The following is a 144,179-nucleotide window of genomic DNA, read 5'->3' as shown; positions in this document are numbered from 1 at the left end:
CTTTATCTTAAATTATCCTAAAGTCTTTACTGACATGCATTTTCTTTTCTCCACTGATTTTACTGAAAACCAATTTTGGTAAGTTCTCTTTTTTATCAGCTTTCAGCTTTTCGTGACAGCTGTCAAGCCAGCGTTGACATAGTAATAGAATTTGATATGACCACCAATACTTAAAAGCAAACTTTATTTTGGAAGTGATAGCTGCCATCATTTTAAACAAATATGCAGCCCTGATATATTATACCTACCTTGTACAGGAGCAGAATATGCTACTTGAGTTACTGAAATCTTTCTCTTGTTTTCCCTTGGGTACAGGTCCCCAGGGGAGAAAATATCCTTTTCTCTCTTCCTTATGTATTTATTAATGCATTTCCCCAGTGCTACCGTAGGAATATAGGCATCAGTAATTCCAGTATGGATTAAAAGGGTGAAACTGAGATCACAAAGGAAGATCTGGGGTGTTGAACAGTAGCAGGAATTCAGGGCAGACCATGGAGGAGCCATCTGTGAAACACGGTGTCTTCCACCAGGTCCTCATGACCTGGTGTCCTCATGGGACACAAGATCTGGGAACACCAAGAAACAGCAGACCATGTCTGAGGTGAAGTGTGACTCCATGCTGACCAAGTTTCCATTGCCTTGTTTAAAGTTCATATCCAGAAAAACACATTCCAGCACTCTCCCTTGCAAAGTTTGCTTACACAATGCATAGCCTTGTCTTATAAATGAGAAACTGGTATTTAAGAGGGATGATGCCATCTTCCCAAAGTCAAAAAGAAATCTGTAACTAAACAGAGAACCACAACAAAGACCTTCAAGACATCCTTCAGGGACCAAAGGCAAGACATTGGACCTGCAAGGACAGACCCAATCCTAAACCTGCCCTTTACAACTGCTATGGCAGAGAAAAATCCTATGAAGAATGGAGACTTCTGAGGTAGGAACAAAAGTATCCCTGGATATCCCTGAACTATGTTGTGTCACAGGAGCAGTCCTCAAGTACTAGAAAAAAAATTGAACAATGTTCCAGTTATAAAAGTCTGCATCATCAGCTTCCAGAGTACCTTCTGCTTTAGAAAGACACAAAGATTGCCCTTGATAGGATTTTGACAGCACAAAACTTCATTCCAAAAATTCAGAGTCTCAGCAAAAGGGGATGACAGAAGGGAGAACATCTTCAGAAATATGTAGGATACAACCATAGACCCTATCTTCTGTATAATCAAGCAATGAAGATCTCTCCCCAGCTCCCTGTTCCTGTTACCTCAATTTAATCATATGACTACAAGCGTGGTCCACATGCTCCTTGAACTCTGACAGGCTTGATGCCATGACCACTTCCCTGGGGAGCCTGTTCAGTGACTGACCACCATCTAAGTAAAGAAACTTTGCCTAATGTCCAATCTGAGCTTCCCCAGATGCAGCTTCATTCCATTTCCTCATGTCCTATCGCTGGTCACCAGAGATCAGCACCTCTACCTCCACTGCCCAGCTTGAGGAAGCTGTAGGCTGAGTTGCCCACCTCAGCCTTCTCTCCTCCAAGCAGAACAAGCTGAGTCACCTCAGACACTCTAGTTGCCCCTGAAGCCTTTCACCATATTGGTCACCTTCCTCTGGACACACTCTCATAGTTTGACGTCCTTCTTGTATCCAGACACCCAAAACCACAGACACTACTCGAGGTGGGACCTCACTAATGCTGTGTATATCTTAAACAATGGGCAGTTCCTGAGGTCTGCTTTACACTCTGACTTTACAATTCTATATTGTCCATGGCAACGATGCTGGCAGATAAACCACTTTTGTAAATTTGATTTAAACTATGTAACAATTAAAACCAGCATCCTGATATCTAATTTTCCTTTTATGCTCACTGTAAGTGATATAAACACCAGAATCTTCCACTTTTGTCCACTAGACAGATTTACATCAGTGTGTCTCTCTAAAGAGCTGCTAACAAACAGCTCCTGTTACCTTTGTAAAGGTCTTAACATAGTATGTTCACATTTTTTAGATGCTCTAGTACAGCAGCTACAGCAAAATAAGATTCACAGCTTGGAAAACAAGGATCTCTGGAGAAAACATTTAGATCTCTTGTCTTTTAAGGAAGTAAAAAGCTGTTTCCAGCAAGCCATTATTCCCCTGTTCCTGCGGAATGCAACATTAGGGAGCTGTCTGAATATTACCTTTACAGTCATTCATAACAACTGGATTCTATTTAAGACTCTTACGAAGCAGACCTGACAATAATCGTGCCATTACTACACATCAGCCCCATCTCTGTGGCAATATCTTCTCTTTGGGTATCAGAGCTCCTCCTCTTGTTTAGTGCATCCCATGTCAGGCCGCTTTCAAAAAGGAGGAAAAATGCAGTTATGCACATTTTGTACACAGGAGGGGAACTCAAAACACTGCAATGACTTATACACAAACTCTGTGCCACAGACGTGAATTACACTCTAGAATCTAAATTACAGCATTACGATAATTTCCTTCTCCCTTCCATTAAACTAGATTTGTTTAAACCAACACAGCAGCAGATCTTCTGTGCATAACAACAGTGTTGCATTAAAGGCTTCCCCTTTGCTAGTCACAGACTACTAGAGAAAGGGGAATTGCAGTGTGACATTGGTGGTGCAAGAACTCAAGCAGGTAGGAATCACCTGAGATACTCGAGAGATGTCTCCTATGTCTGATCATGGCAGCACCATTTGAGATTTCCTGGAGTCTCCCATCCAGCTTCTAGTAGCTGATCTTGAGAACTGTCAGTCTGTGAAAGTACTGTCTCATTTCAGACTTCCTTGTGCAGTTGTTCAGACACCTCAAGTCATCTCAGGTGGCACCAGAAACCTGTTTGTAAGCAACTGAATCAAGCTCCAGCTTGAATCCATCCAGCCCCACAGTGTTTAGCTGATGCAGAGAGACACTCAAGGAAACAATGCCTGTCTTTCACACTCGGCTAGTCTCTTTTAAAGCCACGTTCACTGCCCACTCTGTGTGGTCAGCAATTTCCCACACCAGTAATCTTTTAATGTTCCTCCTTGTATTGTCACAAATGGGAAATCCCCAGCGAGCTAAAAAACTCATTTCTATGATTTTATGAGATGCTCATTTGGAGAAGGTCAGGAGAAGGGGTTCTGATGTTTATTATTAGTAACAAGAGATTTTATTTTTCAGCTGTTTTACCTCCTTTTGCAGCTCTTGCCTTAAGTTTAAAGCATCTGTTTTGGGAGGTTGTGAGCTGTATGAATTATAACCTGACTTTGAGCAGGAGGTTTAAGTATACAATGTGAATCACTTGATTGATGGCCCATTTGATCAACCCTGCAATCAGGGTCCTTGCTCTGCTGAAACCCTGACTGCACAGCCAATACTACAGCAACCCTGGTTGGCAGGAGAATTCAGGGTCAGCATCTGTACTGTAATAAAATAAAATCTGCGTTACTGTACAGCTGGTGTCTTGCCTATCTCTCCTTCTCAACTGCTTTTCATTGTTCATGTAAGAGATTCAGGTATGGGCTCTTTCTTCTGTCCTCCATTGTTTTGCTTTAAGGTGCATATCTTGAACAACAAGTGCTCAAAACATGTCTTTCCATTGCTTTCAGTTTTATATCAGCTTCAAGGCTTCTTTGGACCTCTTTTGATCTATCTACCAGAGCTATCCAATGCATTTTGGATTGTCTCTGCTTTTATTTTGTTTTGTTTTTTTACTTTTATCTTAATAGCATCAAGGATATTCTTGACATACACCTAAACTATTAGAGTCATCACTCTGTAACACCAAAGTCTTATCCTAGTGTTCTCTACATTACTTCTTTTTTCTCTGCAGTCTTTCAATTCTCTACATACTTTTAGTCAATTTGTTTTTAAGTCAATGTGTTTTATCATCAAGTTTTGCTGTTCTCCAGCGTTGTTATCCATATAGTAATATAACATGATAGCGCATTATGCTGATTTCACATTTATTGTTGCAGATACAATGAAGCAGTATTCAGAAAAGAAGAAAATAAATCCTTTGATGGAGTAGATTCAGGGTTGGTGGAGGTTCAAATCACTATGGAGGCTTTGCTCCCAAGAACGACATCTGGGAGCTAGAACCCACAGCAGAGAACACTCTCATATTTTATACAGTAAAAACTTAACATAAAAGCAAAACTGCAGACTAAATTGTATCTCTCTTCACTTCCTGCCAGTGATTTCTCCACTGCTTGGGTGGCAATGGTGTTCTCCACTTTCATGCTCCCTGTTTGATAAAATTACTCTTGAATGCTGTATAGTTGCTCAGCTTCAACAAAGGACTGGAGTTTGTCACTACCATGGTTCCTTCTCTGCCCTTCCAAAACAGACAGGACAGATCATACCTGGAGATAGAGACTGGTTACTTGAACCTGAGGCAAGGATACTTGAGCCTGAGGCAAGGATCTGGTTCTCTGATGGATCTTCCAATCACCTGGGGAATTTTTAGCTTTTATATTATATAAAACATACATTATTGTATTATATACATATTGCTTTGTATGCAATTATGTAGAATATTTGTTATATACAATTTGTTACAAATGTCTCATATGCATTGTATTCTATGTATATGATGCATTACATGAAATTCACAGCAATTTCTGTGCAGGCACTACAGCAAATGCTTTTTATAGATATCTGTAAATGTGTTTATGAAGTTGGGTATTACATAAAACCACCAGCAACAGCTTCTTGAGGAACCCAGTTCTGTCACTGTATGTTAGGTAAGGTCTGAAACACAGTACGGAGTTCTTCAGGAGACATCAGCCTCGCGCTGCCTCGCTCCTGCATCCTGATTACACTTAGACAAGAGGTAGGGGCTCAGCACCGGCTGTTCTGAGCCCAAGGAAACTGGAAGAGGCAGGAGACTTCAAATGTCACCAGCTTTGAACGGTGCCTGAAAGAGAGTTGTGTCAATGAGATTTTGGATCTAGACACATCAATCTCGCTTAGACCTTGTGCTGGTTGTCTGCATCCGTGCCTGGATCAAGCCCACCAATGGGGAAGCTGAGAGACAGTTTTGTTCCTAAATCTTTCACTGATACACTGTTCCCAGGTTCAGTTCCATTATTTCATTCTGGGCTGAACTTTTCCATTCACTCAAATATTACTTAACAGGCATGTTTTGAGTCAAATCTCAGCAGCTGCTTGTGTAGCATGGTGATGTCATTGGATGAAGTATCTGTCTCCAGGAATAAAGTACTATTGGTTTGTACCACACCTCTTTGCAGTCCCTTGGAATCTATCCCACTTGCTAATGCAGAACAGAGAGGGTCGAGTAAAAAGGAAATTCTCTTAATATGATACACCATTGCTCCATGGGGCAATTTGTCAGAAACAGTTGGGAAGGTTGTGATCCACACTCACTCCTGGAAGATCACAACAAGGAGGGGACAAGAGACAGCAATTTCTGGAACGAGGAGCAGGAAAAGGGTGCAAAGAGCAGGATAAGCAATTCTCAGAAGCTCTTTGGAAAAATATAAACAATCTGGTAAGGGGGAGGAGGTGTGGGAGCTGAGCAGAAGCAAATTAAAAGGATAATTAGAAGAGGCAAAAAAAAAAAAAAAAGAGTTGCTGAGTACATTTTAGCTGTTGAAGCCAGGGATTTCAGATGTATTCACAGCAGACAGATGGTAAAAAAGAGGGGGGAAAACAACAATCAACAGCATACCCTATAATCAGTTCCTTAGCACGAATATTAGGAGAATTTAGTTAAGGATGGGGAATAAGGAGTTGGCAGCCTTAATGCACAATTATTTTGTTTTCCATCTTTATAGCAGTGGAAGAAGGATCAGAGCAACCAGAGACAAAAGCCACAACCCTCATTTGTTGTGGAGTGTGAGCTGGAATATCAAAATAATCTTCACCCTCCAACTAGACTGATATTTTATCTGTCATTTTCACATTTCACATACATCTTTGGGCACCTGGAGGTTTAATGAACATACAATCTAAATATATAATAGATTGCTCTGGATAAAAAAACAGCCCATACAACCCAGCGTGGAGATCTCTACACAGTGTGCTCCAGACCCTCAGACCTGCATCTCAGTCCTTTGGGGCCAGGTGGGGTGTTTCTGTGACATATTCTTTCACAGAGAAGCTTCAATTTGGGTTACTTCTCTTTCTTAGTGGCTAAACAGAGATACTTATGCAGTATCAGCTTTCTTGAGGGATGTACTTCAAAAGATGACTTTTTTTCACCTAACTAGTCTAAAGCTGGGCTCAAGGTATAGGCAAGATGAAAAGAGTCCTCCCACAGACTTGGAGATACCCTAAAAATATGAAATTACTAGCAGAACTCCCATTCATCCAATTAAGAGAAGAATCACAGTGTTTATAGCCCCCAAACCTACTAATACATAAGGACATCTGACTCATGAGGACAGTAACCAGAGGCAAGTTATTCACACACTTAATTATTCATGGAATCATGACTCTGGACATCTTAGATGAGACCAAATAGATTTTAAATAGAGAAGCATTTTTATTGAAGGCCAAAACTTTCAGATAATTTTGTTGATTTCACCAATATTTTAAATTTGTACTGCCTTGTTAATTGGGGAGATTTACAATAAAGGCATTACTAAAAAAAAAAGTAAAGGTTTGGGATTTTTGATGTTTGCTTTCAAAATGAAATGGAAATTAAATGGGAATAAAAGAAAAAACTCAGCCTTTGTGATTCCTCTGATGTAGCCTCTCCTGTGAAGATGATTATTTGAATTTGAAGTGTTGCAATGTCCATGTTATCAGTTCACGTCTGGTTGGAATTGTCTTGTCTGGTTTGGTTTGTTTTCCTGCTGCCAAGGTACTTCCACTCTCTCTCATGTAACAAGTAAAAGGATTTTCATAAGTGTGCATGTCATGATAGATGTGAGATCAGGAGAAATAGTTATCCCTCCTAAACATGGGTCTCCCATATTTCCCCTCACTGCATCTAGTGCTGCTCATGAGTTGTGAACCTCATGGTCGTGTCTACAAAGACCACCAACTCCAAGAGAGGGCTTCGGCCTTCCTGGCCCTGGCCAGAAGGGCAAGCAGAGACTGAACAGTCTCTCCCTCCATGGTCTTTGCAAAGTCCATGCTGTACCATAGCTTTCCCCGAAACCCCCAGGGACAGGTCTCCAGCCTCCCCAGGTCCTTCAGTCCTGCAACAGCTCTGATGCAGAACATATTTCCTCCAAGCTTCTTCTCCCAGCTGATGGATGTCCCAAGACTCTTTTGCGCTGTCCAATATAGGGAACCAAAAGGTCTGGAGGACCTTACACAGAAAGAAATATCCCCAGCTTCCATTATAAATTGGGGAATGACCTATTAGTAGTGTAGGGCAAAAGGATCTGGGAGTCCTGGTGGACAACAGGATGACCATGAGCCAGCACTGTGCCCTTGTGGCCAGGAAGGCCAATGGCACCTGGGGTGGATTAGAAGTGGGGTGGTTAGTAGGTCCAGAGAGGTTCTCCTTCCTCTCTACTCTGCCCTGCTGAGACCACACCTGGAATATTGTGTCCAGTTCTGGGCCCCTCAGTTCAAGAAGGACAGGGAACATTGGACTAGATGATCTTTTGAGGCCCCTTCCAATCCCTAACATTCTGCGATTCTGTGATAACTCTGTATTTACTGGAGATACAAGATTCCTTTCAGAAGAATTTCTGGAGAATAAAAGCCTTCATTTCCCCCTGGCACCAGGCCTGGCTTTGCAACAGCTATTTCTATGTTTCACTTGTTTCATCTTGGAGGTTGTGATTCCTTGATAGATCATAACTTGCATCACTTCATCTCCCACTTAACTAATTTGATGAGGAAAATGGAACTGCTATAGTGGCAATTTAAGTGTATTAAAGAAAAAGTTAATGCAAAATTTTGATTCACCAAATTTAAAGTCCATTTCCATTACATTTAATAAGTTCAGCCTCTCTTGGTTCATCTGTACTTATCTTTAAGTCTGCATGGCTGGGTGGCATTAGAAATAAGAAGATTATTCATAGTAGGGTGCTTTGCCTATGAACTTTTTCTTAGCTCTCAGTAGAGATAGAGAATCTTTGCTCAACTGTATATCATTTCATAATCACATGAGTGGTCGGCTTTTCTGTTCTTATAAAATCAAACCTCACACCATCAGTCACGGACCTTTCAAAAAAAACCAAAAGGGGTATAATTAATTCAAACAGAGTAATCATTAAAGTATGAGGATAGTCTGACACATGTTTTTTTATTTCCCTCCAAGCATACATGAATTATGAGATCCAAATCACAGCTCTTGTAAGGGACTAGTTAATGCATTTGTGCAGGGAGAGGGGAGGGAAAGGAACTTGCTACATGAATTCTCACCCTTTCACTTTAAATCCATGCACAAACCATTTGGGTCTGAAGGCCTGAATCGTGATGTAGTACAGCGAATTGAGGAAAAGTAGGCGAGGAAGTGAAGAAAAATATCTGTAATAATTGATATTACCATGGTGGGGAGGGGGCACACTAAAAGGCTGCCTCAGGGGTGGCAGCAAGTGCTTAAATTCTAAAAGATTTAAGGAGTGAATGGAGAAAAAAAATAATTAAGAAAAATAAAAGGAAGGGAAAAAAAATAAGAAAGAAAGAAAGAAAGGAAAAAAAAAAGGCAAGATATAAACTTCCACACAATCTTGCAGCAGCAGCTGGTGCTTCCCAGTCTGTGGAGCCAAGGAGAGAGAGCAAAGCCCTTGAAGCCAGCGTGGGAGCAGCTGGGGGAAGGTGCTGCTGTTATTTGTAGCAAATGTTCCTTAGCAACAACCTGGAGCAGATGGGAACCCTGGGTACCCCAGGTACTACTGTCAGCAGCCCCCTGATCCCCTCAACCTCTGCCCTGGGCAGCAGGAGGTAGGACAAGACAACAAAGTCTACCAGAGAGCTTTTCTCCAGATAAAGAGATAAGGAGATCATCTTTGTTTGTGCTAAGCTGAAGCCCAAAGAGACGTGAATAAATTATATTAAACAAGTTTGAAAATACCAAGAACATTGTTGTAATTAGATATACAGTAGAGAGAAGTAACTGGAGAAGTGTTGCACCACATCCACATACATACATATTCTTTTACTACGGCTGAGTAACTTGGATTTCTAGGGATGCTGAGAATCTTGGCAATTAAAAGAAAATATATGTGACCAAGAGTGTCTTCAGGCTATCCTGAACTAGACCTGAGGAAAGGAAAAGGAAAAGGAAAAGAAAAAGGAAAAAAAGGAAAGGAAAAAAGGGAAAGGAAAAAAGAGAAAGGAAAAGGGGAGGGAAAATGGGAGGGAAAAGGGGAGGGAAAAGGGGAGGGAAGGGAAGGGAAGGGAAGGGAAGGGAAGGGAAGGGAAGGGAAGGGAAGGGAAGGGAAGGGAAGGGAAGGGAAGGGAAGGGAAGGGAAGGGAAGGGAAGGGAAGGGAAGGGAAGGGAAGGGAAGGGAAGGGAAGGGAAGGGAAGGGAAGGGAAGGGAAGGGAAGGGAAGGGAAGGGAAGGGAAGGGAAGGGAAGGCAAAGGGAAAAGGAAAGGGAAAGGGAAAGGGAAAGGGAAAGGGAAAGAAAACGAAAAAGAAAACGAAAAAGAAAACGAAAAAGAAAACGAAAAAGAAAAAGAAAAAGAAAAAGAAAAAGAAAAAGAAAAAGAAAAAGAAAAAGAAAAAGAAAAAGAAAAAGAAAAAGAAAAGGAAAAAGAAAAAGAAAAAGAAAAAGAAAAAAAAGAAAAAGAAAAAGAAAAAGAAAAAGAAAAAGAAAAAGAAAAAGAAAAAGAAAAAGAAAAAGAAAAAGAAAAAGAAAAAGAAAAAGAAAAAGAAAAAGAAAAAGAAAAAGAAAAAGAAAAAGAAAAGAAGGAAAAAAAGGAAAAAGAAAGTATACCAGGTCTTAATCCATACTTGAAGTAAAATACAAGGTGATGGATGATCCACAGTTAAAAAGATTATTTGAAAATGGACAGTTCACAGATGCAGAGGATTTCAGAGAAAGTATACATTTACAGCATTACCAAATTAAAGGAAATAATGTGGAATAACTAAATAATCTTGTACATGGACAATGTGGAGAATCATCAACCCAGTTAACAAAGGTGGAGCTGACTGTAGACAGCACGCATAAGACTGTAACAAGTACCACCAAGTTGCACAGGCAACCCTTTTTTCTTCAGAGTCGGGTATGCAGAATTGAGCAGTCTGATATCCTGTACTATATTAGTGTATATGTAAATATTGTCTCACTGTCATTAAAGGAAAATAAATTTTACTGCCTGCAGTTGATTTGGCAACATGCCCTTGAGACCTGATTGTAATCTGAATGCAAAAGCAATGGGGAATAAAAGTACAAAGGCCATAAAACTCCATGGTCGATAAAGAGCCATAATTGTCTCTAGGGGGAAGGACAAAAGTCCTCTCTTAAGAGTTTGTACGTAACAAGACTTGGTGGGGTCTCTTGCCCCTTCTCACAGGGGCAGGATGTTGTGTGAAAAATGTCTGTGGCCATATTAGGATTATATTAGCCAGACTCATGTCCTCAATGCCTCTTTTCTATTAATATCACCATTAACAAAAATCTGATCAGTTAATTGATTTATCTTGATTGATTACACTGATTAGTCAAGACCTAAGTGAACATCAAAAAGAATTAGGAATAGCTGGGTAGGGTGCAAAAGTAGATAAACACTTGATCGTGTATTCTGGTGAGTCAAGCTCACCCATATGGGATCTCATCTCCTGGGTCTCCATTTCCCTTCTGTTAATCTAACCTCTTAGCAAGATTTTAGCAATTCCTGTGGGTGATACAAGGAGTGAATACAAACTGGAAAACTACACATGAGTCTGAACTTAATTCCGTTAAAGTCAATGGATGCTTTAGTCCATTAACGTCAAGGACACTAGTCTGAGTGATAATGGCATTTAATATTGTCTGGACAAAATGAGAATAACTCCTTCTTCTTGCTTCTGTAGTGGTATAGACCAAGAGGAGTGTGACCAGAGTAAGGCTGAATTTTTCTTTCTCATTGGAATTTGCTGATTACCCAGAATTGTTCAATTTTGAGGAGATGGGTAGTTTTACAAGCTTCTCATGTGTACCCTTCCAGTGTGCCTGTTTCAAACCTTTCAGTCCACTTGCCTGTCCACTAAGTCACCAAAGTTTCTAGTGATTCCCAGTTTCTTGGCAGCCCACTTGCCAGATAGGGCACAATCAGAGCCCAGAGAGGCTTCATGCGTCCTCAAGAGCCAAAACTCCCTGTCTGCTAGCAAGCAGACCATCATGCCTTAGGGTGTCTCCAGGGTTACCACAGGTCCTGTTCATCTTCTCCAGAGTTAGGTCTCAATCTCCTTTCACAGGTGACTTTCAATTGTTATTTTTCCTCTGGCAAGCAGTAAAACAAAATTTCAAAATATCAGATTTCCATACCCAGATTCCTTGACCCAAAACCTAGGAGCAAGCTGTGTGCTAACATTTTGTTCAGGACATAGCCAGACAATGTCATTGCGTGGGCTCGGATGTAGCCATTTCTCAGTTCCCAGTTACTGCCCTATCAGATCCATTTATACACAATCTGAAGTGGACTGGACAAAACAATGGGAGTGTGGGGAGTATTTATTTATTTATTCAGCATTGTAACAGTCAAGAAGGGCTCACAGGTGGAATTACACATCTCAGCTAAAAGGGCAGCAACCTTTAGTCAAAATGCACTAATGCCTTACACTACCCAGATGTGAGCCCAGGTACACATCTGGCAACACCTATAAACCAATTGTGCTAAATCTATGTATACCTACGCCATCAACTGTACTGCAAAACAGCAGTGTCATCATTTCATTATATTTGCTATTCTTGGCTGCTTTAATGTGAAATTAGTTTAAACTGATGTGTTTACAGTACTTTTGTTACATTGATTGATATCACTTCTTCACTTAAAAAAGTTACTCATAGTGGAAAAGGGCAGGTAAGGCTGAGATCATAGAATCATTTCAGTTGGAAGAGACCCTCAGGATCATCAAGTCCAACCATAACACAACCTAACTCTAGCACTAAACCATGTCCCTAAGAACCTCATCTAAACACCTTTTGTACACCTCCAGGGATAGTGACTCCACCACTTCCCTGGGCAGCCTGTTCCAATCAAAAAAGCAATATTGTTATTGTTATCATTATCATTACTGCTGTTGTTGTTATAGCACAAACAAATTGCAGCTGCAATCTTTGCCCAATCAGTAGCAGCAATTACAGCTTAGCATCTTCTTAGCCATTATCAGGCAACAGTTCTGCAAAAGCAGTACGGGCAGGGACTGAGGGTAACAGGCAATGTTTGCACACAGCATCCTTTTCTCACAGCTGCCACCAGCATGTCTATTTTCATTTTGTTTAATTAGGTAATTTAAAATAACTTCTCCCTCCCCTCTGCACACTCACAAAGCAAAAGCCACTACTGACATTTCCACGACAAGAACATGTAGGTTTGTATTTTTTAGCATTTTATCCTCCATCTTTTAACTGGTAGGAAAGCCAACTTCACGTTTCATAGAATATGCCCTTTTTTATGCAAAGTATTAGCTGAAATGACATTTCAGCACTGATCCTGAGAAAAGGACATTGCAAAGTGTCTTTATGGTGAGATAAATCCACTGTAGCATGAATAAAAAAAAATTTCCAGTGCATTTCCATTCTGATTACATATCTACTTGGAAATCTAGAGAGCTTGTTTAAATCATCAATCTATTGGGTTCAATGCCACGGAAATTGCAAAGAAGTTCTGCTTTGCAGGACCTCCTGTACTGTATCATGTTGAACAAATTTGAATGTGTCTAAGTACAGAACAGAGAAATTTGATTGTGACACTTCTCTGTAAGGATTGTGTCACTTTTCATACTAAAGTGACTTTTTCAGCCTTCAGTTCAGCAGGTTGTGTCACTTGACTCCAGAATAATTATTTTGAAAAATATTGTTTTTTCTTTTCTTCCACAGTAAATCTATCCTGTGGGTTTTTTAAGGGCTCATAGGATCCTTTTTCAAAGGATCCATATTTTGCATTATTAACTACAGTCTTATTGTGCAAGTATTATTATTACTTCTATTTCCCACTCATAAAAGTAATAATATGAGAAACAAATCCTTACTTCATTTTGTGAAGCTTCATCCCTTTCTAGAAATTTCACTATTCCAGCTAATGCGTAAAGAGATTTTGCTGCCAATGATGCAGGCACCAAATAGCAAGTGATGTGTTTCTGGTGCAATCACTGCAATTGTCACCAACCATACAGATGGTGACCTATGGAAAAAGGAAAACCTTGGTGCAGATTTCTCTAACCAGCTGTTTGGCCTACAGCCTATTTGCTTTTACTGTACTTCACATACTACACAGTGTCATGGTTGTTACAGGATACACAGAGGCAGTGCTGAGGATGACCTAAACAATTGCAGAACAAACCTTAAAACCTTTTACATTTAACTCTGGTTTAAAGGGAGGAAGGAATATGGTGTCAAAACTGCTGTTTAAAAATGTCTTTCAAAGTCAAATAAAACCCAAGATAGAAGAGGTCGGTCTTAGACAGGATATTTTGTTGTTGTTGGTTGGTTGGTTGGTTTTTTGATGGATTTTGTTTGTTTGGTTTGGCTTGGTTTTACAATTCTGACATTGCATATTTATTTCATTCTCTTTAGGCTTTGACACTGAAAAATCCCATTATATGAAACTCCCTATATTTTACCTAGCCCTAAGGGTACTTAAAAATAGAAGTCTTTCTGTGTGTCTTCATGACATTTCTTTTAATAGACTTTTGCCTATTTTTAATATTAAAAGTAGTCTAGTGTTAAATTTTTCAGATGTTCTGGCACACTCTTATTTCAAGCCTGCTGACCCTTCTGTAGAACCACCTCCTGCAGGAGTGAGATGCAGCTTTCATGCCAGATTGCCTTACAGTTTCCCCAGTGACAGCTACCCCTCTCCTTGTTTCTTTCTAAAATAAGTATCATGCCACCTTCACAGCAGAGGAGCAGACTAGCAGCCATTTCTTAAGTCCTTGTGTAACAGCATCATCTCTTGTGCAAGGTAGAGACAAGGACCGCCATAAAGCCAGCACACAGAGAGTGAGGGATAAATCACCTCAATCTTTCCAGTCAGCTTGTGGCATGTCCTGGAAGAAGATTGCATGTAAGGACTTCCCATATCTGGATGTCTGGGTACCACCATGACTGTAAGTCCATTCTGAGCTCCGTTCTGGACAATTTACACATGTAAGAAGACTCAGTCCTCCCTATTCTCCACCCACGTATTAATACACTCTCAATACCTTCCCTTAGAGCAAAACTTGATGTCTGTGTCCAAGCCTCCCATCCTCTAGCACTCAGAGCTATGTCTTCTTGAACACATAAAGCCATCACTTCCATCCCAATACTTTCCCCATCTGCACTTGCATCAGTGCTTTGTGCCTTATCCTCTCAGATGTTAATTGTCAAGCAAGTATTTAGAGAGAAGTGCATGCGTTCTCATGCCTCGGCTCAGACAAATCTCTTTGAAGAACCCACGAGGAGAAGCTGCCTTGTTCCTTTTGCACTTGCCTGTGTCCTATCACTGGCATTCACACCATATTTGATACACTCTGGAATAAACTATTCCAGACTCCTGAGCTGCCTGTCTATCTGTCTTTTCAGTATCAATAAGGTCACGTTTAAAAACAAAGCAATAAAACTTCTTCTAAGTAGAAGGAAATGACCTTTATTTGTTGCGTGTCTATGTAAACTGCATAAAAATAACATGAAGACTGTGACATGAGATAACCAAAGATGGTAAATTTAGCCTGACACTGTCCTTAACTTGAACTGTTCAACAAGAAAGTATACAGTAAAAACAAAGGTTTGGCCTTAAATCAAATTCTCTTGGGATGTGTTATTCTGCTCTATGCTTAATATATTTTCAGGTACTTCCTGAGCTGCCTGTTAAATAAGACAGAATCGCTGGAAAGCAAGAGTGCTGAAAGACCATGGCTGGGGATCAGAGTCCCTTAGGACCAGATGCTATAAAGCTAAATCACAACAGCAGAGTCCCTGCCCAGACAACTCAGAAGTTAAATGCCAGAAGGGATACAACAGATGAGCCATTCAGACAGGCAGGGGAGTGAAAAGAAGAACAGGCACTGGCTGAATGGCTCTGATAACAAAAAGAATGAAGGTCAAATTAAAAAGGCTTGAGAATCTTGACATGGCGGTTTGTCACATGTGGGAGTTATGGTAGGGAAAGCATCGGTAAGCTTGAAGAGTTCAACTGAGAAACACATGTGGGGCTATCTTCTGTTCTTTGTCATCTGGAACAGTCTTTTGGGTGAATCTGGTTTTCTAAAGTCTCTCCAATTTGAAGCTAAGTGTTCTGAGATTAAAATCATAGGAAAAAAAAAAAAAAAAAGAATAACACCTTAAAATCTAAAATGCAAAACCATGACAAGCAAGACTTGGGACACTTGGGGAAAAACTTCTCACACTCTTGGAAGTCTGACTACTTTCCAACCACAAAGCCAACACAGGTGTTCCAATTCATATTTGAATCCAGTTGCTCTTAATTATTCCCAGCTGTAAATCCTCACTTCATTTCTCTTTACATTTAATGACCACAAATAGTCTATGAACTTCAAGAAAGAAAAAAAAAAAAAAAAGGCAAGCTAAATTAATCTTTCTAAATGTGATCCTCTTCACTTAACACAAATTTAAGGAAAATAAAGGCACTGAACTGGGATTAATTGGAGGCCACAGTTTTTATTTATAGTCTATTTGAAAACGTACTCAATATATGAATAATGATGTGTTGTTCACTACAGGGTTACTGTAATAGATGCTCCAATAAGACTCAATGCCTTCCAGAAATGCTATCTCTCTAACCCTAATAATTGTAGACCTAACTGCTGACACACTGCTAATTCCTGGATCATTCAATTACTGGAACTGATGGTCTTATTTCTGGCCCTGGAAAACAAATGAAAGACTCGTGGATGATTTCTCAAAAGGCAAAATCTCACACTGATCACCAGTGAACCAGTCATTTGCCATGTGGTAGCTGCCATCCACCTCAGCAGAAGAAGAAGGGATTGACATGCCCCATGCAGTCTGAGCCAGCTATCTTCCTGCCTCACGTACAAATTGTTGTGGGTTAACTGTGGTGGGCAGTGAAGCACCACACAGCCACTCATTCATTCCCCCAGGGGGATGGGAAGAGAATCAGAAAGGCAAATGTTAGAAAAGTCCTGGCAAACATGTTAGTAAAATGTTCTTTACATCAGCAATTTGGATGTAGATCAGCAGAGCAGGGTTGCTGTTGGTGGGGCTGCAGGAGAGTGGGCTTGCACCTGAGGCCCAAGAGCTGGGACCACAGACTTAAGGAAAGGGGAGAAATCACATCCCAAAAAATATCTTGTGGATTAGCTCTGAATGACTTAAATTTAAGGTTATTTATAGTTGTTTTGTTTTATCTTCCCAAATATCTTTTGATAATTAAACTCTAAAAAAGAAAGTCCTAGGATATGGGAGGAAAGACTGACACACCAGAAGGCTGTGCTGCCATTCAGCAAGACCTGGACAGGCTGGAGGACTGGGCAGAGAAGAATTTGATGGAGTTTAACAAGGGCAAGTGTAAGGTCTTGCATCTGGGGAGGAATAACCCCAGGCACCAGTACAGGTTAGGGGTGGACCTGCTGGAAAGCAGCACTGCAGAGAAGGACCTGGGAGTTCAGGTCCACAACAGGTACCTGGGGAATATTTAGAAGAGTATGACCAGCAGGTCAAGGGAGGTTGTTCCTTCCCCTCTGCTCTGCCATGGTGAGGCCATATCTGGAGTTCTGTATCCAGTTCTGGGCTCCTCAGTTTAAGAAGGCCAAGGAACTACTGGAGGGAGTCCACTGGCAGGCTATAAATATTATTAGGGGTTTTTTGGTTGGTTGGTTGGTTAGTTGTTTTTTTAGGTTTGTTTGCCTTTTCTCTTTCTCTTTCTTTTTTGCTATGAAGATATTTGAGATAAAGGAGCAGATAGGCCACCAGGGAAATGCTTGTAAGATGGGAAAGTCGCTGGGGCAAGAAAAGAGTAAAGAGGGAAGTGGATTAAATTCTCCTGCCTCTAAGACTGGGGGAAGGAACTACCCAATTTCGTCATGTTTTTTGGAAATACATAAAGGAAGACCCATGTTAGTTTCCTCCCCAAGGAACGGTGAACTCCAACTTCAACAATTTAAGCAACAGAGAATCCACATGGGAGGGGGATGTTATGAATTCTCCATCACCAGAAACAGATTTCATAGGAACAATTATCTTGACATGAAAGTCCACAACAGTGGAGGCTCTATCACGCATGTTTCACTGCTCACAGCAGCACTTACTAAAACAATAGACTCAACCACTTAGAGTATTTATCAGTTCTGGTTTTGTATTGGTGCCATTCTGATGTGTATTTTATTCTTGAGAAAGCAAAAGAGAGAGATAAAAGACACAAACAGACAAAATACCCCCTGCAATCAATGTTTTTAATCACAGTTCTCTGGGAGGGATGATCAGTGACCATGAGTTATTTTGGGTTTTTGTTGTGCTTCATGACTGCATTACAGTGTCACTGGTGTGTTACTAAATTGAGCTTGCCTCCTTCAGTAGAATGAGCCAAACAAGTGTCAAACATCTTGGGTGAGAATTCACAAAATGTATCACAACCTCCTCCCAGCATAAACAAGAAAAAATAATACTCAGTGGTCTGTTAGAATGACTGAATTTCTTTCTGATATCATTTGGAAAATGGAAGAAATTTTACTGTACTGATTAGATGGACTATTAAAATAAATTTGGTAAGTAATTTTGTACACTTTTAGAGTGCAAAAAGTTACCATCACTTCAAATGTATAAGTTCAAACCAAGCTGTAGATAAATTTATTTATGAGTGTTCACATATAAAGGCTTATTCATTTTTTATTGTAATATCATTTTCTATTTTAACAAGGAAGTTTTAACAATGCTTTTTCCCATTCATTTAGGCCCAGCTCCATTTTCAAGGTAAGATGTTGGGAAATATTGTGCACAGTGTAAAAAATATCAAAACAAAGTGGTAGTTCAGCATGACAAGACAACATATCACTGCCCAGCTGGGATGCCAAGAGGAAAATCAAAGCCAGCACTGGTGTTTGTAGTCTCCTGCACAACATGACAAATGTACATTGTTATCTCAAGAGAAAGGAAGATGAGCTCAGGAAGTGTGTAATGAACGGTGCTCTGTCTTTGAGAGTCAGCAGCACTAGGAGCAACCGCAGTTCCAGTAAAGCCCTGCTACCTGAAACACTTTTATATTGAGCTGTTGCTAATCAATAGCAAGAAGAACTCCTGTTCCAGTATCTTCTACAGGAAAGACTCCACTCGGACCTCCTAGAACATGTTCATGGCTGATTGCAGGCTTTGGAGCCCTGCTGAGAGTCAACAAAAGCAAACTCATGGGCTGTGATCCATCATGCTTCACCTGTCAGGGAGAAGCCATGTCTTCTGCAGGCTTGTGATAAATGATCCCCCATTTCCAGTGGAGGAGAGCAAGAGATATTTGGTGGGTGGCTAGTCCCATCCTAAGGGCATTGCTGAAAATCTTGGTTCACTGATGGGATGTGATTTTGGTTAAAAAGGGAAGGAAGAAGGAGAGGAAAGAGGGATGAGGATAGGTGTAGGGTGTCATGGTTCACTTGCAGCCTTCCTCCCAGGCTACACTGATGCCATGAGGTCCCAGCCTGTCACAGCCCCCCAGTGCAAACAAGTGACAGAGGAACTGTTAAGGCATTCACTACATTGTCCTGTAAAAAGTGTCTCTGATCCACTCAAAGAAAAACATGCACCATGTTGCTCAGTTGATCATGGAAAGGGAGGGGTGGTGAGGAGTCCAGTGCTGAGATTGATCCTGGAAAGGGGCAGGAGAAGTGGGGAAGCAGGTTGTACCTGGCAGATGGCTGAGTTTCTCATCCCCGTCCAGTGCAGTAGGATAACATCAGCTCCTGTGATGAACAGGGGACTACACATAGATATAAACAAATAAATCAAAATCCATTGCATGAACATGAAAGCTGAGAGTGTTTAATTCAGGCTTGACTGTTACTTTCTTCCCTGCACCAGGACTGGACCACTGTGAGATATAAAGAAGCATTGACTCTATTAGGTTTTAGCTATTCACCATATTAATCATAATCCAGCTCACCTTTCAAAAAGTAAATAACATCTTTAAGATTATCAGACCCAGTTTTCAGCAACATTTTTCTTATTAAACAAGCACACAGGACTGAGAAAAATCAATAGGAGAGTTAGACTAGCCTCTACGTAGAGGGTGTTTGTTATCACCCATAAGTCACTGTAAAAGATGACAAAGCTGCCGTATCATGGAGAAAAGTAATTTTACAGGGCTCAGGTGGATTCAGGTTTCTGTCTTCTTCCCTCCTGTAATTCAGGACATCATGTGTTTCCACCAGTTAAATGAATCTGCTAGTCTGACAGACATAGATGGTCACCACAGTGACAGACTTCAATGTGCTAATTCCCATTGTATAGGCCATGACTACTTCTCTTTTCTATTTAGCAATAAAGAATTCTAATTCTTCACAGACAGTGCAAGTTGGTGTGTTTGGGCGGGTGTAACAGCCCACAACTGCAGGTGGCTGCTGACCACATCCATCTGTGGAAAGGAGGGGATTCTCCTTTCAGCTGGCAGGAGGACACTTGAGTGACCTCCACCACATTCATCACCTGGGTGACACTGTCCACCTGCCACTATCGCAGTCACCACAAATAACTGCAAACACCAATGTAAATTCAGTGCAATTAGTATAGTTAATACTAAACTTACCACATATCAAAACCATTTTATTTTCCAAATAGTCTGATTTTTGAGGGCAGTTTCATAGATATTAAACTTTAACAATTAATTACTGATGCTAAGTTACAGGGGGGAGGAATTTTTTCTTGCTTGTTTAATTGTTTGTTCATAAGGCTGGAGGTTGTTTTTTACCAAAATGGAAGTTGTTCTTAAATTATTTCTCAGTATGTAAGAGCTATTTTTCATTTGTGTCATAATAAGGTATTAGAGCTTGCAGCTGTAGTGGGAAGATCAGTTGGAACAAGACAAAATAAGTAGCCGTTCCAGATAAATGTTTCTAATGCAAAGGAAGGGTGATAAAAGGAAAAACAGAAGCAGAGAAGGATTAATCAAAGTGCCTGTGGTTTTAGAGCATCTTTGTGTCAGAGAGAGAGTCTTTATATTTGCCTTCCATTCAGTAAACTGATTGTAGTGGAATTTACTGTACATCGATGAAAACAAACATATGTGTAACATGTTAAGGACACTGAGAAAAGTAATAAGAGCACCAAAAAGAAAATATGTGGGTTTGCAGTAGTACCTATTGCAGTATAAATCTCAGACATGTGAGAAAGATACTAATTTTTCTTCTCTTCCACTTGTAGCTAGTATATGGAGAGAATAAAACTTTTTTCTACTAGTGACTTTCAAATGGGCACTAAGCTTTGCAGTTCACTTCTGTTACTGAGATTAATGGGCTATTATTTTCTGTGTTTGTCTTACTACCTTTGTTAATTCTGACTTGAAATGTAGCTACTGATGATCAATAGGGCCTCTAATATGCACACAGTTACGTTATTAGAAGTAATAAGTCATGCACAGAGCTCATAGCTCAGAGGTTACTTTGTTAGCTGTGTTCTCCAGGCACTTTCATAACCTTCACCTGTCCTCTGCATATATTTTGATAACTAGTATTGAGTGACTCTCTAAAGTGAATACTGAAACCTGTATCATGAAATTAGTCGATAATACTTGCTATCCTTGATAGTACATTCTGGGATCATTTAATTGTACATCTCTGGAGCACAGGGTTGTTTTAACAATGTGTCAATGTTAATAGCTGGATGAAATGAAAAACAAAAATTTTATTCCATTTTTGATGATATAAAAATGGATCCACATTTGATGTAATACAACTTTTAATCCAGAACTACACATTCCATGAAAATGGAATCATTTATAGAATCTTCCCAATTTTGAACTGAAATTCTAGCTACTGCTGCAAATTTCCTGCCAGCGGACAGAAATTGGAAGAGTTTACAATCAAATTAAGATAATTTCAATCCAATAGCTGCATTTGGTGTCAAGGCCACAGTGTCTCTATGAAAGAGCTGTTGACGCACACTACAGGTTGTCTTTCACTACAAGCAATTGCTATTCAAGGGTGAATATGTGGTCACCTAGAAAAGCCTCATGTGGAACTGTAACCATGGGAAGGGGGCTGTCCCTATAGGTCTTCTGAGAGAAGGAAAGGTCTCTGAATGAAAACACTTGACACCTGATTAGACAGAAAATCTCATAGGATACAGTTTACTTGAACACCCAGAAAATTAATCTAGATTAAACTATACATGACTGTTTCACAAAGACATTATTTCTTTCTCCTCCACACATTTTTCTTAAATAAGAGAATAAGTCACGTTTGCCTCTGTGGCCCAGCCTGAATTTGACTAAAACCTACAGACAATGAGGTGCCATCATAACAGTAAAAGTTTCCACCTTAGGATAACCTACAAGCTCTGAGTCTCTTGGGAGCTCCACACTGGGTGGAGGGATAGTATCCAGTTCTACAGATTGATATTCAGCCACAATAGCCAAGAAATCCTCCCTTCCCTCCCTCTATTCTCTTTCTTATTCATCATATACCTTCTAATTGCTGCAATAAGCAATTTGTCTAGGCAGTGGAGCGTTTTCACTACACAGACCCGATTCATTTGTGGAGCAGGCCCAACATATACATGCAATATGTGCACGTATTTGCATAATCAATGGCTGGAAGGCAATGTATATTTATGAACAGCACCAGCTCAGCTGTCACACAAAATAATAGTTCTAGTGATTCCATAGTCATGGGTTATACATGTTAAAAAAAAAAAAAACACATAAGATTTTTAAGGACTAGCAGTAATTGGGCTTCTTTTAACGTAAATAAAACAAAGGGAGACACAACTCGTGGATTACAATATGGCTAGACAGTTAGGCTATATGTGTCTGGGATCATTCTTTGGCACAGATTTGCTTATATCTGTACTGTTCAAAACTCCTAGTCTGTGAAACAGGGTGGGCACATCCAAGTTGCTAACTGGGAATGGTCCCTGGTCTCTGCTGATTCCCAAACTGTGTCCAGGATGCATTTGGGAGAGTGCCAGCTGGCTGGGGCCAAAATCATAACAGGATCCATTTAATGGGACAGGCAATCAAGTTCCCATCCCTGGGAATGTTCCCTGGTGCCACTCAATTAGCTGGGATAGATGTAGTCCAAAAGTCTAAAATAATTACCATGAAAAAGACACTAATTCAGTGGCAGTGTTTCATTGCTATATGCTGGCATCTTTGGGGTCTGGACAGAAAATAAAACCATCTTAAGGACAGCCTTGCCAAAGGAAAGCTCTAAAAGACAATTGCAATAGGGAAGAAATTTCAGGCATCACTCATGACGCTGCAAACAGAGTGAAGATGATCAAGGGAAGAAAACATGAGCCCCCAGGAATGAGGCATCATAAAACAGTACTTCCCTTGCTTCCTGCCAGACTATTTCAAAACAAGAGAAATATAGTGAAAAGCTGAATAAGCAAAATACTCATTAACTTACAAAGATGTGCTGTTTCATTTCAAATATACCCTTTGAATGCTGTGTTTCCGTTACTGGATTATAGAGTTAACCACAGCCTGTTCCATAGGGAGAGCTCAAATTAGCTTTCGTTCAAACCAGATTTCAGACGTGGTGCTCTGTGTCCTGGACACAGTTATTATGCAGAACATTTACAAGAAACAGAAATACTTTGTTAAGAAGTCTTACCAGGAAAGGCAAATATTCCACATGTATGCTGGGGTTCTGTAAAAATCAAACTTTCCCTGTGAAATGGCAATTGTAAATGATAAATACATCTTCAGGTTGAACTGTGGAGTTTGAGCAAATATAAATATGTATTTTAGAAAGAAATACCAACTAGTCCTCCCACTGACATGGATTTACCAATGGGGAAGATGAGCTGAAGTAATCTATTTGTCATTACTATTTGGGGTAGCACATGCACTGGATCATGAGAGAAGGAAAAGACTGTACTATGACATTTTATTTTACTACTGATCTTGGATCCATATCTACGAGACCTGTAGGGCCAGCAAAAGTCTTTGTCATGGGAAACCATTGCAACAGCAAGGAGGTAGAGAACTATTGCAAAGGCCATTTCTTGTGCTTTGGTTCTGCATGGTATCAACAACTATCCTTTGAGTACAGACTAATCTCCAAAGATGGAGAAGGAAGGTAAATTCTCTCCATGTTTACTGGGACATTAACTGGGGTATAAAAAATGTCTCACCCTTCTCTTGTTAAATGGAAAATATTTCTCTACTGAACACCTCCAACACAACCTGACAGTGAAAAGAGAATTAGTTATAACCACTTTCTCACTGAATGGAAAATGTACATGTAGGACGTGATGGACACAAAAGTAACTTGGTTACATCTCAGAAAGATTCCTTTATCTGGACAAACATAAAATTTGTTTCAAATGACTGCATTTCAGATGTGCCTCAATGCCTACTGGTATCTTTTTATAAGCAGATGTCACAACGTGATGTATATACCGTGTTAGCTTTTACTAACTTCCATTCACTAAATTGCAGGAAATGCACAAAGGTCAATTGGTGGCTGAGAAAATTGAGTTTAATCACAAGCCACCTAAGTGAGCAAAGACATTACCATCTGGCATTATATAGTACATTAAAATGATTCTTCTCTGGCCTGTAAAGGTCATTGTATATTGTATAGCAAAGGTTGTGCTGTGGAAATACTAATTGATTTTTAATATTGGCTGCTAATTTTCCTGTAGAGGGAGTCAAGTGCCTCTCGGGAGTACTTACTGACACTCATTCCCAAACTTACCCATAATTGCCACCCATGCCAGCAAAATCAGATGGATTTTTGAGATCCAGTCCAGCAAGGCTGGAAAAGGACTAAGGATCCGGGTAATAATCATGACTCTGCCACCGAATGACTATACCACCTCTGTCCAAGTTGCATCTCTCGTCTAGAAAGTAATTCTGTCCTCTTGCCCGTGGGATTCAGAGATGGAAAGGGCAAGTTATCATCATTCACAGAACTGCTTTGAGCACTTGGTGCCAGGTCCACAGGGTTTTAAGTGGTTAGCTCATATTATATTTCAGCTTAGATGCGAGTTAAGTAGCTCAATACAGGAAATACATCAACAAACCAGAACAAGTTCAATGGAGACCACTGAGATGATCAGAGCTGGAACGCCCTAAGGAGAGGCTGAGGGATGAGCATTGTCCAGCCTGGAGAAGAGGTGGCTTTTGGGGAACCTTACAGCAGCCCTCAGTACCCGTGGGAATGTCATTAAGAAGACTTTGCCAGGCTTTTCACAGTGGCGCACAGTGGAAGGATGAGAGACAAACTGAGAGAGTCTCAGACTGGATATAACGAGAAACTCTTTCTTCCCCACAAGGACAGCCAGGCAGTGGAAGAGTTTGCTCAGATGCATTGTTCATTCTTCATCCTTGGAGGTTTTCAAGACACAAATACATAAAGCTCTGAGCAATATTATAGGATACCATAGCTGACCCAGTTTTGAGGAGGAGGTTAGAACAGAGATGTGCTGAGGTCCCATTTCACCTGAATACTTTATGACCCTTTGCAATGAGTACATCGCTGCTGGATACTTCCATTGTGTTAGCCCTCTGGGAAGAAGGATAGATGGGAAGACCCATCATTCTCCACATCCAGCACACACAGAAATCACTACCAGGCAGATATATCTCCAGCAGCTTCCTTAAATGCCTCTGAAGGCAGATACTAGATGGTGACACTTTCTCTTCTGGAAAGAAGCTGGTTGACAATTTTGTTTGGCATTTGCATGCCTGTTCATCATCTTCAATGGTATGAAATGCATGTGGATCAAATACAGTTACAAAATGTATACAAAATCCAAATTTTCCCAGTGTCTGTTAGAGTCAGATACATTTCTAGGAAAGCCCAAACAAAAGAAAAGTATAAGATTCAGAAGGATGTGGTTGAGAGGGCTCTGGTGTGACAGACTGCCAGGCTCACAATGATGGGCTGTAATGACAGAGGAAATCCCTGGCATGGCATTGGAAAATTTCTGTGTTCATAATTCCCTCAGTCCTAATACAAATTCTGGAAAGCTAGTAATCATTCGTATTAGGTCTCTAGCATGTAGGAATAGCCACAATCTATAACAAGAGGCAGACAGAAATTAATGAAGTTAATGATGAAGGCATTTTGGAAAACAAAAACAAAACAAACAAACAAAAAACCACATCACAAACACACATAAACAACCCACACCAAAACCAAACCTTTGCTATTTCAAAACAGTGTATTTCTAGAAAAAAACTCTGAGATTGCTTTAAATGGTACTTGCAGTAGTTTAGACAACATTATTGTTTATGTTCAACTTGTCATAGCTTTGCACAAATGCTCAGAATGAGGAAAAAATGAAAACACAAAAACAAAAAGGAGATGAAAAAGAACTGCGAGGGTTTAAAAGGAACAAAGGAAAACAAAAGACAACTCATTCCCAGTGCAACCCAAGCTCCTTTTTGTCAGATTTAAAGAATTTCATCCAATTTCCCCATTAATCAGCTGATAAAGCAGACCCACATTCTGCCACGAAGCATACGATAAAGTCAACGTTATTTGCAAACGGCTACATTACAGTGACAGCCTAATGTTTATTACTGTCAAATTACTGTCATTTTATTAAAAGGACCAAAAGAGCTGGCTTTGCTAAGCACAGCTCTCAGTCCCACTAGACTAGTGAAGCTGCTCCCTCGTCCCCCATGCTGTTCGCTGAGATGGAGCACAGCACATCTACTTGTCTGCACAGACAGCTCTGTGAACATCTTAGATAATGAACAATGCAGGGAAATTTAAATACCAGGACACCTTTTTGTCTGAATCACCCCTTGGTTTTTGATTTTTTTGTTTGTTTTTGTTTTTTTCATTCTCCCCCTACCCCACCTAAAGCCTTCACATGTATTAACACTACAGTTTATCTTCCTCATAGCTATTCTCCCTGTCACATTTGTGCTGTTGGGGCCAGATTCTGCAAGCCTTACTCAGTTCGAAAAGCTTTATCTACTGTGTCATTCCTGGCACTTGTGAAGTGACATGCTGTGCAATTTTAGGAAAGGTATCACTGTGCTACATTCTAGATTTGCTTCTACAAGTCAAACAGAATCCAATATTCTCATCACTTAACGCTTTTCTAGCGCAAAATGAAAACACTTGGTAACAGATCTGGGCTAATTAATTTCACAGGCTTGCATACAAACACTCTAAACTTTATTTTGACATTATTAACAAGGGCATAACAAGAAAGTCTGAAACTGCAAAATTCAACGTTAAAATCAGTGATGATTTCCTATAAATAGTACTGCCAAGAGCTGACACAATGCTTCTGTAAGGAAAGGGAGGGCAGGCACTGTCTCCTGAGGCCTTTAGAACAAGGTTTGAAATCCCTTTATCGAACTTTGGAAAGAATTGTTGGATTTGCATTTTATGAGGGGGAAAGGACCTATGAGCCTCCTCTGCTGAATGGCTATGGGCACCAGTAGCAGGAATGAGATTTCTTGTGCTGCCCTCAATGTATTCATAACACAATAGTTTGGCTAGCAGTTAATCATTTATTGCACTAGAACTTCTCATGTCAGATTATCATCTATAAATGTTAGACGGAATAGTTTTATTTTTCTCAACTATATATGTAAAACACAAAGGAAAAAAGCATCAGATGTAGATCTACTGTGCTCCACTGGTTTGCATCCACAGAACTAGTCTGCTTGGTGTGACCCTTGTCTCCAGTGTTTGCTTTTACAGTTAGCAATGAGCAAACTGATTAGAGTTGGTTCAAATGAGAGTTAGAGTGACTACTTAAACTTCTCAGATCAAATAAAATCAACTCAGGACATAAAACTCTACACATACGTGAATACACTCCAATGAAGTGGGCTATGGAGATCACAGAGCAGGAAAGAGAATCTCGTATGCACAGAGAACCTTTGTGTGAAAAGCTTTTCTTTAGGTGAGCTGCATGTACATGAAGACCAGTCCTGAGGATCTGGAAAATGAGCATTCATGAGTTTGGAGGAGAATTTTCTGAGTTGTCTTGGCTAAGACTGATAACCAGAGACAGCTCATGACTGGATTTTTCTCTACACCAGGAAGGTCACTTCTTCATTGTCCTCATTCTGTATTAGGTGAAATTGCCAAGTGGTGCCATCTTCCTTCTTGAGAAAACACATAATTGGTGTTTGGCTGTGTTCTGAGTGCTGTTTTTTTTTAACACCTCATTTGCATAATAGATTGCTTATTATCTAATTTAACCAAAACACTTAGGTCAGATCTTCTGGTATAAACTGTGGAAGTCAGCTGAAAAACTATAGTTGGAATAAACGCAAACTTAAATTAAATATAACTCATCCCAAGAACGGGAAAAAGGAGCACATCTGGTAGAATGTTAAGGCTGTTGTGTTCTGTTTTTTTCTTTTTTTTCAATTTCAAATACAAATGAGTGCCAGTACACTGAAATTCAATAGCAAACATTTAGTCTGATTTAGTAAGCCTGAAAGTCTGTCTCTTCTAGAAGAGATCAGTAAATAATTTTTCTGGTTGGGGGAGGTGAAAAGAACTAGTGCTTTGCAGGGATATAGTAATTTAAGGATACATCCCTACCAATATCCAAACCATGGCTCTTAAATCTACAGATATCTGAAAAAGATTTTAAAGTCAAATAAGGCAGAAGATTAGGAGCTTTTTACTCTCAGGGAATTTCACATGCTCAAAGAACAGCAATTGCTTTGTCTTCTGCTGAAATGCAGCTATCTCTTGGGTAAAGAGAAGCAGCTGTGTAACACCACGTAGTGATGCCACACAGGAACTTGACAGGAAAGCAAAAATCACATGCAAAATCACACCAGCACAGGAACTTAGCTAGACAAACTGTGCAGTCATTACCTATTCAGATTATTGGGAGAGAGATGGGAATTAGGCTTCCTATACCACAGGGCCTTCAGACACCCCTATGTGGAAAAGTCTGAAGTTTGATGTCTTATTTGAAGCCTGGCAACCACCACCTTGCAGGGCCCTTTGCTCTGATCCTGCTGCTGCAAGTGCTGTTCTAGTGTCATAACAGCAGATACGTTTTCATTGAGGAGCAACATTTGGTTATGTACCCAGTGTGCTGGTGCTGGTAACTTGGGCTGCTTCCAGAAAGGGGAAGAGAAAAAGAAATAATAATATTTAAAAAAGAAAGAAAAAAAGAAAACAGGAAAGGCAGCAATCCAAATACGAATCACAAGCTGTGCAACCCACGGAGTCAACAGGAACCTGAACTGAGATAATAAATACCTGGGTCTAGATGAACATTGGAAGTATTAACAATATGGTTTACTTCTCAAAGGGGGAAGTGAAGGGTGAAAAATCAATGCAGTTGCTGGAAATCCAAGAGACAACGAGTTTTGTGAGAGGCTTAGGAGGTGGTGATGGGTTTGCCCATCAAGGAATTTTGCTACATGTAATTAAAGCATTGGTAAATATACAAGGCATCCAAAGAGGGAATACAGCAGCAGTTTGTGTGAGGGTCACAAATTGACACTATAAATAAGAGGCAGGTGATCTGTTACTACCTCCCACAGGTTTTAAGTCATCAAAGAGATTACTGTTTTGCACAGGTCGCCTTTGCATGACCTGCTTGGCTGGCAAGGAGTACACCACCCTGCCAGTGACCTTCGGACCTCTTCAGGAGACAAAGAGTTGACATCCATATGCAAAATTTAGACTTAAGTGAAGGATTTAGAGACAGTTACACAGATGCTTTTGAGTCCCACTGGAGCCCTGATCTAACCCACCCACAAACCCACCACTTGCAACAACACAGGAGTCAGACCTGGTCCTCTTGTCTGCTGCATGTGGACCCAAGGTTTGGCAGCCCTGTGTACCAAGGCATTCACAGAGTCACAGAACCACAGAATAGTTACAGTTGGAAGGGACCTCTGGAGATCATCCAGTCCAACCCACCTGCTAAAGCAGGTTCACCAGAGCAGATCACACAGGAATGTGTCCAGGCGGGTTTGAATGTCTCCAGAGAAGGAGACTCCACAGCCTCTCTGGGCATCCATGTCTAGCTTTGCATGGTAAGTAGTGCTTAGATATCTTAATCAGACCTCAGTATATGAGATGGGAGTGGGTGATTTATCCAAACCAACCTCATCTACAGGTCAACACCCCTTATACGGTTTTTAGGTTTGTGGTTTTTTTCAAGTTTATTTAACCCCCAGGATACCATTGCAGCACAATGATATGCATGACCATAGCAGTACATAGCAGAGCACTCATAGGGCCAGCAGAAGATGGTTACACTGAAGGCTGTGGGACTTCTGCTCCTGACTCCTTGTGCTCTCTGGGGGGAAACAGGTTTCTGAAAGGGCCAAAGGTGGCCCAGGCAGAGGAGGTGAAGCTAGGAATGGGAAAGAGAGTGGAAGGAAAGTATTGATTTTTTTTTTTCTCAGCCATGGATCTGTTCTAATTGGCTACAAATTAAATTCATTTTCCTCAAGTCAAGTCTGTTCTGCCTGTGATGAAAAGTGATAAGTGATCGTATTGAGTTTATGTGGTAGGGTTTTAGCAGCAGGGGGCTGCAGTGGTGGCTTCTGTGAGCAGCTGCTAGAAGCTTCCCCTGTTTCGATAGAACCAGTTCCAGCCACCTCCAGGGTGGACGCACCGCTGGCCAGAGCTGATCCCATCAGCAGTGGTGGTGGCACTTCTGTGATAATATGTTTATGAAGCAGCAGCTGGGAGAGAAAAGTGAGAAAATGTGAGAAACAACTCTGCAGACACCCAGGTCAGTGAAGAAGGAGGGCAGGAGTTGTTCCAGGTGCCACAACAGAGATTCCCCTGCAGCCTGTGGTGCAGACCATGGTGAGGCTGGCTGTCCCCTGCACCCATGGAGGTCCATGGTGGAGCAGAGATCTACTGGTAGCCCATGTAAGACCCCACATTAAAGCAGGTGGATGTTCACAAGGATGCTGCTTCCTTCAGAGAAGGACTGTCTCCAGTGGAAGGGACCCCATGGTGGAGCAGGGGAAGAGTGTGAGGAGTCGTCCTGCTGAGGAGGAAGGAGCAGCAGAGACATGTGATGAACTGACCACAACTCCCATTCTCCATCTCCCTGTACGACTGTGGGGGAGAAAGCAGAGAAAGCAGGAGTGAAGCTGAGTACAGGAAGAAGGGGGAGGTGAAAGAGAGGATGTTTTTAGATTTGTTCTTGTTTCTCATTATCCTATTCTGATTTTGATTGGCAATAAATTACACTAATTTCCCCTAGTCGAGTCAGTTTTGCCTGTGATAGTAATTACTGAGTCGTCTCTCCTTGTTCTTATCTCAACCCATGAGCCTTTCATTGTATTTTCTGCCCCTGTCTGGTTGAATTGGGGAGGGATACCCCAGCTTGGTGGGCACCTGGTGGCCAGCCAAGGTCAACCCACCACAGTGATCCTCCCATCTTTATCTTGACTCCTGAGCTTAAGAGACCTGCTTTTTTTCTGGATAAATACAGGAGCCCTGATTTGCAAATATGACCCTAATGGCAACATTTTGAACTCTGTTTGATTCAAGACTGGTGACTTGTACTTGAATGAGGAGCTGTCTAAATCAAAGCTGAAAATCTTCTAAGGCTTGCTGCATCCTGATCAAACTACAATACATTATGGCCAGGTACTTAAAATCCTGACTATTGTTCCTTTGAAGGATACAGATGGATCAGGAGGGCCATCCTAAAATATAGCTGAGGCTTTTTAAAGCCTGCTACATAGAGCTAATAGGAACAATACATTCACAGATACATGAACTGATGCAGTGTTGTGTTCTGCCAACTTGATGTGAAATGCTGCAGGTGCTCGAAAGGAAGTAAATAATAAATTGCAGTTCACTAGGTTTTTAGTGTTGTTTGTATTTTTTTTTTTTTTTTTTAAATACTGAGAAATCCTTTGAAAAGTAAATTCCCGCATGTAATTGAAAATGTTGCCTGCTCTCTATATGTACATGTGGTAGAACAAAAGATCTGCAGAGATGATTAATAAGTAGCACTGTTTCTCAAGCACTATCTGATTAAAAGCATTCTCATTTACACAATCCTCCACTTGAATTAACAGAACAGGGCACCGTCGATGAATAACAATAATGAGTCTGGTGGCGGGGTAGGATGAGGAAGTCAGCTCTTCCCTGCTAATGTATGCTGATCATTGGGAACTTCTTTATAATCAGCTCACTCACAGTCTGTGTTTGCACAAGTGAGAAGACAGAAGGGGGAACAAAGACTTAATCTTTAGTGTGTTTATTCATTATATTCATTACTAAATTAATTTTATTACTATATTAACAACTGTAATTATTTCAAAAGCAGTCCATATGGGGGTTGGTACGGAGGTGCCAGCTAACCTCAGGCAACCAAGTGAGGCATGTAGCACTGGAGAAGAGTGGTCTCATGTTCCTCAGGCTAGCCAGGTCATGCAACTGGGGTGCATCCAGCACAGCATGGCCAGAGGGGCAAGGAGGGGATTGTCCTGCTCTGCTCTGCACTGGTGCAGCCTCACCTGGAACATTCACTGTGTGCAGGGCTGGGGACACAGGATAAAAAGCTACTAGAGAGTGACCAGAAAAGGGCTTCGAAGTTGTTTGAAAGGAAGCCATATGAAGAGTGGCTAAAGTCACTTGGTTTGTTCAGCCTGGAGGAGACCTCATGGCAGCTACAGTTTCCTCATAAGGGGAGGAGGAGCAGCAGGTACCAAACTCCTCTCTCTAGTGACCAATGACCGAACCTGAGGGAATGGCAGGAAAATTTGCCAGGGGAGGTTTAGGTTGGACATTAGGAAAAGGTTATTCACCCAGAGGATGCTGGACACTGGAACAGGCTTCCCAGGGAGGTGTCACAGCCCCAAGCCTGACAGCGTTCAACAAGAGACTGGACAATGTCCTCAGACACACGGTGTGAACTGTGGGGTTGTCATATGCAGGGACAGGAGTTGGACTTGATGATCCTTGTGGGTCCCTTCCAGCTCAGGGCATTCTATGAGTCTATGCCTGGCACACCTGTCCCTCCCTTTCTTCCATGTCTTCCTATCACAGCTGTCTATAAAGGAACCCAGAGCAACTACAGTCTAGACTTATGCTCACATTATGTAGGTCAAATTACTCAAAACACGTAAGCCTTAGTACACAGTGGAGGGGTTTACACTCCCTGATGCCGTGAGCATCCTTGAGAAGCCCACAGATGCTCACCGCATCCTTCAGGACTGCACTGAGCAACACTGTTGTAGGGGTTCCAAGGCCTGTTGGCTGAGGGAGAAAAAGAGATGTGCAAGCATCTTTCTTTTACCATGACTGACCTGAGAAGAAAAAGTAACTACAAGAAAGAATGTAGCATATTTTTGACCTCCTTTTCATGCATTTTTACAGATGGGAAAGGATAAAGGATGTCTATAGTTCTAGGCTTCTCTCAACTACTTTCAGTTGGGTAAAAGCTGATTAACTAATCCAGTATACTAGGTAATGAAGAAGATTGAAGGAAGATTCATCCCAAATTTCCCTGTCCCCCCATGGCATATATAAAATAAAATATAACACAAAAGAATGATGTTCTTGATGCCCAGATGTCTTGTCCATCATTAAGAATGAAATCTGGGGAACTACAGGCTGTCTGAACTAACCTTGGTCTCTGAGAAGGTTATGGATCAAATCCACTCAGAAGCATATTTCAATGTATGTGAAGGACAAGAATGTCACTAGGAACAGCCAACATGAATTTACCAAGGGCAAATCACACGTGACCCACCTGTTTACCTTCTGCAGTGACTGGCCTGGTAGACCTGGAGAGATCAGCATCATGTGTTTTGTCAAGCGTGGAAAACCTGCAGTCAGCCTGGAGATATTACACAGAGTGGTTGGATGGACTTCATAGTGACTGGAAAACTAGGCTCTATTGAAAAAACAGCTAGACAGCTGGACACCAAGGGCAGTGGTCACTGGCTTGTATATTTGGTGGCCAGTTCCTTGCAGCATGACTCATGGATCTCTACGGGGGCCAATACAGGACAATAGGACAGAGTGCACCACAGGTACACCTGTAAAGACTGGGGATGGGGACACAGTTAACACATTGCAGGACAGGGATTCTGTTCAGGTAGAGCTCCATCACAGTGACACTATGTGACAATCACAGAACGGTTGAGATTGGAAGGGACCTTCTGAGGTCATCTTATCCATCCTCCCTGCAAGCAGGGCCACCTACAACAGCTTGCCCAGGACTTTGTTAATACAGAGAACTAAACTACATTTTGAGAGCTGTGTGTCAGTGTCCTACTATTCTTGTTTCTAATTTTATTTAGTTTATTTATTTTGTTTTTTTTTTTTTCCCTCCCAATTGATTTCACATGCTTTTGAGTGGCCTAGCAACTCAAGGCATGTCCCAAAAATCATGCTTTAAAACTAATTTTTTTTTTAATATTTTGAAAGAATTAATATTAAAGTGAAAAAGTGACTCTGTTCACAATACGTGTTTTCCTGCAAACTAATATTTTTTCTGGGAAAATTTGAGTTTCTGAGGAATATTGCACCAATGATGAATGTCAGGCTTGGTTTGGCTCTTCTGTATAGTGCAAAATTATCAACCTGCATCACCTCCTCTTTAACACAACAGTATTTGAATGTTAGTGAATTCCTTAAATGCTCAGAAGTAGGAAGTCTTAGATTTCCATTAGCGGAAGTGTTGTATATTTTCTGTTTCTTAGTTAAAAGATTTCCTGCAGATACTCCAACAGAGAGAGAATCTTATTTATACATCTCTGGATTACTGGAGAAGTACACTAGAGGTTTTAATTTTCCTTCTGTGTAGCATCTAATGGTTATTAGTGAGGGCTGGATACTAATATTTTAGACACTAGACTGAAATAGGAAATATTTTACTTCCTAGTATTCTGAGTACTTATGCCCAGAAATTCAAGGGCTTTTTCTAGTCTCTAGAATTCCCTTCAGTCAATCCCATTGAAAACTTTCCTTTAAGCAGCGACTAACATCTATAGCATAAAGAGAAATTCCCTCTTATACAAGTCCTGTCAGCCAATACTCTAGCTGTTCCTTAGATTTGAGATGCTTACAAACAAACAAAAACATGTAGTCATGTTTAACAGAAGGCTCTGGAAACGAACACTGAGTATGAAAATGTCCTGATAAATACATATATTAAGTAGGCTATGTCATAGAAATGTATGGAGCAGAGGCCATCAAAAGACAGTCTGCCTTTCTTTTCTGCTTACAACAAGCAGAACATAAAACTTTTGGATGGAGAGATGGAGGATGAAGGATGGAGAGAAAGACAGACAGGATGTGTATGTAACCATGTTTGTTACCTCCTCTCACCTACTCCTACCTTTTTGGAATAGTCCCCTCTATACTGCGTAGCGAACCACATCTTCTGAACTTTGCCAGGTATCTATCTATCTACTTCCAGAACCCATCCATTGTTGCTGTTTTCAAGGTATCACCAAAGCTGGATTCAGAACAGGAATATGAGTGGGATGCATCATGCAGACATCTAAGGTTTAAACATCCAAATAAGTTTAATCACCCACATGAGTCAAGGAGGATGAAGCGGGCGCTTTCAGCGGGTGAGCCACCTGTTCTCAATGTACTTGTGTCTCAAAAAGATGAATTATCCTTTGAGCTTGTTTCTCTTGGTTGCCTATAAGGGAAACCTTAGCAACCAGTCAAGAGTTCGTAATCTGAGTTGTAGATACATACACCAGAACTGAAAAATCCAGCCTGTTTCCTGCCTTTAACAAAATTCAGAGGCTTCTCTTAACCTAATAATTAGATGCTGTTTTTCAAAAAATGTCATTTGCAAGTTAACCACAGCAATATAGGAGTTCTAAACGTTGCTGGCATAAGGAACAACAGTTGTGTTGGTATGTTAGTACCCAGTCAATATCCACCTATCGTCATTTTCGCTGTTTGTAGAGGCAGTGAGACATGCATAACATACACAGACAAATAGAGAATTCATCTGTATCAAATAAAATGTATTTTCATCATATTAACCCACACAGATTACTCTTATTAGCCTGCAAGTCAGGTGCTTTCTTGTGATGGTTAGAGTATTCATACAATAATGGATCCACAGTTTTCAAGTTCAGACACAGTTATTAGATCATTCAATCCAGCCTGCTATGTCGGAAAACCAACAGAAGCCCATTCTTCTGTACATAGCCTGCTGCTGTGGTTAATCACTCTCATTTGGGCTTAATTTCTCATTTAAAACCGCAGGGCTTTTACACTCAATATTAGTTCTTTCTTTTTGTCACTACTAGATTAGAGTCATTTAGTACTTGTTATTTTCTCCCTATGCAAGCAATTATAAACCATAATCAAGCTTTTTAAGTCTCTCACAGTAAGATATCATCTTCTGTCCTTTGAATTATTCTTCTGAAGAACCCTTACCAAACATGTTAAATTACGTACACACGCACATAAATATTATCCGGGAGTATACAAAGTGACTTTTCAACGGGGTATTGATTGTGGCATTTACAAAAATTACCTGCTTATAACTTTGAAGAATTCTACCAAGAATTAATGAAGCTATTCCTACTATGTGAGGTATTCCAGTGCCAGACTAGCTAGATACGTGCAAAAAAAGTAGTAGTTATTATCGACCATGTCTTTTACCTTTGTTTCTCTGGCCTGTGATGCATCACTTCAACTTCCTAACATCAAATATGTCTAAGCGAACTGTGAACTCTAGGGAATAATTATCAGAATAGTCTATGCCGAAAAATTACATTTTAAAGATTAGCAGCCAATTCCATGGCTTCCTAAGCTAGCTCAGGGAAGATATGCTCTGGAATAGAGAGGCTTTCCTCTTCCATTCCAAAATTTGAAATCCAAAATGGCTTTTAGTGTTTGAATGACTTTTTAACAAACTATCTTTCCACTCCTCATCCAGTTTCCTCTTGTGTAGCATGCTTCTATTATTTTTTCCATTTTCATTTCCTCAATTCTGTAACGAGTGTAATAAAAAAAAGTAAATGAAACTCATGATCAGCACCGTAAAACAAAACATAAAGTTTACCACAATCCCTAATTTATTTATCCTGCAGTTCTTTCAAGAGGAGTAACTGCCTGAGGATCATTTCTGCTTCCTTGGCTTATACTTCTTACTTCTATCAGTCTTAGAAGGACTCTATTTCTGATGTAATAATAATGTAGCCTTCAACTGAATAATGAAAAAACCCAGACACAAATTTCTTATTAATATGCTGCATGAGAAAATCATCACTGGAATATTCTGAATTTCTCAGAGAATTTTCTGTTCGAACCATTTCAAGTTAGAGCCTCAAGTGCTGCAAAGTGATTCATACTAATCAGAATAAGGTTAATTTTCACATACGGATAATTCTGATGATCATCATCAGTCAGGTGATTTCCAATATGCATATAGGCTGCATTCACCATCATTTATAGTTCTCATTTGCTTTCAAGCCTGTAATTAACTATCCTGAAAAGTCTACTACATTTTACAACAGTATTTATACTGTGATATGAACATTGCAAAATGATTTGGTAAAAGCCCAAAGTGTGTTTAGCACTGTAATGCTGTAGCAGTCTTACCATTTGAAGCAAAAGCATCTTCATCCATAGATTTTTGAACTGGCAATTGTATTTTCAGATAAATGAACCTAGAGATAAATGCAGGCTTTTCTTTGTTTTTGGTTTTGTTAGTTTTTTAATACAACCTTAATAAGAGTAGTGAATTTTGTGAGATGGAGTGCGCATATTTTCTCTCACTAAGAAACAGCTATCTCCAGGTTAAGAAACCCCAACTCTTAACAGAAGAGTGAAGAAACAAGGTGATTTATCAAATGAGCAGAAAGTGTTTCATCTTCATGAAATGCTTAGGGTACCAGGATCTTCCACAAACAGATCAACAGCAATAGCACAAGTTACCACTTGCTCTTTTGCTATAGAAGCCAACAAGCTATTGAGTTCATAGGTTGCTGCCTGAGTAAACATTTGGAGCAGTTCATTATGTTTTGCGTAAAAGGGTGTTGTGGTTTAACCAGGCAGGCAGGTCAACACCACACACAGGCATTCACTCACTTCCCCCACCCCCATGCAATGGGGGAGAGAATTGGGGGAAACCCCCCCCCCCCAAACCTAAACCTCAAGGGTTAGGATAACAACAGCTTAATAGAACAGAAATGGGAAAAAACAAAATAATAATGGCAAAGATAATAACAACATAAATGAGTGATGCACAATGCAATTGCTCACCACTAGTTATTGATGCTCAGCACATCCCTGAGCAGTGGTTCCCCTGTCCACCTTCCCTCAAAAAACACACTGAGCATGATGTCACATGGTATGGAATATCCCTTTGGCCAGTTTGGGTCAGCTGTCCTGGCTGTGCTCCCTGCCAGCTTCTTGTGCATCTGACATGGCACAAGAACCAGAGAAGACACTTAGCAGCAACTAAAACATCAGTGTTATTACCAACATTATTTTCATTCTAAATCCAAAACACAGCACTATATCAGCTACTAGGAAGAAAATTAACTCTATCCCAGCCAAAACCAGGACAAGGGGAAAAAAAAAATCCATCTATGGAGGTCAGTAAGAAAAAAAACTTCCCATTATCTTCACAAAGGGTCAGAAATTTCACTTCAGGTGAAACCTTTCTTGCTTGATTCTAAATTTCAGTAAGAATATAAAGATAAGATCATTTAAGCTCTGTCATACCAAATAGTTCTAGGCATTAAGAAGTGGATGAGTGTTTAGCTTTGCAAAAGCAGAAACTCAACCCCAAGGACTGCTTTACATTTGCTTTCTCCCAGGCTAATAAGAGCAGAACTTTGTTTAGTCAGGAATTTCAGCTCAGTAGCTTTCTATCTTGTAGAGCATGAGTTATTTTGATTACTGCATATAAAGATTCATGAGAAATTATGTCATAAGCCTTTATTAAATCTAAATTATTTTAATTTCATAATTTTCAAGTACATCCTTGACTGAAAACTGGAAGTTTCCATTAAGCCTGTTCCCTAGTTCACTATTTTTAGGAAGGTCGACATTTCATACTTTTTTAATACTTTCCCAATGAGAAATCTAAAAAAGAACTACACAGCAAAGCAGCTTTATTTCTGCCCTTGGCTACAATTTCTAAGCGTTTTTAAATCCAAGTTTCCCAGAGAGGTTCTCTTCACTTGCAATCGTATAGAAAGCCTGCCTGAAGACAAGGGTTAATGCACTGCAAACTCATTGAAATATCTGAGGCTTCACAAACATTTATCATCTTAGCAATATGCGCTTTAACACTAAATACCTTCGATAATTTCCATTACCAAAGGGTTTTTTCTCCCCATTAAACAAATGCAGCTGTCTTGGACAAAATTGCTGAGCTTGTGAAAACAATTCTCAGCCCCTTCATCCAATTCATCTTTTTCATAAACTTGAAGATATTCTGATTCTTGGTGTGCATTAACTCAGCTACAGACATACTGAGATTCTTGGACATCAGTAACCTGGAAACTCTACTATAATTTGGGCCTTTTAGCACACAATTCTGAACCTGCTACAAAAATCCAACTATAACACTAAAATAGTAGAACAGATGTCGAAGTCCTGTGTGGAGAAATGGAAGCAGAACTACTCGAGGGCAGCTTTGATCATATCTATCACCAATTATTATATAAGTTTAACTTTGCATTTTGATCTTTAAATTATTCTCAGTTCCTTTGCCCAGAAGGACAAGTTCCAGAAGATGTACAACCTCAAGATTTGTTCTAATACATACAGCCATAGAACATTATTTTAGACATTCATTACATACCTAAATGTGGGGACATCCTCACATTAACACCATTGGAAAGTCTGTGATGCAGACTGGACAGTTCATTTGAAGCAGCAGGCTCATGTCCTTGCTCAAAACCTCTAAATGCAATATCACATAGAACTGATATCACAGAACAAGGCATCAGGACTGTCTCCATGTAGGTTAAAGTCATCAATGCACATATCATGTAGCCCCTTGAAGTCAATGACAAAACTACTCCAACAAGACCCAGATTTCACTCAAAAGATAATCACAAGAAATATATAAATCTCTACCTAGTGATAATAAAAAGCAGCAGAAATGAAGTTCAGGCTTTAAAGCACAGACACAGTCAGTCCTTCAGTTTTTGGTGAAACTAAGGAAAGTACTTGCAAGACAAGGAGCTGTTTTGTCTGCAGTCAACGTGCTTTGGATCCCAACAGTTCTTGTGTTAAGCCATTCAGTAATCAGGCAAGATCTCAGAAGAAAATAAACAAACTTGGATTTGCTAGATAGCTTTGACAGTCACAAATTAAGTCATACTAGCAACATATTTTAGTATTGACATTAAGAAGCTCTTTTTCATTACTCCAGAGTAGGCAGCTTGAAACTTCACTCCAATAGTTCACAACACTCCTCAAATGAGATTGTGTCAGTAAATCCTGGTGTCCGGTCCAAATTACAGCAAGTGAAATTGCATTCTGCTTATCTAAATTCCCCCCACATTATCTATATGCAATTTTTATACTTGGCTAGCATTAAAAACGTTAGGCGCTGTCCTACACCAGAGAGATGATGGCAGAAAAAATCTTTTGCGATTCTGAGATTAACTCATAAAATCATCTTAAATATTGGAAAGTGAAAATTAGACTTTTTTTAATACTGTTAAAGATTCTTTCATCTCTTAAACATATGTTACTCAAGACACTTTGATCAGTGCCAGGGTTAATAGGAAATCTTAATTTTCTCCATATCCATACATTTCAAAACCAATCTTCAATAGTATATGGTGTTAGAAGTTATAAATATATGTTGAAGAGCAGGCATTTGGTGAGAAGCTATTAATTGATATTGCTTATTTTCAAAATGAAACGAGACCCAAATTATGTTTTTCTTGGGATGAATTTGAGAATCAGTGAAAAAAATACGCATCTGATGGAAACAAAACTGAAGTGTGGGACACTCAGACTTTACAAGCAGTATTTAAGAAAAAGAACACAAATTAAATTATCAGAATTTTATTTCTGTTACAAATTATCACAATCACAATTAATATAAAACAGAGAAAGCACTAAGAAAACTTGACTGTTAGATACAAGGTTTATCGAGGTGTAAAAGCCTCACCCAAGACTACTACTAGAAAACCTGTGACTGCGTATTAGAGAAAACGGTTCTATGCATGAAACACCAAGTGAAAGAGAATAAGCAGCATAGTATAATTGACAGGGATTAAAACACTTCCATGGTATACAAGTTTCTGAAGGAAATGGATGTTGGAGTATTATTTCTACCCAAGAGCCTTGTTTAGAGAAGACCTGTTTATAATTAGCTATTAAGAAAAGCTTCAGCAAAAACCACCCAGCCTTCATTTTAACTTATCCATGTTGCTCGTACATTAGACAAACTATTTCCAAAGCATTTAAACTCTAGTCATGACACTTTACACACTCTCTCTTACACTTGCTGCATAAGGCTAAAAAGAATCACTAAATGACCATGAGGCTGCATTATTGCTTTGTAACAGGAACTTACATGAAAATTCTTTATTGAGCTCCAAATAAAAACACTTGCATCACTAAACAATTAAGAGTTTAAATATACATTTTAAAAAGTGTATAATATACACTTTAAGGCTTTAATACAAGAACTACAGAAGAGGGTTTTCATACTCCGCAGCCTGTCTCGTTGCTGGCGAGGCACACGGGTAAGTACAATGCTCTAAGCAGTCCGTAATTAACATGGCAGAAATTCCTGAAAAAGAGCAAAATACAATTAATTTGTACATATCCTGAGACTTAGCAACTATGAATTGTCTGAAGACTGTCCAATTACGAGCAGTAGGATCAGGCAATTACTCATCATAAATGTATGTAGATTTATAGAAATCATTGCAGAAACTGCTACCATTGAAATTCAGTGCAAATGTGATAAAGTTCAATAAAGGCAAATAAGTGATATGGCTAATTATTATCATTAACATTACTAGTTTGACTAGTAACACACAGAAATTGACAGTGTCACAACACAAAATCCTACCAGAATGGATAAACACTACTAGATTAGTTTGTTACAATAAAAGAAAGGCTGCCTTCTACATTGATTCTTTTTTTTAATTTAGGGTTTTTTTAGATTATTTTTCCTTCTTTTCAAAACCTAACAGATTTCTTTGCATAGATTACCCTAAAGAAAAAAGCAAACCAAACCAGAAATGCAACAGCAGAACACAATGCTCATGCATGTTATTTCAGGAACTGTCAAGAGAAGTTTATACTGGAAATATGTAGTTTCTAAGAATACCTAATACCAGCTGTTGGAACTGATGTAGCTTAATGCATAGAACATGAGAACTGATACAATGTGTTTTTTTTGAGAGGTATTAAAACATGTTCTTGGGAGAAATAAGATGTATCAATGTGGAACACTGGAAGAAGGAAGACTTAATGGATTTAAAGTTCATACCACTATGATGCTCAATATATGCAGACTTTTTCCTAGATGTATCAAATTAAGATCTTGCAGCTCATTAAACAAAACAAATGAAATTGGACTAAAATAGTTAAGGTTTCACAGAATTGTATCACAAAATACTAGGGATTGGAAGGGACCTCGAAAGATCATCCAGTCCAATCCCCCCGCCGGAGCAGGAACACCCAGATGAGGTTACACAGGAAGCTGTCCAGGTGGGTTTCAATGTCACCAGAGAAGGAGACTCCACAACCTCCCTGGGCAGCCTGTTCCAGTGTCTGCCACCCTCACTGTGAAGAAGTTTCTTCTCATATTTAAATGGAACCTCCTGTGTTCCCGTTTGTATCCATTACCCCTTGTCCTATCCTTGGCTGTCACCGAGAAGAGCCTGGCTCCATTCTCATGACACTAACCCTTTACATATTTAAAACATGAATGAGGTCACCCCTCAGTCTCCTCTTCTCCAGCTCCAGAGCCCCAGCTCCTTCAGCCTTACCTCACACGGGAGAAACTCCACTCCCTTCAGCATCTTTGTTGCCCTGCGCTGGACTCTCTCCAGCAGTTCCCTGTCCTTCTGGAACTGAGGGGCCACAACTGGACACAATATTCCAGGTGTGGTCTCCCCAGGGCAGAGTAGAGGGGCAGGAGAACCTCTCTGACCTACTGACCAACCCCCTTCTAACCACCCCAGGTACCATTGGCCTTCCTGGCCACAAGGGCCCAGTGCTGGCTCATGCTCATCCTGCTGTCTCCAGGACCCCCAGGTCCCTTTCCCCTACACTGCTCTCTAATAGGTCATTCCCCAACTTATACTGGAACTTGGGGTTGTTCCTGCCCAGATTCAAGACTCTACACTTGCCCTTGTTGTATTTCATTCAATTTTTCCCCGCCCAACTCTCCAGCCTGTCCAGGTCTCTGGATGGCAGCACAGCCTCTGGCGTGTCAGCCACTCCTCCCAGCTTGGTGTCATCAGCAAACTTGCTGACAGTGCGCTCTGTTCCCTCGTCCAGGTCATTGATGAATATATTGAATAGTACTGGTACCAGTGCTGACCCTTGAAGGACTCCACTGGATTCACTAGTTTCTGCCAAGATGGGCCACAACTAAATGGCCACACAACAGTGCATCCAAACAGCCTCTGCATGATTTCACAGGGACACACTCGTTTTTTTTTCCCCTCATACCAAAAGGGGACCTGGAACAACTGAATGGTTCATAGGGCTGCAGAGCAGAAGAAAACTGGCACTGATACATTCATCCTCCATAGAGGAGGCACTAAGGAAAAATGGCATAAAAATGTTGGATAAAAATTACATAATATTCAATTTACTTCTGATTAACTTATTCATCAACTAGCCATCTCTGCTACTAGATATTTGAGTTTTAACCATATATAATGAAAGTCAATGGGTTAAAAAAAAACTTCATATTTTCAAATGAAAACTTGTTATGACTTATGTAACTCATCATATTACATGATTTAAGATGCAAACAGAAAATAGAGGTTCAGTGAATTCCACTATAAATGTTTTAAAAAATACACTTCTACACTCAGTTTTGCCATAGCAGTTCTAGCAGCTGGTATCGAATCTTTAGTCTTTGAGCTCCAAATGCAGAAATCTCCAAGCTCTCATAACCTTAAAACACTACTTTGCTTTAAATCTTTAAAACACTCTCAAGATTGTTATAAAGTCATCTTGTATGTGCAAAAAGTTCCTTTAGCCTGTGACAGAAGTCTCTTAAATTTACTGTGGTATACAGAGGCAGTGCAACGCATGCTATATTTCTAAGTATAGAGCTCTATTTATCTAAGCCATGTCAACTAAAGGCACTGAGATCACGAGGTTAGCAGGAGGAATTACCAAATAGGAGATAAAGAAAAAAATATGTTCTATGTAAAATATACATAATCTGAGCATACATAGCCACTGATTTTTGCTGGCCTCCAGCTCAGTGCCGGTAATCATGACATAGATTAAAACCTTGCGTATAAAGAATTAAGGACCTGATGAAAAGCTCCATTATTACTCTAATAATTTCACAGATGAGTAAAGATACCTACCAAAGCATCAGAAGATTAAGGTTTTTGTTCTCTCGGCTGTCCAAGGAGGTGGGTTTCCTGACAAGAGAAAAAAAAAATAGGTATTTTTACTCAAAGACTTTCAAATAAAAACTAAAAGAACAATAATAAATCAAACTATAATTAATAGATACATAATGATTAACAAAAAAGCTTTAGATAACATTTGTAATGTTTAAGGTACTAGAATTTATGGAAAGAATAATATACTACAAACTATTGGTTATGAGGTTTTACAGTTGTTTAATAGGGCATAGTTTGTCCAAATTTAACTAGCTAAGCTAAGGCTTTTTAGATTACTAACACAAATTATACGTTTTAAAATGAGAATTTAGGCGTCCTTCTAATCTTTCCTACATTCTAAAATGAAACTTTCTAAGTTGTAGCCTCCCTGTTTTTATCGGTCATATTAAGATAAATTAAGTGAGATTAAAATCTTATTTGATTTATTTACCTTTGCAAATGAAGACCGTTTTAAGGGTTACACATCCTCTGCCTCTGACGAAAGCGACCTCAATTAGTCAAGTCAGAAAGTCTTTAAAAGCTTTGGGTTTATTGCTTCCAGCACGGAGCGAGGTGGTCATTAACATGCCAAAATTCTCATAAAAATTCCAAAGTTGCACTAGTGAAAAAATGCTCAACAAGATGAAAACTAGTCACATCTTTTTCAGAAAATTCATTAGCTATTTTAAAGCATTTTTAACAAAAAATATTTTGATTTAATGTGGCAGTCAAGCAGATCCATACCATTTGGATACTTTAAACAGCATTTATATCTACTATGAGTATATATATATACATTTAGGTTTATACCATTTTTTTTAAAGAAGTTGCGCAGTGTTTAATATGATCCTTTTATGCTGATCACTGTTAAAAGTATTTCTCCCTGTTTACTACTATTTATGTTGTTTTATTATAAGATAAAGCATAAAATTAAGGTCACACACACTGATTTTCTTTCAAAAGTTTATTTAGTATCAAGCAAGGGTAAAACTTTGCTTAACACTACAGAACATTTCAAGACTGGAGTTACAAAATACCACATTATTTGCATTTGTAATTTGCTTCCCTTTTTACGCATGTTTGCAAAGAGAATAACTAGCAAATGGCTGAAAATAAAAACTAAAAACTAAATTGTTGAAAACCTTTAAAATGAAAGGTTACGCTTATGTTAAAAGAATGGACTAATATTTAGTAAACCTATTTTTTAACACTAGTTAATCAAAGGTTATTCTTTTTGATCACCTATTTTTTCAAATACAGTTTGGAAAAAACAAAGTTCCTTGTTTTACATATCTTTATGTCCAGGTTGTTCTCTCATCAAAATATTTTAAGTTCAGTCCATCCATTCAGAATTTTAAGCGCTTTGATTTAATAAAAAGGGATTGTTCATAGAAAAAATTACTTTGAACAGTATACAGGACTGGTGGAGATTGGATATTTCACAACATCAGACAGTACAATCAGTATCGGGCATATGGCTGGTCTCTGTAGACTCCTTTCGTTGTCCTTGCAGAAGGTGCCTTGTGTCTTGAGTTGGTCCATTCTTCTTGCCCTACAAGAAGAGAAAATACAGTTAGACCCCTTCCAATATTCTCAGATGCTGTACTTTTTTTTCCCTTATTAATTGTGAATTAGATTGTGACACTATTTACTGAAACCAAGGTGCACAAAGTGAAGTCTAACACCTGAACAAAAAAAATCTGGGTACCAAACATCTTGATGAGCTACCCCACGATGCTTTTTCAGCACATAACAGCAGGGAGTGTGACAGGGTAATGGCAAAGACTTCAGGGCTCTGGCATTCAGCTGGACTTGCTTGTTGTAAATACAGAGAAGTGACAGCTATAGGGGCAGACCTACAAGCAATTATGCTAAGATAAAATGAACAGAGGAGATGAATTATGTATAAGCAAACAAGCTGCCCTCAGAAATAAGTTTATTTGCTGCAGTAGCGATTTAGGGTTAATTTAAATATGCAATCCAACAGTGAAAAGCCTCAAGTTTCACTGCAAACACCTGTGGCTTCTAATAATATAGGGGCTATATTTGACTTCACTGTGAACATATGCTTCCTCTAAAATGCAAGAAATAGAAGGCAGATTATGAAAACATTAAAAGGGCAAGGGAGATTGCTTGTTTGAATTTTGAAAACAAAGTAAGTTTGTGAAAAGCTCGTGCTATATTTAATGCTTCATAATCCTACCAGATTTTAGATGTAGTAAATATCAACAAAAATTTAAAAAGTATTGTCTTAATGAGAATAAGACCTACTGTGCCACGCATTTACAACAAGACACAGGAGTAAATGCAGAGTTTAATAAAATAGTATTTAAGTGCACTTTAATCAAGTAAATGAATCTGAGTACTGCCTGCGAGAGAACAAAAAAACCCCAAACAGAAACACACCTGAAAACAGTGTCTGTGCTTCCATATCTGCTTTTGGAGAATTGCTCTGCCCTAAGCAGACAAGCGTTCAAGTGAACCCAATGCAATTCAGAAACTAAGGGTGGAATCCAAATGACTAGTTATGGTATTTATGATGTAGGCATCACCTTCTGTCTTTCTAGTCAATTAAAAAAAATAAAAGATGACAAAAAAACCCTGTACTACTTTGAATGGAAAGATAACCTCCTCAGACAGCAGATACATGAAATTAGGTGACAAGAATCCCATAAGGGTCCAATTTCACAGTCTCTTCAGAGAAGTCTCATCCTAGCTCCTTTGTTTTTAAAGATCTAGGTGCTTGCCTGCAGAGTCTGGGTTATATATCATACCTATGTGGTCAGAACATTTGCCCGCAAGATAAAAGGAACAAGTTCAAATTTGGCATAAGGCTGAAAGAATTAAACTTGCACCTCAGGCAAGTTCCACAGGAATCTGATAAGAGAATAATATATTAATACATGAGAAGTAACCTCTTCTGCTGCTTATATTAAGCAAGGAAAGAAACCCTCGCCTAGCAGTAAAGGAGGCTGGCTGAGGAGTAAGAATTAAAATTATTCTAGCTTTTAAACATCACTGCAAGGAACTGTTGAAACGTGAAAAATCCATCTTGGTTGCAGCTTAAGGGGAATACTTGCTTCTTTTCAAGCAACTGGTCAAATCAGTAGGGTAAAGAGTCACCTTCCTTTTTATCAGTTTTCTTTTCGGTGCCATTCAGGGCTCTGAATCCTACAAATGCTGATATTCTTCCTACATCCTCCAGATTGGCACCTGAGCTTCCCAGGGGAGGACAAGCTCAGGTTTCTCCTGGGAATGTTTCTTCCTGGCCAGCACCAGGCAACTATCTGCTCACTAAGCAGTCTTATGAATTTTAGTCCGAGGTACCTAATGTTCTTTACATACTGTAAGAATGATTATTAGTATCTAACTCCGCACTTAAGATTGTACTTGAGGGTCAGTTAGTTAAGAAATAAAGTGTGTAACTATTTATTTGTGCGTGCAAAAATTTCAGTGGCCGTAACCTATAATCATTCTTCAAGGTATTTATAGTTTTCCTCTCAACTTGAGTAAATACATCACTTAATATTCTGAGTGGCTGGGCTTTGATAAATAGAAAACCAATTTTAAATGCAAAAGCAATGAAAAATCCATATTTTTCAACCTTAAGTACCACAATCCATATTTCCCCCCATCAGTCAACTCTATCTACATTAAGCCGTTTCATACGTTTTTCTCCCCCATCAATTTTGCTTTCATGAAATAGTCTTAGAAATATCAGGCTTATAATGGTAGTTTATTTTAATGCTGAAATACAGATTTAAGCTATATATCTATCAAGACCAATTGAAAGTGCTAAGGAACAGAGGAATTTCAAGTGACCTCTTCTTTTGATGAACTGACTTCTCCCTTAAGCAAAATAATTAGTTTAAGCAGACGATGTTGAGCAAACTTCTGCATTAGGTGCATTAATCACAACAACTTCATTGAGGTAATTTTAGTTTTCAGCAGGAAGCTCTTCCAAATGGAGTTCACCATAGAGAATTTTTAAGCAGAGCACTAAAGTCACTGATCCATTACCCAGAATCACAACTCTTACACTAGTTACTTGTAATCCCCAAATGTTGGAGATTTGAGTGATCTAGATTATATTTCTCTGATCTCTAGCCAGAGGTTTAACATTTATCCTTTAAGCAAAGGTGCCTTTTAACATGCTTTATGCTTCTAATCCGTAACAGATTTCTTTAATTAATCCTGTCACTACCACATTTCTGCCTTAAAAAAAAAGTGATCTTCACCATTAACATGTTTTTTGCTTCATTATGCATTGCTTTGTCTCCATACGAGTAACCCACTGCCCTCATGTCTATTTACTACCTCAAATACTTTCGTAACCTTTACATAATGACTCCCTGCTTGATTTGACAAGACTGATACATGAAAATGAACTAATACAAAAAGACCATACAAGTCCAAAATGCACCCAATTAGGCTTCAACGGAGAACTTCAGTGTATTTATACCTTGCACCAACTTTTAATGCCAGTTGTGCCACATTAGAAGCGTTTGCTTTCAGCTGGAAACAGCTCCTGAAAAGAGGCCCTAACACCCCCATATTTCTCCTTAAATCTCTTTGAATGTGTCACCAAAAGGGTACTTGCAGCATGATTTAGATTTTATTTTGATTTCTTTGATATTAGTTTCCCATGACTCTGTTAGCAAACAGACCACAGAACCCTCCTTCAGTATTTTTCTCAATAACCACATGAGGAGCACTGTGACAGACCAGAATCCCTGAGCAGCTGTTACCCACTGCAAAACTGAAACCTGCCTTATGGAGATTCTTCTTTTGATTATGCTTTTTTCAGGAGTCTACTACTGTAGTCATTCAGCTCATAAAACCACTCACCATAAGAGTCATATGTCTCTTCACTCAGTCCGTGGCCATAATCATAGTAATCTGCTCCACTGCATGGGAGGAGGGAAATAGGAAAGAAAAAAGAAACAAAGCAGTTATGTCTTAAGAAGCAAAACTCATCATTACACATTCTACCTTTGAAAAGGAGAAAGTATGAAGGATATAGACATGCCCCGAGGTAAGAAACATAAGCATCCATGTGACACAAGGTCCTGTTTGTTCATTAATAAGAAAATAAACCCCATTTAGGCCCATTTAGGATTTGTTCTTAATCACTGAGCCCCTAGTACACAGTGTTAGACAATGAGGCAAGAATTTATATTTATACAATTATACTTATAGATGTGAAGCTTTAAGATCATATGAGTCCCAATGAAAGAAGAGTAGGAGTTGTAGGTATTGAACCCAATTCCTTTGTCTTATAAACTTCATTCCACTACCTACTGTTGCCTAGTATTTTGTCTTCGCCTCTCTAAATTTGCTGATAAAAATTAAATAATGGACAAGCAACCTGTTGACCAGAGCATTACATAATTTCTATACACATACAGGTTCCAGTGTCTTCAAAAAAGATACCTGCACACAAATGCAAGTCCAACCAAAATGATTCTATGACTATTAAGACCACTGAGTGGAAACCAAAGGAGAAGCCTTATTACACACTATTCTCCTACTATGCTTTCATATAAGTAGAGCTATGTATAGTCTTTTATATAGCTGATGGAACAAACATCTATTAGACATGTTTGTAGGACATGGAAAGCCAGTCTCTTAATTGTTTATTTCGTTTTATTTTTCTAACCACAGCCAGACCCCGGGCTGATGATATTTGGAAAATACAAACTGATGCTACACAGCATTTCATTCAGAGTAAGGAGGAAATCACTGTAATATGTGATCACCAGCAAGTAATTACTAATATTGACAAAATGTTTCTAACATTAGATTGATTGCAAGCAAAATAGAAACCAGTGAGAAAAGGTAATTTATAGGCTTAACAAGAATTAGCAGGTAAAGCATTAATATAAAACAAATAATATACCACAATCACTCTAAACTGACACAAGGCAAAGATTTTTCCTTGTTTGTGTTTTTAACTAGTTTTAAATCCCGCAAAATAATCCTGGTCAGAAATAATAAAGTTCTGGCATGTGTGCAAATGTGTATCTAAAAAGCATGGATTAATATTTGTTATTGCGAGTATAAGGCTTCCTAAACTTAACCAGAATGCACTATGGAGACCCACAAAAAGTTATCTGTATCCAACATTAATGTTATCTGTGGTTTGTCAGTCCATGTGATGAGGATCCCAGAACAACAGGGGTGAAATTTAAGCATAAGATATAACAATTTTGCCCGCAGCAGCCAGTGATAAAACAATCTTTATTCTGACAGCCAACTTAAAACTGACATTCAACAGTACTTGATTATTTAGTTTAAGGTTGTCATCAAGTGTAGAATCCTAGAGCAGCTGAGCCCTATCCCCAAATCTGTCAATCTTGTCAGAATGACTTTTGCTGGGTTTCATTGCATAGACCAAAAATATCTATTAAACAAAAAATGACTCATGTCAACCACAAAATGAATGAACATAAGAAAGGAAAAATCTGCTTATATTGAAAGAATAACATGGCCCATATCTTCATTAATGGACAAGCCTGTCAAAATTAATATTCTTTCCAAAAAGTACAAGTTAGAATGTGAAGTTGTGTGTCTAGTGTGATACTCTACTCCAAACACTTGGATTTTTGCTCTAAGAACAGAGACAACACTCCCTCAACTCAACTGCATGTTAAACAAATGGAAAACTTCAGATGAGACAACTTCAACTATGACCCAAAGAAAAGGGTACATACAGATAGCTCTGGGTAAAAATAATAACATAATAGTAGTATAATAATAGTATAATAGTAGTACAGTAATAGTTCTGGGTAAAAAAGAAAACATTTTTTTGGCTTGTTTCATTGGTAACAGTTGGAATAGCCCATTGAATTCAGTCAAAACCAAGATATCTGATTATTTTTTTGGGGGGGGGGGAAGATATCCAGAAAAATCTAGTACTGTAAATGAAGTTGCAGCTTACAGAACTGTATTTTCTTCAATCACCCACTAAAATGAAAACTAGTCGAAGGAACCTGCAATAAACTCATTTGTAAATTGCTTATTTGAACTCATTAATTGAGAAATTAGAGGTTAATTCTATTGTGAGAAATTTAGTTTTATTAAGTAATTCTTTTCTGGACAGAAGTCATGTCCACTCTTGTTTTAAAAGCATCCTTGATGTTTATATCCTTTAATATACATTCTCTGGCATGTTCGCATTCTGACTGAAGACTATTCAAACTTTATATTTCCTATTAATGGATTTGTTCTGGAAACTCTTCCTATTCTTTTAATTTCCTCTCATAGAAAGGAGAATAAAAGCCCCAAACCAGGTTCATTTTCTTTTTTACCTCATGTACCTCCCTTCTTTCAGAACAAGGTAAAAACACTATGTGGATCCCTTCATTTTTCACTCAGGAAGACTACACCTTGAGTCTGGTTTCAGTTCATATGTTTCAAGACGTGAAATGTCTTTTTGAGGCCATTTCCCTCAATTTTCTGTTCTTATTTTTTTTTTCCTTACTTCTCCAGTTCTCTGCAAGTAGTTTTCCCTCAGCAGCAGATGGGGGTGGTATCTGAAAATTCAGTGGTGTCTGCTCTGTAGATGGATGATTGCATTACACAGCATAGTCAGGTGAGTTTTCAAGCATTTTCCTACCCATCAAGCAAAAAGCACAAGTGCAATCAACACTGGATTATTAGGTATAAATCAGATTGTTTTGTATATACAGAGCCCTTATTGCATCTACTCTTTAATTTCTTCTGTATCCCCATTCCAGCACATTGTCTCCAGGCTGACAAGGGAGAAGACAGAGGCAGCAAAGAAAAAAATGCTTTGATTTTACGTGTCAACATAAAAACCTGGAACCACCTCATAGCATAGAAGGATTAGCTAACAACAACAAACTTAAGAAGTACGTAGCTTCTAATTGTTGAGGGCTGGGCATCGATCCTACAAGGCTTAGAGGACATGTGAAGTGAAGCTTAAGTAGTTTAAATAAGGCCAGGGGGAAATGCCTGTTTTCTCTGTCCAAGAAACAGCCTGAGATAGAGAGGAGCAACCTCAGATTTTATCACTGCATTGCTTATGATGTACGGCCTTAGAGAAGCTTTGTTATGTAGTAAAACAAAGGACTGAGAATCCTCCTGACATTTTTCTAGAACCACTATACTGCGAGAAGTGTCTTAAAATACCTTAATTTAGAGGTATTCAACATAAGCCTTCAAAGGTCTTGTGGAATATGACCTGAATTTCACAGGCTTTTCTGCTAAGCTGTTTGTTTCTGAAAATATCTCGAACTATAACAGAAGACAAATCTTTATAAAAAAACCAAATAGCATTAACTGCTCTTGACATGATGGTTAACTCTTAAGGAACTGTTATCTTTTATACTATATTAACTACTAGCTTGTTTGGAAATGTTGGAATGTTCTCTTGGTACAAATATCAACAGAATGGTAGATTTTTCAACCTAACACTCATGAAGATACCAGAATAGGTCATTATTCTGGTTTTGGGACAATCATATGAGAGGCACGTCAACCACTCGGTGGAAGTGTTCTGTTCTATTTCCAAAAAAAATGAATAAATAATAAAAATATATTGTGATTAATGAATGTAATTGGCACAGCTCTTTAGATTTGATACAGGCATCTTTTAGAGTTAGTATTATGGTATTTTTGTGTTTGAAAACAGTAGTATGGCATGGAGCCTGATTGCTAAGGGGAGAGTAAAAGGCCCCTGATTAAAAACTTATCGTTTACTGGTAAAGACCAGTTTTAGGTACTGACAAGCCTGGTTACCAGGTTTAAGCACTGAGTGAACTGATACTTTCTTCTTCAGTGATGAAAAACAGCTTTTACAACCAGTTCAGCTTCTAGTAATGCTTACTAGGGAAAAAAATATCTGCTTTCCCTTTCAAATATTGGTAACACAAGTAACTTTGGGACTGTTTCCTTTAGATAGAAGCCAGGGCAGATTCAGAAAGTGACAATAAAACCCTCCAAAACAAAGGGTTCCTTTTCTGATAAGAGTAGCTCCACATGTATCATCTTCGTCCTTCCACATAAAGGTTGCACAGAATGGTGAAGTAGAAAGAACAAACGAGCATCCCTCCAGCAAGAGGTCTTCAACCATAGATCCTGACTGATATGATCACATCCGAACAGGGATTTTCTACATAGACCTGCCTCTTTATGACTCATGCCAGATCTTCACACTCAACTTATATCAAAAATTATCTCAAAAAATATCTGTCAACATTAAACAGGAAAAAGCATCCCCAAATGTTATTGTCAAGACAACCATCACAGCAGTCAAGTTTCTCATATCCTCATGAGTTGAGTATCTGTTCTTAATGCTTCTTTGGGTCTTTAGAACACCATATTCTGTAACCCAGATTACAGCAGGATAGCATAAAAACAGATATCAAGATACACCTCTCTTCTTGCATCTTGCAGACAAATTTTTATTTAATACCCAGTTCCAATACTACTTAGCAGAAGTTTCTTTCATACATACTCTCCTCCCTGCATCTTGGTTTCTTTGTAAAACAATGATCTCAGAAAGCAGAGACCTGTATGTGAAAGCTTCATAAAATACAGAAAAATGATGCAATCTTCCTTAAATTGAATCCTATTGTACTCTCTTATGGGTAATACAAATAACAAATCTATTTCCTGTAATCCTAAAAGATGACCAGAGTGCCCCCTCAAGGATTCCCTTAGATATCACTATTTAGAAATCACTTTTTATGTAGAAAATTGTAATAAAATTAACTTCTGTAGAACAGTTAAATGCCCTCAGAGGCATCTTTATTCTGGTGCTACCTACCAGGCACAGAATTACGTCTGTCTATATATACCTAGCAGAATGCTACACATTTCCCTAAAGCTAACGGTTTTACCATCTGAAATGTCCAGTTGTGGGTATCTGAACTCAGTCTTTTTCCCCCCATTTCATTCTCATTTCCCATTTCTCAGAACAGGAAAGATAAACGGCAAGTAGCAGAGGTGACTGACCTACACAGCACAAGTAAGGCATTCCATCAGGAATAGCAGCAGGGACCTATAGATTGGCCTTGAGACTACAGAATACAGCAACAATTCATTCCTAAACATGAGACATGCTAAATAAAGTGTCAAAAATTCACTACATCAAGCAAGAAAACACCAGCAGAAAAGAACAAACAAACAAACTCAGGCTGTGCAAACATCAGCATTTTGGTTTGGTTTGTGAATTAGAACCAGCCCCACATCACATACATCTGGTTTGCAAAGCACTTTGGGGGAAGTGAACTAGACAGTGGAAAGTAAACTTCAGTGTGTACCAAATGTTCCAAACGCTAAACTGAGATCAGAGATGTGAACCAGCATGAACTTCAGCAAAATATGTGGGTTTTTTCCTTTTTACCTCCTAACAGACCAGACTACTCATGACAGTGGAAGCAGCAGAGAATAATGAAGATCTGACAGGTATCAGTCAAAATCTATCCATTGCAATACTGTAAGGAGCTGTGGGTTTTATTCCATGTAATTCTTAGCTATCCTTCTTGAGTCCCGCATAAGATGATGTCAGATTTGAGATGTTCTTGCCACAGACTGGAGCACAAGAGAACACTGTCTCGAATACATCAGCATCCACAAATACTGCACAGACAGTATGTCACCATTCCGTCATAAGAAATACAACTCAGTAAGATGTATATCATATCCTTCTTGTCTTTCTAATGTATTGAAGGAGCAGTACAACTTTCATCAGTTTGCTATAAATCTGATACCCTTGCTCATCAGTGGAAAATGAAGAGCATTTGAGAGAAAAAAAATACATCACTCCATCCAAGTTTTATACAATTATAATTCAAAAATAGTAGAAGTGCCACCAAGGAATGTATTTGGCTAAAGGCAGATTATACTTATCTGGTTTTAGGGCTGCATAATCATAAGCATCTGACAGATATCGAAGTAATGCTCTACCATGTTTGAGATTTGTCCAGGTTTGAGCCTTGCCTGTCCAAGTACAATACTGTAGAACTCTTCCTCTTGTATTAAAGATAGTTCAATCCACTTAACTGCTAATACTTGTTTGCTGGGCTCATGTAGGGTCTGTTTTTAAAATATCAACATGTACATTCCAAACACATTCCACCTGACAATTACACCACAATAAACCTCAAGTTCTGATGGTTACTAAACCGTATTTTTCATTGTCTGTAAACTGAACAATGCTAAAATTGTGCTTACAAGTACAATATACAGCTCCCAGTATTTCTACTAAAATAAAATACAAGGAGGAGAAACAAGATCATTTTGCAGTCTTCCTGCAACCATCCCCCTTTTCTAAAGTTGCCCAATAAATATATATTTTCTCACAAACAAAAAGAGACAAGATTTTTCTTCCCTTCAAAGAAAACTAAATATCACAGGATAGTCTAAGAGACAACTGCAATTTCCAATTACTGCAGACATACTACATTGGCTGTCAACCAGCAAAATAGCATCAGATCATCTACAATAAGGTGTTTTGTGACAAAAATATGTTCTGAACCAGTGAAGCCTGACTTCAAGGCCCTCATGCAACTAATATTGGCTTCCAAGTGCGAGTTTCTAGTGAAGTTCCTTCCCAACACTGCAGAAAAATAAATCTTCCCTATATATATATTCTTCACTATCTGCTGCAAGCGTGAATTTATGATGCTGTCCTTTCTCTAGCCAGAGAGACTGTGTAGCCCCTCTTCCTTATCTTGGTACCTAATAATGAAACTGGGAGAAAGTTAATTACTACATAAGACATTTGAAAAGTTATTTCTAATGTAATGACTTTAATTTGTAAGACTTGGAAGCCTGATTATCCAAGTGTTGTCTCCAAAGACCATCAGCTGCATTGCTGCAGCCACCTGTTGAGGCCTAGTGACTGGATCCTCTCCTTCCTCTTTGTTACCGCTCTCGTCCCAGCTTAAAGTACCTTTTTTAAACATATTGTAATTAAATTGAAGCCCTCATATAATGAAGATATTTTAAAAACCATGACTAATTCCACAAGTTACCATTAATAACTATAGCATAGCATTTAATATTTCAAAAATATTCACTGTTAATGACTTTTTCTTCCTGTTACGAATTCTTAAAAGATCCTATTTGACCTGTCCTTTCCTCAAGTTCTCACCTGTGTAATCAGCAAAGGAGAAAAAATCTTAAATGCTACCAAATACTAATCTTCTTTAATTATATTGTGGTAATTCAACCACCTAGTTTAAGGTGCTGTACAACCACCTATGTAAAATTAAAACAATCACACAAAATAAATACTAATTCTATTCAATAAATCCTTTTCTTTAATTCGTCAAATATCTTAAAATTCACGTTAATACTTTACGTAGTACTACAACACCTCTACATAAGTTTTCTCCAACAGGTCATAGTTAAATTTAATAGCAAAGCCATGAAGAAAACCAAAACCTTTTTGTACCTAAAAAGCATTTTACTAAGTGTAATGAGTACAAATGAAAGGTAATGCTAAAATTTCTTAAATAGTCAACTAATCTAATGTCAACATGACAAGGATTCTAAAAAACTTTTTAAATGAGTGCAGCATGTGATATACTCGTGGTTTTTACATCATTACACTTGAATTGCCTTAGTCTTATTCCTGTTTATTGAGGTTTCAGACAATTTCTGTAACTCAAAAAGAAATATATATACATACACACTAGACTTACATTTAAAACTATCTTTGCTCTCAGGGCACTTCTGAATATTTTAACTTCTCACATTTTAACAAGGTAACAAAAAAGGAAAACATCTGTCTAAACCTGAATAACTAGATCCGGAAAAGTACATAAAATAATCTTTTCCAGTAATATGAGCATAAAAATTAGGCAGAAAACCACATGGCAGGGATTTTCGGTTAAAAGATACATTAGCTTGTTTATGCTAATGCTTTTGAGTCTTTATTTGCACAGAATTATAATCTCCAATAAGATCGTACATACCAGGTGTTCAAAAGCAACAACAATTGTGAAATACTAGCCATTTTTACTATCTCCAGAAATCAAACTGCTGTGGATTAATTTGATTTAAGTCAGAGCATGAAATACAAACAGCTACTAGCATTAAAATCGAGAGAATTACATCTTGAAAAGCTACAGTAACAGGCACTGTTTTGCATATAATACATATTTATACATCCTGGAAATGCATGATCGCTGACAAACTTCACAATGTAAATTTAAAACACTGAACATCACAAACAAAATGTTAGTAATTAACTTTCAAATATCAATAGCAACACCTTCATAAGCCAATTACAAACCCATACACTCAGCTTTTAATGAAAATCCTCCTCTTATAAACACTAATGTTGTAATCTTTTTTATAACTACTAAGCACATGAAATTTGAGTTCCTAGTGGAAAATGGTCTTGCCAAGAACTACACACTTGCAATCAGCTCCTCTCAGAACTGAGATGCCCCTGGTGTGGCACAAAATTAGGGATTTAGAGATTCGAAGGATTTTAGGAAACCAATTTAGTTGTATTATTTAGGCATCACTGAACAACGGCCACTGCTGGATTTCAAAGCATGGTGTGCTTTTGTTTTCAAGTCCTCTTTTCAAACTGACATCCAGTTACTTAGTTGTTAAGTAACTACCATAACTTATGAAACGCAAATTTCCTCAAACTTCTCAAACCATAGTCTTCAAGGAAATTTTACATCTTGAATCAGTCACTGTCAAAACAAACAGTAAGAATAAAGCCTCACTGCATAGCATTGGTAATGCTGGGTTTTTAACATGCTTGGGGATTACCAGATGAGTAGTTCTCTTTATGCTTTTAGATAATTTAAAATAAAGTTGCAGAATGTACTTATCGCTTCCCAACGCCTTAACCAATAACCACAGAGTGAACTAGATGCACTGAATAAACATAAGTATAGTAAGGAGAATTTGCCAGTTGTCTCAATTCAGATTAGCTTGACTGGATGCCTCTAAGGTTTAACAGGTAATTTACAGGTATTTGAATATATCACATTTTGGTATGATTTGACATGGCAGCAATTGTTAGATATACAAGAGCAACTGAGAAACAACGTGTTTAAATCAATGGCACAATGGTTGTTACCGAGAGAGATCTAGAGCATTAATAACTGCAGAAACCAGAAAGTATTCCAGAAAACAGGAGGCGACCCCAGCAATTACCTTAAGTCCTAATATTTCCCCTCTTATATCAATGTTTAGATTAATATCTCCTCAATATAGTGAAGGTGAGATCAAGACTGAACACCTCAGACAGCTTTTAAACTGCAAAACCTAATTAAACACAGGAGGGCTACATTACTACAAGAATGATAGACACAGGCATATAGTTATACAAATTATTCTTTTTATAGCTGAGACTGCTGATCTCTGTTCTAGGTAAAAACAAAGATAAAGCTAGTTTTGTTTTTCTCTAGGAAAAGTATCCAGTTTTAAATGCTAGCAGACAAGCCTAAAGAAGTTATTTGGAACTTCTGATTGCCATGATGCAGACAGATGGGGTTGTCCGCATTTTTTCTTGTGCTACAGTAACCGCGTCAGCCATTCTCTCTTGATAGTAAACTCAAAAGCACACAAAAACCTTTAATGCTGTTGGAGAGGTAATGAACCCAGCCCCCTTCCTTGGCAACCTTGTCACATAATCTGAATTTTAATAAGAAACCTCGTTCTCTGGCGTGTTAACTCTCTGCAGCATCTGTCACTGCTATGAATGGTTGATCATAAGTACCTCTGTAGTCATCTCAGTGCTATTAAGCAGATGGCAGCGCTAAATCCGAATGATGTAGTACATCTCCCCGGTGGACTCGGCTTCCATACACTACCATTATTCTACAATTCCTCCGTGATAAATCTTATGTATTCTAGAGAACATTAAAGAGTGAACTGACAGTGCCAATTGATTTATTAGCATCCATTTCCCTCTGCCCTATTATTGTCTTCACAAACACTTGTGTGGATCATGTACATGAAGCCACTACGGGACAAAGGCACTTTTGCTCGATTTGAAACATATTTCACAGGCTTAACGTGAATAGACTTTTTCCTCATGCTGAAAAATGTTTAAACTGATCTACAAATTTAAATGAAGAATGAAATAAACGCTCCTGCTTCCTCCACAATATTCTCCTCTACACCAGGCACCACGAGCGTGGGGTTTCACACTAACTCACATTCTACTATAATGTATTTAGCATACATACAGCTGCATGTGTTAAATGGCTACATATGTATATAGAAGACATTTTGAAGGAATTACTGAAAATCTGCCCTGCATGACAGAGTAATGTTCATCCTCACCTTGCTGCTCCTTTCCAAGGCGCTGAGTATTGACCAGGAATGATCGGAGCCTTTGACCATGTTCATTGCGCTCTATCAAGGTAAAACTGTCTTGGCTGCTTTAAGTGTGTGCCAGCCTTCGATTTTCAGAAACTGAGAAATATTTTGTTTAATTTTAGATTGCCTTTTTTTAATAACAATAATGAACAGCCCAGTCGATTGACCATCCCAGTCTATACCAGTAAAAATATTGTCTAACAATCCTCTGCAGAAAACTGTACATATAGTTTAGTCATATCTCTTCTAAAAATCAGTTAAGATACCTCCTCAAGCTCCATACAGCTCCAAGGGATATTTTTAAAGACTTTTTGACCATAAAAAAGGAATTCTGTTAAAAAATATCCTGAAGCACTATTTGGGGCTTTGTTGCACGAACAAACAACTGTGGGTAAGACGATATTTTAAAGGAGAACTAGTTTTTATAGGATTACAGGGCATTAAGATAGACGAGAACTTGTAAAAAGCTCTGATCTTTCTCTTCCTATTAGTGCTGTGACAGGTCTTAACTGAAGCTTCAGATTGCCAAGCACTAGCAAGGACACAGTTTCACAGTGTCAAATAAAATGCCATTAAACTATTAAACACCCATGATTTGGTAGCAGTGAGCAGTTCGGTTATAGAACATATATACAACATGCTGTTCTCCAAAATTGAATATTATCATCCACATCCTAGAACACCTCAAATTTGGCCAATTCTGGGAAATACACAATGTCCACTTGTGAACATTAACCAGGTTTTACGAGGTGCAGGAAGAGGGTTCATATACTGAAGAACCACTGAAAATAACTTAATCAGCAAACCCATCTTTTCAGTTTACTAGATATTTATCAAATTCCCCCTTCAATATAAATTATCATTAATATTACCGTCTTCTAGAGAAATTAATTAACACTTACTAGAAATGCTATTATTTTTTAAGATTATTACTGAATAATCTGCTGGGAAGAGAAACACCTATCAATCTAAATTTCCATAAAATCTGAGTCCCAGTACACCAGGATCTAGATTCCCCCAAATATCTATAATTATTTTAAGATTACTACTACTATCAACTTACAAAAGAAAAGAGCTATTTACACACACTAGTCACTAATTGATGCATTTAAACACATGAATGCCCTCAATGCGCAAATGTATTTTCTTTCCATGCTTGATAAGGGCAAAATATCAAGAATGATACAAGGCTAAACTATGAAAACAATACACTCTTCCCTAATTTCCTTCACAGTAAGGACATTGAAACGTACCTAAATATGGTAAGTATCTCTTAGTGGTTACCAAACGACATTTTGCAATACGGGCTACCATTTGATATTCAGATTAAAGACAGGAATGCTGTTCTAGGTAGCTCAGATGGCTGTTTATAGTTATTACTTCTTGCATGCCAATACAATCCTAAAAATCTTGTTTGCCAAGCCAGAAAATGAGTGTCAATATCCTGTGAGAAACATACAAGTGAATCATTGCTTGTTGTCTTTTGCAATGCAGCACTTAAAATTAGAGGAAAAATGAAGTAATCATTCAGAAGATAATGAATTCAACAAAATCTAACCATACATCTATTGTGAATTTACAGGTAAAATGCAAAGCAGAGCAGTCATTTTATGAAGAATCTACTTCCAGACTGGGCTAAGCAGCTGTACAAATTACATCTAAGGATATTATATATATTCTTATCTATTAGTGCTTTGCAAGAGCAATTTCTTAGGAGATGTACTTCTTGCTAATTTTAGTTCAAAGGAAAAATATCTTAGTGAAGACCTTAACATAGAAAAAAATCTAATCCAAGTAATGTTTAGCTTTGACTCAGGCAAATGACTTTGTAATGAAGTCCAAATGTTTGTATGCAATAAACCCATTTACCAACACTAGAAGCAGTAAAACAGAACAGAATTACCAACATAAAAGTTGAGAAGTATTTTGGTAATCTTCTTTTTGGAAAAAAAGTCCATTACTAGCAGCTGCTCTCTAAATGTAACATCCTACAAAGCCTCATATTTGGAAGGTCCTACACTGCTGGTTTCTAAAGTCAGATTATTTGTATCAGTTTTCAGTAGCTTACAACACTCTGCAGAAGCAAAGTGTAACACACAAAGGTATTTTCATTCTCTTAGTTCTCAACCATAATGACATTTAACTTTCCACTAAGCTTTTTCACATTGACTAAATTGTCAGGCACAGGAAAATATTCATCTATACAACAACATTTAAGTTGGGTGTGTCGACACTACAGCAAAACAGATGTGAGGTGTAAACGAGCTTTGTTCTCAACTTTGTTAACCATTCTGTACTATTTTAGGTAAGGACACATGGTAAAAACATCTTAAATATTCAAAAGGTGAAACAGTCTAATCAGTATCTATTTATCACCATCACAATATCCATCATTATCTCCTTTTCCTATCATCATCTTTTTCCCAGAGGGCAAGGTTTGAAGCTCTAATCACCCGAAATAACCAAAGCAGTCACGTAGAAATAGAGTTTTTGGGTTTATTTCACCATTTTCTCAACATTCTTGTTTTGACCATTTGAAGTTTACTGCCATAAAACTTCAAAGAAATTCTCAATGACATTACAAAATCTACTACTGCTCAAATTATGCTTTCTCTGAAAGAAAAAGAGAGTGAATTACAGCTCAGTAAAAGGTACACAGAAGGTCCCTTTCCAGACATGTGCATTAAAAGTTCCTAATAGTGGGGATAATCAGCCAAGCTGCTAAATAACGTATCATATTAAAGTTCAAACTACCAACTAACACAAGCAGCTTGTACTTTGTAGTGTTTTTCCCCATCATTGGGTCACATAAGTATTCCTTCTAATTCATGGAATTTTCAAAAAGCAACTCCTATGAAGACAGCAAAGCTTTAAGAAAATAAATCAGAAGTGCTTAAAAATCCTGCTGGGAATGAAGTGGAGGAAGGAATGGAAATGGCAAAAGCATCCAATTTGTCACAAAGAGAATTCCACAAAGGAGTAAAACAAACTACACTGGAATATAAGCATGATTAAGTAGTAAGAAAATGCAATCAACTGTGTTTCAGATGATTGAATACCTTTTATAGCATTTTTTTCCACCTTTCCCCTCCCTGTCTCTACCCCATGAAGTGAATCTGAATAAAATTTTCCTGAACTTTTGAAAACTCTTGGATTTAAGATTTGGCATTAACTAAAACTCTTTGTTTCAAGTTCTCATTTTTGTTTCTTTTCAACCACTCTGTAACTTTACTTTTTTACTTAAGTGACAAAGACAACACTGGAAGTTATTTCTAATAAGCCCCTTATAACACTTTTGCTGTTTAAATTGAAAAAAAATATTTAAGTAAAACGAACTTCTCAGCTGTAGAATATTGGAAAATGTAATTAGAGCAGATCTGGAGACTTACCTTTGTGCTTGAGTGCTATAGCTGTTATCATAGGAATCGTAGCTTTGCTCATCATAAGCAGTTCCATAACCATCATCATACTCCTGAAATGATGGGAAAGAAAGGTAATATTAACCATGAGCACACTCCACAAACAAAGGAGTAACCTAGTTCTAAATAAAGACAATACATATGACATACGTACAACTTTAATGATAGTCATAGAGACTACTTCCATTTAGGAGGCCACACACATCTAAGACTATAATTACTTTAATGGTATTTCCAACTATTGGCAATGTGGTTCCAAGAAGATTTTTAGTTAACACTGGCTTGTGCAGAGACAGAACAAATGTTTCATATCTCTGCATGCTTGAATTTGAGATAAGTGAGCTACTAATCCTCAAGAAAGCTCTGAGAAGCATCACAGGAATCAAACTATCTGAAAGATATTGCACAACTGACTTAGGTAGTTGAGATTTCTGGACAATAAATTCAATATTCTATGTAGAATATGGATGAGAAAAAAATTCCCCAGAAAAAAGACTTAAGAATGATGGGTTTGCTTCTTTGAATGCTTGCTGTATACTCTTCAACTTACGGGTGTTTAGCATCCTTTAAAAAGCTAAAAGTAAGGATTTCTTACCCTTCCCACATTATCCACACTAGTTAGGTATACTGTGAAGTAAAACTATTCCCAAAATAGCTCTGGATTTGAATATCAAGTTCAACAAATCACTAACTCCAACTACCAGCCATATAGAAGCAGAAGATAAGTTTTACTGTGTTTTCCCAGAGAAGGATGAACTATGGAAATCCAAAGAGCTGCCACCAATTTGTTTCATCCCGTAATAAATCTAACTGAGCTAAACACATGAGAATTAGAAACAGCACTTCCATTGTACTGATTCCTAGGAAATTCTAATATCCAAATTAAACCCAATTATGCCAAAGACGTCAATGGATGTGCCTATGAGTATCTTGTCCAGCTTTGCCAGATGAGAACAACCTAATGAGAAGACACTTTAAAGATAAAGGGACCCAGAGAAATGAAAAATCAGGCATCACCTTATATATGGTGTTTTTTGCAGAAGTGTGTATCAAACCCTGGCAACGTAAAGATAAAGTCTCACAAAAGAACCAACTCCTTCCCATGAAAAGGAACCTTTCAGAATCGTTCAGCAATGACAGAAAACAAACCCAACCAGCAGTATCAATTAGGTCAAGATGACAAACGATGGATTGTCCGACTCCAGTAGAAAACATCTCCAATGAACAGAATCTGACAGCTTTCTAGATGTCGCAAAGAAAGCTTTCTACAGCAGAAACCGCCCATCCTCATAACAACTGACAGGAAACTCAATTCGCTAAGAGGGTTTTTGAGCATTTTTCCAGTTATTTGAAACTGCTTATACGGAAAACCAGGCAATCTGCTCATCAATGCTGCCCCACCACCGCTAGATTAGTGAACATGATTGTTTCCCAGCAGTAATTAGTAGAAGGGTGCCCATTTGCCAGCACAAATGAGCAACAACCTATTCATAGGTCTGGAAGAAGAAACAAGGATTTTTCCAATTGTCTGTTGCAAAGAGATCCATGGATAAATAGCCCCACTTGAAAAGGAAATTAATTGTTTTTTCTTGCCATAATTCACTGTATTGAAACTAAAAATTAGAATAGTATTAGCATTTTCTTTGCCCATCTGATATGGATTTTTCTCGATAAGCCACACACTAAACCCACAAAACCATTGCCTCCTGGCAGTTATTATGAACAAGCACTTTATTACTTATCGATGCAATACACAGACATCTGCTAACAATACGGGCATCGATCAACAGCAGACACCATCTGAGCCAACTTGTTTGCTCTGTTCCAGAACATGTATGTGACATTTGGTCTCCTCTCAGAATCTCCCAAACAACCAACCCTACGAGGGATCCCGAACTTCAAGCCATGTGTGCCCAACAACGACAGCAAATCAAAGCAGAGGACTGAAATTAACCTTTTAATGTGTCAGGAAAGCTTTGCCACTAAGGTATCCCTGGTGGATTCTTAAGCAATCAGTCTTATTCTTCATAATAAACTATTTTACTAAAAAAATTGTCATGAAAGACAAGGGGAAAACAGACTACTGAAGTTACGGCATATCTATGACTTCTCAAAGACAAAGTAAATTTGAAACAGGAATTCCCTTAAGATGTCCAGCAGAACAAAAGGAAAGTGTCGGGGAAGTCCATACTATAGACTTAAGTGTTTTTAGTATTTGCATTTCTCTTCTAGAGAAATTTTGCCCAGAACTCATTACCTTTCACCATTTTATCTTCATAAATTGACTATTGCAGAAATTCAGTCCTGCATTATTACATTGTTGAAAGCAGCTCTTCCAATCTTTGAATGAAAAGAGATCCGGTTTGTAGTTTACACACGAGACTCTTGTCACTTAGTATTAAGAAGATCAACCTGTGCTGTTGCAATTACTATGAACTGCTTAAACAGACCCATTCTTCCTGTATTTGCATTTATAAACCCAAAAATTAACATTAAAACCAAGATAAACTTCATGTGTAACATGCTGCAATAAAAATATGTTTAAAGGGCTGTTCTCAATAGCTTGTGCTGTTAAGACATTCAAATTCCAAAACACTTGTTTACTGTGCACTTATTCCTTTGAAGCAGCAATTAGGCAGGGGCAGCTGAAGTATGTCAGACCCAATTCAGGGAAAGCTCTGAACACAGTATTTTCTTAGTCAAACACTATTTGAAAACTTCCTCTCTCAGAAGGTTACAAATAAGGTTGGTCAAGGCAGAATGTTTTATGTTTCAGATTAAATCCACACTGAGTACCTTCCTTCTGAAACACAGACCTCTTGTGGCTTCAATTAATGTTTTCTTTAACTTTATTTTATATCTAGGTGAGACACCCTTGGCCATCTGACATGATTCGGTACTATAAAAATACCATGCTAACTAATGAAAATAAGTCTAATCTTTACATACAATGAAAACAGAACAAAACTTAAAAATGCACAGATATCTAAAGTACATCTCAGATTCACTGACAACCATTGCTATACAGATTTATTTCTGTGTAACAAAGGAGGAATAACACCTTCATAAGAATATTTTAAATGTATTTTCCCTGCTGTTTTTTCAGCATGTTTCAGGTATTCATAAAAGCATTCAGTTTTGTATTTAAAGCCATTATTCTTCACACGGATGACAGCATTTGCATTCCTACTACATACCAAATGCAATAGTATAGACTTGCCTCTTTACACCTATTAAATAAATCTATAGATAGGTCTTCCTGAAGGTATTCTGTAAATGGAAAGAGATGGCTTGTGAAGCTTTATTTCCCACTCTAAAAAACAAAAGCCCAAACAAGATCATATTTTCATGCCATGACTGGGAGCATTTTGTTTCTGTTATTCATTATCCTACTTTTCAGGATAAACTAATTCTCATCGGATTTAGTCTGATCAAAAGGAGGCAAGTGTGCTGCGCTTACAGCAAAAATGTAGAAGAACAAAAAGAGCTGAAAATTCAAAAATCCTCAAACTATTTTTCACATAACACTTGGAGTATTAACTGGGAAGGTATAAGGAGTGATTGTCCTGATAGCTGCTAATTTCAGTCTTCAGCATCTTTCCCCAAAGTAACAGAACAGCTAGGATTACACAGCCAATCTGAAAAGAATATGAAATTATTCTGTAAGCATCTCAAAACTTATTAATAACTCCAGCCTATAAGGCAGATCCACATTACATCTCCTCCTCAAGAGCTTCTGCAGTTGTCTCAATGAAGTGCCCGCAGTTGATATCAATCCAAAGGGCAGCACTGGTAACACTCATTGTTCTGTGCAAAGTGCAGAGATTTTTCAGGAAAAGAACCAAAGGCAATGTGTAAATATGCACCCTTCAAATATATTAATGGTAACTTACTATCACAGGTCAAAAAAAATGATAAAGGAAATAAAAGCAATCCTTGCTAAAACCTCTGCATTACCCAAACATAAATCACGCTAAGCCTGGCTCAGTGTTTCTTTCCATACTCTAAACATTCTCTTGTTCACAGGGAATAGGAAATGGTGGCTTTATATTATAATCTACTGGCAGTGACAGACTAGTGTTTGGGCCCTCTTTTGGGGAAATTAATGTTTTTTAAGAGAACAAGACAGAGAAACAGGAAGGAAGAGGGAAAGTTCACTTTAACAAAAAGGCCATCTGCAGTGCAAAAAAAATCATGAAATCAATAAGAAATCAATTTTCCAGCTCTCCCCAACTAAGGAAATCCATCCCAGTGAAAAAATTAAGGCTGTTACCCCTATAACTAAAGTGTGGTTGTTTCTTTTCCTCATCATTCTCTGAAATTAATACTTGCATCAGTATTTCATCACAGAACACTGCAGGAATGTCTTCCTTTTAGCTAAAAACCATCACATTGAAAAACTTTGTTTGCGCAGAGATTAACTTGAAGGAGAAAGAACATCTGACAACATCAGTGCGGTGCAATGAAGAGTTTCTCCTCGCCAAATTAGAATTGTAAAGGGAAGGAACAGCCATTTTGTTATATGGAAACAACATCTCCCCATCATTTAATCAACAGACAATACGAGGCAATCAAAACAAATATGGGCAGCTACAACCATCTAAAGTCTGAGCGCTAACATTAAGGACATTAGCAGCAAACATGCACAGACTGTAAGCTTTTATTTTGCAGGTTTTCATCTGGTTTAATCTAAAAGGAGCCCAGTGCATGTTCAACCAGAACAAATAAGATATTCCTGGAATGAGAGATGTACTGGTAGATTGTCTTTAATGTACCTCAAAAAAATAAGAGTTGCTAATGAATATAGGCAGTAACACTTAAACCAAGCTACTGTCAGCCCCCAAAAATTCTGGTTTGCTATGTACAACAGCAGGGAGCAGTCTCCGAATCAGGAGGACGACTCATGTTCATTCAATAATACCAAGTCAGAAAATAGTCCACTTACATGATAAGCTTAAACTAAAATACTTTGAGAATGAAGTATTTTATGTGCATGTTATAGGTGAACTTTCAACTTGGAGACAGGCAGCTTTTCAGCATTTCTTACAAAATGTTCCACTGTTCCTACAACCGAAGTTGCATGAATTATTGAGAAAAATGATAAGATCTTCAATGCTTTTTCCATCTCATCCTGAAAACCCCAGAAACTGTAAACGTAAAAGATTCAAAATGAAACAAAGGAAGTAATTGAGTGACTTAAATATAAACTACATTTTTTTAGATTTCTTCTTGTTTGTACTATTTAGCATGAAAAATAACATTATAATTGGCAAAAAAAAGCCAAGAAATAATGGTTTGATGTTATGAACATGCTTTCCCAAGTCTTAACCGAATTCACCGACTATTCATAACGAAACGAATTCATAAGACTATTTAAGAATAGTCTTAGCACTTCAGAAGAGCCAGAACTCAATGAACAGATTGCTTAATAAAAGGCGTGTTACCTAAGTGGAAACCACAACAGTATCCACAGGGGGGAACAAAGAGAGTGGACACAAGGTCATTTCTCTAGTTCTTGGAGAATGAAGCCACCTCAAGCTTCCAGGGACCAAAACAAAAAGCTTCACACTCAAAACTAGGCAAATAAACATCTGAAATTAACATTGCATGTCATTAAGAAACTATCAACATTCAGGATACCAATGCAAATTAAAACATGGTATCACTCTTGCAAAATAACATTAAAGCTATATTTGAGCTCTGTTCAGGGAGAACTTAAATTATTTTCAAAGTCTAACCTAATCTGGACTAGCCTTTACCCAATATTTTGCCACCTCTACTCTAAGAAACACTTATTTCTAAGTAAAAAGCTTGCTTTTTTGTATAGTATAGAATGTTTTTCCTCTTTTTCCCTAGAAATCTCTCCTCCTTCAACCATGAACAGTAAGTGAGCAAATGTTAATAAGAAAAAAGTCTGCTTTGAAAACAGTTCACCATGCAAAATCAGCATCATATTAATAGCTCCAGGAAAGTGCTTCCACCTTAATCCTAATTTTGATTTCTTGCAAAATCAGAATTAAATATGATCTCAATGAGGAGATGGAATTCAAGCTCAGCACTGGAGATCAAAATATAATTTGTATTAGCTTTCTAGAAAGGTGCACTAAATACTAGGCTGTAGATTATTCAGCTGAATGGGCTCTCACTTGTAAATAGTAAGACTTAGCATTCATTCTTTTCACTAACGGATACACACATGCATATTTTGTAATAATCACTGGATCATGACATGGATTTCTGTCCTTAGCCATCCACCCAAATATTGTTTGTGAACAAACTTCCCTTAAGTGTTCTCACAAATTTCTAAAGCTTTCTTACAAAATCAGAAGGAGACATACCACCGCTCCTGATGCTGTGTATGCAAGGACAGGCAGTGGCCTGGTGGTCAGCACAACATCTCTAGAGAGAACTGAGGGAATGCCAACACCTTCAAGAGGGATTGGAACCAAAGGCCTTCCACTGCTGGAGAAATATTGAGCTATCAATTAAGAAAATACATAGAACACCACACTGTTCTACTGCACTGGGCACTGGTGAGGCTGCACCTCAAATCCTGTGCTCAGTTTTGGGCCCCTCACTACAAAACCAACCTTGAGGTGCTAGAGCGAGTTGAGAGAAGGGCAACGAAGCTGGTGAAGGGTCTGGAGCACAAGTGTGATGAGGGACCTGGGGCTGTTCAGCCTGGAGAAAAGGAGGCTGAGTGGAGACCTTATCACTGTCTACAACTACCTGAAGGAAGGTTGGAGCATGGAGGGGGTTGGTCTCCTTTCCCAAGTAGCAAGAGATAGGATGAGAAGAAATGGCCTCAAGTTGCACCAGGGGAGGTTTAGATTGGATATTAGGGAAAATTTCTTCCCAGAAAGGGTTGTCAGGCATTGGAACAGGCTGCCCAGGGCAGTGGTGGAGTCACCATCCCCAGAGGTGCCAAAAAGACACCAATGAGGTTCTCAGGGACATGGTTTAGTGCCACAGTCAGGTTATGGTTGGACTCTATCTTAAGTGTCTCTTGAAACCAAAATCATTCTATGATCATTCGCTTATTGTTTTAATCATCTGCTTATTGTATTGTCTTGTTAGCCAGCATGTTACAGTGATGTTTTTTGGGTCTTCCCCATTTCTCACTGGAAACAGTATGAGCACAGCCTCATACTATTGCAGTACTTATATGTATGGTAGTATATGTAGTGTGAGTAGTCCCATAGTATAGACTTAACGCGAAAATAGCAGGCTTAAGTATTAATTCAGTCTGACGCACTGCTTTGTCCACCAGCAAAAGCAATTATTTCAGCAAATATTCAGAAACAAACGCTTCAAGAACTACAAACTTTAAAAACTTAGCAATTCCTAAGCTTTAGGATTTTCCTGAATCAGGCAGTAACTAAGTGTAGACTTTAAAGAGTTTGTTATCAGTATCTTTTTTTCATACAAATGTTCTGCGCATCCTCCTAAGTAGTCTGTACCTAAGTTAAAAAATCTAGGCATGTAATTGGAAATAGTTCATAATATTTTTCAAGTTACTTGACATTACAAAGGCCCCCTAGGTCTCTTACTGGTAGACACTCCATTTTAATTCAATTTCTTATTACAGAAAGCAAACTCATTGAAACATTCTAATTGAAGCATTAACTGCTAAAAGTTATACATGTGGTCATGGCATTAGAAGAACTTGTCGCTGAGGTAACACTTGTCTGGACACAAGACAACATCAATAAAATTGCCAGAAACAGAACAAAAGCTCTGACTTAACTTTCCCCCACCCCAGCCTAGGGAGAAACATTTAGATCCAATCAACGCTTTCCAAAGTAGTGTTGAAGTCATGGCCATAGCGTGCTAAATTGCCAAGTTCTATTTTTCAGTGCAGACATTGCACATTGCCACAGCAACAGGTTTTAAATATGTTTAAAGTCCAATTTTTAATGCCTAAAAAAAAAAATCTGATTGTCAGCTCAAATAAATCTCACTCGGCATTTAACACATTTAAGCAGCCAAAACAGGACTTGACATGGCATCAAAAATATTCATATGAAGTACAGAATTGAAATATTTACAAAATATTTGTGAAATATTTACCCTTGACATGAAAACAGCAGGAAATAAAAAACTAACCTTAAAAAAGCTTCAGCCAAATTGCTATATTACTAATTTAGAAAATGCCTCGAAGTTTTTAAGCTTGTAAGAAGACGACAGCAAGAAAAGGCAGAGCAGGAACTGTTACTAGACAGTAACTGAGACTGAACAATTATGTTCTAATCTATGTTTTACTGAACATTGGCTAAGGAATTGACACGTAAAATGTACTGAAATGCTAGCATACTGTTAGTGTCTTGCTTATTGATAATTATGGAAAAGCTTAAAATCTCCAGCTAGTAGTTATATACAATTTCTATTGCTTATCTTAACAGAATAAACTGTCAACTTAAAAATACATGAAGATATTTTTATCTGCTGCACAGTTTTGTTCAATGAGTAAAGTTCTCATATAATTAAGAGTGATGTCCATGAAACCTTCAGTGCTTCAATAAATCTAGCAACTATCTAGTATGATTTCCCTTATCCAAATGTTAAAAATAATCCTGGGCATGCTTCACGTCATACCAGGCTTTCTCCTGACCTGAGTGGCTGAGGATACAAAACTGTGAGCCATGTTGGTCTTCAGAGAAAGTTTATCACCCCAAGCAGAGCAGTGAGGTTAGAACAGTGATTATAAAGCTGGCTGGCTGCAGGGGCCTGAATTCTTGCTATCACCTAAGCTGATGGTACAGCTATTAAAAAGCCAGTGTTCACAGAAAATGATAAGGAAGTGTCATTTAGCGGCTTCAAAACCTTCATCATGGTACTAACAATATGGCAAGGTCCAAGGAGGAATAGGTCTTTGTGTAAGAGAGATACATAAGTGAGAATAGCAGCAGTGGGGTGGGAAAAATAGTTATAACGAACTGGAAAAATGTGCAGATATTGCTGCTAGTCCCACATGTTGTATAACTACAGCAGAGGAGGCCACATCAAGCTTCCAGAGTCAGTGCTACAAACTTCCCAGCAAGCTGACAGACAATGAGTAAGAAATTGTTTACACTGAGGGTGGTAAAACCCTGGCCCAGGTTGCCCAGAGAGGTGGTAGATGCCCCATCCCTGGAAACATCCCAGGCCAGGCTGGACAGGGCTCTGAGAAACCTGAGCTGGTGAAGATGTCCCTGCTCATGGCAGGGGGTAGGACTGGATGAGCCCTGAGTGTCCCTTACAACCCAAACTATTCTATGATTCTGTTCTGGATGTCATCTACCTCTCCATAGAGCTTTCTGTAGCAGGCAAACTCCACACAACTTCCCTAAGGGCTCCAAGCACAGGAGAGCAATGATCACCCAGTTTTGTTGATCTTGAGCCCATGTTAAAATCCACCTAAATTAAAAGTAAATTATTTTTTGCCTGCAGCTTGATTTTTTTGCCCTGTGTGAGTCACTGCTCCAGAATTAACCCTTCCCATTTTCCAGAATGAAATAAGCATTCTGCTTCCCATTTTGATATCTTTTTAAAAATATATTCTTAAGAAGAAGAAAGAGATTAAGATAGGCAGGAGAAGAACTGAGTTAGTTCCTTGTAACTGTTAGAAATTCATTGATCAAAGACTGCAGAAAAAGCTAGTAAAGCAAGTAAAGGAAAACATTTGTGTTTCTGACTCAATAATGGCCTCATTTTACTTAGTAGCACACCACAGAGGAAAAGGGCAATGACTTGATGTACTGAAAACATTGCATCATCTTTAAGATATTTGCAGAGTTACAGAAAGCAAGTTATTGAAGTCTTCCATCCAAAATATAGTTTTCTTCTTTCTGAACTTGCGTAGTTTCACATCATTTTAATGAGTGCAAAGCAGAGGCTCGTAAGCCTGAGGGAATGAAAATCTTCACGAATCCTTGCAGACTTTCCAATCCTCAATGGAAAAGTTCTAAAGGCTGTTCTGTAACTTCCCAGGATATCCCCACCTCCGAGGCTCTGAAACTATTTTCTGCTTAAAATAACTGCTTATGATACACAAATCTCACTGATGTTCTCACTCTACAGACGCTTCTCAGCAAACAGATATTCAAGTTGGCAAACCAGCACTTAATACTACATATAGCTAAAAATCAAATAGTAAGGAAAGGACAAATACTGGTAATGACTCCTACCATGTTACCTTAACCTGTAAAAGACACAATTAAGGCACTGTGATAATGAATGACAACTGGGCAAGTCAAAATACTATGCATTAAACTTAACAACACACAATAGACTAGTGGTTCATAACCTAGGAAAACTTTATTCTAATGACACTCCATTTCAACACAGTCACACAAAATATGGTCATTTTAAAATGGGCAACCTAGCATTGCTGTGTCAATAACAGCTTTAAATATATCTATCCCAGTTAAGATATCTTGTTTGGAAGATAAATGATACAGTTCTAGAGAACATTCTTTTTAGAAGTTATTTAGCACAGCGCTATTTTCTAATTATTCTCTCTTGAAGTGAAGCATACATCCGGATACTGATTCTAACAGCTGTTATTTCCGTGCCACTCCTATATACTCATGGTTTAAGCAGCAGATATATATATATATATATATATATATATATATATATATATATAAATATGAAGTTACTCAAAGAGGTTTATTTTGGATCACATCACCATGCTTTCCACAATGTATGCCATGGAAACAGGCTGTTTAATGAGAACAAATTCCTTTGAAAACATTGTGAAATAACCACCTATCTGCATTACCCACCTTGAAAAGGTATAGCCAGGTATAGCCAGGGGACATTTTAGTACATTGTTCAAGTACTAGTTCTCATAACATTAATAAAATACATTAACTTCTGAATTCTTCAGGTATGTGTCTGTTCGTACTACCGACAAACTTCTATCCACACAAAGCTGTAAGTGTTAAAGAAAATCACGTTTCTGATCAGCAGGAAAATGGTTGAGATTTGATTTAGAAGGGCTGGGGGGGGGTGAAAGAAGAGATGAAGAAAAAGGGGAAAGGGACCTGAGGGTCCTGGGGACAGCAGGATGACCATGAGCCAGCACTGGGCCCTTGTGGCCAGGAAGGCCAATGGTACCTGAGGTGTATTAGAAGGGGGTGGTCAGTAGGTCAGAGAGGTCCTCCTTCCCCTCTATTCTGCCCTAGTGAGACCACACCTGGAATATTGTGTCCAGTTGTGGCCCCTCAGTTCCAGCAGGACAGGGAACTGCTGGAGAGAGTCCAGCGCAGGGCAACAAAGATGCTGAAGGGAGTGGAGCATCTCCCGTGTGAGGAAAGGCTGAGGGAGCTGGGGCTCTGGAGCTTGGAGAAGAGGAGACTGAGGGGTGACCTCATTAATGTTTATGAATATATAAAGGGTGAGTGTCAGGAGGATGGAGACAGACCCTTCTCAGTGACAACCAATGACAGGACAAGGGGCAATGGGTACAAACTGGAACACAAGAGGTTCCATTTAAATATGAGAAGAAACTTCTTCTCAGTAAGGGTGCCAGAGCCTGGCCCAGGCTGCCCAGGGGGGTTGTGGAGTCTCCTTCTCTGCAGACATTCCAGCCTGCCTGGACACCTTCCTGTGTAACCTCATCTGGGTGTTCCTGCTCTGGCAGGGGGATTGGACTGGATAATCTTTTGAGGTCCCTTCCAATCCCTGACATTCTGTGATTCTGTGAAGATAAGTGGAAGAAAGTTTGAAAGAAAAGCAAAAAGTGTCTAAATAGCAAAACCATTTCTGGAGCTCAGGAATTCCTTTTTTGCTAGTCTGAACAACAGAGGCAAAGTTCAGACAGACTTGACTGTAAAGAGGGCACAATAAAAGCTTCAGGAGATATAAAACAGTAAAAGCATTGCCCTTGAAAATGTTATTTTCCATAAGACTAAATCCATTTTTATGATAGTTTTGATTTAATAAGCTTTTTTCTTCATCTCACTGCTCTGTAAGTTCAGTTTAAATTAAATTTACCCTATCAATTCATAACTTCTATAATTTTCAGTCATGTACAATAGAAAGTATTTTGATATTTTTAAATTTTTAATACAATAAAATCAAGATAAATATGTATGGCTTATTCAGTGTACATTGTTAAAATTTTAGTATCATTTCTGAATGTTTCATAAAAATATTTTAGTTGTCTAATAATTGAACAGTTATATGGCCACAAAGGCTTAAGTGTACTATTCCCAGTTTTATTTGAAAATTAAATATCTACTGACAATGTGATTTTTTTAGATTTTTGTAAAGCAGAAGCTTAATATAATACATTTAAGAGGTATGTAACTATTTTGCCAAATGCACTGCAAATGTCTTTATGGTGCTATATATAACACAAAGCTTTATTAATATGAAACAGTTCAAGTTTGAAAAGGTGACCACATTTGCCACAGATTCTGGGTTCAAGACTTAATTACTAATTAAAGAGATTCTACTGAGTTTGAAAGTGATAGTTTGGGTCACCCCTGTTGTGTGTTGATAAGGATCATGGCTGAAAACATTGTGGCAAAACTAGTTCATCCAGACACAGGAGATGACACATTCAGTACAGGGGGAACTGCGATTTACATATCAATGACAAGCTAAGGAGCCACAGCCCAGGCCCGCTGGCCAATACAGGAGATAGGGAATGAGCTGGAGGGCACATAGCCTCATCTTCTGATATGCCCATCTTGGCACACAAAGGGGAAAAGCTGAGACCATTCAATGTGGCCCAGGACTTGTCCAGACTTGTCAATCTTTCTCAATCACCCCCTCCCCACCAAACTTTCCTTTACTCGGAGATCTATGAAAAAGCTCACCTAAAACAGCACTGGTAGGGAATCCACCACCCTGAAGACCTTCAGCCCACCAGCCTCGCCAACCGGACCCGACACTGGAGGATGCTGCGCTACTGAACTACAAACCCCAGCATCCTCACCGCAGGACACTGAGACCATACATGATCATACAAGTCCTGTCATCCATGCTGTGGAGCTGTAAGAGTGGCTGGATCCCTCACCCTTTTCTTCCTTTCTCTCTGTTCTTTCCTTCTCTCCTTTTTTTCTATATCCCTATTTCTTTGTCTCTCTTCCTGTGATACATTACTCTCTCATACCTTAGTTTTCCTTCCCTCTCTACCACTCTCTTTTCCGTTTAAACATATAAGAGCAACATTATCTTAAGCTCTGCTGTTAGATTCTTGGTAAGTCTTGCATTATAGCTACTAATGGTTGCCAACACATTGCTCGTAGTAGGACTTGTGGTGTTAATGCATTGGTAAGTTCTGTGATATCATAAAATACTTTTGCCAAGCCACTATTCACTATAACTAGTATTCCAACATGTACTTTTAGTAAAACTCATAATTGAATTGGACCCCTGGAGTGATTGTCTGTCATTCACTTCACATAACCACGCAGAATTAGCCCAGAGTTAACTCACACCGGATCTCATCTGTTGAGTCAGGGCGCGTGTCGCGTTTAGCATTAACTCACCCCTCATCCCATCTGTTGGTACACGACAACCCCTCCAAAGTTAAATGCTTTATTTATGGCCAAGAGCTCGACTTACATATTCACCGTACGTCTCCTGCGCCGGAGGTGGTGGAAGGGGCCGGTAGCCCGCGGGTGGCGGAACTCCTCTTGCTCTGGGCGCCAGGAGTCCACGGCTCCGACTGACTGGTCCTCGACTGGGAGGGACTCCTCGGGGTGCTGGTGCCCCTCTGGGGACTCCTGCTGCAGGTGGGGGGACCCCTCCACGGCCCCTGCGAACATATGGATTGCTTACCATTAAATACCGCACCCTCCACCACCCAACAGCTCCCTCCCGCACAGCACGACAACTTTGCTTTGCTACAGCCAGAAAAAAGTCTAAAAGATGTTTATAGTTTGTCATTTTTTTATATGCTTTAATTCAATTACACGCATTATGCAATAAATGCAGAAAGATACGAACTAGACGTGATTCAGTAATTAAATTCTCACTGGCTTGAGCCATTCTTTCATACAGACACACAAATCCATTTGCTAGAATCAGTCAGCTCCACTAGAATTTAACTTATAGTATGTGAAATCACAATCACAGAATAACAGGTTAATTTGAAGCTGTCAGGCTATATCATACTCAAACCCTGCACAGAGGAACCAGTTGAAATTCCCTTGTGATCCTGTGTAAACTACTAAATGCAATCCAAAGATCACACCACACCTAAGATTGAGCAGGGTAGAAAAATGACATTTTCTTCTGGTTCTAAAGCAGAAATTCTCAGCTGTTGCAGAAAACATTCAGACATGTAACAAATGGGCAGGGTGATTGTAGGATATAATCTAATATTCTATATGTATTTAAGAACAATAACAGTGCATTTGTTTTTGAAGTTCTGAAAGAAGGATAAGCATTAATTTGCATTCTATTACATTGGACGGTTAACATAGGGATGAAAAATCTGAGACCTAAACAGGAACAATTATCAAAAATATTTTATCCATTTAGACATGGCATTCCCCCCATCTCCCTATAGTAAAGGGAGAGAATTAGAGGTACAACCTGTGAGAAATGTGCATCTTTTATCCTCTTTTAAACAGAATGTCTAGAACATTGCTAACAGACACCTCCTTTTTAAAGGAGATCATTTCACCCTATGGACTATAATAGAGTTTAAGTGACTGCTCTATAGGCACATAGACTTGTTCTGAGGAAGTCACAACCTTACTGTATATTTTAACAGATACATAGAAGAAAAAAGCACAAGTTCTACACTACTTTCCTACCTATCAAACCATGATCTAATTAATCTGAAGAACAGTAATAAGAGTGTAAATACTCTGTCCTGATCTCAGGAGAAATTTCCAACTTAAACGATATTCTAAAGTACGATCCAGATTTGGCCTTAAGATTTTCTACCCCATTTGAAATGAGTCACTTGCTCATTGGCAAGCTTATCAGAAAAAAAATACAATGATTTTAGCACAAATAATTCATATTTGAAAAACTGCATTGCTAATGAAGAATGCAGAAACAAAGACTTGATACCACCAGGATGGACTTTATTCATTTTAATTACTGATCAAAACACAGTCAAAGTATTTTAAATAAGCCTAGAAAGTAAGCGATTTAAAACTGTGTTTATTACTTGGTTTTGGCTAATCTGTAGAATGCCTCCTCAGGACAGGGTACCAGCTGCTTATTTGACTTCATTGTGGTGGGGGCAGGGGTGAGCAGTGAAGTTCCCAGACACAGCCTGCTGAAGTAATATAAAGAAATAGCAAATGTGATACTTTCCAAGTGAAGCCGAAGGAAGGGAAATGAACCTACTGGCATAGACAATAGTCAATACCAAGTGGGGAAAAAAGAATTCAGTAAAAAGACTCAAGAATCACTAGCCATAATCTTCATGGCATCCTTCAGACAGGGTGCAAGTGAAAGCAGGAGGGAGTGGGACATGCTGAAAAACAAAACAACCCAAAATATTTGAAGGGAAAAAGTACAGTCTTTAGAGTCATCATAAATTTATTCCTGAAGAGTTATTAGAACACCAGACCCACATAAGGTCTTTTCTGCATTTCAGAAACAGTTAATAGGATTGGAGTGGTGATTAGGTGGGAAATCATATTTCTCCTATATTAGGAGACCAGTTACATGCTTTTAAGAATCACTGTAGGAAGAATAAACAATCCGAGATGTATTGTTCTGTATTACGCCATTCAGATGCTTAGTGCATCTGGCTGGAGGAGACTAGAAAGGTGCAGAGATTGGAAACCCAGTAACAGGAGAGTTCAATTACCACCATACAGATATTAATTTATCAGGGTATGATGCCAAGAGGAAATTTTTTAGAAACCATAACTTCTTAATGAAATAACTTATCAAGAAACTATGGAAGTTTGATTGGCACAAACAATGAACAAGGATTGACTCAAAATATTGAGGAACCACTTAAATAGGAACCTTTGCAAAGAAAACAGATCAGTTCTGCTATTGCTTAATTTGAAAAAAGGGGCAGCTATAAAAATTGTTTAAAAAGAGTAAGGTGTAAATATAATACGGGAATACATTTAAAGAAATCCCACAGGAGGCCAAAGCAAATACACAACAATTGTCAAAAAAAGAAGTTTGAGAAAGGGCAAAAGGAGCTCAGCAATGCTTGTAGAGCAGGGTAAAGAGAGGTATTCAAGTTGTGTGAAAAGCTGAACCATCTATAACCTCAAAGGAAAAATGCTAATCAAACAAATGTAAAATACTCAGAAAAGCAGGTCAGAGATAACGTAAAGTATTTGTAAAAAGTCCAAAAAAAATAAAACTCCTTCAAACATTCTGGCAAGTTCTTGACTCCAGAGAGAAGCCAAATCACCAATGAACAGTAAGATATATACACATATACATGAAGATTTTTGTTACACAATCAAGAATGAACAACGTTTTCATGGTAGAGCTTTTCCTTATGGGGAAGGCATTGGATGGTGCCACCAACTGTCTTAGAGACAAATTACAGAACAAAGGAAGCAAATAAAAGTAATTGTGCTGTTTTTCTATAAACTACATCAAGATTTCAGCTGCTTGGGTCTTTAGACTAGCTGAATCCCAACCTGAACATTAAGGAAAGGAAAACAGCAAACAAAAATTAAAGGCAGCAAACTGTAAGAGGAAGCACTTGGGAGTTAATACACACACAGATATATATATATAAATTTATATATCCTAACATCATACAAAGTAATAGGTTCTGTGCTATCACTACCCATAACACATCTATAATTAATACTGGCCCAGTGGTTAGGACTGTAAAAAAACCCCAAAACAATACAATTTTAGCAAAAATAAGAACACCAAAAACTTTATTACCCAACTGTGTATATTCACAGTCCTTCCTGACCTGGAAAGAACATAAGAACTGAAACACATCAGAAACCATGTCAAAGATGATTGACAGTATAGAACAGCTTACATATAAGGAACAATTAAGGACATTAAGGCACTTCATATTACAAAATGACAACTGAGGTTTATATGATAGAATCCAATAGAAACAGAGGAATGGAGAAGGCTAAGGGGGGAACTCATCACAGCCCACACCTTCCTCTAGCTGGGCAGAGGAAGATGATCTGGTCTCCTCTCTCCGGCACCAGGAAACAAGAAAAAGAATGAAGCTGCATCAGGGGAAGTTCAGATTGGACATTAGGAGAAGATTCTTCACTGAGAGAGAGGGTGGATGGTCACTAGAACAGGCTTCACAGGTAAGTGGTCATAGCAACAAGGCTGTCAGAGTTCAATGAGCATCTGAACAATGCTACCTAAACCAGTTTTAGGTAGTTCTGCAAGGAGCAGGGAGTTGGACTCAAGCCATATGGGTCTCTTGCAACTTGAGATGTTCTAAGGTACCATAGGAATTATTCAGCAGTCATTTCTCATGTGAGAACAAGGGGATATCAACATGTAGGGCCGAAATACTAAAGCAGATTGCCTTAAGGCCTGAGCTACTATGGCTGCTCCTATGAAATGCAATCACTGAATGACAGAATGGTTGAGGTTTGAAGGGACTGCTGGACATCCTGCTCAAAGCAGGGTCACCTAGAACTGACTGCACAGGACTGCATCCAGGTGGTTTTTTAATGTGTCCAAAGACAGAGACTCCATAACCTCTCTGAGCAATGTGTTCCTAGTGTCTTGTCACTGGGCATCACCAAAAGGAGCCTTCTCTTGTCTAAGCTGAACAGCCCCAGCTCTCAGGCTTTTCTCATAGGAGAGATGCTCCACACCCTTCACCATCTTTGGGGCCCTCTGCTGAACCCTCTGCAGTACATGCCCATCTCTGTCGCACAGGGAGCCCAGAAATGTGTACAGAACTCCAGGTGTGGTCTCACCAGAAATGAGTAGGACAGAAGAATTACCTCCCTCAGCCTGTAAGCAACAGTAACGCACCCCAGGATACCATTATCTACCTTTACAGCAAGGGCACATTTCTGGCTTATGTTCAACTTTGTGTCCACCCACATCCTTTTCTGCCAAGCTGTTCTCCAGCTCAGTGGCCCCCAGCACATATTGGTACATGGGGCCACTCCTTCCCAAGGCGTTGGACTTTGGCATTTTCCCTTGTTGACCTTCATGGGGTTCCTGTCAGGCCATTTCTCCAGCCTGTCAAGGTCACAGAATCATTCTCGTTGGAACAGACCCTTAAGATCGAATCCAACCATAATCTAACTCTAGTAATAAACCACATCCCTCAGAACATCTTCTATACACCTTTTAAAGACCTCCAGGGATGGTGACTCTAGCATTTCCCTGGGCAGCCTGTCCCACTGCTTCAAAACCTATTTTTTTCCTAATATCCAATCTAAACCTCACCTGGTGCAACTTGAGGCCATTTCTCCTTGTCCTATCACTTACTACTGGGAGAAGAGACCAACACCCTCCATACTTCATCCTCCTTTCAGGTAGTTGCAGACAGTGATAAGGTCTCCCCTCAGCCTCCTTTTCTCCAGGCTAAACAGCCCCAGGTCCCTCAGCTGCTCCTCATAAGACCTGTGGCCCAGGCCCAAGGTCCATCTGGTTGGCAGCACAACCCTATTGCATATCACCCACTATTCCCAGTTCAGTGTCACCCACAGCCCTGCTGAGGGTACACGCTGCCCCATTCTCCAGATCACTAATGAAGTGAAACAGGACTGGACCCCTGAGGTACACTGTTTTTTACTAGCCTCCAGCTGGACTTTGTACCACTCATCACCATCCTCTGGTCCTAGCCATTCAGCCAAATTTCAATCCCTCTATCTCCTCAACCAGCAGTTTCTCTACAAGCATCTTATTTTCATCAAGCATAACTTCCCCTTTGTGAATCCATATTTACTTCTCCTGATGTCCTTGTAGACAATGTACCTGGAAATGATCACCTTCCTGGTGATTGAGGTGAGGCTGACAAGCCTATAGTTCACCAGGTCCCCCTTGCCATTTTTGAAGGTAGGAGTGACATTTGACTTCCTTCAGTCCTCAGGCACCTCTCCTAATGCCCACAATTGTTCAAAGCCTGAGCAAGCTTCACAGTGACATTTGGCAGCTCCCTCAGCACTCATGGGTGCATCCCATCAGAGCCCATCATCTTGAAATCACAACTAGGGTCAGTTCACAGATTTCTTCACTTTGTTTTAGTAGAAAACAAAAATTGAATATGTTTATGCCATATGAAGCTCCTTTTTAGTATCCCCCCTGCTCCAGAAGAGGAGGTAAATGCAAGAATGGCTTTAAAATAAAATTACTTACGGAATTTAGGACCAGTTGCCTAACACTGTATTATTCAATGAGAAAACACTTGGAATTCTTTAATTATAGCATTCATAGTTCCATATACATGCAGTGATTTAAACTGTTCAGTAAACAGGTATAACAAGTTTTGTTACCAGGTGTTGAGATATTTTCTACCTTTGAACACAGTAAACTACAACATTCCTCAAACAGTAAATATTTTTGTTCAGATTTAAATTAGACATCTGAAAACTAACAGACCTGTTATTTTTAAGTTTTAGCACCAAAATATTGAACACTGATATCCAGATACCACTCACAGACACAGCCAGGACTCCTACTTTTTCATCTTTTTAAATGAGAGTCACCATTGAATTTAACACTTATGCAGATTTTAATTTGAAAACAGTAATATGTATGTTCATATTTCAATTTTGTGAGAAGTGGGAGACTTATCACAAGACCGAAGAAACATAACACCCTGAATATGGTATCTGCCTTTGTCCTGGGATCCTGAACTGGCTTTCCCAAATCTAATTGCAAATTTACAAATATATTTGCAGCATCTTCTGCAGTACACTATCTACATGTTCTCAAAGAGCTGTTCAAAAAAGAAACCAGTTGATTCCAGATATATGACAGGAATGACTAAAGTTTGGTGACTAACAAAGGACAACTGGAAGTTATGAACACATTACTGCAGTGATCCACATCACCTCACTTCTGACATACAGGATGGCTAATTCTGACCTGCAACTTCTCTAACAGTTTTATCTGTCCCCAGACTGAGTTAGTTTTATTTGTCCCCAAAGTGACAATCATTCAACCATTAGGATCCCAGCCATGCATACACATAAATATGAATAAAAACTAATGGGAAATTAAAAAATCCCAAGCAATCTCTTGTAAGCATGAACCAGAACTTTGCTGTTTCTTTAATTAGACTATTCCTACATGCTGGCTCTATGAGAAATTACTTTTTCCTTCCCTCATCTGAGTGAAACCAGAATATCTGCTTTCAAATATAATTCCTCTCTCAATCTGGGGAGCGAACTCAAGCAGCTCTCCCTCTTTGTGGCTTTTTAATGCTTAAGGGGGGCTTATAAGAAAGAAGGAGATTTTTCTACCAATACCTGTAGTCAAAGGACAAAGTGCAACAGTTTTAATCTGAATGAGGGTAGATTTAGATTGACACAATGAAAAAATTGTGTACAACAATGGTGGTGAGATAGTGGAACAGGCTGCCCAGAGAAGTTCTGAATGCCCCTTCATCAGAAGGTCAGGTTGGATGGGGCTTTGAGCAACCTAGAAGAGATCCTTTCCCAGGAAAGAAGGGCTGGAATGAAAACAATTCTATAAGTAACAGTGATTTCTAGCTATAAGTGACACGAATTGGTCCCCTGTGCCCCAAGGTAGAACAGAAAATTTATCAACTTACTGCTATCATCCTCTAGAATGTCACTTTTTCAATATATCTTGGTTTGAGTCAGAACCGGGTGATCCTTAAATCTTATTTATGCTTACTCTTACAGTATGAATGTGAAGTTTTAGAGAGGAAATGCTATTTAATTTACAAAATATCCTTAGAGGCGTACACTAACATGCACATTAACACATGTTTATTTACAGCCTTTAGTTAATCAGATGTCTCAGTTCACATTTCAGTAGCATTACCATTTATATTGCACTGATTCAGGATGGGAATTCAAATGCATTAAAGAAACACTGATACCAAGAGGGGAACATCTTTTAGCTACTCACTGTAACAGCATCACATTAAACAAACCATGGATCCTCTATGGCTGCTAGCACAATAAATTAAACAGTAACTGGTATGATCCTTCATTTCATATAGTCGCATCTAAGAAGCCATTTAAGAACAAGGTTAGTTTACAATAAAGAATGAAAACTGGGATTTTGCCAAGAAAAGATTCTCACGTCCCTTTGTCGCACAGTGGAGGCAGGTGCTACCTAAAGAGATGATGCTCAGCATAACCATGATAGAGAATAACAGATATGTTGCAATTGCATCCGAAGTTCATTATCTTTAGCAGTATTAGGAGGGAAAACACTAAAAATAGGGGCAAAGAGGGCAGAAGGAAGCAGCTATAAGACCAAGATAAATGACAAGAACAGCACATTCCTAAAGGTAAAGCTCAAAACACACAACACTTCTATGGGAAATTCCAGTCATTCGTCCCCAAAATCCTGCTTGGTTTTAGAGTGGGGAAAAAAGTCAAGAAAATCTGGAACAATTCAGAAATGGCAGAATTAGAGTTTCCCCAAACAACAACCATTAGGTAATTACTTACCATATAAAGGAATACCTGTGGCACAAGCTAGAATTTTGTATGCAAGTACAACAAATATTGTTTTCTACAAAATAAAACATTGTTATGGAGCTATAGATTTAACAAGTCTTCTTAAAAGAAGGTATTTGTTAAGATGCATTATCTCCAGTTGCAACAGATCTGATAAGGACTAAAAAAGTGTGTAAATTAGTATGTTTTTTTAATGAAACTATTCAGGAATAATAAAGGCTAAAAGGCCCCAACTCAGTTGTTGCACCCTTAACAAGAGGTGAAATGGATCAATGTTAGTATGTCAAAATACGCTGTAGATTATAAAGCGAGGTTACGACTGAAGCTTTAGACTTCATTTTACAAGTTCTCTGGCTTTGCTTCACCCTCTTTTGGATATCCCAGGAATGCTTGCTATTAAAGATATTTTAGTTAGCACTCAGACTGTTGAACAAAGCCTTCCTTCAACAAAAATACTTGTTTCTGAAACCAATTTGTGATAAAAAAGAATCAGAGTATTAGAACTGAGTTTGAGACCTTTAACTCAATGACCGTAGTATCTCAGAACCAACAGCATGAAGTTTCACTCCAGGAATCTTTTATGTTAATGGAGCACTTTAATTTCTGAGGGGAAGAAGTCATGGATTTTAAGATAAGCCTTGAAGTAAGGACAATCAAACCAACCTTTCAGTTTTCTTTAGAACACATGAAAACGGAGATGGCAAAAATACAACTTTTACCTGTCACCTCCAAATCAAATACAAAGAACATTTACATTTACCCTGAAGACACTTCAATAGCTGCAGGCCAACTACAAAGGGTTTTGTGAGCTATGTAACAGCATGTATGTCCTGCATAAAAAGCAGATTTAAAATAATAAATTTACTAAAAAACAAGAGGATGGTAGAAATTCAGTACTATAAAAAGTTAATTATGTATGCATGTACTAGATACTAATGGAAATAGATACCAGTGGAAACCGGGTATCAAACTTTAGTGATAAGGTCAGATCAAACAATAACTTCTGTATCACACCACCTTACAGGCAAAAATATATAGAGAAAACATGAAATAGAACTGCAATTGTACCTGTACTGAGCATCTGTAGTAGAGCTGTTACAGGCATCTATGGCAAAGTTAAAACATATTTAAGAACTGAAGTAAAATTAGCAAAAACCAGCCAAATCTCCAAAATTAAATGAGATCTCTAATTTGCAAGCACTTTTGTATGGCTGATTGCAGTTCTAAAGAAGTGAACCTTGGTGTATAATTACCACTACTCTGAAGAGCATTAAAATCAAGAAAAGCAGAACAGATACATTACACATTGCTTAAGAACACAACAAAAAACTGCTGATTTAGAGAAAATAATTACATTCTTACAGGACACAAGCAGCAGTAAGTGTAAATTCTCTAAATTAAGGTTCATTCTGCGCTGCATTTGCAATCATCATCAGGATACTTGTAACTGTGTAAGCAGATCTGTAAATGGAATAATTCCTCAGTGCTGCTTCTTCTAACATGCTTAATCTGAGTTAGAACACTTAAAAATACTATTTTGAAATTATTTTATAAGTTCCAAGCTTGCATTAATAAGAACCACAACCACCACAGAAACAATCACACCAAGCTGCTGCAGCCACAGCCTCTCTGTACTGTAACACACACTTATGCACTTGATTTAGGTTTTGTTTTCACACTTCAGGATTCAAAGGAGTTGAAACTGTCATCTCAGTACTGCAAGGAAGATAGGGAATGCTAGAGTAAAATTAAAACCTTTCCTGTGCCAAAGAAAAAGAAAGCAAAAGCAGTAGACTTGCTTATTCCTGACCCAAGAAAAAGCCACATTTTTATGAAAAAATTGCCACTCAGCTGAGACCAAATCCTCATTCTACCTCCAAAGCACTTCCGTAACATTTCAGCATGACTACAAAAACCTAATAGTATAAAAAGAATATGTATATTCCATAATTTAGAGGAACTGTTAATTGAACTATCTTCAATGATCCAAGATTTTTTTTCCTTATCTTTTGATCATATTTTGGGAGTCCATGAATTTTACTGCTGTGCTCTGGAGTGTATATTCTGTATAAAGGGAGAAGCTTAAAATATGTTCAAATGCAATTCCACTTACCTGGTCAAAGCAGGAACTGGGACTCCTCTTGCTCGAATAGATGGTTTTCCACGAACTACTGGAACTTCTGCATTTTCTGAGCCGCCATTTAAATATGTTAATTCCTGAAGCTGTGCCTGTCTGATTTCATCGTTGTAGTCCTAAAACAGGGAACAGAGTGAGGAGAAGAAAAACACACTGTTCAATCACCAAGTTAGTATCAGCAAACAGTGCTCCTGAAGGTTTCCTCTTAAAAAGCTGAACATCCCACTGAAAAACTAATTTGAAGAATAATGCTATATGCATATCAGTCATTTCTAAGAGTTCTACATATTAATCACAATTTTTGCTCAAGAATGGTTTTCTTTTCCATTGCATATTATTTCCATGCAGCGTTACCACTTAATGCCAGTGTTAAAATGCTGTTGATAGAGGGAAAGAACAACAACAAAAATCAAGGTCTCATTCTGAGCTGAGATACATTTTGTAGTTCCAGCTGTAGAGTGATGCGTGTTAAAAGCAGGAAAAACGCCATTGCTTGGTGTTGCAAGGCAGTAAAGAATAAATACAGTGTTGAGCACAGCCCTCCTGAAGAATAAATTATAGACATTTACACTTAAAATCAGGAGTTAAAGAATAAACAAAGAAATTTGTTCAATACACATGTGCACTACTACCTAACAAAAAGAGCTCCACATATTTCAGTTCTAGAATATGTAACAGTGAACAAGCTGAAGACACATGGCTTGTTTCTGATTGTGCACAAATTACAGTATCACAGTATGTTTGGGATTGGAAGGGACCTCAAAAGATCATCTAGTCCAATCCCCCTGCTGGAGCAGGAACGCCTAGGTGAGGTCGCACAGGAACATGTCCAGGCGGGTTTTGAATGTCTCCAGAGAAGGAGACTCCACAACCTCCCTGGGCAGCCTGTTCCAGTGTCTGTCACCCTCACTGAGAAGAAGTTTCTTCTCAAATTTAAGCAGAACCTCTTGTGTTCCAGCTTGATCCCATTACCCCTTGTCCTATCATTGTTTGCCACCGAGAAGAGCCTGGCTCCATCCTCATGGCACTCACCCTTTATATATTTATAAACATTAATAAGGTCCCCCCTTAGCCTCCTCTTCTCCAAACTAAAGAGACCCAGCTCCCTCAGCCTTTCTTCATAAGGGAGGTGCTCTACTCCCTTAATCTCAAGGTCTATCAAAAAGAAAGCTGAAGTTATTTACACTGAATTAATACGGTACTTCTAAAATACACAGGAGTTTTCAGGGGCCTTGAGCCACCCTCCAAAACTAGCACACCACACAGGAATAAAATAGATATAGCAATGAACCCTTGAACTATCCATATTCGTGTCATTTTTCTTCCACTTAAAGCAAACTAAAGAATGCATCCGTAAAGGTGAATCAAAAATAAGTATTTTACTCAATATGTATACATTCAGAATAAATATCAAAATATTAATAGGTCCTAAGAGTGAAGTGATAGTTCTGATATAACAGCTCTTACCTTGCGCAAGTCTTCCCATTTCACAGAAGGAAGGTTTGTTCAAATACCACTCATTTTACAATTAAATTACAAAACAAAGGATCTACATCTCTTATTGGAAAACTGGTGTATTACATTTACACACTAGCTAGGTACCAAAAGACTGCCAGGTAGCCCTTGCATCACACAACTCCGCATGGAAAGGAGGTTAAAACTTCAGTGAATTCAAACATATCGGTTATCCCTGAAACATCCTGCTTTCCCTCAGCTTCCACAAAAAGAAAGAAGTTTTCTAATATATGCCATTTCTGAATATAGTCAGTGGTTTTTAAAAAGTGGCACTGTAAGGGCATTTCATCCAAACTGCTTTGAATAGGCTCTGAAATGTAACTCAAATTGCCCATCTCAGATCATCCTCTACTTAGCAGTAGAGATCAAGCAGCAAACAAGATGAAGAAATAAGTCTGGAAAACTGAATCAACTGTTTCAAACTGTGTAACTGAAGAAACATTTCATTATAAACCAGCTTGGACCCAATACACAGCCAAGCCACCATACAGAGTAGAATAAAAACAGGCAATTTGATACTATTCTGGCCAACTACTGTACAGGAACTCACTTTGTGCTTTGTTGCCGAACAGAACTGGCTACAAACACAAAAATCTATGCAAGGTACATATGGAACAACACTTCAGTTTTGAATTAAAATACTAATGAATTGTTAAAGTTGTACATAAACAATTCTTAGGTTTCAGAGTTCTGATATATATCAGATGCCCTTTATAACTTCCCCACAAGACATCTTCCTCAGAATTGGGCTGATAGAAAAATACCTTTGATCATCATTTGATATTAGTATAACTTGATTTCTTAGAGACACGCTCAGGTTGCCAGTGTACATGTTGGGTCCTCATTCTTCCTAATGATTTCTTATTTTCCTGCAGCCAACTACTCAACACAGCAGCAGCCTTGGTGAGAGACAAGGACTCCACTGCACAAAGGCACAGAGGAGATAATATGGTCCTTATCAAATATGCCAGAAGCATCGGGAGGACACAGAGTGAAGGAACAGTACAAGGAGCCATGATAAGCAGCAGCATTAATTCATTAGGCTCTGAAATGGATCTTTCAATTAAAAGTAACAGATGGTCAATTTACAAATACCCACTGCTGGAAAAGAGCACATTGCAAGTCAAATTGAGGGGGCGCTCTCTTCACCTAGAACATGAGATAGACATGAAACCCTTTGGACTGCACACCTTTACAGTTTAGGCAGACGCAAAGCTCAAATTTCAGTCAAGTGCTGCTGATGAATTTCAAGTGAAGAGATGTATTTCCGTATTATGAATACTGCTCATCCTGACTGATTAGTGTTCTCTGAACATGGAGGATGTTTTCTTCTGTAGGAATCATAGAATAGTTTGGGTTGGAAGGAACCTTCAAAGCTCATCCAGTGCTGCCCCTGCCATGGGCAGGGACATCTGCACCCAGATCAGGTTGCTCAGAGCCCCGTCCAGCCTGGCCTGGGATGTCTCCAGGGATGGGGCATCCACCACCTCTCTGGGCAACCTGGGCCAGTGTTTCACCACCCTCAAACATGGTAGAACACAGGGATAAGGGGACAGAAGCACCATATGTAAACAAGTTCCTTATCAGTATATTTGTCTGACTGTACCTGGAAGTTCTATAATCATGTTAATTTTCTGTACACACAGTAGTGCATCCCAGGATACCACTGGCCTTCTTGGCCACAGGGGACATTGTTGATTCATGGTCAAGCTGTTGTCAACCAGAACTCCCAGGTCATTCTCTGCAGTGCTGCTTTCCAGCAGGTCCACCCCTAACCTGTATATCTGTAACTTAAGACCTTATTCAAATTTATCATTCAATCTATTAGTAAAAACATCTTATTAAATGTTAGGACAGATCCCAGCAAAACCCTATGCACTTCTGCAAATCCACACAGATCTTTATTGTGGCAGTCAGCAACAGTTATCAGGTTTGCAGCCACCTTTATACAAACACTTTACAGTTATTTGCCAGCTTGATTAAAGAAACATGTGTTTCCAAAGCCCATCAGCTCTTCCAAATGCCATTAAATGCTATTTCATCACCACACCTTACAAAGTGAACTTGCAGGATGCAAGGCAGACTACAGGAAAAACCTGTAAATTCTGCTCACGTTGTAAATGGACTGCTACAGATTGTTCTCTCAAAGATATTTCTATACTTTGCTTTAAAGACAAGGAAAACAAGGAACTTGAGTAACCAACAGCAAAGCATAATTAATGGTGTAGCTGTCAAAAGCAGCACTGCCACTACTCAAAAATTAAGTAAAATAGACTATGAAAAGTCCTATTGGGAAAAACCACAGTAATGATGGTATAATATAGAACCCACGGGGAGGTGAGAGTGGAAGTACTTGGCTTTTTGTCCTATCTGACAAAAGAAATTCAGGGATAAATGTCAAGCACAACATCCATCACTTTGACAGTCCAACAGACTGCTGGCCAGAGGGTCTGGCCACAGCAAAGGGACCAGCTAATTTAACAGGGGGCAAAAGAATATACTGGAAATCAGAAGCCACAGTCCCACCTGCAGAAGACAGGCAACATAAGCACAGCCAAAAAACCCCAGGTCAGAAGGTTTTAAGTCTGGGTTTGAGTTACATCAATAGTTTAAAGGAAAGTAAAACACTGAAGGTACTTGATGCTGAACTTTAATGCAAAGGTGCTTGTTCACAGATCCAAAAGGAGCCGAGAGGCCAAGGCATTTTTGCTATAGTCAGCTGCAAGGTTATTTTGTATCCCCCATTCTAGCACCAATTGTGACTGTTATACTCAGGCCCGATCTGATAACTGAACAATGATCATATTCCTAAACTAGGATTAGCATTTAAAGTTCTTGGAAGGTATAGTTAGCTTACACTGTAAGGAAAACACAAATATGTTCATAATCATATATGCTGATAACAGGTCTTATTTGAAATAGAACTAATAATGTACTAAGAAAGCCACAACAGACCTTACAGAAAATAAAATTCAAGTTGTATTTGGCAGCAGTTAATCACACGGTAGTTTTGAAAAGGATGAAGCTGCTCCTTATTGCTTCCTCAAATGGCTGGTAGAAGGGGGAGCAGAAGAGATTAAGGCATTTAGAGCCATTCTGATAAGATTACATCTGAAAAGCCAGAGGGAAATTAAAACAGTGTTGGCTTGATCCCATAGTTCAGAAGAGATTACGTAGCATCAGTTCAGCTTACTACAACATAGATGCAATGATCAAAATTTGAGATGGAAAAGTGTACAACCAATGAATGGAATTGCTCATTACTGCTGTTAAGCCAGTAGAATTAGACTGATAAAGTAGTGACCAGGCTTTGATAAGCTTACTTAATTTATGATGACATTAGGTCAATCAAGCTCAATGAAGAAAAATACCATGTGATTAAGGAGGCAGGGGAATCAGATATCTCCATATTTCCAGTGCATGCAAAAAGCACTTTTTCAACTAAGCAGGTTTTCATCTAAAAATGAAACAGCTGTTTGCTTACTAGGATAACCAAGAGCTCAGTTCTCCCTTATCTCTTCACAAAAATCAAATAATGAATCATGTAAATACAATAACCTTCAACATTATGGCAGTCCAGCATTCCTAGAAATATTCTGTTGAGTATTCCCCACCTATAATCAGTTTGTTTGAACAGTAGTATGTTTATTTACCTCTTCATACACAAAGAAAAAAAGGCATTTGGAACCTGCAGATGGAGTCATGATGTGGTGCTTGTTTCTCTATAGCAGAACACAATGCTTAGGACATTTTGGGGAGGTTTAACTGTCTTAAGGTACACCCACATTACTGTGTTATTTCACATCAAAATGCCTCCTGATAATTGTTACTTACCATTCTTTGGTTCATGTCATGGAGTAGTATTGGGCCACAAGAACTAATTTTCATCCAAAAACAAACCAGAGAAGACACTCGAGAAACACAATCAACTACAGTCACTTGAGGACTGAGTGTCATGGATATAGACTAGAGTTAGCACAAACCAAAATCCCCAAAATGCATACAGTAGTATTGTGAAGTCACCAGCTGCTTCACCCTAGAGAACAGCTGGTCCTTCTGCTCCCAACAGGTTGTAATATCCATACAACTGGTATCTACCCCAACCCATCCTGAACACAGCTACTCTGACTATACTCAAACATTTATGTGCTGCTGCCACTCAGATACACACTGTAGTGAAGCTTCCTTAGGTCAGGTCTCCCACATTTCCAAGGTCTGACACTAATCAGAAAGCAATTTTCAGCAGTAAAAATAAACGTAAGTCAATGCATCTTGAGGATGCTTTGCTTTCCAGTTATTTGGTAAGCAATAAATAAAAATGACATTCAGCAAAGAGCTAATAGAGTTAAGAGCTTTATACACAGTAAAACCACCTCAAATGCCTCAGCTTAAGAGAGCCCAGACTGTTCCAAGCAGTTGGATATTGCAAAACAATTGAGGTTGGTCCTTTTGTGATAAGCAAAAAGTAAACCTTATGCAAAAAGACATTAGAAAACCTGCAACATCAGTGTCTATATATCCCAAAACTGGAGTACAAACTTATACTGGAAATTTATATCCCACTTTATACATCCATACATCACAAGTTGAAGAATACACCAGAAGTACAACCCATGTATCACTAGCTTTATGAGAAAAATAAACTTATAGGATAAAATTGTATTGATTCTCAGCACTGAACATAACCAGGATTAGGGGTGGAAACAAACTTCAAACTTATTTATTCTTAGTAAAACAGACCCTATGCTGATGCTTCAGGTGTAATAAGAACACAGAAAAGCTCTACCTTAAGCAAATGTTACCATATTTTAAAGATGTTTACAATTATTTGTAAACTTAAATACTTTGCACATTGCCAGTTAAGCAAGAATAAGTTGCTGGTTTACTATAGGTCATATCATGGCATTGAAGTGTATGTGGAGAGTTATGCATTCACCCAATAACTGCTATATCAGAAAGAAAAGTGTTTGTAAACATAGCCACTACTTTCACAAGTAAAGGAAATTAAGCAACGTGACCTGACCAATATCATACACTTAGTTTCATAGAAAATTTCTTAAGACTACCAAAATTCCTGTTTAAAAAATTAAAATACTAACAGGGATGAGAAACTTCTTGATCTCTTCCAACGCATGTCCCATTCTGGCATAGGCTTCAGCTGGTGGAGCAAATACTTCAATTAAAACATGCAGGTCATCGTTTAGGTGGAAGTACTTTGCCTCTCCACTTTTTCTCAGCTCTTCCTCCTAGAAGGTAATAAAGAAGTTTTGTTGTTGGTTGTTTTTATTCTTTGTGGGTTTTTTTCCACCTTCTTATTTTAAACATATTGTAACAGAAGTGTTAAAGCTGCCTCAGAGGCATTTGCACATAGTGTTTCCTCACATAGAAACACACACTTTTCGGATACACTTCAAACCAATCATATGACTAAGATACCAGAATATTATCAGTTTGCTTATCAACACTAAGTGACCAGTAAAACAAAACAGGACCCATCAGCTCCTGCTCACATACAGAAACTGTAGCACAAGGGAAAATATTTCCAGGAGTTTTGCCAAGTGCACCAGTCTCACATCGAAGACACTAAGAAACATAAGTGAACTTGAAACCTCTTTTCTCAGAAGTCTTTAGAAACAGGTTTGATTTAATATTCCACAGGAGCAAAATCCTTTTACCAATATTATTTCATTCGTATTATTACTGCACAGCTCAGATATTTCTTGTTTATTTTCTGTTCTCACTGAGATTTCTATCCCAGGAGTACAACCTTTAAAGAACTGTGCTATTTGGAGATGAAAACTAATTCAGTGTATAAGCCAAGGGAGAAGGACATTAGAGGGAAAAAAAATAGTTCACTAGTTATTTCGGAACAGTTTATTTCTTTTGTTCTGCTTTACCCAACCTACTTCAACATGACTGGAAAGCTGTGATTCCAGATTTCAGTATAAGTTGGGGAGTGACCTATTAGAGAGCAGTGTAGGGGAAAGGGACCTGGGGGTCCTGGTGGACAGCAGGATGACCATGAGCCAGCACTGGGCCCTTGTGGCCAGGAAGGCCAATGGTATCCTGAGGTGTATTAGAAGGGGGTGGTCAGTAGGTCAGAGAGGTTCTCCTGCCCCTCTACTCTGCCCTGGTGAGACCACATCTGGAATATTGTGTCCAGTTCTGGGCCCCTCAGTTCCAGAAGGACACGGAACTGCTGAAGAGGGTCCAGCGCAGAGCAACCAAGATGATGAAAGGAGTGGAACATCTCCCATGTGAGGAAAGGCTGAGGGAGCTGGGGCTCTTTAGCTTGGAGGAGACTGAGGGGTGACCTCATTAATGTTTACAGATATATAAAGGGTGAGTGTCAGGAGGATGGAGCCAGGCTCTTCTTGGTGACAACCAATGGTAGGACAAGGGGTAATGGATTCAAACTGGAACACAAAAGGTTCCATTTAAATATAAGAAACTTCTCAGTGAGGGTGCCAGAGCCTGGCCCAGGCTGCCCAGGGAGGTTGTGGAGTCTTCTTCTCTGCAGACATTCTAACCTGCCTGGACACCTTCCTGTGTAACCTCATCTGGGCGTCCCTTCTCTGGCAGAGGGATTGGACTGGATGAGCTTTTGAGGTCCCTTCCAATCCCTGACATTCTGTGATTCTGTGATTTCAATGGAGTGGAATAGAGCTCAGTTCTCTCAGATCAGCTCCCCATCCCTCCCATGTGTGTTAGACTGGTACATTCCAAGAGAATAACACACCATTAAAAATAATTCCATTGTATTACCAGATACTATTAAAATCCTAATAGTTCTGCTATCTAAAAAACAAAGCCCTAATAATTCCCCCCTTGCTTATTGTGTTTAGCAAACATCAGGTATCTTCATCCTTTAGTTTATTAAAAATAGACAGTTCCAGTAATACCCAGATAGGTATATACAAGCTATTCCAGCTGTATTATTCCAACCCAACTAGGCCCTCTTCATGTTCCTTTTTAAAAAGCCCAACCAGACCCACAAAGACAGGAACCTTCCTGTTTCTGAACACAAAGATCAATTCTATTCAAGTTTTCTGTGGAAGAAAAAAGCTCTCCAACTTTTAACAACATATTTGCCACTTAATTTAAAAACAAAAAATTACTTACAGTTCTGGCTAGCATCTCAATTAAGAAGAAATCAAAAATTTCAACAAAGCATTACCAAAGGAAACAAGAGAAGTTCAAATTAGTCAAATGTAAACCTTTAAGATTCTTCCCCAGGATTCTGAGATTCAAGTTGGAATTTGAACTTTTCAGCTTGAGCTTCTGCTTTTAATAAAACAAACTTTTATACTGCAGAGCCATTAGAAAAACTCAGGGGACTTCCTACTCTGTGACACATTGTATTTTGATATAGAAACATGTAATCCAGCAACAGAACATTGTCAGTTTGACACATTGCACAAGAACTGAGAAAGCTCACCAAGCATCATTTAAAACAGTATTTGGAGGTTTACTTTGGCATCCCGGTTTAGGAGCAAATTTAGCTCATATTCTTAGGTTCTCTACCTCTAGTCAAACTGTGTGATATTTCAAGTTTGCAGATTTTTATAACTGTGCAGCATTTAAATCTTAGGGTTGCATTGTCTGTATTATGTATTACATAACAGCTCTCATTTAAAAAAATCTATTTCATATCTTCAAGTCTTTATAATTTCATAAACCTAAGTTATATTTCTGTGAGTTCTGTTTAATAAATATTTTCAAGAAGGAATTAAAAGAGCTAACTTTTGACTTGTGCACAGAATGAAGTCATTTATGGTCTCTGATCAAGTTCTTGATAAATACTCTATAAATCACATAATACACATTTTGCTGGTGGAAAAATGGGCTGAAAGATATATAGTTCAGGAAATTCAGTAGCTAGCCCTCTACATCCCTGTTCCATATGTGTGTCATTACCAATCTTTATAGCACGCAGTATTTTTAAGTCTCCGATTATGTAACCGCAGAAAGGTTTCACTGGAGGCCTATAAAGCATGTTATGCTACAGGCAAGAAATATGTTCAGTGTTTTAATTTGTATCATTAGGAATGCTCCAATTAAAAAACACAGCTTACCAGATAGGTGACATCTCCTCACTGATGTACCATTATCTGCTACACATTTAGCCACATAGTAAAAAATGAAAGTGATTAGTGAAAGTACCTATCAAGCTAAAGGTCTTTTCTGCTGTCTGCTTGGGCTCTTGCAATGGATACATCCACTATAACCAAATATTTCCCGTAGAAACAATCACCATTTGTCAAATGCTTAAGCTGTGTATGTCATCCTCAGAGCTCTGAGTTCTGAGTTCTTTTCTAGTTGTAGTTTATTTTTCTCTTTGCCTGGAAATATTATTAAGTGATATTCAATTTCAATGTTAAGTGTTATTTTATGTGAAAATGTTTGGATCTAGAAGTCACATTCCTCCAAAAGTGAAAACACTCATGTTCACTTTGGCATTACAAGCTGCACAAGATCAATCTAGAACATGTCACCGGTAATGCCCACTTACATCCCCAAGAACCATAGTTTTGGGGGGTAATGAAGTACAACTCATGGTGGCCTCAAAATACTCATAGTGAGAAGACTCCTTAGAGAAAAGAGTCTCCACCTGAACCTAACCGATATCAGGATATCCTCTTATATTCTCCTGAATTTATCATGTTGCTTCTTCAAAGTCTCTAGGAAAAAACAATCACAAAAAGTAGGTATCAAACACTTCCATCAGCAACCTCAGTTCTTACCTTGGTCTTGTCCCTCATAGAACCTTTTCCCAAAATAGACATTTTTGTCAGTGTTTCTTCCTGTAAACGCTTTAGAGAATTGCCACGGGGACCCAAAAGTTTTCCCACAAAGTTGAACTGCAAGAAAACAACAACATTAAGCTCATTGGATTTTTAAGCACAAATAAACACCCAAAATAGAATATTTTGATGAAATAACTTTTGTTCTAGGTACAAACAAGTATTAGATCATAAACTACACAGTCATTAAGTAGAAATGTGTAGGACACATCAGTGGCTCCATCATGTAACAAGAGAAACACAGAAGTATCTGAACTCAAAGAACTCATAGTATAAAGAGAACTTTGTATTTATCACATTCAACACTGAGAACAGATGTGCTCAAACTGCAATTCAATTTTCAATTGTTACCAGGTACATAAAGCCATGAAACAAAGCTGGCAGCAATCTCAGATACAATGATAAGCAACCGAAGCTCTGAAAAAAAAACATCTTAATTGCCTTATCCTGCCTTGAAGACTGATGAAGTAATACAGCAACTCATTAAGTATACCCTAAACAAACACAATCAAGCAGGGAATTAAATCCAGATAACATAAGCATATAAATCCAGTCCCAAACCAGAATCAACATTCAAGATCTTCCCAACTACCTCTCAACCCCCATTATCACTCAAGTTTAACAAAACCAGTTGAGGTTCATAACCATGGCATCACACATTTAAGATAACTCGGGAGAAGAAAGTGGTGAGCCACAAAAAGGAAGGAAAAAACAACCATTTCCAGTTATAGAAAACACCAAAACATATTCCTGGTGCTCTTTTAGCCCAAAAAGTGACTCAGTGGGAAGGCAGGCTAAAGGAAACAGGTATCAAAAACCCATTCATAAAGGACAACAAAAAAGGTAGAATCCACCTATTGCCACTTCAATGACACAAAGCTGGATTTATTAAAGCTGGATGTAAACATTCTTATAAGCACTGCTACATAAAGCATATTTTCAGTAGTCCACTTCTGTATATCATGGAATCATTTTGGTTGGTGGAGACCCTCAATATTCAGTCCAACTGTTAACCTAACTGGCACTAAACCATGTCCCTAAGAACCTGATCTATGCATCTTTTAACACCTTCAGGGATGGCAAATCACTGCACTGTATTTCAGAAAGTATGTAATATTTGAAGGAGAATTAGGGAAGACTCGAGGATTCACTTAAAGTAGTCAGAACTGTTTCAGTTAGGGAAAAAAAAAATCACAGGAGCTGGAAAATACAAGCTATGCTTGGAAGTTGGTATGGAATGCTGTAAACATTTCCTGAAAGTAGTATTTTATTCCTGTATTGGATTTATGTGGCAAGGTTTTGGTAGCAGGAGGCTGCAGGGGTGACTTCTGTGAGCAGATGCCAGAAGCTGCTCCCATGTAGGGTAGAGCCAACTCCAAGGCAAATCCACCACCGCCCAAAGCTGAGCCCATCAGTGACACAGCATCGATGGGGCAACACATTTAACAAAAGGCAAAACCACTGTCGAGACAAGTGAGAAAATGTGAGAAAACAGCCCTGCAGACACCAAGGTCAGTGAAGAAGGGGGAGCAGGTTTTAGTTCTCTTATTTCTATCATTATTACGAACAAAAATAAACACCACATTAGAGATTTTCCATTTACAGTAAAATATGCTGGAATTATATCAATGTTGAGTATGTACACTCTGATAGAGTTGAAATTTCTAGCAGTAACATGAGTTAAAATATCCAGATGAAGTTTTATTCAATTTTTGTATTTAACTATGCAATGCATGGCTCTCAATATCACTTCCTAACTGGAACAAACAACTACCCAGCAATTAAAATACAAACTACAAATGATAAATGGAAGTGCATAGCTGCAACAAAAGTGAAATGCAATTTGTATGCAATCAAAGCAAATAAAGGGCTTCGGTGCCCAGAGAAAACTTGGGTGTTCCAAAGCACATTTGTTTACTCCAGCTGTATTGTTTAATTAAAGCCAAATAGCTTAATATGTTGTGTATATCTAAAACTTGACCTACAAAACTTTAATACTACCAAAAGTTGTTGTCTTCTGAAAACAACAAAATATCTCTAGTGTTGAAGCTGGACACAAGCAGCTGCACAGATGACATGATCTAGACAACGTTTAATGAACGTGAAAATGTATTAGCTGTATCCTGAGATCCACTGAACTATTCTTTCCTGTGCACTGAGGCTCCAAATATTAGATTTGACAAGTCTGAAGCATGAGAAGCCTGCCCTGCAAGTCTGAAATTCTGCTGATTTGAAAGCACAGTACATCAAGATGTAGCTTAAAAACAAGACAAACACTGAAGGTTACTAGAAAAGTGGCTTACAATGCAGTCCTCAAGCCTTTTTGCCCATACATAAAGCTAAAAAGCTTTGGAACAATTCAGTTGATTATTCCATAAATAAAACCCTTTTATGATATTGAATTAATATTTTCAGTAGAAAATAGATTTACTTCTGAACAGGTACTGGCTTTCATTTGAACTATTGGTTTCTCCCTTTTACATCAAATTGGAAACACCTGATTAGCAAATGCTTAGTTTGAAATATTTCATATAGAAACACTCAGATAACAACCACAGTTACTATCATCATTTACACACTTTTTCCCCAGCAGTCAAGGAGCAGAAGGACTCAAACCTAAAGGTACAAAAGTGTCACACACTAAGACAAGTTTTCATTAAAAAAATTAACAAATCAAGCCTCTCTCATAATGAAACAGAAACAAATAAGCCTGGCAGATCCAAGTTAGCTCTTACACAACACAGCTCATGTACACATTTCATGGACACTTCCATTCCTAGAATTTATTTGCTCAAGAGCACAAGAATAAAAAACAAATTCAGGTGTAGCATTAAACTTAAGTTTATAAACCACCTCTGGATTAGAGTCACTGGATAGTAACAGGAAGACAGAGCAGCTCTCTGCAGGTCAGACCAGGCACATTCACTAGGTCTGGCTCAGAATCAGACACACCAGGGTCACCTCTTGTCTCATCCTTCTCCCTGGTACAGCACAATCACATCCAAACTGCCGTGTATCACCAAAATTGTCATCAAGTTCACCAGCTCCAGCTTAGCATTGTATTAAAGCAGCCACGCTGCTTTCCAGCACAACATGGCCTGGAAGCTCTTCTCATATGTATTGTCTCTACATTAAGACAGCTTCTGATGTCTTATGTAAGAATCAGGATATTATCGATATTAGTATAGAAAACAGGCGATAAATTCCCCAACTCCAAGTTGCTCCTGGACCAGCTCTGAAGGATACACCCAATAGGTACCTCAAACAAAACTACAGCAAAACACTCAAGGCATCTTTTCAAAACCGGTATCAAGATACAGATTAACAGACAACTGAAGATGGGAAAAATTAACTCAGTTCAAGGCAAACAACACCCCAGCAGGGATAAATGGTACCCTCTGCAGTCTTACATCATTAGAAAGTATCACCAGATGTACACTGGTTTAATGAAAAAGATGCAAGATTTACAGGATGGTCTTGTTTCCTAAAATCTCTGAACACTGAAAGCACATTCCCCCATATTTACACCTCTGGTTTACTCTGTGCGTAAAGATACACCATGAAATGCAACTGCTGCTTCTCAGATTCCTCAGACATGGGATTCCATCCCTTGGCGATGGTGTTCACTAGCACACAAGTATTGGTTAATTATACTGAAAGCATGTATTTGTTTCCCTTTCACAGATTATCTTAAACTGCTGTGTAGCTACAAAATCTCCAATTGAAAACACATCCATAGAAAAAAGTTATATTAATAGAAACAAAAATGAATCTATAATCAGGTTTTTGCTTGAAAATTATTTCCTCTAGATATTCATAAATCATCATTTTAAGCAGCATTTCTCCAGATATAGTACAATGGAGATTATGGACATCACTTGTTTTGTCAGAATCTCCAAATCAAAATACGGCTTTAACAGTTACTTGGAGATTTATTTCCTTACCAGATCACTGCTTGAAAATAGTCCCTGAAAACAGTTCTGGAGAAAATAAAGCTACAAACAGCACACAGTGAGACATTGTCTTCATAAGCATTTGATCTACTATCTGGATTTCAGCAAAAAAAGGAATTAATGCCAATGCTACAGAGTTTTAAAACATATATATTACAGGAAGGGGGATATAATAGAAGAAGTAATCTTTGTTTATCCCCACCAAGACAAGCCTTCTGAGAATGGTTCATCCAGCTTAAAATACTTAGTGAAAATATCAACACTTGACCAAATGTTTTCCTGTAAAGCTCTAAGCAAGCTATTCTCTTTAAAGCCATAGAGAGCTTTCTTGGCATATTAGTTTCCTGCAATGGTGACAGGGTCACTAGAAAAAAATATAGTTAAATTAAGATACAGCGCACTTTGTCTCATAGTGACCTGAAACCAGGAAATCTTCAAGACTTTTCTTACTCAATAAAATAAGGTTTCTACAGAAAGGTAAATAAGTCAAGCATCTACTTTATACCACAAACTACTCTCCTTCATACAACACAGTAATAGGTATTTAAACATTTATTTAGAAGAGAAAGCTTGGTCAATTACTATAAAGTTGGTGAATATTCTTGATATTACATTTGATGCTTGTTCCTTCATGTCACAGTTATACAACTACATTTTCTCATTCCTACTCTAAGAAATCCTTAAAACAAAGGTATTATGAACAACTATTATTTAACTAGTCATGTGATTGAAATAGTAATCTCTCCATAACTTTATGTAACAACTGCAGATATATTGTATATGACAACGGCATTTTAAAATAGATATTTTCACCTTAAATGTTGAGCTAAAAGGCTTAAACTTATACTAGCCCCATAAGTTAGTACCTTTGAGAATATATATTTAAAGTATCACTTCAGGGAACACAACGCAGACCATGTCTTACCAACTTCTGAGATTAACCTGGTATTTAAGTGTAAATTTAAGAGCAACTCTGAAAATGGTAGCCTGTCACAAAACGGAAATAATTGTTGCCATAGTTTTGATCCATCTCATGGAAAGCCATCATCAATTCCATTTATCACCCATGGAAGCTATTTTTCCTCCAGATTCAGAACACTTGAGTTCATTAAACTGTCAAAGCAAAATCAGATTTCTGAGACTAAACTACTTCATAATGCATATTCATTCAATGTGTGGGAGGAGGGTAACTCCCTCCTGCCTCATTTGGACATATCTAAGCTATTAATATACAACACCTTGCGCACATTCTGGCATTTCATAGCAGCGTTAGGACAGATGAAGAAAGACACTCTACCAAGACAACCACACCACAACCATCCAGGCCAGCTCTCTTCTTCTGCCTTTAAGTCTGCACAAGTCTGAAGATTATTTTCAAGCATGAAATGCAACAGAAGTACAGGTTTAAGGGTCACATTTTCACGCTTGACCTAGACTCGGCTGAGGTATTCAGCTGATCAAACAGCAAAGTGAAATAAATCATGCTGAACTCCATTACCTAAGCTGACACAATCTCATTCCACTAACTGCAGTTTAGACATCCAGCATTCACATGGACTCCTACATACACGTAACTTGATTTAGAACTGAATCTTAACTCAAGAACTTTGCCATTTTCCTATAAGGTCACAACTAAGCCCTCTCCTCTCTGATCCTTGCTTGTAGCACATCCCAGTTACAATAGGATTGCAGAGACAGCGTTACCAGAGCATATTCAGACCTCACCTAAACACCTTAAATTAATTTCCATACCACAGCAATTCAGACTTCTCAGAGGAATCTGTACAGCTGGACCAACCTGAAAAATTTGTGACAAGATTGTATATAATTGGATTTTGTAAAGACTTGACTGGACCTGCAATCTACAGAAGAGTTTCCACAAAGTTTTAAGACTTATCATATCAAAAGATTCAAGTGGTTTTTATTTGTATAGGAGCTTGCAAAGAAAATGAATGAAATGCAGAAATTAAGAAGTTCAAATGTACAACCAGCCTCAAGCAGAAACCAAACTTAACTCCTGAGACTAACTATCTTGACAAATTATTTCATAACACAGTCAAAATTCAGGCTGTCTTCATTCTTCTATCACTTTCTATCAAGGTCCAGGCATGGAAAAAATGAAAACACATTTAGTCCAACTAGCTCTACTATGAGATATTAGGCCTGTTAACATTGCCAAGGTCTGAGCAAGACAACAGGTCCCAACTGAAGTATATAAACATACAGCACCACAGAAACAACCTAGAGCTGTTCGGTAGGAGGCAAGTGAAGCACATCAACATAGTGACAACTGTTTCTACAGCAAGAAGGAGACCAGAAACTCATAAGTTTTTTTCACGGAGAGCAAAGCAACCTGAAGAAGTGAAATACCCACTTTTGAACCTGAAATCTAACATTCTTTTGCAATAGAAACCCAGCTGCTCTGCACTCCCTTTCTGCTGCAGTTCACCTGTCACCTTCCAGGGCCAGCAGAGGTAACGAGGCTGAATTTGTGCAGCATTCAGCTATGAGGACATACCTGACAGGACAGGTAATGTGAGCAGGTGTTACAATGCAGGCTGATGGGATCAGAGCTGGGGCTGCCTGACCCTTGTTGTGGCCATTATGATTTATTCAAGGAGTCAGAGACATACTAAGGAAAAGGGCAGAGAAATACTTAAAGGAAATTTAGTTAACCCTGTGTGAACAGGGTTAGCACACTGGTAGAGCTGTTTTGGTCCAGAGATTTCATTTATCAAATAAATTATGATTGATATTTCATTAATCTTATTTAGATACCTAAACAGCTGAGGCATCTTGGCTTGCCAGAGTCATCACTGGCCAATATAAGCAAAGGAATAGTTTCTGCTAGCAAAATTACTTATATTGTATCATTTTCGGCTATAAAGATGAAGGGACTAGAGCATCTTTCTTATGAGGAGGGACTGAGAGAGCTGGGACTGTTCAGCCTGGAGAACAGAAGCTGAGAGGGGATCTCAATGTTTACAGGGTAGGTGGGTGTCAAGGGGATGGATCAGACTGTTCACTGTTGCCCAACAACAGGATGAGAGGCAACAGGCACAGACCAAAGCACAGGAGGTTCCATATGAATATGAGGAGAAACTTCTTTCCTTTGAGGTGCCAGAGCCTGGAACAGGCTGCCCAGAGAGGTTGTGGAGTCTCCTTCTCTGGAGACATTCAAACCCACCTGGACACATTCCTGTGTGATCTGCTCTGGTGAACCTGCTTTAGCAGGTGGGTTGGACCAGATGATCTCCAAGAGGTCCCTTCCAACCCCAACCTTTCTGTGAGTCTGTGATTCATAGTTACTTAATTTTCAGATATTAAACCCTGCTAAGGATTTAATAACTTTGTTTTTTTGATGCTGTTTAAAAGCAGAATCATTTATTTGGGGAAGCACTAATCTGTTCATAAATTTGAAACAAACTTAAGTTTTTTTCTGCATCACTTTCTGGATACTCAGGTTTTCTGGATTTAACCCAAACTAGTACAGCAATGCCAGTTTGACAGATTTATCAACTATTGTAGTGACTTGGTCAGCTTGAAACCACAGATTCTCAGTCCACCAGCACCAAAGAACATCTTTGAACATCTCCTGAAAGACTGGAGGTATCATTTTGTTCAGGATCTTACACAATAGTGTGGACTGCAGGCACATAAAAGCAGATACCAGTTTGCTAGGAGAACTGCTCTAAATTCAATATTCACATGCAGAAGAGCTTTTTGCACAGATTTCATCCATATTTAAATCTTAAGTTTCATTCTCAAAGCACTTCTTACCAATCCTGATCAGTAAGAAGGAGAAAATTGCTCATAAATCAGAACCAAATCTTTTAACCATTTATTTTGAGAAACTATCACTTGGTATCTTCTACAAATGACACTTTGCACTATCTGCACTAACACCTCTTGTAGGCAAAGTGGTCTAGAAAACTACATATATGCACAGAAAATCATGCTACAGGGGCATAAAGCATTTAAGTGAAGCATCATTTCAGGTTTTACAAGCACTATGTAATACCTTCTGTTTAAGTTCCGCAGAATAAGAATATACAATATGTACACTCTAAACACAAGAAACCAAGATGACTGAACTTCATATGTACCCCAAAAGACTTCACAAGTCATCCCTAATTTGAGCCCTCCTATGAACACACCTAATAGTAAGAGGATTAGTCTCCTGAGCAAACATTATGATGCAAAAAGCCTTTGTTCCTCTGCATAAAAACATTCAAAATTCATGTCACTGAAGACTACGGTGCGCCAGGATAATGCTCTCACTTTGTCATGTTGAAGCTCTGTCACTTTATACAATGTATTTAGATTTATTAGATGTCAGAAATAAAACCACAAGCCTGATCCAAGTATACAAGTGATACTAAACTGCAGTGACTGCTTGTGGTTTAGGGTGGGTGTTTTTCAGAGAAATTCAAGAGTTACTGTCATAAGTCTGAACTCATACTCACCTCCTAGACTATTCCTCTACAATGAGAAATTTTAATTCCTTTTGACTATATTTTAAAGCTTGCTCATTAAGTATTCCATAAATATCCATCTACATGTAATAAAATGGAAGCTTCTCAAAAATAGAGCCTCCCTACATGGGGGTAAAAGTATTCTTAAATAGAAAATATCTATGATTTTATCCACTTTGGCAGAAGGGAGTTTTGTGTGAGTAGAGATGCCAATATTCTGCTTTCTCTGGAGAAAGTCCTACTGGAGACATGGGAACTCGAATGGCATGTCTGTTCTGCACAGCAGTTGTACTCTGTGCCCTCTGGTGCTCTAAACAGACACATACAGGATTACATCAAAGCTCTGCTGGGTTACAAACTCCAGTCTTGTTCCATAGCACATACCAGGTTTTATTCCAGCTCAAATCAAATACTGTCTCCAGGAACCAGAACAACTGAGCACACAGCAGAGCATACCTGCACATTCGAAAGATGGAGAAAGCTTTCCTACCAGCTATCCTAGACAAAAATTTCAGTGTTTAGTCCTTTAAAGAGAGCTGACACTACAAAAAGCAGCAGAAGCATCTTCCAAAAGACAGTTTCCCTTTTTAACATATATTTTGCCTTTCTTCCCCTTGAACTCAAGTATCTACATCCCAACATCTAATAGATAAACACCCTGATTACAAACACTGACCATGTATCCTTCCCTTATATTTTACCTTCCTATGTTTGTTTGTATATAGCTTTTCCTAGTCATAAAGACAACTTTTAGGTTGGAGATCCAAAGAGGTGCTTGCATATAAATGGCATACAATCCTGAATTCAGTGAAGCAGTGTGCCATGAAACTTGGAACAGCAGTAAAGCAACCTCTGCAAGTTACTGTCAGAGACTGACAAGCATAATGGCTCAAACATTGTGGAAAAACCAATTCATTCAGCCACACGAGACAGGACATGAGGTGAATTCGGTGATACGGTGAATTGCGATTTGCGTATCAACAACAAGCTAACAAGGCCCAGACAAAGGCCATCTGGCTGACACAGGAGGCAGGGGACATCTTGATGAGCACAGAGCTCCATCTCTGATAGGCCCAGCATGGCACTAAAGGAAAAGTCAAGACCCTTTGAGATGGCCCAAGATCCTTCAAGACTTCTCTAGTTTTTGCAGTCACCCCTCGGTAACACCCACACAAAAGACCAAAGATAACACAAGGCCTATAAAGGCCCAACTTGTGCAAGCACTGGTGATATCCACCCATCATCCTGACGACCATTCCATCCACCATTCTCACCACATGAGCTGCACAAGACACCAGAGGATGCCACACATCACTGGATCTGAGACTACAGACCCCACCACACACAAAGCAGAGGCATAAGGATGGTGAAATCTTCCTTTTCTTTCTTTCCTATACTTCTACTCTTTTGCTTTCCTCTTCATAATATAGTAGCATAAGATTCACAGCCCCACATGTGCCGCAAACTTTGTTTACTGATTGAACCTACAAAAACATAAATCCTTCTGCCACCAAATCATTTGCCAATTGGGCCAAGCTGCAAAATAAAAGCCTTTTGTTTATGGACCTTAAGTATTCTGTATACTGTTTTCCAACCGGTGGGACCCATGAACCTGAGTCACCTCTACCCACCACTCACACCTCTGGGTGGGACATGACAGTTCCCAGTACAGTCTGTGAGGAAAACCCTGACAGTGTATAAAAATATATAGAAAGTCTTCCTAAAAAAGAGGGAAGGAATGAAGGAATTATTTTCTGCCGTGAGCAGAAACAGTCTTGATATCTCTAGTAGGAAGAACAACATGTAAAACAAGTGGAGAAAATGCTAATCTGATTTTCATAACATTAACCTTAAAACTTAAAAAAAGGACCCAAAGAATAAAGTAACACAGCCTATTAAATATTTAATCAGTGCTTCCAGGTAGCGGTATTTTAATGCAGGATAATACTTGGTAGTAAAGAATTACAAATTCACGGTGGCTATAGATACTAACAAAACAGTCCCTACCCCTCCCAAATAGACTGTATAATTTAGTAGTGCAGATTTAACTAACTGAAGAATAACAATGGCTGAAAATTAAGAGACTAAGAAGAAAAGTTACACAGTGAGTTACTTTAATGGTGCATTTTAAGCGGCACTTCCACCTACAATGAGAAAGTTTCAAAGCTTGGCATGAGGGCCAACTAAAATATATTTCATGCCTTTTACTACTCTGAAGTTTCAACTATCCTGAAAATGATTGATTTATCTTTTGTTCTCAACATACTATTTTTAATGTGTGACGGGCACCATTCATTCCAATAAGAACCATTTCTACCCTAGAACTTCTATAGAACAGGTTGCAGATCAGCAACAGTAGATACTATTAATACTGTTCTAAATGTAGCAGTTAAACTAAAGATATTAGTGGACTATCTTTTATAAGCATTTAGACTTATCAAGCATGAAAATTTGGCTTACCTTGGGGAATTGCTTCACTGGAATCAAAACTTTTTGTCCCAACTTCATGTTTTTATTGATGACTACATCGATATACTTTTCTTCTTCCTTTCCTTCCCCTTTTTGGAATTTCTCAATTTCTGTTAAAGGAAAAAAGTTATTTTCTCAGTTTAATAACAATCTAAAAGATAAGAATCTTCCAAGTCAGTATGAATTAACCTTAAAGCTAACACTGTATGGCATTATACACATGGCACAATGTATAACTAATATAGATAAATAGTTACTTAGGTCAATGAGGTCAATGTTTTGCCTTTTCAGGTTTTAATGCTCGTGTTCATATCAGCACTTTGAATTAGCATTGTAAGCATTTTAAATGCTAACTTTTAGCTTAATCCTTAGGATAAGTTTACATTTTATATGACTCAAGCATGAAAATCTGGTCTTAGATACTATTATTCATTTTTAAATTCAAGAGCTTACAGTATCGTTTAATACTAGACTATTTTATTCTTCTATACTATAACCAAAGTATACAGCTAATCATGGTTGTCTACAGTGCACTTATGAGCAAATATCAAATCAATCTTTCAAAATTCCAGGAATGTAGACCATACCCAAAAATGGTAAGATTTAGTGTTATACTAATAACAAAATGATTAGGAAGGAGATTTAGAAGTTCAAACCCAGGCTGCATGACTCATTCCAGGGATACACACAAAACTGATCCTTGATTCTAAATATTGACTCTCCATTGTGCTTCTGAAATATTGCAGATTTCATTTCACTGGTGGGAAAACATGAGTGTGAAAGGAGACTAAAAATGAAGCACAACTTGAACCCTTTGCTGGGCTAGAGTCCCACATGCTGTGTTAAGCATGTTAGCACAGGACATACCAAAATTCAAACAATTTTAGAAGTGCAATGAGAGTTCCTCTGTGGACATCCAGCATTTGTCCTCCATAATCATCTTCAAATATCTCTTTTCACAACAAGAAACAGCCTTCTACTCGACCAGAACAAGTTAGTGACATTTATGAAGAACTTGAAGATTTAGTGGTAAGGTGAACTTACGCCAATAGTAACAACTTTGAAGTACCAAGAAACTGATCAAAAATATAGAAGAAAGCATCCTTTAGGTACACTTTAAAAGACAATTTAGTATGAAATTACTACTCCTGTTTTTCATTGGATATCAACACATTTCTTACTACTGAAAAAAATCTATGCACCATTAGCGGCTTTAACGAATACCAACCCCTTCCCATTTACCAGAAATGAAGATATTAACATCTTTCCTGATAACAAACTCCAGTCTGATACACAAGTTTTCACCTCACTAGTGCAGAGCAGGGAATAAACAATTGCATTTTTTCAACTAGTGTTCAGTGACTGAAGAAAAATCTCCAAATCCCTGAGCCCACAGGCTGGCAACAACTACCAAGGAACATATTTTAACAGCTGAATCCCAGCAAAATTGGAATTCACATGCTCTTTGTAGACAGCTTTATGGAATAGAGAACTATAGGCAAATAGACGTATAGTTACATTAAAATTCATTTCCAGATGAAATTAAGACAAATGTATAGGGCATGATGTCCCTACTCAAAGCAGGTGACTGGGATTTTTTAGAAGTCAAAGTTTCCACATAACACATTGAGAATTAAGAGACTGGTACTATCACAACACTCAAATACAAGTAGATTACTTTTAACAGCCCTGCTCCTTGATACAAGGCTAGTTATAATAAAACTCTGATTTGTCTTGGAAAACAAGACTAGATACTTGAAGGTTTGCATGTTTTAAGAGTGGAAAACAAACATGACACTGATTTTTAATGCTGCTGTTGGTATATGCTATTAACAGTATAAATACTCACAACTTGAAACTATGCAATGAGAAGTATGTTGTTCTTTAATAGTAAGTATCTCTTGGTGTAGAATATTGCTAAAGTTGTAATAAAAATACATTTTAATGACTGCAGCAAATGCAGTTAAAACAAAATTTAATATGATCATTTAGTATTGGTTTTAGATGTTAAAACTAGAATTTCTTCAGAAAAATCAGAAAAGCACAGTTCAACTCCATTTAAGATTAAAACAATGCACTGTGCTGTAGTATTTTGCAACAGATCAGTGCACCAAAGGTTCCTGGTAGATTGATAGAAGATCTTTAGGAGTTTTCAGTAGCTATTATTAGTGTTTAAGTAAAGGGTTTTTTATCCTGAAGTAATCCAAACTCACAAAATAAAAGCATTTGTAACATCAAATCTCAATGTTTTTTATGAACTGGAAAAGTTAAATTTGTATTCTCTTGTTGAATCATATACTGCTGTACACCACTGCAAAGTACAGCATGCACTGCAATCCCACTGCCCACCTAAAAACTTAATTTCCTCAAAATTTGTTTTCTAGATGCAGTAAGGAATCTTAAATTAGAACCACAAGCTGGAGTGAACAGTGGTTTCACGACCTGAGAAACTGCCAAGAAATATTACACCTAAAAACGAGTTTCGTTTCAAGGAACATTCAGATGCCTCAAACGGACTTGTCAAGGTTAAAATGCACTTGAGGAGTTAAGAGCAGAGTTCTAACAATATCTCAGTAACATTCCCCAGATAAGCCAGCTGCACAAATTCCTTAAAAGACTGATACATTGGTTTTGGTATTTCCCAAATATTTTAGCTTAGATCAGTTTTTGAATTTAGTATTTGAAGGACTTGACTGCAACAACATGATAATTGCTAGATACACTCAGTTCTATAGTATTTTGAGTAACTTACTATAAAGAAAAATTAAAGGTCATAAAAAAAAACTCTTGCTCTAGGAATCACTCAACTTGAAGTGATCGAAGTAAATATTAAAAGAAATCCATTTATTACTCTGAAGATCAGTTCCCCCCTCCAAATAGCTACATGCTTTTCAACCATTTTAAGAGCCACCATTTCCTAATTTATCCCAACTCCCACTGTTTAATCAACTTACCATTTGCTCAAAGCTACTCAGACCTAGAAGAAGCTGCCAATTAACTCTTAGTAAAAAGGATCACAATTTTCCCCATTAAAGTCAAGTGACTTGTTTTTCTTCTAATAACCAGCCATAGCACAAAACAGAATATTTTTTCCTATTATGGTCCAAAGTTAATCAAACTGACTTAAGACTTTATGCATATTCACTGCTATCATAAGCTTTTCATTTTGAATGAACAATGTCAAGGCCACTGAATTACTGAAAATTTATCTTGCATTAAGACCACATTTTACATCAGATAATTGTTTTTTGTCATTTCATTCCACTCAAACCTGAGCATGAAATAGTTAAGCATTAGAATTTTACCCATAACTGCACAGCTCATTTAGTATCTATCACATACATCAGGCTTTAGATAATTAGGGAAAAATCATGCCAAATCACACAGGAAATCCCATCAGACTTTCAAGGTCAAATGCATAGCAAGATTTGCCTTGTCTTAATCCTTAGATTATATTCAGTACTGCTCTCCTATACAAAGCTGTGACATTTCCTAGATCAGAAGTAGTAAATAAACATGTGATTAAAGCTTCCCATAATGCTAGAGATTAAAATCCCATGTTCTCAGACCAAGGATGCAGCTAATGCAACAGTCCAGGAATTTAACTGGATGAAGTAATAACTGCATGGATTTTCTTTATATTTAATCATAGCAGAGAGGTCTAAGCAATGATTACTCCTCAGTTAATTCACCGAATAATGTTGCTAGATACATCAGATAATGACAAAGTAGAATTGTTCCACATTAATCTTTAGGTAGAATTAATCTTCCTGTGGCAGAATTACAAGGCAGGATACCAGCTCCTGGTCCTAAGCCAATATAAATACTTGACTGCAACGCAGAACAGAGTAATACTCTGTATTTTTCTGTAGTAAATCAAAATAATCAATATAAGATCAAGTAGCAAACTCAAAGTAAACAAAAATATTTACTGCATTTGTGTTTCCAAAACACAAGATCAGGAAAACCAGGAATCAGGTAAATTTGTCTCCAAAACCTTATCAATATTCTATTATTTATCCTTACATTCAGAAGCCTTATCAGACACCCTATTAAATTCAAATCATTTCATGCTATTTTGTTTTCTACATCAGATGGAAGAAAAAGTGAAGAATCCAAGGCTCAAATTCTAGGACATCCAAGTGATTGTGGCTTCAGAAAACCCAGGAGATTGACAGAACTGCACTGCAATTTCACTAGAAAAAGTTTCTGTATTAATTCTGAAAATGAAAATATTGTATGAATAGCGTTATCCTTTATAATTACTCTTAATGCTTGAGTGAAATACAGCAAAGACATTTGGGAAATCACTAATGCTAAACAACAGCAGCAGTATATTTTTGCTTTATTTGGATAACTCCTATTTTATTAGTTCATAGCTAAGTGTCCTGGTTTTGTTAAAAAACAAGTTTCTCTTTTAGTGAATTTGCCTGTCAGCTAAAGCTTCATATTAGCTGCATTTTCCTGGAGAACCAGACACATGTTTTGGTAAACATATCAATAACTTTGCATTCCATTGCTAAGCACAGATGGACATCTCGCAAGAGGGGCAATGAGAAACAGGTGACCAAGAAACTGACCAACTGTGTATAACATTCCATTCAAATGAACACTTCATATAAAAGTGGGAGATCACGAGGATCTCATCCCTTTCCCTCTTTGCCCTTCTTTGTCCCTTCTGCTTATGGCCAACATTAGGAGAGGACCTTGCTAGTCGTCCCTGCGAACTGAGGCCTAGTGAGAGACTGAATCCAGCTCCGGTTGGCTGCAGAGTCCAGTCCAGGACTTCAGGTGCCGGCTCTGCAGTTGCTGAGACTTCCAAGATTGGTTTTGTACATTTTGTATTATCTTCTCTATTCTTATCAGTAGCATTAGTAAAACAGCTTTAATTTTTCCAACTCTCTTCCCTCTGTCCTTCTTTCCCTCCCAATCACCTGTTCTGAGAGGGAAGGGGGGAGAGGGAGGGGCAATGGGGGAAGTAGGGGGGAGAAGAGGTTAACAATACATCTGCCAGGGTTTTATTGTCACCCTGCAATCTAAACCCTTGACACTAAGATAAACATTAAAATTTAGACTGAGAACTACTGACACATGCACCAATAACAACAGTTTTTCTTCAGTAAATTCTCAAATTCATAGCTGACTTAAAACATACCATCTCCAGTTCATAAAGCTCTTAAATGGAATTGAAGCTGTGGAAGTATCTTCATAAACCTTCCCCGTCCTTTTAATTCTTGAAAAAAATCTCTACTATTGACCACAGCTGGTGCTACAAGACTGAACTAGATGGGTATTCTGGGCTGACACTAAGTAAAATTCCTTATGATTTCACATCAGAAAACTATCAAAATAATACTACAAAATAAAAGACTTTGGCTTATCAGTTTGCATTTTATAAATATCTCCTTTAAGGAATATAAAGCAACTTTCCAGAGGAGGAAGGTGACTCCATGTCAGTTGCAGCAGAACTTCAGAACAACAATAGTTTTTTCCTTAATAGAGGAAAAAACCATGGACAGTATCAGTTCATTTTCCTCAGACTTCATACAATCCTTCCAGTTCAGAGTATCAGTAAACACTTTTGAAATAGACTTCAGGATTAAAACTTTACTTTTATACAATGTGTAAAATCATCTGGCATTCTATACTGTTCCTCATTTGAAAATTTTCGTTGTGCCAAAATCCATATTGTATCCCAGAAAGGACGTTTTAAGCACACCTATTCTGAAAACACTGGCAGGGAGAACTTCTGCAATGAAGCCAAATCATAGAAATTCTGGTAGGCTGCATGTAGATTTAATGCTCACAGTCCACGACCTGTTCTGCTAAATCCAAAGTAACACAGGATGAAAAACCCCAGTGCTAGTTCTAATTTTAATGATTTTCACGATAGCTTAGTCTCACTGTTAGCATAATGGTTTCAACTGCACTTCAGATTATACATCTCTTAAACAGGACTCCATTATCTCCTCTCCTGCTAATGGGGCAATTAAAAGCCATCTAAAACAGGACCTCTCCAACAAATATTTATTGTATTCTCACCTGAAAACAGTACTGCCCAACATGAACTATAATCAACACAAAGACTTTCTGAAATAAACCCCGAAGGTGGCCCCTAAGAGACCTACTACTCCCTCACCCTGTCATTTCGATCAGTGTGAAGTTGGATGATCCTCCCAATTTTTGCACTAAAGAGAAGAGGTAAACTCAGCCTCCTGCTCTTGAGCATCTTAGAAGGCATCTAGCATAGACTTCTTAGCTTTAAAGCAGTTTCTCTGTCTATGTACTCACAAGAGATGCAGAATTCCTCAGTTTGAATCTTATGTAGCATCCCAATCCCCCATTAAAAAAAGGACACAATTAAGACAGCAGCAACCAAACATTTTCTGTTGTAATTAAATCCTTGGACACATACCCTGCTTTCCACCCACAAGATTGTTCCAAAGTAAACAGTGATTAGCATATCTTCATGAAAAAGGCAAATCAGAATGAAAGTAATCAAGCAAATAAAACAAATACAGCCTCAAAAAATCTAAATTAAGTTAAATATATTTGGAATGGCTACATCCAGAGCCATTCTGAGTGGGTCTAAAAGACTCAGATCAAAAATGCAACAAAAATTGTCCACTTTTTAAGCCGCTGCTCTATTACTCTATCCATCCTCATCCTTCTATGAACTTCAGAAAACTTTGCCTATCCTCAGCCATCATTTTAAAGTCCTCTTTAAAAACACAAGTTTAGCCTCCACAGTACATCCTAATTCTGAGCTGGCATTATAAGTAATCTAAGAGCACAAACTGTGCCTATGAAACAAATTTGTTTCAACAAATGAACCTTACAATAGCTGAATTCAGAAAAACTGTCTTTTATAAGCTACCTTAATTTTGTAGAAGCAACCGACAATGAATCTAATTTGAATTTACAATAAAATGAGTGGTTCATGCTAGAATGATGTCTACAACATTCAGCATACTCAAATTAATAATAACACCCCTGTTAAAGGACTTAAAACAATCTTTATTTAAATTACATTCACAGGCATTTTCAGTTATATTTTACAGTCAAAGTACTACTGTCTGCACTGATCTGAAAATGCATTTCAGTCACCAATATGACAAATATTTTGAATAGGCCTTTTTATTGCAGCAATTCAAAATTAATTGAACACCTATTACCTTCACATCAAAAATGACTACACTAAAATCTGTTCAGACTGATTAATATCAGCAATAAAGTAGGAAGTACCACAGTAGAAACTGTCAAAAGTAACATCTAAGATTAACACATGTTCAGTCTTGCTCAGGAAAAATACAAGATGTAAACACAGATATCAGTCCCATATACCCATCCAACTCCACTGAAAATTACTACATTGTGAAGAGATTCTGAACTTCAAGCACTAACGATTCACCTACTACTGACAATTTTCTTTAAATTTGAATATATGTATATCAACATGGTCAGGAATCTACTAACTGCAAAAATGCCAATTTGGTCCATAAATTAAAAATAAAATTCAAAAGCAACTTTATATATGTGGAAAAACAGAACCCAGTGTCCTATAGCTAAGTACTTCAAACCTGGATGCTTCACCCTCTCATGATGAAAACATTTGGCTCGTCTGTTCCTCCCTGTGTCAGAAACACCAAACATTACTGCCTAAAAATTGGGAAAAGCATTGGCAGGAGACTGGACCTTCAGAGGTTTCTGAACCCTTCAGGCAACCTATAATTCTTCCTATAACAAGGTGTCCAAAATGGGACCTAAAAGCAAAGCTCTGGAAGCCCTCAAAGCTATTTACATGGTATGGTAGGAACAAAGGGAAGGAGTTGGTATCAAGTAAAGTAGTTCCCTCAGAAAGCAGCACATCCAAACACGACATTTGGCAGTATGGATATAAAGCTACTTTGGGCTCAGATTTTAAATGTAAATCCATAACATTATTTCAGAGAAGGATCCAACACAGATCATCTTATACCACCTGAGATATGGGCTTAGTCAAAATGAAGTTCATATTTTGTAACAAGAACCCTTACAAAAGGTGTTTCATCTTTCATTTATATGTACAAACACAAGCAGGTAGCCCTTATACAAGATTTAACTTGTCATCTTAGAATCATAGAGTAGTTTGGTTTGGAAGGGACCTTCAAAGCTCATCCAGTCCAACCCCTGCCATGAGCAGGGACATCTTCACCAGATCAGGTTGCTCAGAGCCCCGTCCAGCCTGGCCTGGGATGTCTTCAGAGATGGGGCATCTATCACCTCCCTGGGCAACCTGGGCCAGAGTATTGCCACCCTCATTGTAAAAAATTTGTTCCTCACATCTAGCCTGAATCTCTCCTCCTTCAGCTTAAAACCATCACCCCTTGTCCTGTCATAACAGAGCCTGTCACCATGTGTCTTATAGGCCCCTTTTAACTACTGAAAGGCCACAATAAGGTCTCCCTAGAGCCTTCTTTTCGCAACACTAAAGAACCCCAACTCTCTCAGCCCATCCTCACAGCAGAGTTGTTCCAGCCCTCTGATCATTTAATGGCCTCCTCTGGCCCCTCTCCAACAGGTCCATGTCTTTCCTGCACTGAGGGCTCCAGAGCTGGACACAGGACTCCAATTGGGGTTTCACCAGAGTGGAGGAGAGGGGCAGAATCACCTCCCTTGACCTGCTGGCCACACTCCTTTTGATGCAGTCCAAGATCCAATTGGCTTTCTGGACTGCAAGCACACTTTGTCAGCTCATGTCTAATCTTTCATCCACCAGTACCCCCAAGTCCTTCTCTGCAGGGCTGCTCTCAATCCCTTCATCTGCCAGCCTGTATTGATACCAGGGGTTGCCCTGACCCAGGTAAAGGACCTTGTACTTGGCCTTGTGGAACCTCAAGAGGTTCACATGGCCCCCCTTGTCAAGCTTGTCCATATCCCTCTGAAGGGCAACCCATCCCTCAGGCATGCCAGCTGCACCACTCAGCTTGGTGTAATCTGAAAACTTGCTGAGGATGCACTTGATCCCACCATGTTGTTGATGAAGATATTAAACAGTACTGGTGCCAGTATGGACCCCTGATGGACACCACTTGTTACTGGTGTCCATCCAGACATTGTACCATTGACCATTACTTTCTGGGTACAACCATCCAGTCAGTTCCTCCAAACAGTCCACCCATCAAATCCATACCTCTCCAATTTAGAGAGATGTGAGAGACCATGTCAAAGGCTCTACAAAAGTCCACACAGATGACAACCATAGCCCTTCCTTAATCCACTGATGTATTTACTCCATCATAGAAGGCCAGTAGGCTGGTCAGGCAGGACTTGTCTTTGGTGAAACTGTGCTGGCTGTTTTGAATTACCTCCCTGTCCTCCATGTGCCTTAGCAGAGCTTCTAGGAGGATCTGTTCCATGATCTTCCCAGGCACAGAGGTGAGGCTGACAGGTCAGTAGTTCCCAGGGTCTTCCTTTCTACCCTATTTAAAAATGGGTACAATGTCTCCCTTTTTCCAGTCACCCAGAACTTCACCTGTCATGACTTCTCAGATATCATGGAGAGTGGCTTGGCAACTACATCCTGGTGAGTCATCAAGAAGGGTCTATAACCTCCTTCCCTTATTACATACACAGCACTATCCAATAAACTTTCTGCAATTCATTTAACAACTTTCACAAGAAAAAGCATAATTCAGTTCTCATTTGAAAAATGGATAGAAGCCACAGCTCTTAATGCATATATCACATTTTAAACTATTGCCAAGTTGAAACACAAGCCATAGCACATCCAGTTATCGAACTCTAAAGAAGACATACTGAAGCACTACTGAACACCACTTTTAAAGCCTTTTAGTGCACTGAAAAAGACAGTGCAGTCTAAAAATCTGCTGAGAAATTCAAACAAGCCACACTTAATACTGTAAGATACCTACACTACCAAAACCCATTTTAATAGGGTATCTTCCAACCCCACATTTTGTATAACTTACCTAAGTATACAACTGTTTACATAGCATTATGCAAGATTTATGTAGCCATCAACAAGAAACAGTAGTGTCATCTTGCCCTACTTCTCTAAAAAATCATTTTTTAGCAACTCTAGAGCTTTGCCAGCACCCTCCATCCCAAATGACAGAAGGCCAGGGTACAGCCTTACACTCTGGTGAACCCTAATTCAGTAATATGTCATATCCTATTAGCAAATCCCAATAAAAGACAATTCACACCTATAAGTCACAATTTACTTGAAATAATTACCAAACCAGATATTTCATGAAACATCCAGAAGTGCTGAGGGAGCTGGCTGATGTCACTAACAGGCCAATCTGTTTTTGAAAGGTCATGGTCATCAGGGAACATCCTCAGTGACTGAACCAAACCCAACTATCAGTCTTCAAGGGCAAGGTGGAAGATCTGGAGAACAGGATGGCAAGACTCACTCTGGTCCCTTGGAAGACTGATGCAGTAAACAGCCCTGGACAACCCCTTCCAAGTATATGAAGGACAAGTTGATTGTGAGTACTCTGCATGGATTTACGACAGGGAAGTCACATCATACCAAACTAAGAACCTTCATCAATACAAGTACAGATGAGACAAAAGCAGCTGATGTTGTCCATCTCATCTGGACTAGAGCTTTTGATACTGTCTCCCATACCACCCTCATGCAAACTGATGAGATACAGGGTAAAGAAATAGACAGCCAAGTGGACTGAAAACTGACCTGCTGCCTTGAAGGTTTGTGATTATTGGCATGACAACCAGTCCAGCTGAGGACCAGACACCAGTGGTGTACTCCAAGGGTCAATACCATTCAACATCTTCAAAGACCTGGATTGATCATACAATGTCCCAAGCTCAAAGCAACCCACAAGGATCATCGAGTCCAACTCCTGTCCCTGCATGTGACAACCCCACAGTTCACACCGTGTGTCTGAGGACATTTTCCAGTCTCTTATTGAACACTGTCAGGCTTGGGGCCGTGACACCTCCCTGGGGAGTTTGTTCCAGTGTCCAGCACCCTCTGGGTGAAGAACCTTTTCCTAACGTCCAACCTGAACCTCCCCTGGCACATCTTCCTGCCATTCCCTTGGGTTCTGTCATTGGTCTCCAGAGAGAAGAATTCAGCACCTGCTGTTCCTCCCCCCCATGTGAAGAAACTGTAGCTCCCATGAGGTCTCCCTTTAGTCTCCTCTTCTCCAAACTGAACAAACCAAGTGACTTTAGCCACTTCTCATACACCTTCCCCTCCAAACCCTTCACCAACTTTGAGTCCCTCTTCTGGACACTCTCCAGTAGCTTTGTATCTTTTTTATCCTGTGTCCCCAGCCCTGCACACAGTGAATGCTCCAGATGAGGCCGCACCAGTGCAGAGCAGAGCGGGACAATCCCCTCCCTGCCTGGCTGGCCATGCTGTGCTGGATGCACCCAGGACACCGTGTAGCTTCAGCAAACTTATAGGTAATAGAAAACTGGGAGAAGTGGTTCAAACACCAGAGGGTTGTGATGACACTCAAATACCTTGGAGAGCTGGAGAAAAAAAACTAACAGGAATGACATTTAATTCAAAGGGAATTGCAAAGCCCTGTACCTGTGGAGGAATAACCCCATGGCCCAGAATATACTGGCAACCGAACAGCAGAAAGCAGCTTTACAGAAAAGGACCTGGGAGTCCTAACAAGCTGATCATGAGCCAGGAACACATGATTGTGAAGGCCACCATCAACCTGAGCTGCACCAGAACCACCAGAACTTTAAAGGTGGTGATCCTTCCTTTCTGCTCAGCACTGGTGCAGGTTTTAGCAAGCTACTTGTCTGATTTCTATTGTTTTTGCAGAAGAGTTTTGAAAGGGTTTTTTTTAATGAAAAGATTTGTTCCATCTTTGGTAATTTAAAAGAATACTAGTTCTAGTAAATTCTGTGCCCACCCCAAGATTCGTTTCTCATGAAACAGCCCAGAAAGTCATGATTTGTTACCTGAGAGCATGTTAGAAATTAATGTTACATCATAGAATGACATGCTTAAACAGCCCAGAAAAATGGATTTGTACATATCTGGTGCACAGCAGTTCGTTTCCCCCTCCACAGCCCCATCATTACTCTGCTCTGCATGGCTGGGAATGTGTTCTTCCAAATTTACAGATCTCTTGCCATGCTTTCCCAGAACACCATCCTGTTTAAAATACATTTGTCTGATAAAAACTAGTTGTTCATACTCTACAGCATTAGGAAATGGAACAGAGATGAGGCTATCACAAGTACCTGTAACACATCTAAATAAAAGTAATGGAATCATTTCAGTTGGAGGAAACCCTCAGGATCATCAAGTCCAACCACAACCTAACTCTGCACTAAACCATGTCCCTAAGAACCTCATCTAAATGCCATTTAAACACCTCCAGAAGAGACCAACCCCCTCCGTGCTCCAACCTTCTTTCAGGTAGTTGTAGACAGTGATAAGGTCTCCCCTCAACCTCCTTTTCTCAAATCCTACATTTGATTCAGTGAAACTCAGAGTAGGCAAAGGACATTGTCAGGACTTTGAAAACTCACACCCACTGGATCCAATGTAACTATTACCAACAACTGTAATCTCATTCTTACTAAGGAAATTGAGAAAACACCTATATATTCTTTTTATTACACTGGTCAAGTGAACTAGGAAAGAAGGTGATCCCACTGCTTTAGAGCCTGTAAAAGATCAGCTATCGAAAACAGTATATGCTGGAGTTACCTCTATGTGTATGTGTTCACTCAACCTGCTGTTCTCAGCTTGATGATTCTACCACAAGTTTCCTGGTCCTTTGATGTAAACTGCTCCAAAACTCCTGAGATTTCATGTCCACAAATTAGTTTATTAAAGCACAAACTACATGTGTAAGTAACATATGAAAAGGTAAACTTGTACAGAAAGAACATTAAATCAAATGAATGTAAAGGGACATAGCACTGTGGATGGGTTGTACTTCAATCCATAAAACAAAGATATAGCTCAAGAAACTGAAGAAGTCTTCAGAATACTTATGAAAAAAAGGTAACAACCCAAAGATTCTAAAACATTTGTATATTCTGGTCCACAGATGTATGTAACAAGCCTATGGCTGTTACCTGGTACATGTAAAAAGAGGACTAATTCTAGTGCACCACTCAGAATTACTTTAACACACCTCTGTACCTAGTGCAGTGCCTCAAGGGTCAGTACTGGGGCCAGCATTATTCAATCTATTCATCAATGATTTGGATGAGGGAACAGAGTGCACTGTCAGCAAGTTTGCTGATGACACCAAGCTGGGAGGAGTGGCTGACACGCCAGAGGCTGTGCTGCCATCCAGAGACCTGGACAGGCTGGAGAGCTGGGTGGGGAAAAATGTAATGAAATAGAACAAGGGCAAGTGTAGAGTCTTGTATCTGGGCAGAACAACCCCAGGTTCCAGTATAAGTTGGGGAACGACCTATTAGAGAGCAGTGTAGGGGAAAGGGACCTGGACCTGGGGGTCCTGGGGACAGCAGGATGACCATGAGCCAGCACTGGGCCCTTGTGGCCAGGAAGGCCAATGGTACTTGGGGTGGATGAGGGGGTGGACAGTAGGTCAGAGAGGTTCTCCTGCCCCTCTACTCTGCCCTGGGGAGACCACACCTGGAATATTGTGTCCAGTTGTGGCCCCTCAGTTCCAGCAGGACAGGGAACTGCTGGAGAGAGTCCAGCGCAGGGCAACAAAGATGCTGAAGGGAGTGGAGCATCTCCCGTGTGAGGAAAGGCTGAGTGAGCTGGGGCTCTGGAGCTTAGAAGAGGAGACTGAGGGGTGACCTCATTCATGTTGATAAATATGTAAAGGGTGAGTGTTAGGAGGATGGAGCCAGGCTCTTCTCAGTGACAACCAATGACAGGAGAAGGGGCAATGGGTACAAACTGGATGTTCCACTTAAATATGAGAAGCAGCTTATTCACAGTGAGGCTAACAGAGCACTGGAACAGGCTGCCCAGGGAGGTTGTGGAGTCTCCTACTCTGGAGACATTCAAAACCCACCTGGACACCTTCCTGTGTAACCTCATCTGGGTTTTCCTGCTCCAGCTGGGGGTTTGGACTAGATAATCATTCAAGGTCCCTTCAAATCCCTGACATTCTGTGACTCTAATCCTTCAGAAGGCCATTACTGCCACTGCCAGCAGACAAGAGAAGCAAAACACTACTTTTGGTACAATTATTGTAGGCAGCACTTTGTTATTTTTCATCCATTACAGTCCTTGGCTACAGTAACAGTTTGGCAAGAAAAACATACAAAGGCAGCTTGTACATCAACTGCCTGATAGGAAAGTACAACTTAAAAAATCATGTGGAAATTTGATGTCAATATAAATCAAATGTTAAAAACTCTTCACATTCAAGTCAATTTTTAACTAGCAGAGGGGTAACATTACTCTCTTCCAAATGCTCAATAGCAGGTGAATCACAAACATCTTCCATGTACAAAGATACATATTACACAGCATTAAGCAGATTGCTACCACATCCAATTGCTTCCAAAAATTATTCTACTCAACTTATTCTCATAAAAACAGTTGAATCATTTCATGGAATTTTAGATCGAGATCAGACTTCCCTAGAAGTGTGATAAACCTTGAAACTCCAGCTCATGGACTCTTCCCAACCGCAACTCAGAAGGGAAGGAACCAGCTTCTCTGCCAACAGACCAGTTTCTCCAGGAAAGTGAGATCCAAGTCTGCAATAAGCCTGTTCTCTGGAGGACCATGTGTTATCCATGTAGCACCTTCACTGAGGAAAGTAATCTTCCAACTCTTACAGCATCTGTCAGAAAGTTTTTCTTTAACTTGCATTTCTAGCACTCACTTCACAGAACACTACCCAATTTTCCAGATTTAAGAAAAAATTAAACAGACCTTCATAATTTATACCTGCATAAATCTCTCCAATAACTGATATGTCAGTAACCCTTCACTGAAACAACTTGTAAACAAAATACACTACAGTTTTAGTAGCATTTACAGTATGGCTCTATGTGCTATAAGAAATTTTTTCTAAAGAAAGTGTCTTTGTGTTCAGCTTACGTAGAACTAAACAGTTCCTTCTGAGTAAGTCATATTTCAGGTTAGTAAATTTCTTTATAAAAAGGCATCTTCAGTAAAAAGTATTTTTAAAAACCCAAGGCCAAATTTCTTCCCAATAGACATGGTTAAGTTATAGCTGTAAGAAGCAGAATATCTGCATGATGTTCCATGCCACCAATCAGCAGCCAAGATACTGTAAATTCTGTAGTCTTACAGATTTCTTTCAAAGACAGTTCAAAGTCAAGTGCTCACGTGGAAGTGGAAAATGTGATGCATTGGTTCTACCGCAGTTTCCGAAGCCACATTTCTTGTGTACTTAAGTGATGAATTTTATAGATGTTAATAGTTTTCATCCAGCTAATTTCAAAATCCCGCCTTTCACTAGACACTACAACTTTTTCCCCAGTGATGACTCTGTCCATTATGAATTTTCTTGTGGTAGCAAATGCTATAATTAATAGTTTAAATAGCAGATTTTGATACATCTCCATATATTTTACATAAAATAATCAACTTCTCAAAGTGTCAAATGCATAAAGCAGCTGATACCTTGAAGTACAGAGGAACAATTCACAGCCAGGGAACTGCATCTACATACAAGCCAAAGCTGAACCAGTCACATTAAGATATGAGTAGCACTGGGAAAATGCAGAAGCCTGTCCCCTACTTGCCTTCATAATCCCATATATTCAAATTTCTGCTCCTTCATCACTTCTGTCAGCCAAGAAACAAGCAGCACAAATTCCAAGAACCTGAAGCACCATTACTTCTTGGTTCATTGATGTTTAAATTGCTTCTATATGAGAAAAGTTTGATGCTCCATTTTCTCAAAGTATAGCATCAAGTTACCTTCTAGGTGTGGTAGAGGACAAGGGGATGAGCTGCTTAAGAACTTCAGGGTCTTGGTGCCTAAAGGACAAAGGATAGCTGAGACAGCAATAAGCACTTAATATGGCAGATTGTTCTATTACTCCTTGCTATCAGAGAAACAAAGCATAAAAGTACATTTGGGAAGAAAGAGACACCAAAACAGTCATACTGGGTGCTCATAGTCCCATGAATAAGCCTTCCTAAAGGCTTCACATGCATATTAATTTCAAATCTCACTCCCCTGCTCCTCATTCACTGATTTTAGAGCAAGTGCAGGAATGACTTGCCTAGTTACAAGTAGAATAGCCACCTGAAATGCTGGAATGTGCTGCTTTGCATAAACCCAAGAAATAAAGATGCTTCACTGAACACAATCTGACTATTCACTAATAATAAACCCAGAAAGAACATTTAAGAAGAGAAGTTAAACTCTTCCTCAAGCCATCAGAAGACATATAGGCACAAATACCTCTACCCAATTTTACATGAGGGTTTAAAGACTCAGTGTGTCACACAGCAAGAAAATAACAGAAATGCTACAATTAATCCTCACTGGACATTTCCAGGATCGCTCTTTTTTGTAGTATCCCTTTCTGAAGTAACACAACTAATTTAGCAGGTTACTATGCCAATTTACAATAGCTGTATCTTCAAATTATGAACATAACACTAAATTACCAGAAAGAACACAGAATGAGGAAAGGCATTTTTCATTAATTCTTACAGCTTTTACTTTACCCTTGCATAGCAACTCTATTGGCTGTACTACTCAACAAGAAGCGAGGGATTAACTACATAGCTGTCCAGAAGCATCTATTCTCTTTAATCTATTTTTCTGAAGGGGCCATCTGCTCTTATTTCTTCATTTTGTGGCGTAGCTTGAAATTGCATTTACTATTCTATTAGTATTTCAATTGGTTACATGTAAAATTTTCTCCCATGTCAGGACAGCTGTCTTGAGGATGAAGTACCATAAGGTGAAGAGGGAAAAGGGGTTATTACCAAAAGCTGATTGACTATAATTGATACAGCTCAAATAGCTAAGTAGTCATCAATAAAATGAAGAGAAAAATAATGTTCTAACATTTGTTTCATTACAACACAGCTTGAAATCCATTACTGACAAATATGCACAGCCATGTTTTAAGGTGCCAAATGTGAATAAATGGACTCTGCTTGCTTGCTTTCTGAATTCTGTATACCAGCTCTTTCCAGATGACTCTGCAGAAAAGCTTCAAACCTCTGCTTTGATAACAGCACAAAAACGTTCCAAACAAGGTGCCCAAAAATACCTCCTACCAATGCTGATGAGACATACATACATCATTAGCACCATGTGCAGTTTTACAAACAATAAATAGTTACCCTGAAAAATTTACTCACTACAAGCTACAGGTTGATACTTCAGCCAGGTATTACTCCAATACAACAGCATCAAGTTAAACAAAGGATCTTGAAAAGACTGTGCAGAATGAAACCTATAGTTTTACATCCCACTTCATCCAAGTGGGGAAAAAAACTACTCTTTTTTCTATCCATTTCACTGTTTTCCCCAGCAAAAAAGAAAAAAAACACAAGCAGAAGGTTGCCCAGCAAGCCAAGTACTTCATTTAGCGCCTAAAGCATCTCACCTTTCAGCATCATCTTCATGCAAACCACGATAACACAGCCTTCTAGCCCTGACAACCAGGCACTGAAGGCTCTGGTCACTGGTTTGACCACCTTGACAAAAGAGATCAGTGCCCTGGGACTACAAGCTACTGTGAAGCAGAAAATACCTTATGTTAGCATAATGCACAGCATACCACTGAAGTCTAAAGAAATTATGATCTACTGGTTAAGAAAGCAAATAACATCAATTTTCTTCTATCAAGGGCATTAATTTGGAAATGATATTTTGTCTAGAGTTCTTAATAGTCCTCATTTTGCAGCTAGCTACTTGCCACTTATGTGATAAAACATACGTCAGCATTTTTAATTAACCTTAGATTGAACTATGTGAAATATTACTTAAAGAACTTACAAATAGCCTGAAATAACAGTCCTTGTTTGGAACACTAAGTGCATCTATTAACAAATTATTTATAAATGATATTATGGCAGTTTCCTTGCACTCTCCATTTAATCAGCTGATAATAGCATCATATCCTAAGAAGTTTAAAAGTCTGACAAAGTGTTTCTTTTAAAACCACATTCGACACTTATCAAATTGAACTGATGGACAGCAGTCTTATTAGTTAAAGCACACATCAAGAGAACAGGCCAAAGCTATTTCAGCTCCCACCCACATCTCCATTGTATTTGGAAACCCTGTGTCCAAAGATAAGGCAGTTCCATCACAGCCACTGAGTTCAGTCTGTATTTGAGACCAAGCTTGAGATCAAGGTCTGACCAGTAAAGACAAATACCGATGAGATGGCCAAGCAGAAAAACACAACTAACACTGATTTCACACAGGCCAGTTACCAATTAAAGCCTTTACATCTTGAGCATCGACTTTTTATATTCATATAGTGAAGCTACATGAAAAGTAATACTGATAAAGTGATTCTCTAAGCACTGAAGTCTCAGTCAATGGCATATTGGCGCTCAGGAAGGACCTGAGTTTTAAGAAGCAGACAGAACATGTCTGGCTGCAAGAGTTATTGTGACAAGCCAACAGCAATGGCACCCAGCATTTTAGTGTGGCTCCCAGCTTTCCTTTTTGGGGTGATCCCCCCTTCCAGCAGCCCCAGTATGGCCAGATGGACTGAGCACCAGCTCTCCCTGGGACACCACAGCAGCCCTGCAGCTACAGCACCATAAGCCCCAGCTGAAAACACAGCCAGTACTTCAAATAACTCCAAAACATGGTCTACCAAGCCCTTCAGCAAAAGCTCCACACAAAATTAAAAGCTTGATGACAATTTCTCTAATACAATGGAGTTTCCTGACAGAGCGGTAGCATCCAAAAATCTCCCTGGGTAAGTTATATCTTCAAAATTTCAGCATCAGTATATTTAAGACACTCTATGGGTATCCTATTGGAAAGAACAGAATGAGTTTTCCAAAGTATGCTCATAATAATACTTCATAATTGCCCAAGATACTAAAGATCCACAGAAAAAAAGGCTGGAAGAAATCTTAGAAGGTCATTAATTGCCTCACAAGCATTTTATATTATGCCATGTCAAACACTTGTTTCACATGGTATTAACAGGCTTCTGCGAAGAATTCAAATGTCTGCAGAAAAATATGTCTGAAGAATAGATACAGTAAGCTTTAAAAACCATGATAAATCTTCTGTTGTATCCTTTTAAACGGTAGGCCAATAAAAGCCTAATCATTTTTCCAGACCATGGATGCACAGTGTAATGAAAAGGTCAAGGGTATATGATAAGTGAAAAGAATCTTTAAGACCAATTTGTGTTACGCAAGACAAATCAGACCACAGGAGTTCTTTCCATTCTTAAGATCCAGTACCAAGGTGCCACTTCTCACCTTGCAGGCTCAGTCTAGGACATCATTAGGATCTCCAAAAAAGCACTAAGTATCAACTGCATCTAAAGGTGTCACTGCGATCTGCTGTGAAGCAGATCAGCTTCACGCACACATGGGTTTAAATTGAGAAACTGAGTTAAATCATTAGTAAGAAACTGCTCCACTTTGAGAAGCTACTTCACAGACAAAAGTTTCAGGGAAGCCCTGTAAGTGAAGCAAAACTCAGCTGTGATATACTCCCCTTCCTTGAATTTAGGACTTCTTGATCCTAAAAAATAAAACAAAAAAGCAGGCTGGAAGTGGTCACAAAACAGTCAGATAATTAGTAAAGTGGAAAACTATTCCAGGTTTCTAAACCTCCATGAACTCAGAAAACTCCAAGTGTGTAACAGCAAGTCTAGAATAGAAAAATCTGTTTCAAACTCAGGAAGAGGTACAGGGTGTAGTCAAGAATAACAAAAAGCCATGAAAGAACCAAACATATGATGGACTTTGGCACTTTTACTCTTGCAGAAGTGAAATCTATCATTTAACATTACTTTGAAGGTAGGCAAAAGAGAAAAGGGTGATTTTACTTCATTGGTTTACCCCATACTGTTTTATCACTCAGATCTGCATAGGAGGGAGCACACCATTTCTGCTTGGTAGGAGGAGAAAGACAACATGAAAAAACAATACAGATCCTCAGTACCTGTCTGAGGGTTGAAGAGCTTGGGGGGCAGAAATTGGGCTGTTGAGCAGAGACATCAGGATTGGTGCTTCACCATCACCCGAGTAAATTAGGACACAGATCAAAAGCAACCAGTAACAAAACTTTTGTCCATTATCAGTTAACAGAAAAGGAGACATGAAAGGAAGAACAACTGCATTAAAAGCAACCCTCATTTCAGATCTTTTTAAAACATCATTATTATCCCCAAAACAGGAAGAAAAACTGACTGAACACCTAAAAGTTCTTGCTTTCAAACACATCTGCTTACCAGAATACTGTCACTGGATGAGAGGCAGTAAAACTACAGATACATTTACCCTCCAAGCATTCAGTAAAAACAGCAGCATTCCGTATCAGAGCTACAGCAGCAATTCTCACTTTGTCCTGGATTTTGTCTACAAAAAAGGCATCTTCCCCTACTGATTATGCCTTTTGTACAACCCAAACAGCTTAATAAAGTTGAAGAAAATCAGCAAATCCTCACAGGATTTGCAACTTCAGATTTTCACTGTCTCTACATTATACCAAGTTCAGCACAGCAGAAGTGGAAAACAAATTTTATTTTGGATTAAGTGCAAGAACAATAGGTTTACTGAAATGATTTCTAATCTTTTAGGTTTCCTATTATTTTGTCAAGAAATTATTCCTAGAAAATAAAGGCCTATTAAAAAAACACCTATATCGGCCAAAAAAAGTGAAAGATTTACCAACTGCAAGCATTAAACTGACATTTGTTTGCTGCCTTGCAACTTTGTTCCTGTTGAGCTGCTGGCTGAAGCCAAAAGCCTGATAAACACATCAAAATAAGAAATGGAAGGCAGCCAGCAAAACAGAAACTGGAAATGGAGAATTGGACAGAAATCCATTTAACTTTCCAGTTACTGACTCATTTTACCTCGACAATAAGGTGAATGGATGAAAAACAACAACAAAACAAAAGAACAATAAGTGATAAATATGACAAAGCTGAATGCAAGCAAAGGAATATTTTAAGATAGGATAAATGCACGAAGAATAATACACACACTGCTCAGCTGTTGAGACACTAAAACCACAGCTCAAAATGTTTCTTCATCCCACCTCTCCAGTTACTACTCTTTAATTTCCCCCTTGCCATGAATAGGCAGCTTACATAACTGTATATACTAAGTTACTGACAGTTCAGTAAAAAGCCTAAGAATTTAGTCAAAATCATATCCAGAAATGCATCCCAAATTGAATCAAAGATTCAAAGATGTCAAGAAATCAAAAAATCTACCAGTTCTTATATATAAGAGTTAATAGTCCATTATTAAAGCACCGCACTTCATTTTTTCACTTGCACTTTTTTGGCCAGACACTTGATCACTTGTTTAAAGCATCTCTTAGCACCTTTATTTGTCTATGAAAGTAGCAGCGCACTCAAACCACAGGCCAACAATCACTTTTACAAACCAATCAGACCAGCAAAAGGCCTGCAGACCTCCTCAAGCTTGCAAAGCCCTGTCTTTTATTTTCCATGATCTTCTCAAATATTAAGACACATGGACATCTTTACCTGGAATGTCACAAGAAAATGAAATTCCCTAGCCCATATGTCCTCATGGCTTTACCTTAAGGCTATAAAGATATTAATTTTCTAGCTAGTGTTGTACTTGGAAGTCACACTCAGCTAGCAATATTTGGCCTTAAAGTAATTCCCAGAATTACTGTCACCCCTACCACATAGCTCCCATTGCACAGGTGAGATTTTCCTTTCCCAGGTCAGATAACCCCACTTCATCAAGACACTTGCCCAGTACAAACATCCCATCCTTTCTAATATTCTATTTGAAAAACAGTATTTATAATGTAAACATCAAGCTTGCAAGATTCCTGCAGAGCTCAGCTAAGAAGAGGCAGTTAATTCACCATAAACTATTAGGTGTGTCAGTTACCAGCTAATCCATTTAAACATGCTTTTTACTGAAACTGCTAAATACTAATTAAAAAGTCATGCAGTACCACACTGAATACTTTACAGAGGCCACTGAATTCTGAACTTTGATACCCACTACTTTCAAATCAAAGCACATCCTAAACTCTTTTGTTTCTTAACTGTACTTGAAGTTGGGGTGTGGGGGGAAACTCAGAGGGCAGAAAGTTCACATAACTTGCATATATTTAAAATCTGTAAGTCAAACAAGCCACAGGCCAGAAGAGCAGCCACTCAGCATTGTGACCTTCCTTCTGATTTCTCCAGTAAATAAGCACTCAGAAGGTTACAGTTTTAATTTGCATGGCTGGTGTCGAAAAGGATTGGAAGTGACAAACCATGTCAGTTTAAATTTGAAACCTTTAAATTCGATCTCTCTCATTGACTGCCAAAGTGAGTGTGCAAGTGAATTAGAAGTCAGGCTCAGACTAAGCGTGATCACCCAGGGCCGGAGTCACAGTCCAGGCCTGACGCACCCAGGGTGAAGTGTGTATGATTATCTGCAGCCACATTTCACAGCAGCCCTCTGAACATGACTGGAATACCTGATAAATCACTTCCCCAGCCTTCTCAGACACCAAGACTGGAATCTAATTGTGAATAAGCCCTGTGATTTTCACAATACAGTTTCACTGCAGTAAAAGCAAAGAGGCAACCATTACAAAAATGTGAAATTCTGAAGTGTTACTGAACAAAAAGCTGAGACAGGAGGGACAATCTCCAAAGTATCTCTTCTCCACTCCAAATCTTATTACTTTTCCTGCTGCTTTAATAGAAATAAAACCAAAGCCAGCCTTCTTCCCTGGTTTTATGGTGCTACCATCACACCATATCCATTCCTATTACTGTCACTTGAATTTCTCATTGCACTGAGCCTGTCAAATAACCAATTCCACCTGCACATTTTCACAGCCTGTTGAAGTCTGATTACTAGAAGAGTTTCTTCTTTCTAGTTAGCCTTCAGCAAGGTTATCAAACTCGTTTTCACCAGGTGCCACATCAGCCTCATGGTTGCCTTCAAAGGGCCAAATGCAATTTTAGGACTGTATAAATGTAGGATTAGTTACATCTGTACAGTCCTAAAATTACATTTGGCCCTTTGAAGGCAACTGCAAGGCTGACGTGGTCCTCAGTGAAAATTAGTTCAGCACCCCTGACTTAGTGTTCTGCAGTCTGAAAAAAACAAACTTTGTCTCCATGGCACTTCACAAAACATACCATTTTATTCAAATTAATAGGATGCTCCAAGTAATCTTAAAACCCAGCCAGCTTCCTTCAGCTCTATTTGCTTTACAAAACACCTATGAACTTTATAAAGTGTTTTGCCAGCATCTAAGAACAAGACAGTTGAAACAAGTGTTGCTCATAGGGTTGAGAATACAATGAGAAATGAAGGCGAGTTTGAGGTTACACAGCAATGATGTACATTTAACATCATTATGGATCAGGAACGAGCAGCACCACACGTCTGTTCCAATGCCATGAAACATCTGTTCTCAGAGGAAAGTGGATGATTCAGTAGCAAACCAATTTATATTACAAGATATGTCACTTCACTACATACTTGACTGAAAGTACATCTTTCAGAATTGTGAAATATACTTCTATTTGTGAAAATTAAAGAAAATATTTGCTAGGCATCCAGACACCCTTGCATACCAAGACAGATTTATTCAAAATCAGAGACATCTATGGAACCTTAATTGACAAGTTCCTACTTCAAGTAGTCGTACAAAGCTATCATTTACCTGCTAAAGACATCAGTTAATGCCCTTCCCAATGCAGAAAGTCAGTGCACTTTTCCTCATCCTCCAGTCTCCCTGATATTTAGGGAGATACTGATCTGTTTGATTACTGAACTCCACAAAACCTCACACAAGCAGCTGCCTCTCCTGATCACTACTAGTCATGCGGCTCAGTAATTCCATATACAGCTGGTACATACAGCCATCTACTGATAGGAAGGGTTGTTATTCCTCTACATCCTCTTGCTGACAATTTAAAGGAAGCCTCACCAATTTAAGACATTAACTCAAGTCACTCAAATGGGCTGGTAAGGAAGAATTCCAGAGGTACAGCCCACAGAGAAGTACAAGCTCCCTCCAGCAGTGCACCAGGACTCATAACCATTGCAGCTGCCCTAATTTGGGTTACAGGATCCTCTCCACCTACACATTTACCATTACACAAATAAAACATGTGCCAGGCATCCGTTTTAACGTCTCCCCTATTACAACACATGTCTGGCATCAACATGTTTTATTTACAGTTAGCTTCTTCCATCTGCAATTTCACATACTTCACCTAACATTTCCAAAATATGTCATAATACTACACAGACATGTAAAAGACAAAAATAAAGTAACTCTTCTCTTACGGATCTTCCAGTTGTCTGGTTTTTTTTCCAGCACCACTTGTGAAGTTACAATGATCAACATGCACATTTATCAGTATTTACATACAACCCCAAGGGCAAAGTCAGCCTTCAAAATAAAGCTCCCAAAGGCTGAAAAGTAAAGCTGCTCAGTTCCTTGCAACAATGAACACAAAGAGCTACCCTGATTTCAGAACAATCATCACTTTCACATAATATCTTTTGGATGAAATATTTTTCTGATTTTGCATAAAGATGAGCACCTGGGAGTTGTAAATAGGAACAATACAAATAGATATGTACTTGACTCTTACTTCTTCACAGAACATCTTCCCCACAGTTCTTCAATTACAGAACTTATTGCAAGATAATAATTGGACATAATGTTCCAATTCCCATTGTCTGGTACGAGCTGCAAATTGCTCCTGGTAGCATGGTCACCTTACTACACGTGTAAAATAAATCTACTTTCAATCTGTAACATGTTTAAAGGTTTACAAATAAAAATATCCCTATTTCAGGAAGGCTTAGTGCTCAAGTACACAAGTAAATCATCTTAATTAGGATATAGTCTAGTCCGCTGCATAAGATTCCTACTGTTCTAACATTTAAGCAGCAGCTGAATGTTTCAATGACTGTTTAAAGCAAAATTTAAGCAAATTTATTTGTGTCCCAAAGAGAAAAGCCATCAACTACTTGAGCAGAGTTTTCAACAAGAAAAATCAGCACTTCCATGTACTATGCAGGAACAATGAAGGACAGTGATCTTTCATATTAAAATACTTAAAATAAGGTTTTATTAGGGCAAGAGGAGATGCTGTCATCTCCTAATTCTGAAACACAGATTAATAGCACCCAGGAAAGTGTTCTGGCAGCATCTTAATTCTCTGCAGATTATTCTTTTTCAGCTGAAAGGCTACCCTGGAACCCAAAAACCATGTCAAGCTCCACTTTTTCCCTGTATCATTTAAAATTATGTAATTTGTGTGTACCCAATTTGTAATTATAAGCATAATATGCAAATGTGTCCACTTCCATTTTAGAACTATAATTAACAGATTTTGAAAGTCTAGACAAGACTTTTCCCTATAAACCAAATTTCAACATGGTTAGATATTTGTTAGAGATCTGGCTGTTCTGTCTAAGCAGTACAGACACTTCAATTCCTTCAGCATCTTGGAAGAATTTACTAAATCAACCATACAATTCTTACAAATCAGTCTTGTGCTTCTAAAGAAAGTTGGTTGATCTACAGTATTTCTGTTCAAGTAAACGTCACACAATTAAGACATCAAAATGCCATTACATAATCCAACTGGTCATTTTAAGCACTTAAAACCTTCTCTAAGTTATTCTCGCACATACCTGGAAGAAGCCAAACTGAGACACATACTTTGTTTTAAATTGAAAAGTTAAGCAAACCCAGTTTAAACAATTTGGACAAATCATTTCGTTTACCTGTTCACTGAACTATCACAGAAAGGACTCAGTGGACTGAACATATGAAGTACAAGCCAGAATTATGTGGACTGAACATATGAAGTACAAGCCAGAATTATTACATATACATTTCCATTAATATTTGCCTTCATTTAACTGCACAGAATTGTTACAATTAAGAAAGAACTAATCACTGAAAGTCAGCGTCAAAACACTATGGGTTCCTGAAACACCCTCTTACACTTCCCACTTGTATTATACAGCCACTTCACCTTATCTGGTTATTTGGTGACGAACTGCCCAAAATATCTATTTTTCAGATATTTATAAATTTATACAAATTTGCATTTAAACTACAGTTAGCCAGTTGAGAGTCACCATTTAACCTTTTTTTTTTACCCATCTAACGTGCAATATTTCAGATGTAATACAAGACTTCATTATCAAAGTAAGTGATAAAAGTCTAGAGACATACTAGAATACTTTGGATCCACATGTACTGCATTGATTTTTTCAGTGACAGTGTAATTTATTTTTTGAGCTGAAAGTATGCATGCAAATACCAAGCATTACATGATACAAGTAGGCAGAAGTTCGTCTGTTCTCTGGTTTCTCATTTCAATGAGAAACTCAAACTATCATAGTCCCAAAACGTCACAATTTTGACAACAGCCATACAGTCATTCCTACCTCCATAAACGCTGGTTGTAATATACCAAGTCACATACTTCTGCAACTTTATAAAATAATTTACATTTGCAAAAAAGATTCTTCCTTCTCTGAGAGGAACTTCACTAATTTGCAGCCTTAAATTCTCAGCCATCAAGCTAAATTTTAACAGGTTTATTTACCACAAACAATATTTATTAACATAATTCTCCTTTTCCTCACTATCAACATTAGGCTTTTTTTTTTACAAAACTACAAAAAAATGCAAAATATCAACCAAGGACATTCACATGGCACATGCTTTCCACCACTGACACTGTTACAGCTGCCCCTAACTCTAGAATATTTCAATACAATAGTTATTTCTCCTTCTGATTTAGTGGTGAGCATTTGAAGTCCATTACACCTCAAAAACTACAACAAGGCATTTAAAAGAAGCCACATTGACTTAGACCTATACCTGTAATAGAAATTACAGTACACTTGCATGGCCAAAATCATTTCAGCTGTCATTAAGTTATATTAGAAGATCAGCTGGTAACTTATTTTACTTGGCCATCCCAAGCACTGTATCAAGTGTTTGTCTCTCTAGAGCTGGACTTGAAAGTCACGTGCCAATTGTACAATATTCCCAAATTTACAGTAAGTCATATGGTAAATGACACATAATTACTCTTTATTCAATACAGTATCATTGAAACAAAGACCCAGCACTTTTAAGCATATCTGATATGTCAGATGCAGAAGGGGTAGGAATCACTTATCATCTGGAGTTATATAACTGCAAAAGAAAATATGCTTGTGTTTTTAAAAGATACACTGAAAGGCACTGTTGGTTCTTTAATATTAGAGTTAAAAAGCCAAAAGTCCCTAGAAAAGGACAGAGGTTGTGGGCTCCTTTTCAAAAAAGCTCACACGTATATAAACAATAAGCTGTTCATTGTTCAGAAACCCATTAGCAGGATGAAAAAGGAAAACCTTTGGGGGATTTAACCGACTTGGAGCCCAAGCAGAGCACAGGAGACCCAAGCTGTTCCACGCAACAATTCAACTCAGAATAATTTATAACTAGGTGAGCGACCGTATCTTCCCTATTATTAAAAAAACACCTATGAAAGAGTAGAAATTGGGGCAGGCAACCCAGCGTTCGCTGCTGTTCGGGGAGATGCTCCGCCCGCCGAGGAGCAGCCCGGGCAGCCCCGGGGCCGTTGGCGGAGCCTCCCCCGGGCAGCGGCCGCGCTGCTCCCGCTGCGCTCCGGGCAGAACCCCCTACTCCTGCCCGCAGCCCAGCAAGGGGAAGGAGGCGGTAAACACCACCAGCCTGAACACAGAACAAAAAAACAAAGCACCGAGCGGTGCAAAGCGAAGAGTAAACCCCCTGACAGAGCATCTCCCACCGTCCGGCTCGGCACCGCCGCTCGTCCCCGCGGCGGGACGAGACGGCACCGCTCCGCCCCCGCCGGGCTCACCTTGGTTGACCAGCCGCAGGGCGTGGGTGAAGGACGGGTCCAGCGAGTCCTTCTCCGCCATCAGCTCGGGCAGGTACTTCTCGTCCATGGTGACGGCCCCGAGCGGCAGCGGAGACGGGGCGCCGGGTACCCCCGTGGGGAAGGGGGAGGAGGTGTTGCGGGCTCGAGTCCCAGACGGCGGTAAATCCTCGGAGGCAGCGCTTCCCTCTGGCCGCCTCCCGCCCGAGGCTGCGGGGACGCATCCAGAGGGAAGCGCCGCGAACCCCCGGCCGGGAGCGGGGAGGGAAGGGGAGCGAGCCCCGGGGGACGCGCCCCCGCCCAGCGGACAAGGGACGCGGAGAAATCCCTCTGCGGAGGCGCACAGGGCGGAAAGAAGCCGCTGCCCCCGGCGGGACGGGCCCACCCGACACCCGCGCGTAACAAAAACGGGATCACGCCAGGCGGCCGCCACGCACCAGACACCCACCCGCCGCGCGGTGCTTGCGCTGACTGAACGGGCGAGCCGCTCCGCGCCAGGTTTAAATACCCCTGCTGAGGCCACGCCCCTCTCCGCCCATAAGCCCCGCCCCGTTCCCACCAAGCCCCGCCCCGGGCTGTGTCCCCCTCCCCGGCTCCTCCCAATGGGCGGTGATTTTCGAGCGCCCTGCACTGCCGCCCCGCCTACTCAAGCGACGACTTCCATTGGGTAGTTTGCCTTGTCAGTCAAGGGCCAGCCGCAGGTTCTGATTGGTGGTTGGAGCTGTCCTTTCCTCTCGCCCCGCCGCCGCTGCGGGAGCGGGCGCGCGCGGCGCTGTGGTAACGCTGCGCGGGGCGGGCCGGGCCCGAGCGGCTTGGAGAGCGCGGGGAGCGGGTTCTCCCGTTAGAACCCATAGCGGACCCTTTTCTGTTTCCCTTTGGGAGCTCGCAGGCTCCCCGACAGTCTAACGCCCCGTCGGTGCCGGCGGGTCTGCAGGCGTTGGGCCTGCGGGAGCGCTCTGAGGGCCGAGCTGCGGCGGGTGGAGCGACCCCCGCGGTGTCCCGGCTCCTGCCAGACCCGCCCTGTCACATCTAAATGGGTGGGGGAACGGAAACCGGCGAATTTTGCTTTTAAAGGAGGGGTATAACCACGATTTCTTTTTTTTTTCCCAATCTCGAACAGCGGTGTTCTTTATTTATCCAGCGTTCTGTGCTTCTGCCTCCGGTAATGCAAAACACTTTATAAATGCTAGCCAGAAAATCTTACTCCTGATGAATTACACCAATGGGCCATTGTAAGTGGGCTTGTGGTTCAGTAGCAGCCTGTTTTACAAGGGATAAAAGCAAACTTTAAAAGAACTTGCTCAATCCTGCTTTCCTGGGTTTTTTTTTCAGTGGATACACTTGATATTTTAGGTCATTATTCACGTTGATCTTTAGCGTTGGGGCTTTGCGTAGCTTCCTTAGCAGACTTTAGGTGTTTCATCAATGAATTTTGGGTAACAAAAGCCCAAAGGAAGCAAGACCAACTGTTCTTCATAGCAGAGCACAAGGGCAGAACAGAGGAAAATTACAGAATCCCCAAAGCCAAAATCATAATGCTAAAGAAACATTTTAAACCAACATTTGCTGGAAAAGCTGATAAGAATCTTCAAGTGATAAGCTACAGTTAAAAGACCACTCAAAACATTAATATCTCTGTAAATTGAATAATGACACATTTACTTTTGTGTTTCATGAAAAGTTTGCTATGTATCTTAGTCATATCCTTTCAAGATGGGGAGAAAAAAAGCTCTGAGAAAAAGAAAGTCTAGCATGAGAAATCACTCAACGCTTGAAAGCAGAGGTTAAGGCTCCCTTCTCAGAATTACATGTGCTCTTTCACCCTTAAAACAGGAGGATCATATATTAAGGTATCTTATTTGTTGTATTTTACAGACCAATATCTCATAAAACAATGTCTGATTTGTTACAATATGAAATATACTTGATTTACATTCCCTCTACAACCATTCCAAATAAATCTTGACCCAGGACTAACAGAAACAAATTTACAAAGTTATAATTTAAAAATTCTCTGGCGTGACATCAAGCTTGACGGATACAAATAAAACATACAAGCAGCTGGAAGAAGTTGGGTTACAATGAATGTTTTATTTCAACCTTCCATATGCATCTTTTATAAAAGACAACTGAAATGCAGCCATCTGTTGTGAAACAGACAGACACAAACAACTTTGACACAATATGTAGGAGTATAATCTTTCTTGAATGACCTGGAGCAAAATAATCCCTATCTTTGCCAGTAAAGCAAAAAAACTATTTAAAGTCCCTCAACAGCGTACAGGACCTCAGACAGAAAAGTAGCTCTGTTATTACAGATGGTGTAAAATGCAGTATATCTTTATTGGAAATGTTTATATTCGCCCTAATAGGTGATTAAATAAATATTTGGTGTTTCAGGAAATCACAGTATTTCTTCCCAAATTATACCAATTCCCTCTGGCTTACAGCGGAGGAAGACTTGTTGGAAGTCAGATGACCGGTTTCTCACCAGGTCTGTAACAATATAACAATTATAAAATTATGCAAATTTCACGCTGTTTTGCAAACTCAAACCTGCACATAACAAGTTCAGTATAGTGTTTTCTCCTACAAAATTCACTAGGATGCAATAAAATAAAAGGAGGACAGAGAAGATGGGGAATTATGATCCTCAGCCCGTAGAAAGCAGCCTAGGGCTGGGTTAGCTGGGAAAAGCCTGTGAGCACAGTTCTTGCTGTCCAGGAAAGGAAGGAAACACCTAGTTAGAACCATAGAATAGATTGGGTTGGAAGGGACATTCAAAGGTCATCCAGTCCAACCCCTCTGCCATGAGCAGGGACATCTTCACCCAGATCAGGTTGCTCAGAGCCCCGTCCAGCCTGGCCTGGGATGTCTCCGGGGATGGGGCATCCACTACCTCTCTGGGAAAATTTATTCCTTATGTCTGGCCTGAATCTCCCCTCCTTTAGTTTAAAACCATTACCCTTGTCCTATTGCAACAGACCCTGCTAAGAAGTGTGTCCCCATCTTTCTTGTAGGCCCCTTTTAAGTATTGAAAGGTCACAATAAGGTCTTCATGCTCTGAAATGTATACAAAGCTTGAAAAGCAGCTTGATCAAGGAACTACCCAGTCAGTATTAGCTTTAGTATTCACAAAAGCTTGAAAGTGTTGAGTCCAAACTTTTAAAATTCATGGTTTAACTGTGTTTATCCCTACTCCCCAACAGTAAACTGAACACGGTTTTTTACATGTGTCCACTCTGCTGTCTATGCACTTGGGGTAGTCTCAGAAAGTTCATTTGGTAGGTTTGCATCAGTCAGGAATCCGTGTCAAACTACTGTCCATTACTTTTCTTAAAGCATCAGTTGTCTGACCTGACAGTGTGCCTGTCAATTTGTAAACAGTAATTGTAGGTAACAATATTCATATGTGATAGAAGCATTAGGATGTGTTAGTACCTTCACTCTCAGGGGTGAGATTCACTTTCTTACTTCTTGTACCTTTTGATGCAGCCAACGGGACGTCGGGGGACTGTGTGTGAAGAGGTTGAAACTGAGCTGCATCCTCTCGCTGGTGTGTAGGAGGTTCTGTACAACTTATCACAATTAAATTTTCTTTATTTCCTGGATCAACACAACAAGCAGTATTTTCACCATGAAGTCTTTGTTCCCAGCATTGAAAGTACACTTAAAAATGTGTAATTTTGCCTAAATTACTGTCCACTTTTTCTTTTTTTCGTATGACTGGTGTTATTCCATTTATTCAATGATCATATCAAGCTGCAACTGTCCATGGCAGATTTTACTTGGCTCTGATGTAATTCTTGCCTCTGATTTATGTCTGAGTTCCTGATTTAAAGCTCAGACCACAACAGACTGTTAAAGAATTGTTATTTATTCGAGACTTCAGCTCATTAGAATGCACACAGCAGAAGACCTATGTTGCAAGTTCTATGTTGTTTTTTGTTTAACTTGCACATGGGTTAAACTATGAAAATATAGATAAGAGTATACTGTCATATCAAGGCATCCATCATGAACCGTTTTCAAGAGCTCCACGTGCTTTCTTCTAAAAATTCATGGCTTGTACACCTTTTGCCCAATAGATCAAAGGTTAGGCAACTTTTGTCCCTCATGAAACTTATTTTGTTATCAGCTATGTTAAGATTGTTTATTTTAAAATATTTTTTACATTATTTTGATATTTTATTCGCTCTTCCTGTGTATTTATTTCTTAGAGAAACAAGGTATGCTGGAAGAAAGTATCTTCTGTTCGGAAAAAAAGGCTTTCAGGCATGTAAATTCTTTGCCAGCGTATTTGTAGTCACTACAGCGTGCCAAAGTATCACATGCACCTGTTCTTCCAAGTCTTCCATTTGTTTTATACGTTTTTGGTATTAAATGTCAGAAATGAGCTGATAGGAACCTCCTGAAGTTCTATAAGGGGGAGTGGAAAGCCCTGCACTTGGGTAAGAATAACCCCAGGTAGCAGTACCTGCTAGGGCCACCTAGCTGAAAAACAGGTTGTCAGAAAAGGCCCCAGAGGTGTTGGTGGACACTAAGTTGAACATGGGCCAGCAACATGCCCTGGCTGCAAATAGGGCTGGTGGTATCCTGGACCGCATTAGGACAAGTGTTGCTTACAGGCTGAGGGAGGTGATCCTTATCCTCTACTTCATACGGGCGAGGACACGCACACAGAGCTGTATGCATTTCTGGGTTCTCCAGTACAAGATGGACATGGATGTACTGGATAGAGTTCAACGAAGGGCCACGGAGATGATGAAGGGTCTGGTGCAGCTCTTCCGTGAGAAAAGGCTGAGAAAGCTGGGACTGTTCATCCAGGACACAAGGCTTATTGTCTATAAATACCTGAAGGGAGGGTGCAAAGAGGATGGAGCCAGGCTCTTTTCAGTGGTACCCAGTGACAGGACCAGAAGCATAAACTGAAACACAGGAGGTTTCTTTTGAACATCAGGAAACACTTTTGTACTGTGAGGGTGACCAAGCACTGACACAGGCTGCCCAGGGAGGTTGTGGAGTCTCAAAGCCCTGGAGATATTCCAAAGCCAGCTGGACATGGTCCTGGGCAAACTGGCTGCAGGTGGCCCTGCCTGAGCAGGGAGGTTGGACCAGATGACCTTCAGAGGTGCCTTTCAACCTCAACCATTCTGTGTTATACAAAAGATATGCAAAAAAGATTTTTTTAGGGTTTATGTGCCTCATTGAAGTTGTACATTTGTATTTTATATATTGTGTTATAGAACCATCACTGGAAGAGCCAAAGGTTTATCAATATTTTTGTTGTAATCTGAACTGATTGTGTTTAGTTTCTATTGTTCCCATGTACTCGTATCTGTGATGAAAAAAATATGTATAGTATGCACAAGTAAGGACTATTCTGATAACCAGAATTTTACATTAATGAAGGGCTGCTCTTCTTATTATGTATCAGCCTATAGAGTGTTTCCCTGAATGAGCTAAGATACTACACCAGAACAACTAAATGACTAAATCTTTCATGTTGTGGAAAACATCATCTGTGAAAGCATTCAGACTGTGATCCCAATACCATTTTCATCCTTCCCTTCCCAATTACTCTAGATTTCTGCCAGTCTTAGTCATCATCTTCATTATGTTCTTCAGCTCTTGTAAGAAGAAAATATTTTTACTTGCTTTAAGCACTAACTCTGGAGAGTTAGATATATCTCTATTCCTAGACATAACCAAAATGATTAACACTAGTTTTCCATCGAGTGTAATTGAATTTTGGATTGCATCTCCTTGTATCTTTTGCAGCGATTGAGAACAACACATACAGAGACACACAGAGATCCAGTTCTTGTTAGCAGAGTCAGGCAGAGCAGAACTGAGCTGTCTTTAATTAACAGTTCTCAATTTATAGGTTTACAGATACGGGCCTGGACAAAGAGGAGGGCGACGAAGCTGGTGAGGGGCCTGGAGCACAAGTCTTATGAGGAGCAGCTGAGGGACCTGGGGCTGTTTAGCTTGGACAAAAAGAGGCTGAGGAGAGACCTTATCACTGTCTACAACTGCCTGAAAGGAGGTTGTAGCATGGAGGGGGTTGGTCTCTTCTGAGTAGCAAGTGATAGGACAAGAGGAAATGGCCTCAAGTTGTGCCAGGGGAGGTTTAGATTGGATATTAGGAAAACAATTTTCATGGAAAGAGTTGTCAGGCATTGGAACAGGCTGCCCAGGGAAGAGTCACCATCCCTGGAGGCGTTTAAAAGGCATTTAGGTGAGGTTCTTAGGGACATGATTTAGTTCTAGAGTTAGGTTGTGGTTGAACTCGATGATCCTGAGGGTCACTTCCAACCAAAATGATTCTATGATTCTATGTTAGACAGGATGTTTTTTCAATAACTGTTATTCCAAACATACCACATTCGTGACTGCTTTCAGTTATGTTCCCATGCATATCTTGTGGGTGGTTTTCTGGCATTCTGTTAAGGGGAGTGAGAGATAACAGTAAAATGGGCGTTCTTCTCTTGGTAAAAAAAAATATATATATATATATATATTTAAAATGCTGGAATATGGGGTTTTTTTTAGTCGAGGTGCTCACCTGCATGAGCTACTTCTATGAGAATGAGCCAGAATATACTTCATGAAAACTTTGCAGATTATGATGAGACCAAAGTACACACAAAATAATAACACTTGTAAGTGACCTTCAAGAGTCTGCATATCTGAAGTGAGATTATGAAGCAAAACAGCAGCTGTAAGAGAGCCCCAAAGGACCTGTCACACACAAAAAAGAGAAGGCACAAGGCACTCTGACCAGTTCATCATCTGTTTAGGAATGAGAACATGCTCCTCCTGCATTTTCTACAAGGAACAGATGAGAGAGGATGAACGCGTCATGAAAAACAGCAAGACTCAGCTCCTGCTCGACGTGTACAGGCAAATCTCCATGTGAAACATTGATTTTATAAGTGCTCCCACTCTGCTAGGCAGATGTCCTACAATGGAAGGATCAAAATGTTCTCAGTACCCTGTTCTTGGTGTCTTTTGTGATTCAGAGAGATAAGGAACAGAAACAGAATCATCAAACAGTTGCCATCAGTGATTTGCTCAGCTCACTAGCAATTACTGTAAAGACTGGAGTATTTTTATGTCTACCTCCAAATAATGTCATTTACACTTTTAACACAAAGTAGTTCTGTTTTCTAAGGCCCAGTGCTTTGTAGCCACCTATCAATACCATCTGCACACTGAAATGTTGAAGTGGGTGTTGTAAATGTATCTCATTGCTTAATTTTGTATTATCACAAAGCAGGTAGCCAATATGTGCAAAACAGTTGTTTTGAAAAATGTTTCAGCTGTGTATATATTGATAATGAGTAGTAACAGAAAAAGAGTGTGCCTGTAGTGGCAAGGCAGAGTTGTATCAGATCCTTTATTTATGAATTTTGTCTCACAAGAAAATCAGTCTTTAAATCCATCACAAGATAAGTTTAAATTCAGCTTTAATGGAACTTCTAATAATTGTGGGTTTGTCTTACATTTTGAAATAAAATGCTTCCTTACTTAACTTCTTCTATTTTTTTTAATTAAGAAAACTAAGTATTATCTCTCTAAGTTTAGCATTTCTTGCTTTAGACGATAAATAGACCAGGTAATTTGCATTTCAGTAAGTCTGATTTCAGTTTTAGGTTTTCTTTCATATCAGATATGAATTGAAATTTTATGAGCCTGCCCTGCAGTATGATGGTCCATGAGGACAGTGATCTCGAGTTCTTTGTAATAATGATATATTTGATAATAATTAGATGGAATACATACCCATATACTTACTTATCTACTTGTGATAAAGTAGGCCGAATAGAAGTATCAATTAAAATTGTTTACCAAGATTCGTCCTCCTATTAATTATGTCACTGTAGGAGGAAAACAATATTTGTATCATGCATTGTTTAAATGCTGAGTGGTGACAGCATCAGGTATTACCCGGAGATAAGGGAGAGAGAGTTATTACAACAGTTGTCACAACCCCTCATGTTAGTTTTACAGTTATCAGGTGGTATCTTGTTGGCTGTCTTGACAGCCTCCTTTACTACATGTAGTTTTAGGAGTGTTTAAAGAGGTTAGATAATTTCAAAATTTCACCTTAAGAGATGAAAATCAGTTTTATCTGTCCTGTTAAGAAATCGAGAAGAACAGGTTATAATTGCAAAGAGCGTACTGGAATTTTACGGTGTAATGAGAAAAAAAAAGTCTACAAAAGTATCAAATCAAGTTACATTTAAAAAAATATCTGAGCACTAATAAATCTCAGGGGAAAGCGCTCTGGGAATACAGTCTGACAGTTGTATATTAGGAGATTGGCTTTTGAGACTTAAAGAGCAATTCGAGAGGTTGGCCCAGATTTGTGAGTCCGAAATGGGTTGCGGAAACAAGACAGAACACATAGAATAGAGCAATATAAGAAAGTTTGAGAGAGATGTTGCTTTGGGAGATGGTAAAAGGAAATGTGGCTGTAAGAGGAGAAAGAGAAGTCACTGGGAAATAAAAAATAACCCGCTTCCACCAAGTATGCTTGAGAATTCAGTGGGTGAGAGTGACCTGATTTCAGATTTTTAATTTAGAACTCAATTGGGAAACAATAGTCCTGACCGTATGTTCATAAATATCACAGCACTTCTGGCCACCTATTAAGTTTTAGCAAAATTAGGGAAAGTGCGAAGCAGGACTGTTTCATTATAGAACAGTGTATAAAGTGAAATGTTGAGACAAAAATATGCCTTTGCTTTCATGCTGAAAGATTTTAATTAAATGGA

At 38.9% G+C, this 144,179-nt stretch overlaps 1 protein-coding gene across 4 annotated transcripts; it reads right to left on the bottom strand.

Annotated features, from left to right (window-relative positions):
* Positions 1-40,174: 40,174 nt before the first annotated feature.
* Positions 40,175-136,117, bottom strand: KHDRBS3 (KH RNA binding domain containing, signal transduction associated 3). Of its 4 annotated transcripts, XM_065054465.1 has the most exons (12): positions 135,379-135,863; positions 107,353-107,471; positions 96,405-96,521; positions 92,760-92,906; positions 86,122-86,261; positions 77,585-77,695; positions 76,024-76,216; positions 62,434-62,516; positions 48,569-48,627; positions 45,123-45,272; positions 43,700-43,756; positions 40,175-40,923 (listed from the first exon to the last, which is right to left on the bottom strand). In XM_065054465.1, exons 1-10 carry the CDS (start codon positions 135,464-135,466, stop codon positions 45,181-45,183), a joined length of 1,149 nt encoding a protein of 382 aa, XP_064910537.1. In that variant the 5' UTR covers positions 135,467-135,863; the 3' UTR covers positions 40,175-40,923; positions 43,700-43,756; positions 45,123-45,180. The 4 variants fall into 4 exon arrangements, with proteins under 4 accessions (XP_064910537.1, XP_021154524.1, XP_021154525.1 ...); XM_021298849.2 differs by lacking the exons at positions 40,175-40,923; positions 43,700-43,756 and having other exon boundaries at positions 44,670-45,272; positions 135,379-136,117; XM_021298850.2 differs by lacking the exons at positions 40,175-40,923; positions 43,700-43,756 and having other exon boundaries at positions 44,670-45,272; positions 77,585-77,692.
* Between the last annotated feature and the right edge of the window lie 8,062 nt (positions 136,118-144,179).

This window comes from Columba livia, chromosome 2 (assembly GCF_036013475.1).
Source record: "Columba livia isolate bColLiv1 breed racing homer chromosome 2, bColLiv1.pat.W.v2, whole genome shotgun sequence".
Taxonomy (NCBI): Eukaryota; Metazoa; Chordata; class Aves; order Columbiformes; family Columbidae; genus Columba; species Columba livia.
This window is presented reverse-complemented; position numbering and strand designations above follow the sequence as displayed.

Coding starts and splice junctions, on each gene's coding strand:
- KHDRBS3 (XM_021298849.2), bottom strand. CDS start 135,466: ATGGACGAGAAGTACCTGCCCGAGCTGATGGCGGAGAAGGACTCGCTG. Junction 76,217..77,584: donor TACAGATTAGCCAAAACCAA/GTAATAAACACA, acceptor ATATGTTCGCAG/GGGCCGTGGAGGGGTCCCCC. Junction 48,628..62,433: donor TATAGCACTCAAGCACAAAG/GTAAGTCTCCAG, acceptor CCTCCCATGCAG/TGGAGCAGATTACTATGATT.